The 121,896-nt window shown below is 34.7% G+C and overlaps 1 protein-coding gene across 2 annotated transcripts; it reads left to right on the top strand.

Moving 5' to 3' along the window:
• The first annotated feature begins 264 nt into the window (after window positions 1-264).
• Window positions 265-89,784, top strand: LOC110377502 (alkaline phosphatase). 2 transcript variants are annotated; one of them, XM_021336428.3, is made up of 14 exons: window positions 265-565; window positions 37,322-37,355; window positions 67,493-67,596; window positions 67,999-68,106; window positions 70,809-70,890; window positions 75,776-75,917; window positions 79,057-79,231; window positions 82,808-82,986; window positions 84,803-85,010; window positions 87,704-87,883; window positions 88,074-88,268; window positions 88,605-88,808; window positions 88,894-89,024; window positions 89,309-89,784. In XM_021336428.3, the coding sequence occupies exons 4-14, from the start codon at window positions 68,010-68,012 to the stop codon at window positions 89,546-89,548; spliced, it is 1,833 nt and encodes a 610-aa protein (XP_021192103.3). In that variant the 5' UTR covers window positions 265-565; window positions 37,322-37,355; window positions 67,493-67,596; window positions 67,999-68,009; the 3' UTR covers window positions 89,549-89,784. The 2 variants fall into 2 exon arrangements, with proteins under 2 accessions (XP_021192103.3, XP_021192102.3); XM_021336427.3 differs by having other exon boundaries at window positions 266-565; window positions 89,306-89,784.
• Window positions 89,785-121,896: the final 32,112 nt, after the last annotated feature.

Genomic DNA, 121,896 nt, shown 5'->3' with positions numbered 1-121,896 from the left:
TACAGTTGTTGGTAGGTCTTTGATTAACCACTTTAAGAAAAAAATATGCGCTGTCAAATAATTTGTAGCTCTTGTAGATAGAAACTTGATAAAAAACAATCAGTCAAAAAGAAGAATCAAGACTCAGTTACAAATTGTTACAAAATGCAAAACTTTGCGAACCTATCAATATTGAAGAATTCTTTTGTCACAACAAAGTTCAGTAGGCTTAATTTCTCATAGTGTCATTCGTCAGTTTACGCATGCGCGGTGCTAGCACCCTTTCTGTACAACCAGTTTATCCCAAGACTCGAGTGAAAGCGGACAAGGGTGATCGAGCCGCGTTACGTCCCACGTTACGAAAACTCCGCGTGATATCGTTCACAAAATTCAAATAATAAACAATGGTGATATAATACATTAAAGTTGAGTAAATACAATGTGTTGTAAATTCTAATTATTAGCCGTTACAACTTTGAAATTGTTTTTTGAATGAGTTTTCAGTGGTTTTTAATGTGTGACTGTTGTAAAGTGATCGTATGTACTTGAAATTAGTTTGCTCGAGTTTTGGGTTTGAAGGAGTCTGGTAAGTTGATCGTTTTTATCTGCACAGTTTTTTATTTTAAAATTATAAAAAAAAATAAGTAAAAACGGGAAACTTTTACCAAAAACTTTAAGTGTAGGTAAGCCATATACCTATGACAGGAGTTTGCAGTGTTTACAGAACATAGTGAAATAATCTAAGAATAATAATTATATTCTCTCTATATGGTCATAAAATTAATTAGCTCGAAGGTTGAGATTTAATTATGTATTTCACGATTGGATCCTCAATCAAAATATTTACCTAATTATGAATATTATCGGGTTTTTATAAAGATGATATGATTAAATTGGAAAACATATTTTTTTTGTCAAATTCTTGGAAGCTGTAAGAAATCGTTGTGGTCTATTAACTACGTAGGCCCACTGTAATTCGTCTGCGTGCCAAGTCCTACAATCCGTATATATCCTATAGTCCTATAATCCCATTCATCAGGTTCAAATAACGTTAAATACTATCGTAATTTCAACAAATAAGCTTATCATATCAATTTATTTAGGAAATTATTGTTTCCCAGAATTGTGTAAATCCGCTTCGGTATTGTTGTAGGTACCTATTAATAAATCGCTGAATCTATTTAATGAAATTATAGGCAATTATAATGCAATTTTAGATTTATTTTATGTCGATGCGATTTTATGATGAGTAACATTCTACCAAAAATTTGACGAAAAGGGCTTATGACAAGCGTATCATTATTGAAAAATAAAAAAAACAGAGGTATATTATATTTTTCACAGACTTCATTTGTTAGTCCACTGTACCGAGCTATTAATTAAAAAGTTATTCAAGTGCTATCTCTGACTTGATTGTAAATCGAGATAATTACAGCAATAGATCCCTTTGAACATTCTTTGTAGTTAATTATTAGTTAGCCAGTGATGAACGAAGATGGATGAAATCAGTGTTTCGAGAAGTTCAGTTGAGCAATTTTCAACTTTATAATTTGAATTATAAGATTGATTGTTTTGTTTGTTCGTAATTTTGAGGACCTACATAGATGTTTTAGAAAATGTTCTATGATATTTAATTTATTGCTGCAGACCTGCAGACCAAAATAAAACTATATTTTTCAGAGATGAATAAAATTATGTTTATTTATGTCAAAACGAAAATAATCGCGATCCAAATTGTTAGTTTTTTCGTAACATAGATAATATGTAATACATATTAGGTATTATGTAATCCAGGGACTTAAATATAGGATTAAATGGTTCTTTTAAAAATACCTACGGGTATACCTACATAAGACACATTGCTCCCAGTTTTAAAAAGGTCATCTATTACTGTCCTGGTCGTGTAGAAAAGAGCCTAACGTGAAAATCGATTGCCGAAAAAAAGTTGTGACTTTACGCGTACCCGCTGCCAATTATCTACTGACCGTGAACGAAGTTAAGCTTATCCCTGTTTCCGTCTAATCGAGAGGTACCGAGCAATCGATCATGTGGTGACTGATCTGTGTTCGTAGTCTTAGATTATTATCACTACTATATGTTCGGGATTTTGTTCGAAATACCTACTTTGGAAGGAACGGCGATTAGGCGATGACTTTTTTTCGGTTACTTATCGATATAATATAGCGGAGGGCTAAACCACATAAGGACTGTAAATTACATAAGGTTTACTTTGAAGATAAAAATATCAAGAAAAAATGGTAGACACGGTTGATCTTAGACATAAAGATATCGTTACTGTTTTGAAGGTTTAGTTTTTTCAAGAAAAATCTGGCCTCGTTATTTCAGTTTCAAGAATCCCATTTTCTTAGCATGACAGCCACATTTGTATACCTAAGTTAGGTACAAAAGATACGCGGGCCATAAAGCCCTAAGCCCATATTTTACGTAGAAAAACAAAGGAACCTACATGTGAGGCTCATTTACAAGAAGGTCGTAGGCACCAATGTAGGTAATTTACGGACTTCTCTCAGTTTTTTCTAACAAGGATAGATATCTTTATTTTTAAAAGCCTCCGATTAATGTGTTGTTGCTTAATTTTAAATAATTGATTCACGATTGAAAAAAAGGTAAGTACTGAAATAAATATTTAGTTTAGAAGGTTTTTGGAACTAAAAAAGTCGTGGTGGCCTAGTGGATAATGAACCAACCACTCAAGTATGAGTGTGTGGGTTCAGTTGAAGGTTAGGCAAGTACCAATGCAACTTTTCGAAGTTTTTATGTACTTTCCAAGTATAATTTGGACACCAATGACTAATTAAGGGTGAAGGAAAACTCTCCTGAAAACCTGGACTATAATGTCTGAAATCACTAACCCGCATTGAACAAGCGTGGTGATTACCGCTCAATCCTTCTTTGTGCGAGAAGAGGCTTGTGTCCAGCAGTAAGAAGATAAAAATGATGCTGATGATGAGAATTTATTGTAAGAATCGAATTGTTAAGTTACACAAATCTTGTGTTCTTCGGTCAAGTTACATTTCAAGTTGTCCAACGCATTCTATCTCAGAACCGCTATAAATTAAGGCGTCAGTCTCTCAACTAAGTGGCTAGCTATCTGACACTGCACTATTAGTTAGCCCGTTTATAACCAGATATTAATTTAGTACCAACGTAAGCACGTTAAACCGCACATTTAAAGCTCTTTGTGCTATAATAACTGAAATTTGGGCTTTTGGCTGTTGTTTGAGGTATATGCAGTAAGTATGGTATATTCATTAGTATATTTACAAGCAGGTCAGTAGATACAGTCCATTCTATGCCTATGTCATGTACCTATCTTTGGATTAAGACAACCAATTCAAGAATAGGGAGGTTGGCACAAAAATTAAGCGTGACTATCATTATGATATAATATTATGCAACGTTACTGAATAATAACGTCCCAAGGACATCTAGATTTGCGTGTATCAGATACGATTTTATTAGGCTTTTGTGGAATGTAGTGGATAAAAAGTTCCTGGCAGCCACGTCTATTCATAGAGTATTACCACGAATTAGTTCTACAAAGGACCCAGTTACCGCTGACATTTTCAGATTTTCTCCTCCACACTAATTACTTAGATGTGGTATAAAATTTTCTACTTACATTTACGGTTTTTCTTTTATACCAGTTTCAACTAAGATAACAATATCAAGCAACTGTGACAATTTAATTACAGAATGTTCAGCCAGCTTCGAAGAACGCGACCTTTTTTCAATTGAATGCCTTTTGATATTTTAGCAAAAAGATAACACGTTTTATGTGCGAATCCTTTATTCTTTTATAAAGGGGATCTCGTAAATTTGCCACCCACTTAGTAATAGTGACTGTATCCTACCAATTTGGGAGTCTTTGTTGGTGGCAAAGCTCTTTGTTGAAGCCTGTTTGCACATCAAGCAGAATTTCTAAAATTCTGACTACGATTTGAAAGCGGTTACGTAGGCACACGTTTAATGACCCTTTGTGTCCATTATAAGGATGGCTCTTAATTATTTCTAGTGCTACTACGTGGACCTGTGTTATATATTCCACTGGCACGATTGTGATTTCATTAGATGGATATATGAGGAATCTTATGAGGGATACCTTGTAGTAAAATAAAGATTTATTTTGATAAGGTGAAAAGTCGTGGTGGCCTAGTGGGTAAAGAACCAACCTCTAGAATATGTGGGTGTGGGTACGATTCCAGTTCAGGCAAAGTACCAATTCAACTTTTATAAGTTTGTATGTACTTTCTAAGTATATCTTGGACACCAATGGCTGATAAAAAGGTGAAGGAAAAGATCTTGAGGAAACCTGGACTACAGTCTGAAATCACCAACCAGCATTGGGCAAGCATGGTGATCAATGCTCAATCCTTCTCCGTGTGAGAGGAGGTCTATGCCCAGCAGTGGGACGATGAAAAGGCTGTAACATGTTAACAAGGTGAAAAATACCATGTCTGACTGAGCTATTTACGTACTTTTATTTATATAAACGTTATGATATTGTTTTGGGCACTTACCTTGTGTTTCATGTTAAAATTGTATTATTTTTTATGCCTTTCATCTGTCATACTTGTTACTTACGTAAGTTTACCTAGTTACCCTTTTATATGAATTTATTCAAGAGTATTTTAAGCATTTCTTAAGAGTAACTAAATAATGCTTCTCGTTCGTCAACTAAATGACTTGTTTCTTTCATGTTTTGACATCTAATTCTATCACATGTCTCAGTAGGCGTACTCGTTTTAGAACAAAAGTTTGAAAGAAAATAAAAGTATCTTTATTTTTGTTAGCGGCAGGTACCCACATCCTATTTTGGTATTATGATAAAACTCAACTGGTCCATTTAGTTTTATTCTAAAGTCGTACATAAAAGGGTCAGTGTTCTGTCTAAGTAGGCATAATAGGTTCACGACATGCCCAGTGGACTGTCAAACGATTTCCTGTGGACAAAATTAATGGGGGAAATTCTGAACGCGTTGCTTTGGTGTCGGCCACGCAAAAACTTTCCCTCGTTTACTTTGTTTTTGCTCGGTGTCCCACACAGACGATTATCGCGCCACTAATGTATATTCGGTTTCGCCTATAAGCAGAGCTGCGTAAAATAAATTATTGTCACCCCTTTTTTCTCGCCAAAACTTCGGCCTCTGTGGCAAGAGGGTTAATTCAGAACCGAACATTTTGAACATTTTATTAAGTCCAGTGTACGTTACAACAAAAATTAAGACTCCTTAATGAATTAGTCACCAAAAGTCAACGAACAATGAGCGCAATCCACGAACACTCATAAAAACAAATTACAACTCAAGTGCATAATAACGTTACAAATAACCTTTCTAACATGATTTCTTTTATTTCCCCCTCTTCAATCTGCGAACGACCATCTCTGCTATTACTTCCTTCCCATTGATGTTATGACAAAGAAAAATCTTCCACTTCGCACAGTGGATGTACTTGGGAATCATTTGTGGCAAAATGCCTTGGCATCTTAACAATCTTAGGAATTGTTACGAACCCCAGGGGTGCGTTGCCTAAATTTTCATGGGAAGATAAGCTGGGTTTTGTAAATGGAAAGTGTTGCGGCTCACTACAATCTGGGGACAGATAAATATAATTGGCAAACGGAACCTTATTTTTATTGTGTTATTTTTTTTTTTTCTTCATAAGTTTTTGACGAGTCTTGGGGTTTTATCATACGGTTAAATTGATAGTGCCTCAAAGTATGTTGCACTATCTAATAAATTATTTATTTTCCACATTCCACATGAATTAGAAAAGTTAGTAATCTTAAATTGGTTAAAGTGCTCCATATTGATATGTACTATGTAGTAGTTGCACGCATAAATACGGTAATGTTCGATTAATCCAATAAGCGATATTAATATTATTTACAATGATCAACAATAAATATATTCAGCGGGTTTTCAATATTGTTTGACCTGCGTTATAAAGTCAATGATATGCGGTGCTGCCTCGATCTCATCATAGTGGCAGTTAATTAAAATAACCTCATTATTGTGGATATTATATGCCATTGTTTTAATCCGATGGTTTAGTCTGGGTATTACAAATTTAATATATTTCCATACTTCATAGTCAGAAGCCAGTAAGTCTGACACCAGTCTAACGGGGTATTGGGTTGCCCGGGCGACTGGGTTGAGGAGGTCAGATAGGCAGTCGCTTCTTGTAAAGCACTGGTGCTCAGCTGAATCCGGTTAGACTGGAAGCCGACCCCAACACGATTGGGAAAAAGGCTCGGAGGATGATATATTTTCATACTTTAGTTTTATTTGTTATGAAATTCTATTTGGAATCAGATACCCGTAAACTTTTTAACTTCGCCTATGTGTATTCCATTTTTGAATATTGGTTAAAATATTAAATAATGCCGTTTCATTTTTTATCATATTTTTACCTATTATGTCGCCCTTGTAAAACACTGCTACTCAGCCGTATCCGGTTAGACTGGAAGCCGACCCCAACATAGTAGGAAAAGGCTCGGAGAATGATGACCTCTAATGAAATGTATCTAATAGAAAGGTATGCTGAAATCAATTAGGATGTTAATGTCAATCGTACCAAAATGTCGATAGCTAATTTAATTACAAATCCATAACAACTAATTGACTATTTACATCAATATACAATTAATTAATAGGTATTGTAATAGAATTAATTTGCCTTCAAAACTTAATTTATCGAATAGATATCAATAACTAAACAGAGATTCTGTAAATGACGTTTTATTAATGAACCAATTAACATCTGTCGTACAACATTTAATTGTTATTAGAATGTCATAATTTATACGTACCTCTATATTCCTTCCTTGATAAACCGATTTCAGTAATGAATGTTAGCTTTTGACAAAGTTTTTTTTGCTGCAATTTATAAGGCCGTAATCACTTGGGATCTAGACTAATGTATTTGAAAGATTTATCTCCGGTGCTTTCTCAGGCCAGTGACGCAACGAAACGTTTTAATATTGCGCTAAGCGGCCCTTCGGCTGAGTTGTTGTTGCTTTAATGCGAAGCTGTCGTCTGTCATCAATTAAAACTGAAAATTAATGTTGATCTTTGAAAAATAAGGTAATTAATTTAAGGGTGTACAATACTTGAAAAACGGTTAGGTTTGATAAATAAATACCTGCACGCTAATGATACTTTCCTCAGATTTTGATAAATGTGATCTGAAATCTCAATTGTAAAAAATAATTGTATAATATCAACTTAAAGAATGTAGGTATAACACTGGTATAGATGTTTTATTTCACGATTATAGGTCTCTACTGAAAACTGTACTCTCTAGTACGCGGTCGATTAAGTTAAACCAATTTATCTCATAATCCGGAAAAGCTAAGCTTATGAAGAAACTTAGGAAATAAAGACTAGGTATTTAAGGTAGCTAGTTGCTCTGACCAACAACTTAAAAGTATGAGGTTTTATAATAAACCACACGAGCTGGTGTTAAATTTACTAGCAGTTAAGAGTAACTTTCTCGAGGTAGTAAGTAAAGTTTTGCTCAAATTATTAACGGGCACACTCGCTGAGTTATTTATGGGACGTCTTTGTGCAAAGTTGGCTATGAATATGTTATATAATCAGACTAATATTGCGTAGGTATTTAAATACAGTTCAGAGTTTAAACAATACAAGAGCACGCTTCATATATTATGTAACATTTGCAGAGGTAGGTATTATGTTAGTATTAGTCAAACAATAATATATTTATTGGAAACTTGAATAAAGAGAATAGAAGCCCGTGTTACGTGGTAACTAAAACAATACAGTTGATAGTCAAAAGTGTTCGAAGTATTGGTTACTATATGGTTTCTTTTATATAACTGATAGTTTCGAATTGAATTAAACAATCGATGGAATTTACTGAAATGCAATTTAAGTTGAAATTGATATAGCTGATGCTAACTTTGTTTTAGGGCAGTTTGCCAATTATTAATTGAATTAATAACTATCGACAGGTTTTCCACTAGAGTCAGATAGGGGTAGTATTTTTTTATTTTCACAGTTTGATCCGTCGTCCGTTTGTCGCGCTTCGACGCCAAGTCATAGAACCAGTTTACATTTTAGGTACACAGTGAGTGTAAAGTCTGAGAAAGGACATGCTTACTTTTGATTCCGCTGCGGGCAGTAATTTCCTCAGAACGCAGAGTAGGTATATGAATGAAAGCTTCTTCGAAGCATACTTCACTAATTTTCAGATACAGGTCTGTTTTGTGAAACTTTCATGGAACCCGCAAAACGATTTCAGTCCGAACAGGGAATCAAATCCGATGATGGCACGTGCATAGCAGTTACGGTATGTGACTCTAAGCAGCAGTTAATGATAGTCTGATTACCACAAAAGCAGTTCTAGCTTAGTTTTAACCTCTTTCTGGTCTCGCCCCGTTTATGTCTGGGTTACTGAATATTTTACTTCTAAAGTTGAGTTTGAGTACCTATGTCAACAAGGACACTTTAGAAAACCGTTATGCCTACCTTAAAGATATATATGTACTATATAATCGTATTTACAATAGCAGTTCTATAGAAAACATTTTTTTTGGGTTATTAGGAAGTAAAAATTCAGCAGTCCCAACTAAATTGACCCTTGACCCAAAGTAACTCGTTATATCAAAAATACGTATTTTAGTTATATTGAAAATCAGCACAGAAAATATAAAATACTTCTTTACATCATTTTTGTTGTTAGCACTCTTTTGGGTATAAGGTTGGTTCTCAGGAAATAAATTAATGATGAGATTAGTCCCAAGAAATTCGTTTATAAATACCAAAATTATGATTTCCTGGTAATCTAAACATAGCGTACAACATTTTAGATAGCACAAGCATAAAACAAAATACATTCACTTTATGCAAGTTGTAAAACACATGTGACTCTAAAAGTAAAATATGCTGGATAACACCGACAAGATTTACGAGCTCAACGATAAAGTGTCAAAGATCATACAGACATTTGACAGATGGTGCAACCCGTCCAGACTGTTGCCGAGCGATCCTATCAAACTCGTAAAAGTGTCGTCACTTATACAATATTCCCGTAAAGACCGTTTTGGAGGCAACGCATTTATCTTGTCTTGTCAGCGAGCAGTTCTTGATCTTTGGTGCAGAATTTTGAAACGTGATTGAATGATGATTGCACATTTTGTAAATTTTACCAAAAATATTAGTTTTTTTTTCTATTTGAGGGCATTTACCTTTCCCGAATGCTATGATCAATTTTCAAAGATATTATATTTTTCCGCGAATCAGGAAAAGTGTGGTCGTTCCGTTGATTAATTATGTGTAATATTTCATTTACAAATCACTTTTTATGAATCTTCCACGTGTAGACCAGATCCGCAGTTCCGCGAGGTTCACATTAAAATGACTTTTCCTCGTGTTTTTTCCATAAACAATATATTTTTAAACGGTAAATTTAAGACTGATTGATATTTGTACCTAAAGGTCTTTTTTATGAGCAGTAATTGGTTCACGCCATTCGCTTTTTACCTTCCTTAAGCACAAGGTAAATTTACCACATACTGTAACATCAATTATATTGGGACTAATATTTATGCTGCCTGTCACTATATATTTTTATGGAATAAATAATACTAAGTAAAATATTGAAAGTCCTATTATACTCTAAGTGCACAAAGTAAGCATGCAATGAACTTTCTCAGTCGACATGATTCCAATTAAAAATAATTCCTTGAAACTCTATACTGCTGTGCACTTATTCCTTCAAGAATACTCGCAACTCATATGCTAACTAATGAATTTAACGAAGCAGACTAGGTGATAACGAGAAGGGAAATTGTAAAGGAACGTATGTCAATAAAGTTACTGCGAAGTACTGGTATCATTATCATACGCAGAGGAAAGTGGGACGCTATTTCTATTGTAATTTTTCAAAGGGTTCTTAACCTATATGCAGTATTACATAGAATTTATAAGTGTTTGTCATAGAGTTAAGTGATTAAAATCACAATATTTGTATACTAGACAATAACTATGTATATAAAAGTATTGGCCGGCCCTTTTTTCAGCTTTAAGTAATTGTAAATTATGGATTTGGTTCGCACTGAGGCTGAGAATTCTGACAAATGACGAAAATATCGCCAAAACCCATTTGTTTCAGCGCTTACCAAATTGATACTCTTGACCAAGCTTTTGCAACTTTTAGAACTACATATGTACAGAATAGGCGAGTTTTTTTTTTAACCTCAAAAAAATAGCGTTTACGTATTCAAAAGAATATTGTGCCAAAACCGATCTTGCGTGAAGGTGTATTTTGTAGTGCTAAAAAATATCTATGCCGCATATTTGTTTCAGTTTCAGATTTATCAAAGGTTGTGTAGGTACCAATATTGAAACGAGTGAGGCTGACGTACAATCCAATTTAGTTTCCACGAAATTCACCTACTATGTTCAAGATGAATATCTGTATGATGAAATTGTATGATAGGTACCTGGTACGTACCTACTGCGTTTCAATTGTATTGGCAAACTTGATTGCTTTTGTACGCCTTCATGTTTCGTCATCATACTAATTTTAAGATTTTTTTCTGAATGATATTTTGTCGTTGTTTTTTGGTATAAACAGTACCATACCCTGTGACAGTGTTGTTAAAAGAAATTTATAACAAATATTACGAGCATCACAATTAGCATACACATAGGTACTTACATAGCTTTTTCGCATATTACGCATATAAAATTATTTCCATCAGTATAAACTGTAACGTTACCCTTTTGACGCTCGTTGACAAATCCATTAAGCCGTACGTATAGGATAAATAAATCCATATTAATATCCATACATTACTAAAAAGGCCGCAGGAAGCCCCGTCAGGATGGATAGCTCCCCGGGGATTCAAAATGAAATATATTCGTGTTTCATCACGTACCGAAAGGGCCAATAATTTTGTTAAAAGTTTTAACCGCAGGCGTGGGGCGGCACTAGTACTCAAACATTACGTAGGAGTCCATACATCAAACTATTAGGGTCAATTCCCACTGAAAGAGCAGCGGCCGGCAGCGGCCGTAAGAGCACGGAAAATGTAAGAGCGCGGCGCGGTGCGGCGCCGCGCGGCCCGCCGCGCTCGCGCTCAATCCCTTGCAATTACGGCCGCTGCCGGCCGCTGCCGGCCGCTGTTCTTTCAGTGGGAATTGACCCTTATAGGTGCCTTTGGCTCCTAGCTTATATATGGCTTTTCCAATTTACGGCTATTTTGGGAAAATGAATAATGTAAGCTGAAACCTATTTCCAGACTTCGAATAGGCTGTGGCTTTTTGAAAAACACACGTCATGAATTCCGTCATTGTCTTTTTATCTAATTTTAGCTTATCCAAACAGAATCTTTTTTGTTTCAATAAAAGGAAATATAACATTATAATAAGTAATCGATGATACATTTACTCATGTTGCTTCTGTACTATTAATTATTTCAGATAATTGATTCTGTTCTGTCCCAACCGAGTGAAATACAACTATACGCCAATTAATATTGCATGATCGTCTTCCAATAATGTAATAATGCACAAGAGCATTGTGCATGACGTGAGGCGGAACACAGTGACCATTGAACGTGTCCTGGTCAATAATGAACCTGCACGAGCCTTCCACATGATCTAATCTATTGTTTACGGCAAAATTGCCTTAGTTCTACGCTTGACTACACACTTTGTGACATACGAATTGATTGCTGTCATTTTATATTTTAGGCTACACTAACTCCACAGTGAAACAAAAGACTACCAACAGACCAATGCTCGTACGAAATGTTCGAGCAATTTCTTTCTTAATCAACCTAGATCAGAATAAAAAGGAACTACACAATTGTCTCGTTAAGGAAACTTACTAGCACCGAGTAATTTTCTCAAGAAAACGGACTCATTATCCTCGACTGCAATTAAAATATACTCCAAAACTACAATGCAGAAACCGTAGTACGGTGGGACATTATAAGTTGGTAGTCGCAGTAACCTCGTTACACTTTAGACAAAGTCTTAAGACTGGTCTATGAATATTCACATTCCAATAACTGTCACAGTTTCTTTGTTCTTAAGATTTATTGCTATATAATTGTTGTGTGGGAACTTTCTCTTTGTTTTAGTTTGGCAGAGTTATGAAGGAACATTGCTAGCTAGTTTACGCGTGAAACTAGGACACCTGGTTTTAATTACAGGTGAATTTTAAATGGTTATTCTGTTTTGATAGAGTATTCTTGTTTGTTTAAATTAATGAATTCTTGCAAATTTTCTAAGGTCTTTTAACTTTTTAGTCAGGAACTCAGTGATCAATTTTGGCACAGGACTTAAAAAAAAATTAAATTATTACTTCTTACAGATGGTGATTTGATAACTAAGCGAGGCTTTAGTGACTCCCCTTTAGTTAACAGTAAAATATTTACATAAGAACTATACCCTAGTGACATTCATAGTGGTCATGTTCACAGCTTGAATTCTCGAACACATAGTACAGGTATATACCTACTGTATAATCAGGCCATCTAGATGAACTTAAAGCAATTTACACCTCCTTAATACTAAACTATTCTAAGTAGCTCCACTAAAGTGCTGGAACGAGAAATCTGTAACAGAGAGTACTGGTACCTACTAGGGAAGCGGACGGTGGACGGAAATTGGTTAGGAAAATGGGTTCAAGCGTAAGCTGGTGCATTGTGCATTCTGCGAGGGAAATATTTTCCTGATATAACAGGCTTTAGTGGTCAAATACCGTCATTTGTTTGAGACAGTCGAAAATAAGTGATTGATGTTATAATCAATTTTATCTGTTAAGTAGTTGGTTTATTCAAAGGAGGAAGAGTTTTCTTTGAAATTGAGTTATTAACTGTTGGATGTTGTTGGTAAAAATTACTATACGATGTTGCTATTACCTCTATTTGCTAATAAATTCATTTAAAAATACATAAATCCGTAAGTTTCTCGAAGAAAAATCCAATGATTGAACTTCTCTCAGCGATTTAAAAAATAAATAAACTTTCAAGTAGAAATACAAAGGAAATATCTACATTTACATGCATATTGACTGTAGAAAGCTTGTGGATTATCGTTCGCTCAGTAATAAAGCTTTTCGGGCTCAGTTCAAATTAATTCAATAAGGTCTTTCTATCGCGTTCACTTCTCTTTACCTGAATAAATTCTACGGTCAGATTATTGACTCTGTCACAATCTTCGTTTGAATTGCGTCGCCATTTTATTGAATTTGTATACCAAATAGCTATTGAGTTATGTTGAAAAGCATTACTTACATTACAATTTTAAGGGAATTGGTAGCGCTAAGTTTGAGCTCGGGTTTTAGGTGGTCGTTACCGGTATGGTCTATAGGTATATGCTTTTTATTCACATTTAATGAGACTGGTGGGTCGAAGGTGAAATAGAGGAATAGAGACCGACAAATTTCATATTCACAAAAATAATATCTACGTATTAGGTATGTATTTTACAAACTTGTGGAACTTTAGATTTAATCGACTTTTGCAAAACACGTTCAACAAAATAACATAGGTACATGAAATTGGGCACATTTTTGGAAAATTATTTCTTTACATTGTTAAAGTTCCAACAGTTAAGGAAAAAATATGTAGCCGTCTCCAAATTAAAATGTTTGTCCACCCTACTTACACAAATCCGAAGCATCCAAAATTGCCTTCTTAAACTGTGTAAAATATTCCCTTGCAACAAATTAGTAGACGGTTCAATTAAATTCTAATTCGTAGACACAGCTGAACGTGATTATTTAGTACGAAAAACGCATTTAATTAAACACTGGATGGTATGAATTAAGCATATAACGTTTTATTGGGCTTCACTCCGGCACGCTTGGTATTGCGTTCAACCATGGCTGTAGGCTGGTTTCACAATGCAAACTGATTTTTTGTTCTATTTACATACATTCATAAGTCTAGATCAATCGAGATTGCACTTTAGGCGAAGTAATGCATGGTTTGTTATTTAAATTAACAGTACACAAATCAGTGTATAAAAGTAAGTACCTCATATTCAGTATATTTCCTTAAAACAGCAGGATATTTATAACTTAAATGTTATACAAATATCACTTGGATCGAATGCCTTTCAAGAACGACTTTTCGAGTGCTAAATTACAAAAAAAAAAATATTTTGTAAATATTCTCGCAATCGATTCCTATAGGTATTTTTTTTCTTCTTATCTATCAATGTATAGGTATTTTCTATACCTTACAGTATACATACATTATCCACGAGTATTTTTTGTGCAACTCCCCTTACCTACTCGAATAAAGTCGGTAATGTTAGCGAAGAACCGTTGTTTGTTCAGGAATGCGTGTAGGCTTTGTACTCATCTCGTGACATCCGATGGAATTGTGTTCCTAAAGAAAACATCAACATCCTTAACTTTTGCAATGTGTTCGGAGATTTGTAGGACTTTCACCCTTTACCGTAGTGTGCTATCAACAGATATAAAGTAAGGAATGCTATGAAAAAAGTTTTTATTGCCCGAAAACAAACCTGTTCGTCTTAGTAAGAAACTAATTTGTAGTAAATGAGTTTTATCGTTTGTAACGTTTTTTTCGGGATCATGGCTGTGTCGATTAAGGTGAAAGTTAGTTAGGAAACTAAAGTCCTGTGATTAGTTTAGAATGCAATGTTTGATGCATGAATATATTATTCATAATAAAAGAAATCTACGCTTTTGTTCTTATTTCTTTTTTCTAGACTTGTTAAAAAACTTAGACACGAGCAACTTGGAATAAGAAATAATTTTCATATTCTCAAGTGAGCGATTTGCGTATAACTTTTCATATTTTCTTTAGCAATTTTATTGTTCTTGAACAAAGATAAAATTGCGTCATATAACTCCATTGACACCAAAATGGTTCTAAAACTCCAACGAGAGAGTTCACAGCCATAAGAACGTTCCAAACATTTCATACGTCATAATATCTCGACAGACGACCAATATCGGTCATAGTTCAAGTTGCCAACATAAAAATAAGCCTGATACTGTCATCCTTTGCAAGAATAACGGTTATAACCGAATACATGAATTCTGATATTATAACACTTATGTGACCGGGCCACAAAGATTTCTGCGCCGACCAAGAGCTGCCGAATAAATCTTTCTTTTTTATGAGAAACTATAAATTACAGAGCCTTTCACCGCCATGGTCATTCCTGTCCTAGTGATCCCTGGACTTAGTTGAAGAGAAATAGAAGGAGCGAAAGAAATTAAGAACAGTTAGGAGCAATAAAAAGTAACGACCGCCGAAGTACAATTAAGGGGTATTACACACACGTGATAGCATTCCTAACTTCGATGAAACGGCCTAACGTTCGCGACAAGACATTTACTTTATGGTCATAGTGCGTATTTGGGAAATTAGATGGGTATTTGCAATAATTTTATGATATTTTTGGAACTAATTATAAGTTTCTATGTTGAGCGCACCTGACTTTCAGTGTCTCAATTTAGGTTGACTAATCAATTCGATCTTGTGGGTGAGAAATTACTGGAATCGGCTTTAAGACGTTAATGTAATATAATGTTTTTTTTTGTTTTGTATCATTTTACTAAATTACCTACTGATAAGCAACGTCGTTTTGATTGATAAATTAACAACTCACATTCACCATATTAATTATAAACTTACTAATTATATCTTCTGTAATAAATGTGGGTAAGTAAAATGGAAGGGTATTAACCAGTTTCAGTTCTGCGCAATTTATTACCAAAGAATATCTTCCAGGAAAATGTGAACTTCTCAACGTCGTAACGTTGTCCAATATTTAACTAGCTGCTTTAAAATGGTATAATGCAAACGGTATACAACAACAGTTCATTCTCTCAGGTTATAAGGATCCACTAAGAGAAATGGACTATTGTCTTGACAAAGACACTTTAGCAATTCAATTCACTGAGTTTTTGTTTTGTTGCACTTTAAATGGCTGGGAAATGTTACTTGCTTGGAAAGACTGTGTTTCTTGTTGAGAAAAACAAGGAACAAGTTACTCTTAACACATTTTGAATGAAGTTAATTTTCTATTTAATTAATTATGAATTTGGTGATGTCGGTACTCTGTAGGGAAAACCGGCCGAATAAATGATTGTTCATCATTTAACATTTACACAATGCATAAGAAAACTCTGTAAAATGCATGCGGTAAATCCCATTATTGATGAATAAAACAAGTAGAAACGCTTTGCTCAATTTTGTATAATCCGAGGTGAAATTTCGAGGAAAACAAAAATTAAACCGAATCGTTTGGAATTATGATGTTTATTTATAAAGCGTTGCAAAGCGAACTGGTAGTAAATTATATTGTGTACTTATCACAAAAGCTTGGTTTACCGCCATGTTTAATTAAATAGGTAACTAACGTTTTCAGGCGTATACGACCTTCCTATGTGCGTAAAAGCGTGTTTATTAAAGCTACCCAAAACGTTTGAGTAAATCCACAGTTCATCAATTTCGTTATTCAGCTTCATTTGTCAGACAGAGCCTAACCTATTGGAACTCTGTTAGACCCTAAAATCCCTCACACGAATAATATAGGTAGGTACCATATTCTTGTTCAATAAAAGGTAATTTTATTCGCCTATATTCGTATGGCCTTCGCAGTTTTCATTACACATCATTATTTCACTTGACGGCTAAAAGTAATATTGAGAACCATTTGTCTGGAATTCTTTTCTATCTGAGTCGTGAATGACTATGTTTGGCTGGTAAAATTAACTCAAAAAAATTCTAGTACGTAACTGATGAACGTGAAAGAATTTGAAACCTCACTACATTGTCGTTGTTATTCGGAATAGAGAGACATTGACAATAGAAGCCATACAAAAAATGTAAAAAGCCTACCTTTTACACTTTTTCTCTGATGCCTTTTATGGCCTTCTTTTGGCCGTTAAAATATTCAACAATAGCTTTTTACTCCAGCCTAGTAATCCTAAAAGAGAAAAACCAAAGTGCACTTTCATATATCCACTGAAACTTTTGAAGTGTCCTCGTGTTGCCATCGATATGAATAAAAATTTTACGAGCGGTATAATCGATTGTGAAAATCGAATTAATCCATAAAGTCGGATGCACTTCGCTGTCATGCCTGCGATTTTTTTTTGTTTTTGCAGGATACAAAGGGTAATGTAGTAGTGTACCTATGGTGGCAACTATATAAAGTATGGCTAGAAAATTTGCCCTTTTTTTGGTTGGGAAATTATCAAATAATCCCGCAGTGGGTAAGAGTAGTGTAGGAGATGGTGGGTTTTAGTCAGACTCTTACTGACTTAAACCCACCATATTCCTTCGTAGGCCTTTTTTACCAGGGCCGCGGTAACTCTTTTGAACAATCCCGCAGCCCTAGAAAGTCTGCCCTGAAGCAGGGGCGCACATCCGCGCACAAGTGGAATGTTGATCGTCAAACGGTGTTTATATTCTGTACAATCTGTTGCTAACATAGTGTTGTGTTGTTTGATTTACAGTTTTCCTGTTTTGTTTGACAAGAGTGTTGTCAATAGATAGGTAAATATTGACACGGTACGCTTTTGTAGGGAACACCAAAATACGGAGATTTATTGTGTGCAATATGAAATATTTTATATTTCTTACTAGCTTTTGCCCGCGGCTTCGCTCCCGTCAACTGACTTCTCTACTTTACCCATTTTTTTTTTCATAAGAACCTTTTCCTGACAATAACAAACACAACAAAAAAAGAATTAGCCAAATTGGTCCAGGCGTTGTTGAGTTATGCGCTTACCAACACATTTTGCGATTCATTTTTATATTAATTATAGATAAACATTTGCATTGGCGGAGAACCAAAAGATTGATAAGTAGTTCGAGATAGAAAATAACACCGCTGCCGTTAGATTTCTTTATTCATGATTCTAGAGTCTTTCAGACGATTTTGTATCTGTATTTTTATCTAATTCAAAATAAATTCTAGAGAAGAGATTGAACAGAAAAAAAAAACAGTTCGTTTGCACAGTCGTTCTTATTCGACTCACGTTACACGAAAGAAAGAAATAAAGGAACAAAAGGTTCAGTAACGTTTACATTCGCCAATTGAAGTAAACTCGAAGACAAGTTACATAACATGTAAATGACAAGGTCTTTTCTTTTTAGGGTTCCGTACCCAAAGGGTAAAACGATACCCTATTGTTTTCGCTCCTCTGTACGTCCGTCCGTCTGTCCGTCCGTCCGTCCGTCTGTCACCAGGCTGTATCTCATGAACCGTGATAGTTAGAGAGTTGAAATTTTCACAGATGATGTATTCCTGTTGCCGCTATAACAACAAATAGGTACTGAAAACTGGAATAAAATAAATGTTTTGGGGGCTCCCCAAACATATACCTAGAATATTAGTTTGGATGGTACGGAACCCTACGTGCGCGAGTCTGACTCGCACTTCGCCGGTTTTTTACACAGTTATCGTCTAGCTCGAGATTGATTTGTTCGGAAACAAAATGAGGTTTGTTTGAATATGTATGTTCGTGGAAAAATAAGTGTTTGAAATGTTAGCGCAGTTTATTTTCAGACATTATTACCGCCTTGAAGTAACTGTTCGTTCTCAGTATTAACTTATGTATTTGAGTGTATGTACTTATGTAAATGGAAGTTTACAATTTCAACAGGTTAATTCTGAAACACCAGCTACTGAGAAATTACTAATAAATCGCCTTTTGCTTTTACAATGCTTGACTTCAATGAAGCATGACCATTGTGTGGCCAGCATTTGAAATGGAAAGCAAAGAAGAGATTATATAATTGAGGTTTCTTTGAAAAGCGACTTGAATAAATAATAAATTGCCGTTAAATAAATACTTTATTGAATTTCCTGTAAGCGCTTAAGTAGGTGAATACAGTATTCCTTATAACTGATCAATGTAACTATTGTATTTACAAATCAAAATACTATGTAGGTATACTTAATTACTGTACTAAGTGCACTCGCATTAACTCGTTTTTTAATTAAAGCTGCTGTTCAGTAGCTTGAAGAGTTATAATGGGATAGTCAGCGATAATCCCCCCTTTCCACTCGGCTTTGTTTCCTACAGACTTTTTACGCGTTATTGAGTCAGCACCACCATGAAGCAAATCTCAGCCTTTTAAACGAGGACAAAGTACGTAGGTATTTGTTTACTTTATAACACTAAGAACACGTAACTGGTTATTGCTTGTGATTATTGATAATTATAGTCATCGGCACGAATCTTGAGCTCTGACCTACATCTGCGCAGAAGTGATTTATTAGCAAAGAACCAATGCACTGCGGGCCAATCACCGCTTTAGCTCACTCCCGTGCCTCACTTTACACCACAAAAGGGACCCAATAAATTACTTCTGCGCAGATGTAGGTCAGAGCTCAAGATTCGGGCCGATAACTATACAAACATATTTATTAGTTTTGTATGCAATCACAAATTAACTAGGTATTGGTATACAGATGAATGCGAGACAAAATGACACATGAGGGGCTAAAAGGAGCCTCAAATCCATTTAAGATATACCTAGTAATGATCAATCCTCCATAACAATATTATACGTAGGTATGTGAATGAACAACCCTTGCCCTTGACGCAAAAATCAAAGTCAATTAGCGTCTTCAAGGACTATTTTTGAGATAAAAGCCTAATTGTGTCACATTTTGGCAATCAAAAGCTTTCAGAATGTCTTATTACGTGTATGGAGTTTCATCGAATCTGAATTCTGAAAGAGCGTCAAAAGCGTCGGCGGTGCCTAAAGAATTACATATCGATATGTAGATGCTAATATTATTCACAGTCTGATTGTGAGTATGTTACGCAATCAGACTGAAATATAAATACGTAGGTATAGCTAATAATAGTATCCTGAAACTAATACCAAACCTTCAACAAACATTATACAAAGAAATCCCATCATCATCAGCCTATCGCAGTCCACTGCTGGACATAGGCCTCTCCAAGTGCACGCCACAGAAAGAAAGAGAAAGAAATCCCAAATGGTGTTTAATAATTATTAAAATTCTTAATAATATTTTTAACAATAAATAAATATGAAAATAGGTAAAGCGATACCTTATAAAGCGGATACTGATTCTAAGACAAGAGGTTATTAAATTCTTGAACCAGTATTTGCTGTATATGGTCAAGGATCTTCGATGCAACGGTGCCGTAGTGAATACAAACATGCTCTAATTTTGAAGACGCCGTGAATGCATATAGGGCGGTAGCCTTATGCAAATGTCAGGAAGATTGCCATAGTAGTGGAATTAGCCTTTGCACTGGGTCTTGCCAGTCTCATCGCTGTAGAGAACAAATATTTGTTGCACCTATAACGTCTGAGGTTTGTTGCATCTCGCACGTGGAGATCAGTGGCACCTGCGGAGTTAAGTAAAGTTTATATAAAAGTGAATTGGTATTTTAATCAAACATTTTATGAAAAAATCCCTTCATCATCCTCCGAGCCTTTTCCCAATCATGTTGGGGTCGGCTTCCAGTCTAACCGGATTCAGCTGAGTACCAGTGCTTTACAAGAAGCGACTGCCTATCTGACCTCCTCAACCCAGTTACCCGGGCAACCCGATACCCCTTGGTTAGACTGGTGTCAGACTTACTGGCTTCTGACTACCCGTAACGACTGCCAAGGATGTTCAATGACAGTCGAAAAAATCCCTTGCTCTAAATTATTTTTTAATAATAAAACCGACATTTTAAAAGCATAATAATTAAATTGTCAGCTAAGTAAAGCTCATTTAATGCAACGTAGAGAAGAAATTAGGGTTACTGCCTACTCATAAAGTGGGTCGCTAATTAGGCCCTATTTAAAAGGCTAATAGCAAGAGGAATTTACAATTTCAAAAGCTCCTGAAAGATTCATGGATAGTGTACCTGAGTTGCTGGAATTTTCTTTTAATATTCAATATTAGAGTCAGTGTTTTAAATGCAGCGAAAAACATTTTACAATTCAATTGGGTTGATAACTGTGTAGTGAGTAGATAAATGTACTAGAAAAAGAATACGAAAGTTTTTTTCTATTTTAACATGTTTATTTTAATTACTTTAAAACTTTACATTTTTACACAAAAATATTCTAAAAAGTTAATCTCTTTAACATTCCTCACTAATTAAACAACATAAGAATTTGTGTTAATTCTGAATATCTATACATATAATAAAATGATAGAAAAGTCAAAACTGTACATTGAATATTTTTTTAAAAGAATACTTGGGGGGTGATCTATCATCGATTCTGAACCCAAATAAATAGTTTTTAGAATTTTTGTCTGTTTGTCTGTTTGTCTGTTTGTCTGTATGTTTGGTCTCACTGAACTCGAAAAGTACTGCATAGATTTAAATCAAATTTTGCATGAATATTACCTGGGGGCCGGTTCAACATATAGGATATATATTATCACGCTATCACCTGCGGGGGATGAGCAATGAACGATAATTTCTGTTAACGTTTCTGCAACAGCGGGTGCAATAATGACACATATTTGAATGTTGAACTTTGTAAGTTTATCGGCCTATTATCAATCTTTACATAGAAAATAACGCTTTTATAAGTAACTTGAGCAAAAAACTGAATTTAAAGATATGATATCCTAAAATTATAGATGAAGAAAATCATGCAGAAACAGATGTGCCATAAAACTGGTAGTAGGTAAAATATCAATGAAAACAGACTTCACTTTGTCATGGTATGTTCTTACTTTCAAGATAAAAATATATGACAACGTGTGTATTTCGCTACTATAAAAACACTACAAGAAATATCAGCGCATCATCAGGGACATTTTTATAATTCTTTCACCATTAGAAAGCTACATTATCTGCGAGTAACATAGGGTATATTTTATCCCGGTGCGGGCAGTAGTTCCCATGGGAAGCGGCACCCACGTCCCGAAGAAATTATGAACTTCCCCACATTCTTAAAAAGTCTACATATGTTGTTCTGACATAATATAAGCTATACCTCTCATAAACATGAATATCCATTCATTTCATCCAATAACAAACATGCATCACACTGAAAGTGCATTGCGAGTCTAATATTTTATTATTATTAAAAAATTGTAATTAATATTCAAACATCCTTAAAAATAAGTTCCTGGTTTTAATATATTACATTATTTTGAATTCACTTACAAATAAATAGAAGGTCCTTATTAATATACTTTTTGAGTAATGAAGAATGTAGGCAAAATACGACCGAAAACATTTTGTCACTTCTAAAATTAACAATCAATCAATGGGAAAAACTACCTGTCACAATACGTCAACAAGATGTCAACAGAAGACAAGAGTTCGTTCGTTCTGAAAACGTACAAATTACGCGTCGCAGGCTAGAGACATACTTGCTTTCAACTTCTGATCACAAATCATCGAGCTAAGAATTATATCACAAATACACCGTTTACAATTACGAACAGTCACAGTCAGACCCACGGACTGAGTCTAAAAAAAACCTTTTATATAGCTACGTTTATATCATTTATATTATTCAGTTACAAAGACAGAATTACTATCAAACCTCCATCATCCTCCGAGCCTTTTCCCAATCATGTTGGGGTCGGCTTCCAGTCTAACCGGATTCAGCTGAGTACCAGTGCTTTACAAGAAGCGACTGCCTATCTGACCTCCTCAACCCAGTTGCCTGGGCAACCCGATACCCCTTGGTTAGACTGGTGTCAGACTTACTGGCTTCTGACTACCCGTAACGACTGCCAAGGATGTTCAATGACAGCCGGGACCTACAGTTTAACGTGCCATCCGAAACACAGCCAATAGTGTCTAAGATATACTTAGAAAGTACATACAAACTTAGAAAAGTTGCATTGGTACTTGCCTGACCTGGGATCGAACCCGCGCCCTCATACTTGAGAGGTTGGTCCTTTACCCACTAGGCCACCACGACTTTTCAAAACCTGTTTTCGCTAAATGTTCTATTAGTTTTTGCAAACATACATTCCCAACTCTGATCTCATGGAGGTGGCGCCCGGGTGTCACCACTGTGCGGACTGTGCGACCTATCGCACCCGGCCCCGGTTTAAACCATGATCTGGAGCAAGAAGAAATGGGATGACAAAGAATGAGGTGGCGGAGCGACTGAAAATTCCCAACTCTCATCCCAGCCACTGCGGTAAGACACCACGAAAGCCGGATGTCGAGAGACGACTCCCGGCCACCGTAGGCGCGAGCGATTAGTTTTGAGTGGGTCATCGACCTTCCGGCTTCTGGGAGACCCGTTATTTCACGCGCCCCTCAAGGAGATTCAGCAAACCCCTGTGAGGCCCACTAGGGCCAAAGCCTGACACTCCCTCACGCTGCTCAAACTGATGGCTGAGAATTACGTAACTTTCAGGATGCCATGCAACGTGTTGCAAATGCCCAGGCCTTTGGGAGCTTGGCTTTTCTCCACCTTAACTTGAGTTTTGTGGTACAAGAACAAATTAGAATAGTAATGAATTAGGTCATCTTCATCACGTATTTACCAACTCTTAATGTTCATCATGCACACCCGCTTCTCTAACTTTATTGAAGGATCACTAAAATTGTTTCAGTTAGTTTAACTACGCTACTATAGCCCGTTGTCAAACCTTTTAATATCAATTCTGTAAAAGTGTGAATATCGAATGTGTAATGTATAGAATTTCCGTTTGTGCATTGCACAAAAACCAACGTTATGATTTTCGAGAAGTCAAAAGAGTCGGCCGGCTAAGAATTATATTCATCGTTGGTTAATTGAATACATTTTCAGAAACCACAATAACAGTGGGAACCAAAGCGAATGATCGCTTCATAGAGCTCTGATTTTCTCGAGGCGATCAAGTCAGTTCTGGTCTGTTCGCTCATCAGATCTTTGAAAGCGGTTCGATGATAATATACTGTTGTCCTGTTTACCTACGTGTGACACATAATATGGTATTTAAACGTCCTCCGCAAGAGAGCAAACGTTTGTGCTATTTATAAAGACGAAATTTTACCGTTGTGCAGTAGTGACGCACAGTTAACACAGCACTTATGTTTCTTCTGATCTGCTGGCTTCACCAAGAAATGACAAATTGCGAGCGTACATTTTGAAAATCTTGGAAGAACTGCAGGCTTCAAGTGCCAACACACGAATTGGACTTACTCTCTCGGACGTATACTTTACCTGATCGTGAACTAATGCAACCATTTCGGTGGAATTCCAACATAACATAGTGAGTGAGTGCACAGAAAATCCCCGAAATACAAGTAGTGACACTATGCGCTTGCCTGATGACTCAGTCATCATCCACCCAGCTATTCCTCAATTGTGTGGGTGTTGGCTTCCATTCAAACCGAATCTTTTTGAGTACCAATGTTTACTTGGAGTGCCTATCTGATCTCCTCAACCCAGTGAACCATACACCGCGTTATCCATGGTAAGTAAAACTGTTTGACAGACTTTCTGGCTCCTGATTTGTCGCAGCTGCTGCAGAAAATGTACAAATGACAACTTTGTCAGACCTTTGTTTTATGTGAGAATTACGTAATAATTTTCCAAATCGGTTGACTAGATCCAGAGATTTCCTCAACGTCACAAACTTTACTTCTTTTGTTTAGATAAATAGTCACACATCGTCGACACCACCTTGATTGATCAACCCGTGCTGCTGCTAAGTGGTAATAATAATTATATTGTTATGTAAAAGAATACACCTAAGCTACGGCATAAGTAGTATTTTGACAATTCCAAATTGCCCACGCAGACGAAGTCGCGGGCAACAGCTAGTCCTTAATAAGACAAATCATCGTAATCGCCAAAAACCAAGAAAATTGATAATCCTGTTTTTCTTGAGTGACCTGTATATTCGTTCTAGTCAGCGAATACCTAGTACTTGTACTGCAATTATTTTTTGACATCTCCAATCTAGCTAATTTTGTAGAGCAGACGTAGCCTTGAGATTGCGTCTAAATTAGGTTTAAAATATATAGTCAGACAGAATAACAAACTTGGCAAAGCCTTCAAGCTATGCTGAAATTATTTATTTTGTAACCTAGAAATTAACTAAACAGGTTCTTTGTTGTAAAAATCATTGGTTCTTATAGACAAGCATATTAATATTTTCCTTATTAAATTCCATCTATTTGCTATAATAAGATTATGAATGAGTTCAATGTGCAAGTTGGCTATACCTACAACATACGTATGTACATCATTTTTAGAAAAAAAAAAAACGGTTTCTAATAATAATGACGGACTGTAAAATAGGTATGCTAAATCATTAGAATAGATCTGGCTAATATTCCTTTAGCGTTTCCTATTTCCGTTTATCTAATGCAATTTAAACAAAAGTGATGATAAGGATAATTTCTACAAGTTTCAAAGCTTCATACTTGTGTTTGAGGTTGATTCACTTAATTAGTTCTACAGCCGAGATTCTGAACTATGTCTAGTAGGTACGACTTGTAGTTTAGTTAAATTCCCAAACTTATGTTCTTGTTAGGAGTACCAGGAATTGGTGAAATCAGAGTAATTGTTGTAATTATTTCCTCTGTACTGAGATCAGGTATTGATTCTGTTATGAGATATTCTGCAATCCTGACTTCGTTGCCATACCTCTACATACTATGTATACCTATGCGAAATGTTATATTACGTTACTAGCTGTTGCCCGCGACTTCGTCTGCGTGGGCAATTTGGAATTGTCAAAATACTACTTATGCCGTAGCTTAGGTGTATTCTTTTACATAACAATATAATTATTATTACCACTTAGCAGCAGCACGGGTTGATCAATCAAGGTGGTGTCGACGATGTGTGACTATTTATCTAAACAAAAGAAGTAAAGTTTGTGACGTTGAGGAAATCTCTGGATCTAGTCAACCGATTTGGAAAATTATTACGTAATTCTCACATAAAACAAAGGTCTGACAAAGTTGTCATTTGTACATTTTCTGCAGCAGCTGCGACAAATCAGGAGCCAGAAAGTCTGTCAAACAGTTTTACTTACCATGGATAACGCGGTGTATGGTTCACTGGGTTGAGGAGATCAGATAGGCACTCCAAGTAAACATTGGTACTCAAAAAGATTCGGTTTGAATGGAAGCCAACACCCACACAATTGAGGAATAGCTGGGTGGATGATGACTGAGTCATCAGGCAAGCGCATAGTGTCACTACTTGTATTTCGGGGATTTTCTGTGCACTCACTCACTATGTTATGTTGGAATTCCACCGAAATGGTTGCATTAGTTCACGATCAGGTAAAGTATACGTCCGAGAGAGTAAGTCCAATTCGTGTGTTGGCACTTGAAGCCTGCAGTTCTTCCAAGATTTTCAAAATGTACGCTCGCAATTTGTCATTTCTTGGTGAAGCCAGCAGATCAGAAGAAACATAAGTGCTGTGTTAACTGTGCGTCACTACTGCACAACGGTAAAATTTCGTCTTTATAAATAGCACAAACGTTTGCTCTCTTGCGGAGGACGTTTAAATACCATATTATGTGTCACACGTAGGTAAACAGGACAACAGTATATTATCATCGAACCGCTTTCAAAGATCTGATGAGCGAACAGACCAGAACTGACTTGATCGCCTCGAGAAAATCAGAGCTCTATGAAGCGATCATTCGCTTTGGTTCCCACTGTTATTGTGGTTTCTGAAAATGTATTCAATTAACCAACGATGAATATAATTCTTAGCCGGCCGACTCTTTTGACTTCTCGAAAATCATAACGTTGGTTTTTGTGCAATGCACAAACGGAAATTCTATACATTACACATTCGATATTCACACTTTTACAGAATTGATATTAAAAGGTTTGACAACGGGCTATAGTAGCGTAGTTAAACTAACTGAAACAATTTTAGTGATCCTTCAATAAAGTTAGAGAAGCGGGTGTGCATGATGAACATTAAGAGTTGGTAAATACGTGATGAAGATGACCTAATTCATTACTATTCTAATTTGTTCTTGTACCACAAAACTCAAGTTAAGGTGGAGAAAAGCCAAGCTCCCAAAGGCCTGGGCATTTGCAACACGTTGCATGGCATCCTGGAAAGTTACGTAATTCTCAGCCATCAGTTTGAGCAGCGTGAGGGAGTGTCAGGCTTTGGCCCTAGTGGGCCTCACAGGGGTTTGCTGAATCTCCTTGAGGGGCGCGTGAAATAACGGGTCTCCCAGAAGCCGGAAGGTCGATGACCCACTCAAAACTAATCGCTCGCGCCTACGGTGGCCGGGAGTCGTCTCTCGACATCCGGCTTTCGTGGTGTCTTACCGCAGTGGCTGGGATGAGAGTTGGGAATTTTCAGTCGCTCCGCCACCTCATTCTTTGTCATCCCATTTCTTCTTGCTCCAGATCATGGTTTAAACCGGGGCCGGGTGCGATAGGTCGCACAGTCCGCACAGTGGTGACACCCGGGCGCCACCTCCATGAGATCAGAGTTGGGAATGTATGTTTGCAAAAACTAATAGAACATTTAGCGAAAACAGGTTTTGAAAAGTCGTGGTGGCCTAGTGGGTAAAGGACCAACCTCTCAAGTATGAGGGCGCGGGTTCGATCCCAGGTCAGGCAAGTACCAATGCAACTTTTCTAAGTTTGTATGTACTTTCTAAGTATATCTTAGACACTATTGGCTGTGTTTCGGATGGCACGTTAAACTGTAGGTCCTGGCTGTCATTGAACATCCTTGGCAGTCGTTACGGGTAGTCAGAAGCCAGTAAGTCTGACACCAGTCTAACCAAGGGGTATCGGGTTGCCCAGGCAACTGGGTTGAGGAGGTCAGATAGGCAGTCGCTTCTTGTAAAGCACTGGTACTCAGCTGAATCCGGTTAGACTGGAAGCCGACCCCAACATGATTGGGAAAAGGCTCGGAGGATGATGGAGGTTTGATAGTAATTCTGTCTTTGTAACTGAATAATATAAATGATATAAACGTAGCTATATAAAAGGTTTTTTTTAGACTCAGTCCGTGGGTCTGACTGTGACTGTTCGTAATTGTAAACGGTGTATTTGTGATATAATTCTTAGCTCGATGATTTGTGATCAGAAGTTGAAAGCAAGTATGTCTCTAGCCTGCGACGCGTAATTTGTACGTTTTCAGAACGAACGAACTCTTGTCTTCTGTTGACATCTTGTTGACGTATTGTGACAGGTAGTTTTTCCCATTGATTGATTGTTAATTTTAGAAGTGACAAAATGTTTTCGGTCGTATTTTGCCTACATTCTTCATTACTCAAAAAGTATATTAATAAGGACCTTCTATTTATTTGTAAGTGAATTCAAAATAATGTAATATATTAAAACCAGGAACTTATTTTTAAGGATGTTTGAATATTAATTACAATTTTTTTTTAATAATAATAAAATATTAGACTCGCAATGCACTTTCAGTGTGATGCATGTTTGTTATTGGATGAAATGAATGGATATTCATGTTTATGAGAGGTATAGCTTATATTATGTCAGAACAACATATGTAGACTTTTTAAGAATGTGGGGAAGTTCATAATTTCTTCGGGACGTGGGTGCCGCTTCCCATGGGAACTACTGCCCGCACCGGGATAAAATATACCCTATGTTACTCGCAGATAATGTAGCTTTCTAATGGTGAAAGAATTATAAAAATGTCCCTGATGATGCGCTGATATTTCTTGTAGTGTTTTTATAGTAGCGAAATACACACGTTGTCATATATTTTTATCTTGAAAGTAAGAACATACCATGACAAAGTGAAGTCTGTTTTCATTGATATTTTACCTACTACCAGTTTTATGGCACATCTGTTTCTGCATGATTTTCTTCATCTATAATTTTAGGATATCATATCTTTAAATTCAGTTTTTTGCTCAAGTTACTTATAAAAGCGTTATTTTCTATGTAAAGATTGATAATAGGCCGATAAACTTACAAAGTTCAACATTCAAATATGTGTCATTATTGCACCCGCTGTTGCAGAAACGTTAACAGAAATTATCGTTCATTGCTCATCCCCCGCAGGTGATAGCGTGATAATATATATCCTATATGTTGAACCGGCCCCCAGGTAATATTCATGCAAAATTTGATTTAAATCTATGCAGTACTTTTCGAGTTCAGTGAGACCAAACATACAGACAAACAGACAAACAGACAAACAGACAAAAATTCTAAAAACTATTTATTTGGGTTCAGAATCGATGATAGATCACCCCCCAAGTATTCTTTTAAAAAAATATTCAATGTACAGTTTTGACTTTTCTATCATTTTATTATATGTATAGATAGATATAGATAGATAAATGCGATAATAATTCTGAAATAACGGGGACCACCAATTTCATATTTGTTAAAATGTTGTTTTAGTTTACAAGATATTTTATGTTACCTACAAGAAGCTTCATACCAATTTAAAATTACCCCTTCTCCGTATCAAACTAAAGCTTGAAATTTTACAGCGAAAATCCTCATACCATAATGTTATTTAGATCATACGTGAGCTTTTCTACAAACTTGATAAAGGGGAAAATATTGCACGGTAATAGAATTCCCGCAAACTGTCTCGCACCTCGGTCGCGATTCCTACCTTTATATCTAGATATTTTACTTTTATCTGGAATCCTGAAAAGGAAACTAAAATATTTAAAATGCGTTCCTGTTACTCATTACTTGAATATTTAAGTCATTTATTACTGCTACTTTAACTCAAAATAGCATGTGACCTTTTTTTTGTTCTCCTCCTCCCGCTGTGGGTTAGCAGTAATGTAATGTATTCAAATCTATGTGCTCATTTTTGACAATGTCCTGTCTGGACTACGGTCGCTGCACACGAGTTACCTATTTATTTTTTTGTGATTTTACCAAAGTGATAAAATAAATAAACATATATTGAAAGCAAAAAAAAAACAAAGGATTTTTCTATATTTTTCAACATGAATAAAATTTACATAATTTATTCACTAATAACAATATAAAATACTGTTGGCATGTTACATAATTACTCTGACAGAGTAAGGATTCATGCATTTTTAACTAGGCATCTGTCGCGCTAGTTTAATGCTCAAATGGAATTCAGAAGTATGGGCACGTTTTGCGGGTTGGTTTACTTCGAAAATAACATTTTTGGACCTAAAGTAGGTAATATCATACTTGATGTATTTTGTTATTTTATTTATAGACTAGTGACCCGATACGGCTTCGCATGGCATAACAGTAGTTCCCCACTGTTTAATGTAGGTAGGTAATTACACATATAAACCTTCCTCTTTAATCCCTCTATATATCCAAATAAACCGCATGGAAATCGGTTGCGTAGTTTTGAAGATATAAGCGTACAAAGGGACACGGGGATATAGGGACAGAAAAAGCGACTTTGCTCTATACTATGCAGCGAAGCACGAATTAAGGATTGACGCAGTGACGGTAATGATCAAAATTGTCAACAATTATTTGATGAATAATTCAGACAGAACGATCGTACAAATTATAAGTAAGGCTGAAATTATAAAAGCTCTTTACTGCTACAGTATAAGGCGGAAAATAAGTAGTCATTAAGTTGATTAAGCAGTTGATTACTTTCATCAAAGAATGTTCTAATACAACGTTGCTTTGCGTGCTTCCAGTTTATAATCATCCAATTATTTTTTCTGCTTTGTAGCTTACTATTTCAAATCATTAGCTATGGCGTCACGGAAGGCTTTATACGTTGACCTGACCTGAACTATAAACGATTTAATATTGTGCCTCGCAGAAGTTATGATATAAAAGTTTTATTTTTTCTTTAACTTTGTTTTCATCAAACTAGGCACGGGCCAAATACTTTTTATAACTTGAGTAGGTATTTTATTTTTTGCTTTTTTATGAAAAAAATATCAGCAACAACGTTGATGGTTCGGAATGTTAAACATTTTTTTTTTATTTAGATGTAGACAATTTATTTGTATATGTATGTACATGATAGTTTTTCAAATGGATAACATCCACCTGTCAATTTAAATTTAAAAACTATCGTATTGCATAGCTCAAGTGTAACAAAATCACGGGATTTTACAAATACTTTTTTTACTAGTTTTTACACTACATTTAGTTTTACGTTTTGATGAAAATCACCAACCACCTTTTTACCTGCATCTATTTAATATTTTTTTTAACTCTTGGTTGATCTTAACAGCAAACAGCTGACTAAGCCATTCGGCCGACAATTGACCCAATGGTTGGTAATTTTTGTTTCCGATCAAAATTTTCAGTAGGTCAGAAACTGGAAGAAATCCTCATAAAACCTCATTTTTTTTAATGTGCGTATCAACTATTCATCTTTACATTGATTTATGAACCCAAATTAACTATCGGCCTTCTAAAAACTTACAGCGTGAACGTATTTTCCTATCATCGTTTTCACTTGTATCTAAAATATTTTTTTTATCTTAGGTGATCTTTAGTCTGTAAGTTCCAGTATAAATGGCAGAACGTTCGAGCGTGCAAATTGACGTCGGCTGTTAGTAATGATGCCTCGTACAGCTTTCTTTACAAAAACTGACTATTTAGGATCTGGGTCAGATCCCCTTTTTGTGTACTTATGTTTATGCTGTTTTTTGTACCTGATAGATAAGCAGATGATGGCCAGTTTGTGAGGTTTAGGCGGCTAATGTGTTCCTTGACCTTCGGATAGCGCCTAATGGAAGTTGCAAATTGAACCTAAACACTTAACCAAGAGAGTCGAAGGGGTCGTCTTTTTTACTAACAGCTACTTATTCATTTAATTCCCACTACGGTGTTTTAGAAAAACATTGAAAACTAGGCTGAAAATCAGCATTTTTGAAGGTCAAGTTTATAAAACAGCCCCCATTTCACCACCTCCTATGTAATTTTGCTGGTAACAAATTTTCCACCAATTTCGAAACAGGAGCTCTTTAGTACCTACTTATTATCTCTTTAAGTACTAATAAAACTGGCACGTCATATTAAAAAAAAACGTACACACACACTAGTAGCAGTAGTTGGTTAGTCCGCACTTGAAACTATTGCATCTGATTGCTTTGCGAATACCCGTATGGCAATTTACATAACATGGCCTCCAGCGTAATTATAAACATTGGCTTCTAGTTTCCATTCGATAGGGCGAACCGATCTAACAATTCTAGATATTGTTCAATCTATCATGTTGTATAATCTGTTTTAGTTCGATTAACTGGGGCAATATTAATTGATTTGAGTGCTACAAACATAAGAAAGAGATAAAGATGCATAAAAAGTTAAAGAGTTTTTATGCAAATCTTTTTTTATGGACAGTTTTAGTGCCGTCCTCAGACTGAAACCAACCAGTATTTTTATTATCTTGATAGTTAGTTACAGCCTATTTATCGTCCCACTGCTGGGCACAGGCCTCCTCTCACACGGAGAAGGATTGAGCATTAATCAAAATCAATAATTAATTATTATCTTGATGAGTAAGCTATATCACTGTGGAGCTTAAAGGAGGTTTTGTGAAATTATAATCAATTTTTTGCACACAATTTTTCCATGTAACACAAGGCTAACCATATATCATCTCAAACAGAGCAATTACTTAGAACATAGAATAAAATACCAGCGGAAAACAGACTCGAACTTAATTCCATAAGTGGCTAGTTCTTCCAAATTTCATACGTAACGATGAAAACTTCTATTGATGCGGTACTACAGAAAAATAAAATAACGAGAGAAATATCAAAGAGATTGTCGATTCTATTTTTCAAAGTTCCCTTTTGTTGAAGTTTTGCCTCAATATCTTTTGAAGATAGTTGAGCCGCAGTTCGGAGGATACACCTAATGCGAACTAGAAAAATAGTTTTATAAGGTTCGTTTAAAAACGAGGTGAATTTGCTGTTTGCTCAAAGTAATATTTGAAAGAGTATTAGATAGTTTTACTGTCATGATTCGATGGACATAAGTCGATTGAATTATTCATTAAATTATATTGTTTTAAAAGATATATTATCAGTAACATAGTTTTTTAGTACCTACTCACTTTTTCCTCTTAATCATATTGCTGCACTTTTCCCTGAATTGTGCTTAATTGTCAAACAGAATGCCCTTTCATGGAAAGAATACCTTTAGAGAAAATGGTACCTCCAGAGTAATAATTTATTCATATAATAGGTATAATTATCCCTTCCTTACGTCTGATATAATACACATAATCTTAGCCTAATCAATACCGCCAGCCGTCGGAAATTCCCCGATAGTCCATAATAGCGCTTCCCTTCCATTAGATTTGACATTATGACACATCATTAGTAATGAACTGTTTGGTGATCTTGTATAGTTATTATATTGTTTAGTTACTGTAGTTGTGTACTAGAGGTTTAGTGGCAAAAGCAAAAATTTAAAATAAATATTAATTCTGAAAAAATCGTTTCAAATTGCGCAAAAACAAAAAGATATTTCAGCTTGTTTCACATATTTGAATAACATTTAATAAACGTACTTACCAAACGAAAAAGCTTTTTTATGGTTTGGTTTTCCTAGAAGGCTACCTAAGTACAACAAGATTTTCTAACCGCTAAAAATACCTGTGTATTGCACAGCAAGGAAAAAATGAATTAAAAACCGTATGTAATTAAACTCACATACGAGTAAGTGTTTTATAAATAAACTTAAACTTATTTCTGTAAATAGAAACCAAGTTATTACTAGGTGGTACAATTTTTATGTCTATTTCATACTAGTCGAGTAATTCTCATTTCGCGTGTTTAGATTTCCAATCGTTTGCAAGTGCTATACTAAGAACTAGCTTATTTTTTTGTAACTGTTGGAGTAATAGATAGTCATATTGATTAACCAACTTTAACTGAAACAATAGTTCAAATAACACATTAGGATAGTGAATAAAATATAGGTACATTAGTAAAAATACCAAAACTCAAAATCGATCTGTAAAGAAATAGACTTGCGGCCATTCCCAATATTTTGCCTACTATGTAGTTGATTTGCTTACTAGCTATTGGCTATGTGCGCGACGGTGGCGACGCGTAGCGTTTACAACATTTGCGGAAGCTGTCAAATAATAACCATGTAAACATTATAATTTTCTTTGCGAATATAAATAAAAACAAAGATTAAAATAGTGTTGTTTACATTATTTAAGTGCAATTTATTCAATAGTTTTACTGTAAAATGAATATAATGATAAAAACCGGGTTTGAAACATCCGCATTTGTTTCCAATTTCTGCCGTGTTGTGCGCTGCGGTCGTTATTGTCCGCCGCTATTCGCTTTGCACATAGCCAATAGGCTCCATACAAGTAATTTCAAATACCTATCTCTAGTAGGCAAAACAACAGATAGATCGCTTATTGCAATCCGAAGTTAAACGATAACTACGTTTTTTTAATCCACCGATCATTTTTTCATTTCATTGATCATTAAAGCTTATCAACAGTGACAATTAAATTTCAGCTTTGCCACCAATTTGTTATTTTGGTCAGAAGAAATGCAAACGTTCCTTCTTCTTTTGTAAGTTATTATGGCACTTCTATGCGTGTATCAGAAAAGTATTTTAGTAAAATTATTCATTGCTAAAAGCTCAAAATTATGAAGTTGTTCTGGATTGAGTCTTGTACAAGCATATTAAATTTTACCAAAAAGTATTCCCCCGTGAATTCTCTGGGTACGTAATATAATTTATTTTCTTTTTTTACTTTATTATCGTGCTCACAATATTGTACACAAAACTTTACCTTAAAAAATGTTCCTTATTTAATTTCCTTAGGCTTTATTAATGTCTTTTGATAAAATTAATGTACGTTTACTTTTTTCAACAAAATTGCTTTTACGAAAGTACCTAAGTTGCTCGGAAGCGCTCGTATTAAAAAAATGTTATGCCGACGCTAATGATACTCTGCCAAGGCTAGCCTGCAATCAGTGGTAGTTTGATTCTTGAAATTGTTGAAAAAAGAACAAGACAATACATTACATAAGATTTCTAATTACTGTAGAGGTACGTACCTATTTGCCATGGAATCCACTACTCGTGTCAACACGACAACAACGAATATACAATAACTTAAGAGGGCTATCACAAATTTTCGCGAATTTAAACGTTTTATACGAGTTTTGATGCTTTGGATATAGTCACAATAAGAAAACAAAAATAAGATTGAGAAAGTTTGATCATTTATCTTGAAGGTGTTTTAAATAAATATTTTAATTTGTCCACGTACATCAGTAAAATCTTTGTCTCTGCAAAGGATGTTTCATAAAATGTTGCTTTTGGGTATCTTTTGATGCTTTGGTACTCCGAGGATATAGCGATTTAACCATTTATAAAAATGTTCAAGATACAACTATATCTTGTACTTTGAAGTGCTTAAATCAAATTATTACAATTCCTACAGTATTACACCAAAAATAATTCTATAAAACTGAGAGTTACTGACAATTTTCCGTACGAAACTATATTTTTTATCTATGAAAGTATAATCCAAATTCAAATAAAAAACATTTAATAATTAAGGTGGTATTGTTATAAAGCTTGAAAAAAAAAATTGGTCTATTTAAAAGTAAAACAATATTTTAAAATAATTTTTGTTTGCAATGCAAAAATCTGCACTCTATCTGCCAGTTCACAGCTACTGCGATAGGAATCTTGAACAAACAAAACTTTTCTCTCGACTGAATCAGCAGTACAAAAACGAATCGTAACCCGTGCCAACATTTTGATAACAAGCTTGTATTATTGTGATCCACTTTACCGATTCCTTCTGTAAAAGCAGACAGGCTTAAGTAATATATCGTCTCAAGTTACGTTCATCTTGATTAATCGTTCATGCATCGGGGGATACGCGACAATGTTCTGCCATAACGCAATGTATGGAAAATTATATCAAACACGTGAGCGACAAAATGTTGTGGAACGTAATGAGCTGTAAACATTTTGTGGCTTGCTTCAGCTCACTTTACGAAGGGGACTTTTATATACGGGTTATATTGTGGTTTCATGCAAAGTAAACATATACTTTTATATACCTACATAGGTAAAGTAAGAAATAAGAGTAAGTATTCGAAACTATATTTTGTATTAACACAGTCAGAAATCTTATTACTATAAAAGCGAGTTGCACCATATAACGATAACCAAACCATAACCAGCCGTGAAATTGTCCATTTGACACAGGTTATGGTTTGGTTATCGTCATAGCTAAATGGTGCAACCCACCGTAAGATCATTCCTGACTTGATCGTCATATAAGCGGTCTCTTATCGATTCAACGCACCTTATGTTTCAGCGAACCCACTTACGCTGCGCAACAATAGCTCTCGGAACGATTTGTCAAAAAACGAAATAAACACGTGCTATTAAGTGGCTCACAATATAAGAACGTGTCCACAATTTCTAAAAGCTTCCCTTTTATTTGTGAACTGTATCATTAGCAACAATATACGGGAGTAAGACGCAAATATATTTGCTGCTAGCGTCTTTATTGCTTCCTGTGATAAATGGAGATAAGTATGAGACTTGGGAAGGGACTCCGATGGTAGTGTAAAACATATTGTGTTGGGATTTCAGTAGGAAAGCTTTTACTGTGATTCGAGAGTTAATCGACTGTTACTCGACCCATGCATTATGGACTGTGGTAAAGGGTTTCGCCGTTGCATAATTTATAATGTGTTAAAATTTAAACTGGGCTTTACCCGTCGTCATAAACAATTAAACAACGTATGATTTATAGTTTATGTGCATGTGTGTGTATAAAAGTCAATGCATGTTATACGTAATTATAATTTATGGGTTTATCCATTACCAAAAGGTTCTATAACCTTCTTTCTTTATATTTTCTCTACTATTTTGTGGTTAAAAGTAAGCAATTCAGCTGCACATAATTTACTAGACCAGTCTTACTCGAAAATTAACTTACTTGAAATATTCATTTTCATCATCCGAAGTACGAAACTTCCACTACTGAATATATGCCAAGAGGCATGCGTCGGAAACATCAGATACCCAAAAATGTATTAAAATTCTCATATTGCATTGCCGCGCGTAAAATCAACACTGAAAAAATTTTACGTCCGTCAGTAAAAGTACCAAAGGTTTTCTGTCCAGTGGACTGACGACTGAGTTTATTGAAAAGCTTTATTTGGAAGTCAAAGAACGGTGCGTTTGTGTTCAAGCAAAAGTCAGTGGCGTGTGAACCATAAAAAGCATTTTTTGGTTGCCGATGTAGCTATAAGCCACTGTGGAGCGCTTTGCAATCCACTTCTATTGGATTTTGGTTTCTTTTATTTCAGTGTACGTTTTATTGCAGGTTTTATTAGTCAGTTTTTGTCTAGATCAATTTTTTTATGATGTACAATAAAGTAACGAAAATTGACTGTCTCTATAAGCTACTTTTTTTTTTTGCAGATCGAGACGAAATGCAATCGCAATCTTGTTGAAGGTAAGCTACATAAATATATTTTCATAGCATTACTAGGTACAGTCAGATGCAAAGAATGCAGATATATTGAGTAAAACTCTACAACATGAAACGAACATCAATCAATGTGGACCAAAGTCGACATATTACATCCCAATTCGCGAAAGTCTGTCACCAAAAAACCGCTGGGAATACTACACAAGTTCACTAAAGACAAATCCTTGTAAATCCCAGTTTGGCCGTCCTTTTCGGTGTATTTACACGTCACGAGATCGTCGGCCGAAACGTGACGGAATCGCGTCGATCACTGCAACCGCACAAATCGTGCAAAATGTATGCAACAATATTTATTCACGTCAACTCTGACGGGATTTGGCAATGACGTGACGTGTGAATTGCCTTTTAATCCTTGAATTATTACTGCTTTGTTTTCGCGCGGTTATTCAGAAGTTTTTTTAAACGATCTATAAAACTAGTTACCGAAACTTGGAGTTGCTAGTGATGTTAATATATTTTGAAAGAAAATAATAATAGGTTCCATTTTTTCGGCAAATAAGGACTATTATATCAAGTATTTACTTGGCCAGAAGCCAATTTCTCAATAACCTCTAAATTATTATATGTATTATACCCAGAAAAGAAATATAGAAAGCAAGACTGTCATTATTCTCGGTAACCATAAAGGGTTCATTCACCCTAGAAAAACATCCCAAGCGATTAGAATATTCTTTCATTCGATAATAGCCCGTAGCTTCCAGTAACAAAATTCACAACGGAAAATGAGTAACTTCGTGATCCTATTCAAGCAGATTGTGGTTAAAGAAAAAATATAATATTTTTTTCACTTTCTTATTTAAATTTCGATCTACAAGGAATTATGACGCCAGTAATAATAAAATTAGAAACTATGGATGAGATAAGTTCATGAACTCATCCGAATATAAGCATGATTGTTTTTTGATTATTTTTGTTCTTCTGCGAATCACAGTTTAATTATTATCACTTACATTAAACAAAACTCGTTACCTTGTCAGTCCTTTATAAATAATATTAGTAATTTTATATGATTTTCCTTGTTCTTAGAAACCGAGTGAAAATCGCTACACTTTCAAATATTGTTTTAGGATTGCAATTCTGCGTAAACAGAGGTTGCCTGTGAAAGAAACTTTTTCGTTATTCCAATGTTTTTTTACTATTTTCGTCTGTAAAAAAACGTTTTGAATGAAAAAATATTTAAAACGCAAAGCGACTGCGCCGCTTAATTTAACTAATTGAATACCTACCGTCCGAAGGTAAAAAGTTAAACTGAAAAAACGTACCGTTTTGGCCGCCCTTCCAACCCGCTCTACTTGGTTCGCGCTACCCAGTTCACGCTAATTAAGTGTCACTCCAGATTTTTAGATTCTAGAGAAATTCGTGATGGGTATTTGTGGAATTTTTATTAGAAAGATATTTTACAATTCTAAATACTCGCCGTCGTGTTACATTCTAACTGATTTAAATTCGTTTTCATTTTCTCAGTAACCAATCTATTGTTTTAATTTACTAAAATGTGCAGCTATTTTTTCCAAGCAAAATAAAGCAGATTTATATTGGCAATATTTCCTGTTGTTTCACGAACATGGAGTGGCTCAATATTTAATAGGAAAATAAGGAAATATTTTTGAGACCTTTTATATTTTAATTTTTTCACGGAAATCTTTTATGTATTTGCCGGTATTTAAACGAACATTATGTTACTCTATTTTGTGAACATGAGGTGAATGATAAACAGTAAAAGTTGTTAACTAGTTTTCTCACAATTTATAGCAGTTTATTTGGTAAATGCACGCATACTTGAATATCAATCTAAACTTGTTATGAGTGGAGTTAGTATAGTGAAATTATTACGAGTTATTCGGTGAGCAGTTATTTGTGGAACATAATGTTTCCTGTTAGATTTTTAGTTTTTAGGAATGTAATTCGCAAGTGGCTGACGTACATTTGTGAATTCGTTTCACTGAAAATGCAGAATAATGTATGAGCATCATACCTTAGTTAGAAGTGGTACTCTTTACATTGCAGAAAGTTGGTTTAAATTACCAGTTGAATCATCGTTTAAAGTGAAATTATTAAATGAATTTAATTTTCATTCCGAAGGTAATTTCAAAACGATTATTAGGTATGTTAACAAGTGTCTAAAATGGAGAATTTTTATATTTTTTTTTACATTTCCAGATAATTCTTTTGAATACTATTTTTTATTTTAAGACGAATGCAATGTTAATATTTAAACCCATACTACAACAATAGCTACTTAATGTTTCTAGACACAGATCCAAAACAATCTCTTCACCCTTTAACAAAAGCTCTAATAAAACAAAAAATATCGTCCTAGCAGGATTGCTACTTAAAACAATAGAACAGTCTATTTCCTCCACTTATTTATTCAAAGCAAACTTCGAGCTGGAACTGACTTAACAAACAGTAAAGACAGTTATGGTCTTGCTACAAAATCTTAAACATGTGTCCAATACTTGTCTAAAAAAACGTGTGGCTGCAAAACGACCTTATAACGACAACGTGTGGCTGCAAAACGACCTTATATCAACGTCATAATTGTCATTTTTTTAGATAAGTGTTAAACTGACAATAACAAATAAATAAATTGTAGTTCCCGAAAATTTGTATTTCTTTCAAGGTCGTTACGGTATCGGGGAACGGGGAATTGTTTTGATCGATGGTCTATATAGGAACAGATAAGTACTTTGTAATTTTTTCTACCATTTCTTACCAAGAACATTGCAGAAGAGCTTGCATCAAAGCCACTGCAACAACTGTGTCTTTGAAAGTTTGCTCATTCTTTAGTACAAGTCGTAACTTTATTTCATTTGTAAGTTAAGCTATATATTTCGACTAAATACGATAAACTTCGAGATCTTTAGCAGTTTATACTAGGTTCCTACGCTTGAGTGATCCTGACTTGCAGTTTTCATTCTAAGATTCAGTCATTCTTACACAGAAAGTGACTAGAGATTTACTTCTAGAGATTTGTGCTTACCCCATATGCTCCCTTATGTACTTACCCCATATGCTCCCTTATGTACTTACCCCATATGCTCCGTTATGTACTTACCCCATATGCTCCGTTATGTACTTATCCCTTATGTTCCGTTATGTACTTACCCCATATGCTCCCTTATGTACTTACCCCATATGCTCCGTTATGTACTTATCCCTTATGTTCCGTTATGTACTTACCCCATATGCTCCCTTATGTACTTACCCCATATGCTCCGTTATGTACTTATCCCTTATGCTCCGTTATGTACTTATCCCTTATGCTCCGTTATGTACTTACCCCATATGCTCCCTTATGTACTTACCCCATATGCTCCCTTATGTACTTACCCCATATGCTCCCTTATGTACTTACCCCATATGCTCCCTTATGTACTTACCCCATATGCTCCGTTATGTACTTATCCCTTATGCTCCGTTATGTACTTATCCCTTATGCTCCGTTATGTACTTACCCCATATACTCCCTTATGTACTGTCCTCACCGTTATGTACTGTCCTCACCCTTGTGTACTCTCCTCATATACTCCATTATATACTTACCCCATATATTCCCTTATATACTTACCCCATATGCTCTCTTACGTACTTACCCCTACACTCCCTTATGTACTTACCAGCCACATTTATGTACTTACCCTATCATAAATATATAAAAGTGTTACATACATCTTTTCGGACAAATGACCTTACGAGGTTGACATAGCTCAATAGCGCTCAAGCCTCATATATCAATAAAATGATAAAAAAAAACATGATACCTACATTAATTAGTTCTAATAACAGTGAACGCTTATTCTGGAAATCACAAGCTTATTAAATTACTGTTAAGGAATGTTATTTATACTAGTACTGAAATATAAATTCTACGAAAAACATCCAACATCTTATTAAGTTATATCGAAAATTGAAGCTCTTTTTATTAGTTACTAATTAAATATCTAAGATCCTATCTATCAAAATGCGTCTTGCGAGATCGTTCTTCAATAAAAAATTGAAAATCGGCACAAATGAATTGTTCAATTTTGACTACTGGACATAATAAAACATGTTTTCAAAAGCAAGTAGTTAGGATACCTATCAGCGTGCAACGAACTCCAAGTTAATAACAGATGGTGTTAGTCCAGCAACCTGTCAGGCCGTATGAATAATTCCTAACTAATTTACACTTGATAATAATTTATTCCTTAATGCGGTTCAGGCTAAGATCGGATTTCAGCAGTATGCATTGTAATAATAGAGCTATATAATCTTGTTTCTAGGACAGATGGGTTTTGTACCAACACTTTTCAATACTTTCATTGTATGTGTATTCCGAGATGCAACGCTCGAGGCGTGCATTTGTAACTTTAAGATGATACAGTACAGATTTTGCGAGTTTACTGTGACATACATTTGAGTTAGCAGTGTTGTGAATATCATATTTGTGAACTTTTTTTGGAAATGGGAAGTTATCAGATGACCCGTAGGTACCCATAGACTAAAACTTGTTTAAAACCCAGTTTTGTTCCCTATGAAGCCCTTTGAGAACCAGGGCCGAGGTAACTCTTTCGAACAATCCCGCAGCTCTGACAGGCTTCAGCTATTTCAGGCTCAGGCACTGTAGAGATCGGTGAGTTCTCTTTGAGCAGCGCGAGGAACAAAACACGTCGCTGATACCGGCCTATCTTCGGTAGACGGTCGGACGAGCGAGCCATCCATAACCCACCGCCCACAGACCCACATAGGCATGGCAAATATAATATTTGTTATTTTTTGCGCAACGTATGGTATAAGCCTTTATGTATCCGGATATTGGACTCCGACTTTTAAACCAGTCCATATGAGAAGCACTTTGATACGTCAGATTCAAACTGAATGTCACTTAGATTGCACGTAGCTCCAACGCAAAAATAACACATTCCCTTTCTACCGCTATGGAACGAAGTATTTCCCAACGCAGTTTTAGATTGGTTTCTCGTATTGGCTTTCGTAGCAAAAATACCTCAGTAACAAGGGAAAAGCTTCAATGGAAATACAACCCTGCGAAAGGCACGTATCTGCGAATGCCGAACGCATCACAATCGCATGCGTTCGCAATGTTGCAGTAGTTGTAGGTTGGTGCAGTTTACCACTGTACATAGTATAAGTTTTAAAGAAAGATTTTTCAATATAAGTTTCTTTAAAAATAGTTTTGAGATAGGCACTAATTCCATTAGAAAGTAAGTTGCTAAAAAGTATTCAAGAATTAGGGGAATCAATTAACATAAGTAAGTAGTCCATAACTGCGATTTTACACTATACTTTTGTTAAGATTCTAGCCCGTTGAAATATAACTAATTTAACGTTAAAAACCTTCAGAAAACCAACTCACCATTGTTTCCTCATCAACGAGAAAATATGTATTCTAGATTTCCCCTACCAACGCCTTTGAATTCAAGGGCCTAGGGAAATAAACAAAGTTAAATGACTTGGCTTGTCAGATTTTGAGTTTGCCGTCAATTCCAGATTTAGGTCGACTTGTTTTTCGAGTTACCCTCACAGGGTTTATTGAATTCGTCGAAGAAAATGGTAAACTCGTTTTGTGCGACAAAAATTCGATTAGGCTGAATTGTGTTCCGCTGAACGGGATTTTTATAATAAAATAACAATTGATTCTTTTCTGATAGGTATCGAGACGCTTGTCATTAATTCTTTGGTATGTTTCGCGAAATATTGTAAAGGGATTTGGTGTTAAATCGTTTTTATTATTGTGTGATTATATTTCGAGTTTTACAATGAATGAACTTTATGCAGAAATTATTATCTTTTGAGTAGAATAGGTCAGAGTTATTGGTTTTTCTGAGAAGGTATAGTAAAATGAAATCATTGATGTATGAAATAATGTTATACATATTTCGCTCGCGTTTGTGAGTTAAACTAGTTAAAATCTCGTTAGAGTTAGGACGTCTATTTACATACTAACTGGTCTAACTGAGTTGTTTGGAAGGGATAAGTAAGCACCCGGTATATCCAGCAATATTAAGTACACTAAGTAAAACCTAATGTTACGGACTTTACCTTTAACGATATTTTGACTATTCAAAAACTTTAATAATAAATAAATAATGTTTATTTCCAGTAAAATAAAAACGTGAAAATATTCTGAAAAAGAAAACAGTACATTTTACTGAATTAATTATCTTTAAACAAGTAAGTTTCAATATAGGTAAAAAGTTGTTATTTTGCAAACAAGATGTGGTTTATTGTAGTTTATAATTATTTATAACTCAAACTATTTCTATTCACAGAATAAAGTTATAAAAAGTATACTTGAAGCTATGGGAAAAAAGTTATAATATAACTAGCTATGTCGATTTTGCCTCTCTTATTTACATTAACATAATAAGCATAGTTTTATAGTCGTATGTCACGCGAAGTAAAAGCTACGGTATCGAGGTATTAACATTTTTATACGGTTTGAGACCCGATTAGAAATGTTTTTCTTTGTTCCGTTTCTGACAATCAGGTTATTTTTAATGGCATTATTTTTTATTTACAGCGCTATAAAATCCTTTCACTAAATATTATAGAAGACTGGTCTGGTTGCTTTTAATACCCAGGTTATAGGGGTAACTAACATCCTATTTAAACTCGTTCAGCAGTGTTATGAAACAAACAAATAAAAACTCATATTTTTTGATTATTATTTTGTTTCATACTATTAACAAGGATTAGCATGGTTATAACAAACACGAATATACCTCCATAATACTCAAAATAATATTACTTCCAGCGTTAAAATTTTGATCTTCATTTTGAATAGTAGCCAAATAGATTCACATAAAAATATTTTCATATATAAGTGGCCGTTTTAATCAGAAATCCGTGCTTGTATTTATTATGTACGATCTAGAGAATTGTATAGATTTTTTTTTATATTCTCTTGAGTGGTACTTGTGTCAGTCGTAAAAGAGGACTGGGGGAAATGGCCACTGGGACAGATCTTCGAAGCTAGACGGTCTCGTCCATCTGTCATAAAAATCTCTGATTATTTCGTTTATTTACTTCGAAGTCAGTAAATGCTGAAAGCAGAAGTTAAGGATGAGTGGGATAGTAAATAAATCCGATGTTTGTTTGCTGTGTTTTGACTTGAAAGGTCATTTTGATGTTACAAAACGTATGTACATATGCCTTAAAAATAAAAGACGAACGAAATAAAAGGAAAAAATATTAAGTCCTTACCACGAAACTATATCAATGTTTTCGAGTAGATAACTAGTCACCTTTTTCAGATATATAATGTTGTGTTTTCAAGGGAATTTAAAGACTTCCAGCGTTCATTAAATAGGACAAGTTGCTTGATAGTGATAGAATTCCGAGATAGCAACGTCGCGTTGTAGTTAAATGTGACAGTTTAGTAGTCTGTCTGCAAATAAACCTTGCTTGAAGAAACTAACACAAATTGTACTAACGTTTATTTGATGCGTAGAACATTAAATGTAGCTAAGTTGGTTTTTTATTTCACTTTAAGGCAGTAAATTGTTTGTAGGTTAATTGTGTACATAAATTTCTTTTTAATTTAGCAGTTGTAGAGGATTTTGACTTCGTTTAGCGAGATTAAATTAGTAGTAGGTAATTGTAAATTTTATCTGTTTAGACATAGTTTGTTTGTAACTTAATTAATTATTTGTTTAGCCATATAATTTTCCAAGCCAGATCGATTAAAACTTAAAACTGATAAAACATCCGAATTGTAAACATCATCCTTTTTGGGAAGTCGGTTGAAAATTACTTAAAACTCATGGACAATATACCCCAAAACTGACTTCTTCTCACACCAATAGCTGCCAAAACGCCAATAAATCGCATCACCGCACTAAAACATCACCAGGGTACGAATTCAGAATCAATTGTACATTTTCGTTTCCGTGAGCTGAAAACCACGAACCAAATACGCGATGCAGAGGTAACAATTGTGTTGGCCCAAATGTGCCACGTACGAGTAAACCTAATGTTTGCCAGTTTACCTGACTCTTGTTACGTCGATGCTGTACTGATGAGATTGTTTTTCATCTATACTAATATGTTTCATCTCTACTAATGAGTTTGCTTGTTTGTTTGTTTGTTTGAACGCGCTAATCTCAGGAACTACTGGTCCGATTTGAAAAATTATTTCAGTGTTAGATAGCCCATTTATCGAGGAAGGCTATAGGCTACTTTTTATCCGGGTTCGTGCAGAGGTTTCCACAGGATGCGGGTGAAACAGCTGGCAGAAGCCAGTTACACGATAAACTGGTGGGTCCTGGATGTCCTTTGAACATCTTGAACATTAACATCAAATGGCATAGCAACGAATGTAATTGTGTAGCTTCTGTTGGCAGTAAAGAAAAAAAATGTTTGACAGCCATTACTGGTGTAGTCAAAAGCCTGACCTAAACCAGTTTTACTAACGGGTATCGGACTCGCCAGGTAACAGGGTTGTGGAGGTCATATATGCAGTCACTTTATGTAAAACACTGGTTCACAGCTGCATCTGTTTAAACTGGAAGCCGACCTTTTGGAAAAAGTCTAGGCAGGTGATGTTGATACACGATTTTTTTCACAAATTGTTTGCTTGGAGTAAAAAGAACATTAATGATACAGAAAACTTCGCATTTTCCTTATCATTATGAGTTTTTTTTGGCTTGAGGCTTATCTAGCAAATGGTAAAAAGGAAAGTCGACTAAATGAAGCCATTAGTGTACTACCTACCTACCTACTCTGTTAGACTAACACAAAATGTTGTCCTGAATTAATAATATTGTATCAGGGTAAGCACTGCTAATTGCGTAGTACAGATGTCAGATACAAGTTAATGGTTTGGGCTATTATCGTAATACAGGGAACCTAAGACTTTTTTATGATATTATCGTCAAAGTTAACAGTAAACATGTAGCCTGAGTTATCATTACTTAAGAAATCAAGAGGTTATAAATAGGTCACCATTTGTAGGTACTTATATAGTAAAGACTTTTTTTGTTTTCTGTTATGAAGCGGGAGGAACCAGGGATACAGAACTGGTAGCAATTGTATCGATAGTCGTTTAGAAAAAGGCTGTCAGACTGCACTTAATAACAAAATATCAAAACCTTCAATCTAAGAATATTTCAAAAGTATACATTCTACATAATACGTGCCACCAAAATTGACTATATTACACGTTTGTCACACAACACTATTAGAGCAACGCTTACTAATTTTCGCAAAATCAAATCAAATGAACGTTGGATTATGATTTTGTGCGACCAAATTGTGGTTCGTTGGTAGTAATGAGCGCAGTGGCGAGTGCTAGCCAAAAGCGGTGGTTTGATGGCCAAATAATTATACTACATGTATGACGAAAACTTGGTTAGTTGATGTAAATAGTTTTAGTATTTGTAATACAAATTGCACACACATAATTAGGTAAAAACGTAAATATTTTACGTTGTTATTTAGCTTACTATAGCAGTTTTTCGAATGTTTAATTTGTGGTTATATTTTGCTCAACAATAATAACATTAAATCAGAAAATACAATCAATAAAGAAGACGAGACTTTCAATGAAATTGAGAGTTAGGTCACAAGTATGACACGAACCAATTACCATCGACCTAACTATATCTATATACCTAAACCATACTTTATTTTGATATGTTTTCCGCGGAAGACTATTATATAAAAAACCGGCTAAGTGCGAGTCGGACTCTTGCACGAAGGGTTCCGTACCAGAGCAAAAATTAGCAAAAGAATCACGTTTGTTGTATGGGAGCCCCCCAAAATATTTATTTTATTCTAGTTTTCAGTATTTGTTGTTACAGCGGCAACAGAAATACATCATCTGTGAAAATTTCAGCTCTCTAACTATCATAGTTCATGAGATACAGCCTGGTGACAGACGGAAGGACGGACGGAGGAGCGAAAACAAAAGGATGCCGTTTTACCCTTTGGATACGGAACGCTAAAAATTACGTGTAATATTATCAAAAATAAATGTAAATAATATTTCTAAGTTCCGTACAGCTTATAGTATCTTATATCTTCATGCAAAGCCATGTAATATGAGGAATATCTGTGGGAATGTTAGCCTAAGCGCCAAAACTACTGCAAATTGATATTGGATTATGTCGCATCGCGTCGCGTGTTATTAACATTTTGGATTGCAGGGCGTCATGTTGCATATTACCATGTGTTTTATTGTATACATTAATATTAATAGCTATTCTAATTAAAATTAAGCCACTTATTCAGTCCAGTCTATAAGAGGTAGGTACATAGATACTACAAATTAAAAGCACAAGTAACGACAGATTTGAAGTATTTATTTAGGGATCAAAATGCATTCGATTAAGTGGCAAGTGCAAAAATATTCCTTTATATCGAATTTCTATGGGTACTCCGACTTGTTAAAGTCACATTAATAACATTACAGAACAATACGTTTTAAAAAGTATCTACCCAGGTAAATATAATAGGCTCCCATTGTGAAAAAGAAGAGAGAGAATATTTAAAAAACTTCCCACTGAGTTTCTACATAATGGTTTCACTTTAATATTACGGAACTTCACAAAAGAAATTCCTGTCCACTTAAGTTACCAGATATTGCACGAAGAAAAAGTAACTTAATGCTCTTAGTAAAACACTATTTATTATGAAGAAGTTTAGTTTTTGTTGAATGATGAATGCTAAGCAAACTACCGACTGAGAATCTTTGTTCTTTGTTCTAGATACACTAAGGAGAAGAAACTTCTATATAAAAGTTGAACTTTCAGTTTGTACAGACGCCTGTTTATTTAATAACTGTCTTATTTCATTCTGAAAGTCAACCTTAAATTACTTACCTTAAATGTAGTTTCTTACAATATTTTTTACTTTTTTTTTCAAGCTATACTTTATATTATTCAAATGCAGGTAAGTACACGAACAAATTGTAAGTTGTTAAACGAACGTAGCCCCAACTACATATTATTTGGATTCAAAATGAACTGCAACAAGATTAAAAGCATATTGGGCTAAGATTAAAAAAAATAACAAAAAACTAGCTAAACACCTATACTTATACTTACTCAAACAAACGCCCTTGAAAAGGCCAAATATAATGTAACTTTACGATAAAAACCGTAACGTGAAAATGCTTTTATTTATTTATTTATTTATTTATTTATTTATTCTTCAACCTTATCACTAACATTACAGATATACAATCCAACGCGTTAGTGAGGCACTTATATTATTTTTTACAAAATTCATCCTAAATTCAAACTCGGTAATTTACGAGACCACACAAATCCAACACAACATCATAATAAAGAAAGATATATATGTACAACAGGCTCCTAAAATCCGGTTTATATACAAAATTTTATTTGTATTTGAACGGCCATATGCCACAAACGAGAAGCATGAATTAATTAGTAAGGCCACTGATTGCGTAGTCAATGGAGTACTAATATCAACCATTCGTGTGATGTGTTATATACGATTAGAAGTAATTTATTACGTTATTTTACATTCAAAGACTGGCACGTTAAACTGTAGGTCCCGGCTGTCATTGAACATCCTTGGCAGTCGTTACGGGTAGTCAGAAGCCAGTAAGTCTGACACCAGTCTAACCAAAGGGTATCGGGTTGCCCGGGTAACTGGGTTGAGGAGGTCAGATAGACAGTCGCTTCTTGTAAAGCACTGGTACTCAGCTGAATCCGGTTAGGCTGGAAGCCGACCCCAACATGATTGGGAAAAGGCTCGGAGGATGATTTTACATTCAAAGACGTAATTAGTAGCGTACTTTTTTCAAATGAGCCTTTTGAAATCTGCTGAAGTTATTCCTTTATTGTGCCAAAAACGTATACATGTATGCACAGTGTATGTAAGCTTCCTTATTAAACTGTATAATTTGTCAACTATTCGGTAGTCTTAGTCAAAGACTCCAGTGACTTATTATTCTGTAAAGGCTCTGTAACGTGAATCCGTAATGACGGAATTTGGGTACCCGTAAGTTTTAAGTTGACTGTAACCGAAAGTATTTACTCCAGTTTTCGTGCTGATTTCGAGTAATTATTTAGTTAACTCGATAACTAAGTGTAACTTAACCTAATCTTCGACTTTCGGCGATTAAGTTTAGGGTTAGCTTAGCTGTTGACTAGGTTTAGATCAACAAGAGTTCAAGTTTGTCTTTATTTGTGTTTAATTTGTGGTTATATTTTGCTCAACAATATAACATTAAATCAGAAAATACAACTACTTAATAAAGAGGACGAGACTTTCAATGAAATTAGTTAGGTAACTCACAAATATGACTCGAACCAATTACCATCGACCTTCCTATATCTATATACCTAAACCATACTTTATTTTAATATGTTTTCCGCGGAAACCTAGTATATAAAAAAACCGGCTAAGTACGAGTCGGACTCGCGCACGAAGGGTTCCGTACCAGAGCAAAAATGAGCAAAAAAATAACCTTTGTTGTATTGGAGCCTCCCAAAATACCGATTTATTTTATTCTAGTTTTCAGTATTTCTTGTTAAAGCGGCATCAGAAATACATCTCTGTGAAAATTTCAGCTCTCTAACTATCACGGTTCATGAGATACAGCCTGGTGACAGACGGAGCGAACGGACGGACGGACGGACAGAGGAGCGAAAACAATAGGGTCCCGTTTTACCCTTTGGGTACGGAACCCTAAAAATTACGTGTAATATTTTCAAAAACAAATGTAGGTAAGTAATATTCCTAAGTTTCGAGCAGCTTTTAGTATCTTATATCTTCATGCAAAGCCATGTAATATGAGGAATATCTGTGGGAATGTTAGCCTAAGCGCCGAAACAACTGCAAATTGATATTGGATTACGTTGCATCGCGTCGCGTGTTATTAACATTTTGGATTGCAGGGCGTCATGTTGCTTATTACCATGTGTTTTATTGTATACATTAATATTAATAGCGGTTCTAATTAAAATTAGGTCACTTATTCAGTTCAGTCTATGAGATTTACATAGATAACATTATGATGTATCTTGTGATGTCTTGATGCATACGTATGTTATGAACAAGAGCAGTAACTTAGGACTTAACCATGGTACCACAAATGAAAAGTACAGATAATGACAAATTTCAAGTATTTATTTAGGGATCAGAATGCATTCGATCAAGTGGCGAGTGCAAAAATATTCCTTTACATCGAATTTCTATGGGTACTCCGACTTGTTAAAGTCACATTAATAACATTACAGAACAATACGTTTTAAAAAGTATCTACCCAGGTAAATATAATAGGCTCCCATTGTACAAAAGAAGAGAGAGAATATTTAAAAAACTTCCCACTGAGTTTCTACATAATGGTTTCACTTTAATATTACGGAACTTCACAAAAGAAATTCCTGTCCACTTAAGTTACCAGATATTGCACGAAGAAAAAGTAACTTAATGCTCTTAGTAAAACACTATTTATTATGAAGAAGTTTAGTTTTTGTTGAATGATGAATGCTAAGCAAACTACCGACTGAGACTTTGTTCTTTGTTCTAGATACACTAAGGAGAAGAAACTTCTATATAAAAGTTGAACTTTCAGTTTGTACAGACGCCTGTTTATTTAATAACTGTCTTATTTCATTCTGAAAGTCAACCTTAAATTACTTACCTTTTAGTTTCTTACCTCTACAATATTTTTACATGCTTTTTTTGTTAAACACATTATTCAGATGTAGATACACGAACAAATTATAAATATTTGCTAAATGAACGTAGCCCCAACAATTTGGATTCAAAATTAACTGCAACGAGATTAGAAATATATGGGCTAATATTAAAAAATAAACAAACAACTAGGTAAGCACCTATATTTTTAATCAAACGCTCTTGAAAAAGCCAAATATAATGTAACTTTACGATAAAAACCGTAACGTGAAAATGCTTTTAAAATTCATCCTAAATTCAAACTCGGTAATTTACGAGACCACACAAATCCAACACAACATCATAATAAACAAAGATATATGTACAACAGGCTCCTAAAATCCGGTTTATATACAAAATTTTATTTGTATTTCAACGGCCATATGCCACAAACGAGAAGCATGAATGAATTAATTAGTAAGGCCACTGATTGCGTAGTCAATGGAGTATTAATATCAACCATACTTGTGTTGTGATATATACGATTAGAAGTAATTTATTATGTTATTTTACATTCAAAGACGTAATTAGTAGCGTACTTTTTCCAAATAAACCTTTTGAAATCTGCTGAAGTTATTCCTTTATTGTGCAAAAAAATTATATATGCACAATGTATGTAAGCTTCCTTATTAAACTGTCCAATGTGTCAACTGTTCGGTAGTCTTAGTCGAATACTCCAGTGACTTATTATTCTGTAAAGGCTCTGTAACGTGAATCCGTAATGACGGAATTTGGGTACCCGTAAGTTTTAAGTTGACCGAAACCGAAAGTATTTACTCCAGTTTTCGTGCTCATTCCGAGTAATTATTTAGTTAACTCGATAACTTAGTGTAACTTAGCCTAATCTTCGACTTTTGGCGATTAAGTTTAGGGTTAGCTTAGCTGTTGACTAGGTTTAGATCAACAAGAGTTCAAGTTTGTCTTTATTTGTGCGCTTGAATGTTTATGTTTACTTGGTAACTTGAGTTTGCAAATAGTCTCCATTGTAGTTTATTGACTGCAGGCGCTTTAGGGATAGAAACTAAATAGTGGTAAAGTGTTTTAACATAAAACTTTTAATTTAAATAATTGCACACTAATTGTGTTACTCTAAACATTTTATGCATGTTGCTTATCATACATACACTAACCTATAAGTCTATGTGAGTATTTTTTGGTTCGAAATCATGGAATAATCTCGCTGTGGGTGCAGCTTGAGGATGTGTCAGAGTTTGACTGACTAAACCCACCACTTTCCTTGTTAAGCCCTTTATGTACTAGGCCCTTTATGTAAGGTAACTCTTTCGAAAAATCCCGCAGCACTGGAATACGCACGACCTAATAGGAGAGAAAAAATAAAACGCAATTAAAGTAAAATATTATTCGGACAGCTTCTTAATGCAGCAAAAAGTATATTCCTAAGTTTATTAGTGTTGTTAGCTTTACTTACTTGTGCACAGATTTTAAGCCGAACTTAACTAAGTTAGCTCAGTACACACATTTTGGTGCAACACAATCCAGTGATTTACTTAAACTGATTCTCTTGTTAACTAGGATCCTCTGATGTGTTACTGGAAATTAACTGAATAATCGGATTACTGGCGTAGAATTCGGCTTTATGATAAGAGAGCTTTTACCTAAAAGGACGTGATACACCACTAGCAGTTTATATTTTCACAAAAGTGTTTTTTTTTTGTGAGTTTAAAATTATACGTTTAATCACCTAGTATACAACTTTATTTTTTGAGTGGGCAAAATGAAAGGCATTATAGCCGTGAAACTGGTGTCGCATTCCTGAAAATCTGCCTTTAGGTACATTATACATAGTTCGGGTAAGATACTGGTAAAACAGCTCTATGGTGAAGAAATTAGAAGTAAAATATTTGTAACTAGGTGCCTACCTATTTACAATAATAAAATTGGCCTTTATATAATTTATATATTCTTGTAATCACACGTATATATTCCGCTTCAATCCTTATCAAAGAACTATGAAACTACGATTTGCAAGTTGCCAGAACACTTATCTACCTACTATACCAAAACTTTTATTATTATCTTACAAAGTTCCTAATATGTCTACAAAAGAACTTATATCAAAGAAAGACGTACTTACTTATTTTTTCCGTATATTCCTAACATATGTATAGGCCCGAAGGACATAAATAAGTAAGTTTAGTAACTTGCTAAAGCAGGGATAGGTACTACAAAGAGTGAATATATTTCGTTTGATCATTCATACAAATTGGCACATGTGTCTTTCCTAGAAAATGGGATTTCAGATAGGACATATACTGGTACATTTACATAATATAATCCTAGAAATTCAGCTAACATATCTAGGCTGCAGAATAATTACATATATGTAATTTCGGGTCATGGAGTTTGTAAATAAAACAGTTGCTCTGAAGAAATATTTTCATCGTTAACACGCCGTAAAAACATTAACTACTATATGCCACAATCCTATGGTTTTTTCAACACTGACTCACATAATCCTATCTTATAATATAGAAAAGCATTTTTTACATAAAAAGATTGTCGCCTAATCTGAACAAACCATAAGGAAAAAACATTTCCTTTCGCTTACCCTTTATGGAACTTTCTAAACCCCTGAGGGAGGATAATATAGTAAGTTTTGCTTTTGGTTAACCCCCGGGATACCATCATGCATCGAAAAGCTACGGTTACTCAATCGGATTAAATATTTGATATCAAAGTAAATATGAAATCTGGGACCAAAAACAGATTACTGTTAACTTCTTGCGTATTCAGCCATTCAATATAGTAGCTGTGGTGGAAGAAATAATGACATTCCCACTACATTTTTGGTCTCGTGACCTTTGGAGCAAATGGATGTCATGGAATTTAATAAAGTTTATTGAAATCTGTTTTCTTATTTATTTTTGTCTACATCTTGTTTGATGAGAACGATATAAACATACACATAATTGCCTATAAATATGAACTATAAAATAGAGGGTGTATTGTTTTTTATTTTTATTTTTTTTTAAATAAAAATTAATATACATTTTCCACACACGGTTGGTTAGCCCCATGCTAAGTTATTAATTAACTTGTGTTATGGGTGCTTATACAACTGATAAACTACATATAGCTACATATATACATATTTAAATACATATTATAACACCCAGACCACGGCCACCAAGCATGCTCATCACACACAAATGTCGACCAAACCAGGAATTGAACCCGGGACCTCAGGTTCGGCAGTCCGGCATGGTGACCATTGCGCCATCGAGGTCGTCAAAAAAATAATTTTGAACAGTGCTCCAAGAACTGCATCCCTATTTAAAATGAAAGAAACATAATTTTTTACATAGCTTTTAAAAAGCTCGCTACTTTCCACCCTTTTAGTTTACACAGTAATACAGTTTTCCGCTTACACGCTGCTGAAAGACACACATCCTTAATAATGGGGTCACGTTCGTACCGTGAATAATAGAAAAGGTTAGCACTAAGAGCTCACTCATTATTTACTACCTGTTTAGTTAAGTGACGGCAAAGGGAATAGGGTAACTAAAGTTGATCACTTACTTCGTTAAGCCTGTAGATTATGAAGGTTTTATATTTAGATACTTTTGACTTGGTTTGCACAGTTTCATTTATAGTTTGTTGAAGGATTTTTAAATTTAATAGTCGTGGTGGTAGGGCAAAGAACCAACCTCTCCAGTATGAGGGCGCGGGTTCGATTCCAGGTCAGGCAAGTACCAATGCAACTTTTCTAAGTTTGTATGTACTTTCTAAGTATATCTTAGACATCAATGACTGGCTGTCATTGAACATCCTTGGCAGTCATTACGGGTAGTCGAAAGCCAGTAAGTCTGAGACCAATCTAATCAAGGAGTATCGGGTTGCCCGGGTAACTGGGTTGAGGAGGTCAGATAGGCAGTCGCTCGAGAGATGAGACGAAGGATTTTTAAGTATATCTGCAAACTTTTAAAACTAAAGTGTGTCCAGAATAGGTAATGAATCTATGAGCTAATTAAGGAATCTAAAAAAAATCTGTGCCTGAATATGGGACTATGAACCGAAAGTAAAATATATTCGTTGAAAAACTGTAAGTAACTCACTAATTTATTTGATTTCGCAATTATTTTTCAAGTTCCCAGTAATGAGCAAAGTTTTAACTTTCTACAACAGTATTAGGTTTCTTGAAGAAAGTTGAACTGTGTTAAACATAGTTATTGTCTATAAATAATCGCTTCGATAGAGCTTTGAATATAGTTCCAAACTTAGTGCCTTTATGAATACAGATACACATTTGTATACATTGTCCATTATCGTAACATTTGAGGTGGCATTTAAACTATTACAATGAAAACTTCATAGACAACATAAACAATACCTATTTTATGCTCATGGATGGGCAATCTAGCAAAACATAATTGATTTATATGTAATACCTTTAATACCTTTTTATGCCATGTTTTAAGCAAACAAATATCTTAATCTAAGTATTCTTATAGAATATGGCCAGTTAGGTAACTCCACATTCCCACAGTGCATACAGCCTTAATTTTGTATACAACAAAACAAAAGTTTAATATAACTTTAGGGACACAGACATGACTTAACAAGCGCCGTAGCACCGTAGCATCGTAGCAACATCTCGTAGCTGCATTTTGTAGCACAATAACTTTAATAAATGTCTACGAAGCTACAACGGTATTTCAAAGGTTGAATGTCGTTGCACTAATTTTTATACATAGCTTTTAGGTCGCGGTACTGTTTTTCATGTCAAACCAGCTTCCCTACACACATTCAAGGGTTTATTTTAGGGATTATTTTTTGTGTGAAATCTGATTTTTTTATGATGTAGTGCTAATGTCAGCTAGTGACAAAAATGCTTTAACTTAAGTACAACCACGGGAGAAGCACTGCACGATATCTTGAAAGCCACAGTAGGCGCTGTAATAAGTTGTTATAGTAGTAGTGTTGTATGTAGTAAGTTGGGAAAGTCATAGAAAAGCATAGAAATCACACAGCCTTTTTTTTTGCACACAAAATAATCCGGTACATCATAACGCTTGTGTTGACTGTAACCGAATGTTTCAAAACAAAATAAAATGCTCGATGTTGACTGTAATCCCGTTTGGGGACTGCGAAGAGATTGGCTCGGTTTGCCTCATGAAAAAATATTGAAAGTTTATGTCCACAACCATGTTAGAGCTGAGCTGCGTTTAAATAATAAAGGCTCTGTGGGCTTTCGGTATTATGTTGGATACGTTTGTGCAGATTTCGGCTTTCTGCATTTGTTCACCTGGGAAATTTTGCTACTAAACGAGCGGTTGTATGTGATGATTTGTTTGGTTTATGAATGGGAATGAACAGTTAAAGAGTGCCCATTCTAAATAGTTTTTATTTGACTTCGGTGTGTGTATGAACAAGTGTTTATCAACATTTATGTGTGTATCACTTAAATAGGTTATCCTGTCTAGGTTACCTGTGTAGGATTAAAGACGATAAAGGTATGCTTTTTTGGAAAGTCCATCACTAGAGACGTGATAGCTGGTCAGTAAATAACCCGTTAAAAAAATGTATGTATTTTGTTACTCAAATTACTGTACCGTAATAAACATTGAAAAAGCTGCAAAATGAAATCTAAGAAAAATTAAGTTAGCGAAAGTTTTGTTAGTCTTGGGCGGTATCCAAAACGGCTATAATTGAGAATAAACTTTAAGTAAGAGTTTTATTTTCCTCGATACAAAAAACAGTTGTAAAAAATATAGCCAGGAACTGTAGTCTGCAGATATATTTTATTCAAGATAGACAATATTATTGGTAAGTTTATATATATATTCTCACTTTTCCGAAATTCTGAAGTTTTATATAACTTAAATACAAACATACACTTGAAAAATACGCTTTAGCAGATTATTTCGAATTACATATATTTAAATTTTAACACCCGCATCCACGAGCCGTGTCTCCCGTAACCACGATACAATGTACGTTACCGAAAATGTCGTTCCATTTCAGGTGGCTGCCATAATGAACGGGAAATTAAAGAAAAACAGAGTGAAATTACTTATTTTAGTTGTTCTCATGCTAGCTTAATAATGAGTTTAAACTGGAAGACGAAAATAGCTGCGTTGATAAATATTGCGGACTAATTAATGACAACAATTTTGTGTAGAGTTTATTTGCGAATATCTTACCTTACTACATTATAGCGACAGAGTTCTGGTCTTTAAAGTCTACTTGTATCAGGCAGAGAATAAGTTAGACTTACTACAAGTAGCAACAATAGCTAGGCATATTTTTCAAAGAAAACCGTGTTTTTCTTTGATATTTAAGTGTTCCCAACGTATCGATCACGTCCTTATCACCAAATGATATTTGCTCACGACCGAGTCAATGGGAAAGTTAAACCCACTAAGAACCCGGAAAAAGATTGCAGAAAATGATACATCGAAAGCCCATGACTCCGATTCTCGATATAACTTTTAATCGATAGTAGGTATAATCGGCAAAGAGGATGATAAGCGAAAACATTATTGTTTTTGGTAACTTATTCGATCCTTTGGGTTTTTGGCAGGCAGCACTTATTTGATTAAATGAAGAATTGTTTGTGAGTTAGCTACATTTTGTTTGAACGTTTGTTATTTCTTCGAAGGAAAATTCTATTTGTTTTTACATGAGATTAGAGTCTGTGTTAGGTACTTTGTGACACAGAGGCCGTATTGTTCTACTTATAAAGCGTTTAATCTGGCAGATGTTTCAATTTGCGATAATGATACTTCTTTGCCCTTGTCACTTTTGTAAATGCTTGAACATTTTTTTATTTTATATTCTTTGATATTGTAGATAATGGTTGGTACAAGACTGCCAAGGGCAAGCATGTTTTTTATAAAAAAAAAATTAAATCGACTTCCCAAAACACTAAAAAGCAAAAAAAAAACTAACTTTAGGTGCATCGGCCTAGAATTCGGTGTCTAATGGATGTTACTTAGTTAATTTTGCCACCGACTTCTAGGCCGATGCACCTAAAGTTAGTTTTTTTTTTTGCTTTTTAGTGTTTTGGGAAGTCGGTTTAATTTTTTTGTAAAAAAGTTTTTTATTTAAAGCTTTTCAGTGATACGTATAGTTGTCACTATCCATACAAGTGGGAAGTTCTCATCAATACAAAGAATATAAGTCCAAATACGAGGTATTTTACATATTCAGTTGTCGAGTTCCCTCGACTTTCTCTGGTCTCCATCATCAGGTCAGCTTCAAACCTTCACTGTTGCAAAGGTCTTGTCAATACAAATAATTTAAGCCCAAACACGAGGTAGTTTACATATTCAGTTGTCGAATTCCCTCGACCCTCTCTGGTTTCCATCATCAGATCAGCTCCAAATCTTCACTGTTGAATAGTGCTTTTAGGCGTACACCTGAGTATCAAGTTTTTACCCTATGTATGCCTACAACTTTCGAAGGTTGCCCTCGATTTCTCAGGGTTTCCATCATCAGATCCTGACCTGATGACTATGGGACCAACTGGCAGCTATTCCGAGTCGAACAAAAAAAGAATCACGTAAATCGGTCCATAAACCTCGGAGTAATCGATGTACATACATAGAAAAAAAAAAAAAAACATACCGGCCGAATTGATAACCTCCTCCTTTTTGGGAAGTCGGTTAATTAGAACACATAGAAGATTTTAATATTAATAACCTTTTGAGTTTTAAAGTATTTCGTCGATATAAGTAGGTTGACAGTTCAAAGATTCTTGTATTTCCCCAAATATGAGAAGAAAAAGACAGTATTTCTCTCTCCCTTTGTTAATTAACGTCTCGGTAACTTCCTTTAATTATATCCTCTTCGTGTTCCTGTAATCTTCATCGTCGGTCGTCCCAAAGATCTTATCAGTAAATTGGTGCTTCTTACTACCGTGTCACTTAATTTATTTTTATAAAACAAACTTCAACTGCCTGTCTTTTATAAATTGTAGGCTTATAATCTTGTACATTCTGTTCGATTGCTCCATAGTTTGCGCCCTCAGGTTTGGGATAAAAGTCGAACATTTTGCATGAAATGAAAAATAAAATATTCAAGCACATGCGAACCCGATGAGAAAAAGGTTTTTCCTTCATTTCTTTTATCTACACGTATTTAAATGCTGTATTACTTGAACTTAAAAAAAACACAACATATTTTGCTATTAGATGTCAGTCAAAGATTACATTATAATATTATTTACGTATACATTATTAATAAGCATTCATTGGTAAAAAACCTACTGTAAACTTCGTAACGCATTAAAGTGCCTTTTATTAATATGTAAAAGCAAATTTTCTGCACTAACGAATTTAATTCATTAATCAAAATATTTATAGAAATGTACATTATTCCTTTTGATTTCCCAGTTATTAATTTTATTTTGTGGCTATAACAACCATATTTCGGTTCAGATACCGTTTCCGCAAAGACCAAATATTTAACATCACCATTTCAAAATATCTCGATAAATTGTACTGAGGTTTTAAATCAAACAATGGATGTAAGTACATGAACCTTTAATTAATGATAAATCGTACCAATACAACTAAAAGGTTAATTATAATTAATGCTGGCAACAAACGAAATTAACATCCGTGAGCCGAAAATAGTTTCGAGCTCATTATTGAAGCTTATTATCTGATATTGAATCAAAACATCGGCCCACTCATCTCCAGCCAATATATTTCTTTGTGAATTTCCTCATTGTTTCTAACAATGGGAAACTAATAACAGACAGGCTTCCTGTACAACGTAATCAAAAAAGAAATGAATGGAGCGACTTATTATAACAAACTACATATGTATGTATTTATTCGGGGAACAATAAGTCAGTGAGTAAAACGCGTCATGTCAGAAACATCATGTATTCTTACAACGGACACTTAATTTGTAGGACATTTGTAAAGGATTTTCCCTAACGCTCTCTCGAGACAAAAACACGATTTCATTTGTATTGTTGTTAATTGTTAGGTAGTTTTGTCACCGCGATCTTACATAGGAAATTGTGAAGACAAAGTATAGTATATTTGATAGATTTGAATATTATTAACAAAGCTGCTTAAAAATATTTTGTAAAAAAAAATGGTGAATAAAAAATTAAGCTTCTTTTAAGCTGAAAAAGTACACACATTTACCTATAAAGGTTCTTTACCTAAGGTTCTTTGGGTCAATGCTATATTAAGTAAATTATCTATGTTCTATGTAAGTACATCAGTTAAAAGTGGTCATTTATCAAACGGTTGATTTATGAGCTAGTAAAAACATTCTGCAACATTATCTCTGTAAACAGTAGATATAAATCTCCAAAACGGATAGTATTTTAAGGTTTAATTATTATTCTACTTTTAATTATGTGAGAACAAACCTTAATTTACGTTATGATGAAGCTCAATTTCAGACAGATTCCAAGTTAATCTTTATTTTCAGATTAATATCTATTTTTTAATGAAGATTGATTCTCTTACGTCAATTACAATTAAGACTTAAGTTCTTCTAGAAGCGGATTAAGTCTGTTCATTCAAAAATTCGAGTAAGACTACGTTGTATAGACATAGATATTTAAAAAAAAGTATTAGGTACAAATAGTCGCAAGTCGCACTGACTTTTGCTTGCGAAACCTTTTCAGTGTACATTTTACCTGCGTGGGTTTGTGAAATGTATTTTTTGTGGCAAAACACAACATTCCAACCTGTATCGCTTTTCCATATTTATAAACTTGCTGGGTAGCACCGGCCAGCGGTTGAAAAAAAAAAACTTTTAAAATCTGTGTTTTTGTCGTTCTACCCATTCCAATTGCTGGATACACAAAATAAAAACAAAAACAAGCAATGAAGTTTTCTCTCAGCTCTTCTCTTTCCCCAATTCAACTGTTCAGAAATTTGTTGCGACTTTAATCTGGCAAGTAATTAGAAGGGGGAAAAGTATTCTAACATTCCTTTAGAAGCCGGTTAAGTTAAATGGGAGTCGGTAGATACCCCAGCCCGGCCTTTTTTGCGTCGGTGTTTCTATTCCATATTCAAATCTGTTTTTTTAAACAAAAGCTAATCTACTTATTTAATGTGTACACGCTGTTTTGGATACCTTTAAGTCTTCCTTACATAAACGTGTTTTAAGAAAATATTTAAAGATGCCACCAGGGTTTTATTCATCACATTGGATGTATTTCTTCAACCTTGACCAAAAAAGTCAATTCTAATATAAACGGGAACGGAACGGGCTTTTATTCCTAAAGCTATGATTTCAACTATATTTAAATAAGTCAAATAACTTTATTAATCAACCCTAAAACTCAAGTTGTTCCTTCAAGAATTAAAACAACATCCCAAAGTTTTGTTTTTTACGATCGTTGAGACCTTTCACCTAAAAGCATTATATTACTATCCGGAATGGCTAAGTACATTTTCGGGCAAGTAAAGTACTCAATAACTTTGTAATGGCTGGCTGAACATTCGTGACGTACCCGGTATAACAGCTGCGTAAGACATAAAAGAAGTAAAAATTAAAAAGTAACATTCGGGAGTCGGTCGGTGGTCGAGCAATAAATTAAAAAATAAATGAAAGAAAATTATTTGTCGTAAGTCTTGCTCGATCATTCGAGGGTTTGGGAAAGAAAGAAAATTCGTTTATGAATTTCCGTAGTTTCGATTAATTTAATAATTTTGTTAGAACCTAAATGTAACATTCGGTTCTACCTAAATGAAATAGCTTGCTAAGGGGCTAACCGATTGTGTGTGAAGGTGACGCGATAATAGAAATCACTTTCTATTAAATAGAGGGCTATTGGTAGAAAAATGGAGGTAACAATTTCGTAGAAGCAAAACTGCATTGCGAAAACAATTTAAATTACTAAAACGTCATCGGTAGGTCTTCTAATTAATTTTCTCCGAATGGTAAAGTCCAACTCAATATTTGAGTAGCGTAATTAATTTATGTCGTAATGCGGTTTAAAACATTAATATATAAAATGCTGTACATGGTGACAATAAAATATATCGAGACTTAGAAAAACTTGGTAGCATTTTTCTATAGTATTAATAGTACATAATTAATTATTATAGTGGATACTTACTTACAGCCAATTTCTTCATCAAAAGTAAAAGCCAAAGTAATGTCATAAAGTAAAATTAACGTTCAAATTCGTTTTTACAAGGCTAAGTAACAACAAAACGAATAGATAAAACGAATTTGACCATTACTTTTACTTTATGACATTACTTTGGCTTTAACTATTGATGAAGAAATTGGCTGTTAATCAGTAACAGGTATAGTCAGCCTATAATAAGCTTCTAAATCAATCACAAAATTACCAAGCTTGCTTGTCTACTCTATAAAAAATTAAAAGCTCTACGTGGCTAAATTTTTGCCCTGAATTCTTAACTTGGTTACCAACAAACCTGAGTTCCGAAGCCTGGTAATAGGCATTCATTTCATAGCACTAGAAATTTCCAAGACTCAATTATTTGCAGTAACTCTTATGTGAAATATATTTCCCATTTACTTGGTATAAATACGTCGTTGACATAGTTTTATAGAGCTGTGACTCTGTGACCTGAATTTGGATTATTTTAGTTCACAAATAGATACTTAGACTTCTTTTATTTTTTCTTTATAGGCTTTCAAGAAATAATCTTTAGGCTCTGTGTAGTCACTGATACGGAACCTTTTGATACTTAGGCATTATAGAACAGCGAAGAATTTCTTTAGAAAAAAATCATTTGATTTATTTGTTGTTTGGAGTATGAATCTGAATCTGAATGTAAGAGTACTATTTTCTGACTTGCTTATCAATAAATAATGATAGTGCTAAAACGTGATTAATTATCTTGAAAAATGTGATTTTAAGTTATCGTTTCCAACAATCTTTTTCGAGAAAAGGAAATGCTAATGTCTAGATGTAGTAATTTGATTTACATCTACAGGAAAATTGTTCAGCATTTTTTCGTGGTGAATCTGATTCACGTAATTCTTTTAGGTCGCGTGACAAACCGTGATTCAGGTTATATTTGTAGTATTCTTAAGGTTCCGTTGAAATGGAAATCTCATTATTTGAGTTCTTTTGTCTATGTGACTGTGTTTGAAAATCGCCTTTTCTGTAGCCTCCAGGAGTTGTTTTTTGCAGAATTATTCATAGTAGGATTTTTGTTTTCTTTCCTATTAACTATTGTCGTATTTGGTATTTGTTATTATAGACAGTATATTTTTTATGTGATAGGTAACCAAAGTATCCAAATATATCTATGTAAAGTTTAGCTGTTATATGTGTAGGTAACAGCTGTCTGAAATGATTAGTAAATCTAGACAAACTAATTATTTGCGAACATAGTATGATTTTTATAAAACACAAATCTTCTTCTCTCTAATAAGTAGCACAAATAATGCCTCAAATACATATTTTTAATACATGTATCTTGTAAAAGATGTTATCTTTAACTACACAGGTATGTTGGTAGTCACTAGGGTCTTTTTGTACGGGTACGTTTTCAAAAACGGTACATGGTAAACAAAATATTTGTACACCCAGATAGTTGTAGCCAATGCACATGATATTGTTGTTTGTAAACCTTCTGTGTAGAAAATATTTTAATTTAGCTTCTGGAATTCACCAAGTGATAACGAGACAAAAAAGGCTTCTAACTAAAAGTAAATATATTGCATTATTTTAAACGTGCTTGTATAAATATAAACTTTTGCAAGTCCGACTACATGCAACTGCAAAGTCGCCACCGTTTCGAAGTTAAAAAAAAAAATCTTCTGAAGACTTAATGAAACCGTGAGCAGAACCCGCGAAATATAAGAAAAACTTTCTTTTACTAAAAGCAGTATTTTCTCCGGCGACTTGATAAGTGCAAATTGCTTCAAACGACTTAAATAAACTACGGTAAGGTAATTGAGACTAATTACGCCATTATGTAAGTTTTGACATAATAGCTCGGCCTAACTTTTATAGCGCATGTTGAATTGAAAATTTACAACTGTGTTAGCGTAATTTTCTAAGGCGTTTTAGTTTTTTGCTCGAACATAATTGGGTATAACAATTTATGTGGAATAAATGTGTTATTTTAAGGAAAACGGAATTGTTTGTTTGGCATTTGGATCCATGGGAACAAGGCTGTGGAGATTAAGGAAAAAGTGAATAAATCTATCTGCTGTGTGTCAGCCGTACATCATTTGGTTACAACTATTCTTTATTCCGCTCCCAGGGGAGGTTTCGCCAATTGACAATAGCATTTGCCTAGATATATTCGACTCTCTTTGTCTACTATCTGAAAAAACACTGACTACAATGCCTTATTCTATTTTTCTTGGAAACTTCACGTAAAATGTTAGGCCTTTCTCTTTTTTATTTGTATTTATTTTGTCTCAAAGCAACAACACATATCGTTACTCTGAATTTCAATATTTTACTATATTTTACTTTATCTACGAAATAGTATTTTTTCCTTGAAATGAGTTTCGTATTGAGTTATTCATGCATGACGTGAAACAAGAGCCCAGCTGACAATTTTCGCCAGCAAGCCGTTCAATTTTATATCATAAAAGCTTGCTACTAGGTTTCGGTATTTCCGTGTAAAATATTAACGAGGCTGCCCCAACAAAGTGTGTCATGTAGGTAGCTTAAGAACAAACTTGCTAGAAGTTGCGCACTCACCTTGAATTCCTGTAGACCGCACTGTTGGCGACATCCCTCACAAAGAACTTATAAACCAAAAACTTCCGCCAACTCCATACAAACTAAAATAAGCTCAAATCTTTTGTTGGCCAGCGGATTTATTATTTCCATTGTAGTCCGCCACTTTTGTTTGAAAATAAAGCTCATTAGGAACAATATGATAAACGGAATAGAATTTCAAGCAGTTGATATCAGATTATTGACCGTTACGCAGCGTGTCCCAACTTCGGATTGCCATTCCAACTTTGATAATGGAATGTCGCTGCGGAACCATTGTATCTATGCTATTGTTTGACTTTTGAATTAAATTGTTCGCTGCCGAATGTAAACTGTGGTATGTGCTCATTAGATGGTCTTGTGTTTTATGATGACATTAATTATGACGTAAAATTGTGGCGTTACTGAAAAATTAGACGAATAAATGATTATGACCAATAAAACATGAATTATAAAACATTATTTTATCAACGCAAACTGAGAGCTTGATTTCCATTTTGGTGCAAACATACCGAAAGTCAAAATTATGGTTTGTGCCAACAACGAATTAATACTGAATTAGAAAATTACGCCTATGTCAAATACCAGATTAATTGATTGTAAACTGTTTTGATTACTATTTCCCGGAATATTTGGCCGCAACATTTGCAAACTGAATATCGGACATCGCTTAGCGTGCCAGACTAGACACAAAGTTATCGGCACTAAATCTGACACTAAAGTAGAATTCAAAACAAGAGCGAGCGAACTATCGCGGCTGAAACTATTTGTGTCACCCCTACACGTTGTAACACATCCCTCCTGAAACATATAGACACGTAACATACGTATATGGATAGGTATTATCATATACGTTACGTACATGACATATACAGGAAGTGTTGGGACGCAATCTCGTTGAAGGCTTCGGAAGTTCATTATGTACGCCTCAACTATACCGCCGACCACGGGACGCTTTTATAATTAAAATTAAGTATGACATTTTTAACTTATGCGGAGAATTTTTACCCTTCATTTTTTTCAGGCTTACCAAACTATTCAGAACGGTCCAATTCCAGTATCAAGAACCTAATTTCTTAAAGCAAAATTACCCGCCGTAATCATTCAATTATCGCCGCCCGAAGAAATCTTTAACAAAATAATTAGGCGGGCTTATTAACATTTTCTTTCGGGGCCATGACACCGAACTTGTTAACACGAAACTCGCTGATTAAACAAGGAGAGCCGCAGGGATTTGAATAAATCGTTTGATAATACAAATTCCTATTGATTGGACCTCTGTTCGGGCACAAAACAATTTTAAAGTTCGCCGTTTCGCTGACCGCAATCAGAAGAATGGAGTTGAGAACTTCACGGCTGTCGGTCCCTGGTAACCTCGTGGAACTTCCTCTTATCAGCGTATTCGCAGTTCCTTCGAGATAAATGAGATTCTCTCTTGTTCTTTAATCGCTTTGTCGCTATGTGTGCCGAGATTTATTCTCAAAGCGACCATCAAAATCATAATTTAGGTTATTTCCTTAGATGTACAGAGGAAATGAGAACGCTTTGTGGTATATCTGCCAGAAAAATGCTTATTGTATTTAGCGGGAGATAATTCTTTATTGTTCGTGACCCCGATTAGGTAGTGTCATTTATTGCACGGGTTGCCATCATTGCTCTTACTAGTTTATTGACCCAGATATTTTAATTTAGGTCAGCTTGATTCTATAATTAGTTGCTGGGAAGGGTAGTAAGCATGTGGGTGCCACGCTAATCGCTTTTCATGAATATTTTCATATAAGATTTATCCCAAAATATATGCTTTAAAAAATATATACATTTTACAATGACAGTAGCATTGCAAGCTTTCATTCCACAAACTAGGTATTATCTTTTATTTTTTCCGTTTAGCCAAAAACAATTGAATAGTTTTACATTCAGATACCAGGGAAGACTAGTTCCATATGAGAGCTATTGTATTTTAGTAACAAAGGGGCTTTAAAACAATGTAGGTAGCTTCAGAGTCAAATATTTCGTAGACATTGTTTTTCGAGAGTGGTCTCAATGTATTACGTACACATAATTTAATTTTTAAATAATAGGTCATGCTTTTATAATAAAAATGATTGACGACCCATTAATATGATGAAGATTTAAATTATTTTCCTTAAAGAATAATTTGAAGCAATTATAATTATAAGTAACTATGTTTTAATACTCTGTCTATATTCTGGCCAATATTCTGACTTCCAAATATTCGCCAGCCATTATCTAATGTAGGTACATAGAATATTACTTACTGATGGAACGTTCTAGATCCTACGGCATATAAATGATGAATAGGCTGCGCATAAGTCATTAGGAAACTGATATCTATAGGTAGGTACCCACTAACATATTGCTTTGTTCCTCACAGAATATAATTATAGGAAATTAATTACCTTGTAATATTTGAATAAACTCTTCAGTACGTAAGAAGTGTAACATCAACTGACATTTCTCCTTGATAAATCAAAGCGTATTTAGTGATCATGAAACAAACATGATGCAAATAAAGACTACTTTTCAGTTACCTATTGATAGAAATACCATGAAAATGGATATTTGCTTTGATTTTTAATGGAACAAAACCATTTATTTCAATTATATTAACCTTGTTTCTGAAATACCATAGTTTGTTTTTTACTTTACAAACGCAAATTGCCCTATGGGTACTATAAAAGAGAATTATTAATTTTACTGTCAAGTACCCCCAGGCTATCCATTCCACAAGAAATAAAAATTAACAAAAACTTTTTTATCTTTACAGATAAAGTGAAACTTCGGTAATTACTTGGAAAACGCGAGTGGTAGTGCGTAACGACAATTCGGTGTTTCTTCAATACGCCCGGACAAGACTGCAGTACCGATGAGGTATGATTGCATATTGTATACTAATATAAATTGGGTATACTGCAATATACAGATTGTATAGGTACGAAATATATCAAAAATGGTGAAAGGTTCTTTTAACGTATGGACAGACATGTGTTGCTGGGGAGTTTGTGGCGCCACTTCTTCTCAGCAAAAACACATAGGAAGTGGTGAAGGGTGGGCGTTTTGGGGCTTGTCTTTTGTAAATTTAGATATATTTAGGTTATTTTAAGAACACGGTTGTTTGCCTGTATAAATGGTTATGTAAATATTTAACTTGTAACTTTTTTTCGTATAGGTATCGATTTTTCCTAACCATAATGTTATAATAATTGTTGGCATCCCAAGTAATAAATAATTGAAGTGGTAAGCCGTGTATGAATAAATATTTTTTGATTGTAGGCTTGCGAATCATGAGTGCTTGGTGCTGCATCGCGATCATGATGTCTGCTATCAGCACCAGTGTTCTGTCGCCGGCACCGCAAAAGACTGAGGCTAAGGAGGCATACGGTAACTATACATACTTTAATTTTACGCATGCAACAAAGTGTGTGCTAAGTATGAATGTAGATGGATGGAGAGGAAGAGGAAGACCTAAGAAAAGATGGATGGATTGCCTGAAAGACGATATGAATAGGAAGGGATTGAGTGTCTGTATGACGAGTGACAGGGGAAAATAGAAGAGAATGACATATTGCGCCGACCCCAAGTAAAATTGGGAACAGGGCAGGAGAAAGAAGAAGAAGAAGAATTTTACTTATGGCCGATTCTTCAATCAGTCAACTTTTATCTGGGGAATAAATATGGCGGTCTGAAATATTTTTAATACAAAAGCTGTCAAAACGTCAAACACATTTGTCAGAAAAGTGGTCTGGCGATTGAAAAATCCGCCCCTAAAAAACAAATTACCCCATAATATTATTATAGTGAAGATTGGGTTGTTATCAGTCAAGTCGTTTATCGTATTACAATAAATCCTTCCGACGTACAGCCCCATTTAGATATTTCATCCAGCTATCTAATGAAACGATGTCGATACAAAAGCATTATCTACATGGTATTATAACCCGTTAGTTTTGAAGAGCATGCTAAAAATGTACCTACTTTAATTTACCTACACGTAGAGACATTAAATGGTGTAAGCGGGCAATTTCTGTTATATTAGTACTTTAAATAGCTGGCCCTTGTGTTTACTCTACAAGGATAATTATAATGTTGGCGTTATAATAGTTTAGGTAATTAATTAAATAGCGTTAATAAAATTCTTCAACCAAAATCTCTGCGCTGTTTTACACAGAGGTCAAACCATTTGGCGTGTTAGTCAATTCACATTACCGTCACTAATAAGTATAAACAGTCCATACCCATACACGTCAAACAAACATTGTAATAAAACAAGCATTATTATAGCCCAAATAAACAAAATGCTTAGTTAAGCACCCAGCAATACTGAAGAAATTTAAATAATGGGCATCAACGCGGCAGTAACGACCTCCAGTTGTTTTCGTTCTGATTAAATACGCTCATTTCTCATTTGACTCGTAAGAATAATGGACTCAGTTCACGGAATAAATATTTGATTTTAATAATTCAGAAAGTTAATATACAACAACAATGGAAGTTCGGAATAGTTGTTGGCGATTATTGAATATTTTGAATACCTATCTAAAATTTTTTTTCAGGATTGTTTTTGTGATTTTTGCAATTATGAATACTTATAAGATGTTCTCTCCAATTATGTTATTAAAATTACCTTCAGTATTGTTGATTGGACTCATAAGTATAAATTAATAGTGATAGTGTAAATCTCATTTATGAAAGGTTACACAAAAAAAAAGCGACAAAAAAAACAGTTTTTCATAAAAAATAAACATCTTTGATACTTTTGATTACTTTTCTACTTTCTAATTGCTTTTTAATAAGAACAAGTATCAAGTGGTTTTTTCTTTTGAAACACAGTGTTTACAAATATTTTTTTTATTGCAGCTCTTTTCAGGTGCCACCTTTTATAAGTCAGACTCTTTACAGGCTTCTGTGTAGAAGATAGCCTGTTTTTATTTCACAAGAATTTTCTAACAGACTGTAAAGAATTCACAGGAACCTTTGTATGTTTCTTAGAGATCGTCTCTTGGCTTTGTCACTACCTAAGTAACACAATTGTATCCATAGTCTTTCCACTATGAACGGCTCTGAACTGTGTGGATAGAAGTAAAGCTTGCTACAATCTACACAAAGTTATCTACAGCTTGCCTTTCGGCCATTGGTTTCTATTGTATCTCTGTAAACTTTTCCTTGCTGCTAGCCTTTTTAAATATTTCACCTTGTTGCATTTCTATGTTTTATACTAGATAAGCCCAAGTCTCGGGGTTGCGAAAGTAAAATAACAAATATTAAATGTACATTTTGAAAGTATCGGTTTCATGGATTGGCAAACCAATGTATTTGAGTGTACCTACCTAACCTTAAAGTAGGCACGTATGGAAATCTATGAAAGATCTTATTTGCAAGAGATTATTTGCATCAACCATATTTCGCCTTATTGTAAACATTTCTTTACGTTAAAGGAAAACTTGTTGCCACATTATGTTATTCTTTACTTAACTATAATCACATTAAAACCCAAACAAATGCTAAGCTGTTGGTAGCCACACAATAATCCTGTTACGTCGTATACTTCCAACTTATAATGCTAAGCTTAAACAGAAGCCTTATTTGTAACTAAGAGCATTACTAGTAGTTCTATGAACTTACTTATTATAATTTACATCATACCATTGTGTTCTACACCTAAGTATTTCTTTGTTTTCGTAACAAACAGCCCTATTGTGCGTGTTTTGTTTACCTTTACCTATGTAAATTGGATATGTGATATTATATGTACGTCAATTTATTTCTTGCTGCCTATTTGAGACGCGTCGTTACGAAATATTTCAAAGGCGACAATTTATACGTCTCGAAACATTTTTTTCCTCGAAACTTTTTAAGGATATGGAACACTAGACTAGTTGTTTTCCTGCGGTTTCACCCGCGTCCCGTGGGAACTACTGCCCGTATCGGTCTAAAATATAACCATTACCATACATTACTCGGGAAGAGTGTAGCTTTCTAACAGTGAAATTATTTTTCAAATCGGTTCATTCGTTTCGGAGCCTTTACCGTGAAACAAAAAAAAATCCTCTTTATTATGTTGCTATAGATTTATACTTTCACAGATCGCCACTACTGGTACACTCAAGCGCAGGAAACGTTGCAGAAACGACTTCAGTACGCAGCTGATAAGAAACCTGTTGCAAAGTGAGTATAAAATAACATATTCCTAGTTACTTACAGTATATTACGAAAAGACATACATTTCGTAATTTTTTTTTTTTAAGTTTTCGTACTTTCCTACTAAAAGTGTTTTCGTAGAGTTCAGATTAGTTAAGGAGGCGCAGATCAAGTTACATATTTACAAAGTAACTAAACAAAATATTGGATTTTTTCGCTTACTTTGCAAAATTGAGATTCCAAACGCACCATATAACCTACATGGTTATTTACCAGTATTTTGGCGTAACATGTCGGTTGTGCAACATGACCGAGATTTGCACAAAAGCAATACTTACGCGGGAAACCCGGTCAAGTTCCTATGTGGGCCACATCGGACTTATAGTTTCTAAATAGAAATTGTAACTTTGTGAAAAACTGTTTTCGTAAAATCAGCATAAAAATGTGTTCAATGCTTTTTGAATGAAAACTTGTTGGTACCAGCGGATACTTTTCCGGCTGAAGAGTTGCAAAATTTGAAAAATAACAGCGCAGTCACACTAGCGGATTTTCTTTAATTCAATACTTTCAGTCGCTGTTTGCAAGATATTTCTTCCAGTAGGAACATAGGCAAGGCACACGACACTTTCCGTATGTACTGAGGTGCTCGGAAAATCCACTATTGTGAAAGCGTTCCAAATGGCGCTGCTCAAGGAAAACTCCTTAAGATTTGGAGAGCGTAATATGATATTGTTTCTATTAAGACCAAGTAATAATAAAATTAACTTAGTAGTGGTCAGGCGGGACTGTCCACGACAGTACTATTTCATAATTACTCCATAGAAGCTAGAAATGAGTACAAGGCGTATTCCATTTTCTTAACCTTCATATGTTTATTTTCTCTAGCTTTTGTCCCTTGGGGCAATATACCAACTATTACACTTGTTTTGTTTATGTTAACAAACACTGGGCCCAAGCTATGATTCGTAGGCCCACACAATACATTACAAACAACATATCCAGTACAAATATTAGGAATCTTGTTGTACTAGTAAATTGAATGTTATATTCACATTGATGAATTGTGAAAACAAAGCTTCGTATATTGCAATACTGGAAATTATAATATGTTGTAGGAAACTGAATATTTATTCGGATATTAGTGTTAATAATTGTATTTGCTCCAAAATGATAGTTGAAATTTTATTAGTGTGGCTTTAATAAATTAGACAAAATTTAATTTATTCCCGTAAGTATTTGTGTATATTTTTTGGTTTCACAAAATATTATGCTATAATAATGTTTGAACAAAATACTAAATAAGTACCTACCACATTTATTTTCATGGGTTCGAGAATATATGTACATAGTACGGACATTCTTTGAAGATAGATTAGTTTCAGTACCATCAAGAATTCCGAGCCTATTGTAATGCGATCCACGCTCATGAAATTTCTTATTTTTAGAAAATGCTTACATGTGTATTTTTTTCTCGTATCATTGTACTTACCTATGATTTTTTATCTTAGTAAGAAAAGTGAGTGATTATAATTTTTCACGATAAAAAAGAAATTGTTCTCAAATCAATGTCTATAAGCGATTGGGACGAATTTATTATGCTTTTAAGTTTAAGGTTTTTTACTGGCATCGCTTTTAATTTTAATGTACCCAATAAGCCAATGTATACGTAAATTAATCAAAGATATTGAGCTTTACAAAAGAGAAATGGATTTGTAATTATACTATATCATTATGTAATTTATAGTTACAACTATGTATATACTGAATGTATATCTCTATTAATGGGCTCTCTACGTTGAATGTAATTACTTTGAAAGGTAATAACTAGTTTCTAGTTGCGTAGCAATTTCAAAGCTTTAATATACCTACGAATATAATTCAGAGATTGAAGTGAATTGCGGAATACCTAATATTAACCTAATTTACCTATCAATTAATATACCATCAACCAAGTCTAGTTAACTTCAGGAGTATGTGTATCTCAATACTCTTTATAACATGACTGTCACCATCTACTAGCCTTTTTCCATACATGAGCTTCCAGATTCCAGTCTAACCAGTTGCTGGTGTCTTTATGACGGCTAAGACAGTATAACATCAATTTATGAACATAAATAGGCCAGTACTACACTGGCACTTACTACGTGGATACGTCATTAAGAGAAAAATGAATTCGTGCCATTTATCGAAGTCGATATTTCAGATTCTTGCAAACCCATCTCCTGTATCCAGAAACGCTGACGAGACTATTATTCTTGTCCAATTTACAGCAAACAAAATCTCCATATCAAGTGGAACACTGTGTCAACGTCAAAGTCGTTCTTTTATATTGGACGCGAGATATGACGTTAGGTGGATCTCACACTGTTCGCATCAGGTTACGTTGCTGCAATAATTGCGCATGTGTCCGAGTATGTGTGTAGTATATTCGTGTTACAAAATACAGTACAGTATACAAATTAAAGTTTTTTTTTTGTAGTGGGATTTTATCGCTGTTATATTATATTATTTAATCGGATCCTTTTCTTACAGCATCCATTGTCACGGGCATACTGTGGGAAATCTTCAAATATTGTATCCCTGTGTCCCAAAGCCCAGTGTTGGTAGTGTGTGGTCCGCCTTTAGTGAGTGCAACTTTGTTTTACGCAGACAAAGTTGCAGCTTGATTGAGACAGTAATTTGTTTCATACTGAGTACTCCTATTATTGCTTACCTCTAAGTTATATTACGATCATAATATTATTATGAGTAGTTAGAAAGTAACTTTCTATGTCGGTATGTTAACGTTTAACATTGATATTGATGAATAAAGCGCTGTATGTTAAATCTTATTGGGTAACATAATAGTTATAGTAGTTTTTCTCGGATTTCCGTTGGTTTCCCACAATATTTTTATTCCCATTCCCAACAATAGACAGATAATGTAATTAATTATTCGGTTTACATACCTGCCACTCGTCCCTTTTGGGGGACAAGTTAAGCCCCCAGATCCTCACATTGGGGTACATTAGTCACAGTGAGCGTTGACGCTGATAAATGTGATACAAAAAATAGGGAAGGCCGGTGTTGTGATACCGTTTTTTGTTGTTATTTCTAAACTGAAAAAATAAAGGAAGTTCTCTGAGCAGAAGTCCAATACATTTTATTTTTCAACTGTCTGTATAATGTTTTTAAAGGGTAACTGGGTTGAGGAGGTCAGATAAGCAGTCGCTTCTTGTAAAGCACTTGTACTCAGCTGAGTCCGGTTAGACTGGAAGCCAACCCCAACGTAGTTGGGAAAAAAGGCTCGGAGGATGATGAGGTATAATGTTTTTTATGTATTATCAGCTCACAAAGCTATTCTCAAACTTACAAAGTTAAAAATATCATCTTACATTTGTCGGACAAAATCGAAATTATATACAAAACTGCCCACAACTTATAATAAGAATATTTTCAAGTTCAAAACAAATTGTTATTACGTGACATAACCAAATTTTTGATACAATTTACGCAATTAAACTGTTCTAACTAAATAGTCCGACGGGGATTCATTACAAAGATGCCAGCAACATTCTTCTTGGCTAATTAGAACAAACGATAGCCAATCTGTCTTAAACAGAACGACCTCGACCTTGTAATGTTTAGAAGGTCAAAGGTCACATAAAAATGAAAAGAAAAATTATAGAGCTTTTAATCTGATTAGATTTTATTTTTTGTTACTTTTTGTACTTAAACTTATTTTTATGAGAAATCGGATTTATGTCAATCTGGTAGGTAATCTGTTCTTAACTAAATGACCTAAGCTAGGTTTTTGGAATAAAAAAGTCTTTAAATTATATTTGTCCGTAGAGACCGATTACTTTCATAGTTTTTATCTTTGTGATTTTATAGGTCTGTTGTAAAAGAATAAGTTAATCAAAAAGTAAATAGATGTAGCTTTTATTTAGGCTATTATTTACCTATTGTACATATCTTATTAAAACACAGTTCATAAGTTGGTGGTTATAATTGCCATAGTATTCAAGGATTCTAACCACAGATCAAAAAATATAAACATGTATTTTTCTATGTTCTCATTAAATATTCAGTAGTGCATGTAATTGAACCCACACACTCTTACTATAGAGGTTGACGCTTTATTCATAATGTCACCACACCACAACTACCGAATTTAGAATAAAAAAAAACAATTACAACTTGAATATGATAGAATAAGATGACTCCAAAAACGCTCACCATTGACCCATATTATGACCCACATTTTGGCCTAGAGATCAAGCTAACTTATAACAAGGTAGATAGAATCAAGAAACATTAAGCATTCCTCGAAAGAACTAAGATTGTAGATTCTACGTCGCCTATGGAATATTATGGTGGCAATCCCATCAGTATGCAAGAAACGTTCCCTTTCAACGTTAATTATTACACGTACAAAGGAGTGGAAATTCATAATTAAGTTTGTATTCCCAGGGTAATTATAAGAACTTACATAGTGGAATTGTAGAGGAGACTTTAAGATTTGTTTTTTTATTTTCGCTATGTTATAACGTGACTATATTTTAGTAGCTTCCATCAGAAGTTTCACCAGCATCGACTCGGACAAAAAGTAGCCTATAGCTTTCCTTGATAAAGAGAATTTAATATTGAAAGATGTTTTCAAATCGTTTTAGTACTTCCCGAGCAAAAGCGCTCAGGCAAACAAACCAAGAAACTCTTAAGGTCTATTACATTAGTACAGAAAAATTTACCTTTATGAGCTCATTGCGTCCCATGGGAGCTACTGCCCGCACCAGGATATAATATAGCCTATGTTACTTGCAGATAATATAGCTTTGTAATGGTGAGAGAATAATTAAAATCGGTCCAGAAGTTTATGAGTTTTCCTCTTTATAATATTAGTATAGATAAAAACTTCTATTTCTTTGTGCAGGAACGTGATACTAGTAGTGGGGGACGGTATGAGCCTCACCACGGCCACTGCAGCCAGAATCCTCCGAGGTCAGAGACGAGGTCAGTCGGGAGAAGACACGGACTTAGCCTGGGATACCTTCCCGGCAGTCGCTTTGGCTAAGGTAACGTATTCTCATCTTTTATTTTATAATTTATTACTGGCCGTTTTCCCGCGGTTTCCCCCGCATCCCGTGGGAGCTACTGTACGCAACGGGATAAAATATAGCCTATGTTACTCGCAGATAATATAGCTTTCTAATGGTGAAAGAATACTTAAAGTCGGTCCAGTAGTTTTTGAGTTTATCCATTACAACCAAACAAACAAACAAAGTTTTCCTCTTTAAAAATAAAGATTAATTAGCTGATCCCCACAGTTCACTAACATCCAAGTAAGGACCATTTTCCTCAATCGGATAAAACAGTCAGTAGTAAACGTTATATGAGAAAAGTCTCCGGCTAGAACATTTGTGTAACAATTTATATCAGTTTCATTAGTTTCACCGTGAAACCTCGACAGACAGAATGACTTAATGGTCATGATTTCGTTATCAAAAGATAAACGCAAATTGAGTCCCACTTAGGTATACCAAAGACTGAGTGAATTGCTGAAAATTTTGCAACAGTCATACTTTTTGCAATACAAAATGTACAGTAAGTAAATAAAATGTTCGAAACATACATGAACATGACTCACAAAGTATAAATTCAGAACCGATATTGACTTCTTTCAACTTTATTCCAATTAAAGCTCCCTAAATGGATTACCACGAGTTTCCAACGTGCGAACGATCTCAAAAGTATCATGTTGAGTGCCAATTAAAAATTATTATCTCTCCTTTTGGATATTGCATGAATCGGATAGGCATTTTCTCTCGAAAACTACCGTTTTGTTTAAAGCAGTTATTATTTTGAAGATCTTGATATCTCGGAACCGATACTGATGCCCAAATGAGTATAATGTTATCGTAGTAATTGCTAGTCAGATTTTTTGAATTAATTTCAAACACCCATCCAGTGAACGACAATGTTAATTTCGCAAAATCTTTCATATCAACATAAACGCCATTATGCTTTGCGATTAAAAACGGTCAAGATTAACAACCATATTAATCCATATTACATAATCAAATACGATACAAAGTTTCCAAGGTCTCACAAGCATTACTGTACCAATTAAGTTCTCTTTGCTTACTTTAGAAACTGTAATAAAGCTTTGTTTTTATACGCAACGGTGCTCCATTACGTAAGCAGACTGTTATAATGAAGATTCAGTAAACACCAACATATTAATTTTTAATGAGTGTAAATAGAGCTGTTTGTAACATAACACTACGCTAGTTTACGTAGACGGATTAAACAGAAATCTAACAATCAATACTGAATAATAAAGCAAGTTAGAATTGGCTTCGGCCCTAAGAAATTCTGTAAAAATTATAGGATGAAATGGAACCTACTTAGCAATCTAATTATGTAAATTACTTAAATAAACTTGACAACTTAATATATCCCAAAAATAATCTAAAGCGAAAAGTCTCATCCAGATGAACATAATATTATATCGTACTCCCAAAATTCTGATTACATCTATAGACGACAAGATTTTTATTTCTTCTCATATCTTCATGAATAGAATTATATATTGGCCTTGGATGTATATTTGAGAAGTATTTCTCTCATTTTAAGTACTTGATTCTTTATGCAAAATACAAAACCTTCCAAGATTTTCCACTCTTAGCAAAATCAGCCAGTGTGAAAGCAGTGTCAGTCGATCAAATTCATTCCGCTTTACGACAGTTGTACCAACGTAAAAAATCTACATGCATAATACACAATATCATCTAATCTTCGACAACATGGAAAAACAATGAATATAAGGCAGCGTTTTGTTTTCATACGCCTTTTATTACTCAGTAGGTATTGCTAATTTTTCCAGTCAATTTTCGGAGGACATTTTTGTATTCTCCATTCCCGTTTAATTTTCTTTTTATTTGTGTTGTTGTGAATGTTTTTCAAGATAATCAGCTCTAATTTGAAACATTCACATACTTCCTTTTCCGAAAATTATCATACTTTTTACGTAGCATTACTTTCAGAACTGTTTAGTTAATAAAGCCGTTTTCGGCATTTAAAGGCTCTCTCTCACTCACGACATAGTAGTTATTATTCAGCAAAATGAATGACGGTGAAATATTCAAATCACAAGATGTACACCATACGATCCTTAATTCAGCCAAGTTATACTTTACGTATCGAAAGCATTAACTTACAATTCGAAATTAGCACTTTGATAATACAGTACTGAGTCGAATCAATATTGCGGGGATTGAGTATTACAGATTACAGCATTATCGTTACAAACTCATACTCTGTTGCGGTGTTTGAGGGAAACCAAAGCGTTGGATATTTTCGAGAATACACACATAGTTGCAGCTTCCCAGTTTTCTCAACATAGTAACCTACATTCTTTTGTTTACATACACGCGCTTCGAAGCAATCAAGCGATGAGAATTCTCTTCTTATATTTCCACATAAGCAGTTATTGCCATATGCCTTCCGGCATGAGAGTATCCCATTGTTTTTTATGTGTGTCGTAAGCTATTAAAGGATTATACTGAGACTTTAGCTACCTGCGAACAAATAACATTCATTGTGAATATCCGCCCCATGTGTGTTTTTGTGATAACAATTTCGACGCATAAGTTGCAAAAATACTTCAAGTGATGCAGTATAATTTTATCAACAGGAACAATATGTGAAGTACTTAACTTAGAATATGATCAGCTATATCCTCTTCTTATAATAGATACCCAGTAAATTCCAAAGTTTAACTGTTTGTTACTCGGATTTCAATCGGTGATATCGTGATTCAAGTGATTTCTAGAGATAATTATTACCTACTATACTCCATTCAAAATAACATTAGAAATTTAAGTAAACCTTTTTTACTGTTTGTTCAACCGATTTTGACTTCTATTGCGTTAGTAGTATGATTAATGGCGGCTGCAGTAAATACTTGGTATTGTAACCACTATTTTGCATTCAATTCCGTTCTTTTGTCTACGGAATAGAAGTCAAAATCGGTTGAACAAGCAGTAAAAAAGGTTTACTTAAATTTCTAATGTTATTTTGAATGGAGTATAGGTGCTAGAATTGAGTAATATAACTAGCGAACATTGAGTTATCCTCAAAGGAATAAGACATAGGCTCTCAAACAATAGTTTGTTTAAAAAAAAATAACAATAAGTTTTTTTTTGCCATCAGACTTATAACATAGACGCCCAAACTGGGGAGTCTTCAGCGTGTGCCACCGCGCTTCTTTGTGGCGTGAAGGCGAGGTACGAAACTTTGGGCCTGGACGCTGGCGGCAGGTTCAACAGCTGTGCTTCGACTATAAACTCTAAAGTCTCGTCGCTAGTTGACTGGGCACATGAAGCCGGTGAGTACGATTGTTCTGATGTAAATAAGGTTCAATTTGCATTGAGAGGGCATTAGACGTGGCGAGCTGTCATGTCGCCGCGAGCGCTGCCCTTTTGGTTTTGCGTGTGAATATCTTGAATGCTCTTGACATTTGATGCGCTTTCACCACCTTCTCTAAAACTATTTATATTTCCATTTACCAATTTCACTAACCATCATCATTATTATAAATAAGATTTGAATAAGAAAACTCTTGAATATGTCTCAAAAACTCAACAGTCATCAAACTACAGAGACAAAACTTCGTCTCAGAATAATTTACGTAATTCAACACTGCAATACCAATTTCAAAATCTTAATTCTGGTAAATTGCACCGCCAATAAATTACAGTAGCAATAAATGCTGGCTAAGTCGTCGAAATTAACCTTATTATACCGTGAATAACTGCGAACAGTAATTAACAATGTCAGCAAAGATTTAGTTAAGCTATTTCTAAGCCGGGGTCACGTAGTGGATACCGGCCTTATAATCTGTACAGTCGATACCATTGGGGTGAATAAATAGCCTGCTATAAAGAACTAGCTTTTGCCCGCGACTTCGTTCGCATGGAATAGTGACTTCCGGCATATTTTTGGTTTGACCAATAGATGGCGCTATATGTCCGGAATAAATTTTATTTTTTATTTTTATATATATTTTTTTCAATAAAAACTATCCTATGTCCTTTCTCAAGTTCCAAACTATGTCTGTACCAAATTTCACACAAATCGGTTCAGTAGTTTAGGCGTGAAGAAAAGACAGACAGACAGACAGACAGACGGACAGACAGACAGAGTTACTTTCACATTTATAATATTAGTTAGGATATAGATGACTTACTCCAACTTTCACAGTGAAACGTTGTACCTATACAAATAAATAAGGATTCTTTCTTTATATGTGTGTATATTATTATCAATATGGAACATTGTTTGTTAAATAAAAGTAACATCAATAACGCAATAGGCATTCACATATGTTTTTGTCACAAACATCAAAGATTTTCATAGAAATCTTTTCAATTTACATTTTTAGATAGAATCGGACAGTGAGACATATTTTAAACCTGACCTACTTATTCATTGGGAAAGATATTTTATTTGTATTATCTTTGTACTGTTGATATTTTCAAACTACTTAGCTATTTCACGTGGTTTTGCACGCACACCGTGGAAACTACTTTTACGAGCCTTCAGTGTAAAAATGCATAGTATAAATATAAAATATATGTCGGAGACGGTCATTAGTACGGACACTAAACGAGACGCAAGCGCGCCATCTGGTGGCGTTTCCGGTGAAACAACATTTTGGCGCGCTTGGCAGAGTCGTGGTGGTCAGCGTGGCGTCGACGGAGCTCAGTCTTCGTTGAGTCGTCGTGTTGCACACATCTCGAAACTGCCCTACGTCACGTCTAGTGTACCTAGTGTTATTGCCTAGTGTTGTAGTACCGTTGTAGATCCATATTGTAAAGTGTCTTTTGAAATTAAAGTGTAAAGGTTCTTCTAACCTAACAGACAGACATGTGTTGCTGGGGAGTTTGTTCCGCCACTTCTTCTCCCCAGCCAAAACACATAGGAAGTGGCGAAAGGCGGGCGTTTTGGGGGCTGTCTTTTGTTGTGACTAATTTGAATAAACGTTTTTTTGAGTTTCGAGTTCTTTTGAGTTATCTCTTTGTACGATTACCCTAACTGATGTCGGACAATAGTGCCATCCTGATGTTTCACCCCTCCGACATATATTTATGATTTGTTAACATAATACATTGATAAAAGAATAATTATAAAAAGATAATGTTCATCAATCAAAAGTTTAATTTGTAATGATTTAAATAATTTGATGAAAGGTTCTGAGAAGTTGGAATTTAAACCAATTCTGATAATACTCCAGTCACGTTATTAAAATCATGAAAGCCAGTTTATATTGTTTATCATTCCAAAATTGATTTACCTAGAAGTGTACATTGTGATCAGCAGTAGACGGCAATTTATTTACTGATATGTTCCGATGTTTTTTTATTTATTTGTTTGATTTGCACGACTTCAAAAGTCAATTACATAAATCAAGGTAAAGATTTCTTACAAAGGAAACTTAAAAATAAAGAAAATATTAAAAATAACATAGAAATTCAAAATATGATGATGATGATAATAATACACTGTTCACGTAGTTACTCATGGTATCAAAATCGTATTTTTTTATTACAATAGTCGGTACCTACTTTGCAAAGACAAATGGCGTTACCTGGATACATGAAGCAGTTCTGGCAGGACACAATACCTACAGCTGGTTATCGATAAATTCTCAATTTGGAATGTCTACAGAGTATGGCAAATTGTCGCATCGGTAAAATATAGGTGCATTGGTAACGTCAAGCGCCATTGTGCGAAGTATTCGCTTCGATGGACTACCATTCAATGGAAAGTGAGCGAACGTATCGAGACTGTATTACAACGATACATCGATATGCTGTGTGTTACATCACTGGCTCTGAAGATAATGTTCTATTATGACGGTTCGATATCGAGTATTCAATTGTTCTGTATCTGTTGTTATTTTCGATTTGTATTAAAAACGTATAGAAATACAAGCTTCCTCCCGCGGCTTCGCCCGCGTAGAGTTCGGTTATATCGCGTTTCCAAGAGAATTCTTCAAAAGTCCGGGATAAAAACTATCCTATGTTATTTCTCAAGGTCAACTCTAACTCTGTACCAAATATTATTAAAATCAGGTCAGTGGTTTAGACGTGAAAGCGTAACAGACAGACAGAGTTACTTTCGCATTTATAATATTAGTCGGGATAAAAACTAGAAATATTGTGTGCAAAGTTTTTACCTATTTGCTTAATGTTTAGCAAGTCAATTTCAAAAACTGACTCCATAAAACAAAACGGAGCAATCCTTTAGAATCCATCTTGCCATTTATAAAACAAAAAAGATAACAGATTATAATAAACCTGAGAAAAAGCGCGTATAAATTTCACATTTTATTACTAAAACCTAACCTTCAGCGTTTAACTCCGTCAAGCATATTCTTCGCAAACTCTTCAGATCATAATCATAAACATAAAAACGTCTGAAAGCAAAGTTTATGTTTTATAAACTGTATGTCATCAACCAAATAGGCTTTTTAAAGTTCATGGTTAAAGCTTCTTAAAATATTCAGTAATTTTCACTTTACATTTTTGCATTTAATATTTTTGAATTGTTCAGCTTATTTAGGCGAAAATTAAGCGATACAGATTTTTCTGCATTATTTGGTTTTTGCCTCGCTTTTTGTTTTGCGGTAGATTAACTACAAGTTTTTATCTTTAACGAGTTCAACGTTGTTATACTTACGCTTTTATAATTTCATCTAAAAGCGATAGTGCGACCAATTGAAATTACTTCGTCTTCAAACATACTTCATTCATATTCTGAACCTCAAAAACGTTAGTTTAATTTCTGAGCTGTCGCGTTAGGGTAAACCCTGTATTGATAATTTAAGGTATTCTAAATACACATATAATGATACCTACATGATATTATTTTTCATCACAATCCTCTTTAACCCGTCCAGGAAAATCCAGCGGCATAGTAACAACAGCGCGGATAACGCACGCGACACCTGCAGCGTTGTACGCGCACGCGCCGTCAAGATACTGGGAAGATGACAGCCGGGTCCCCCCCACTGTGAGGAAAGATTGCAAGGATATCGCCATGCAGTTAGTAGAGAATGAACCTGGAAGAAGTATAAATGTAAGTAGGCTATTATTTTAAACAGATCTGTAAACGATGAATGGTCTCAATTGTTTTCTAAAAAAATTACTGACTTCCCAAAAGGACGAGGTTGTCACTTATTTTTTTTATGTTAAAAAGAAAATGTCATGTAGCTTAAGTAGGTATTACGGCAAGCTAATTGCAATTAAAGTAGGACAATATATAGGTTAAAGAAACTAATATCTTACACAACCTTACATAGCAGGGAGTTGGGTCCTTACCATTTTTTAAAGACACATAATATGTAGTTAATTCTAGAAAAATACATTTGCATCAAAGCAAGCACTAAGGACTTTTATATAATCTCTATTCATTTTTATTCAAAATGCACGCTAATTCCTTTTTATAAAATTCATATCAACAAAAACATTTCGAAAACAAAATACAGCACAATGTTTTATTAAATTAAGCTTAAGGGCTAAAACTTGCAATGCTCAAGATAGGGAGAGTTTTCCCTTGAATTTTTAAAAGGTACAGAAGTACGAATCTCTTATTTTTATTAATAGCTCTCGGGGGATGAATTAAAATTGTATAGCGAATCGTACTTAAGCCCTTTTGTAAATTAGTCACTGTGGTTAATTTGTACGGTACTTAAGTGTTTGGATTATCAGTAGGTATTATAAAGAAGGCTCTGTTGAGCATTTTTATTATTTTAGGTAAAATTTATGATGACGTTAATGATCTGATGCATTTTACTAAAGAACGATTATGGACAGTTTAGATTAGGGACTCGAAAATAATCAGTAGGGAATTCGAAATGTTTTAAGCGACGGGGATTGGGTAGATAATCCTTCTGAGAGATCACAGTATCACAAGGTAAACGGAAAAGACGGAGCAGAAATTTTAATATTATGAAGTCTTTAGTAATATTTTACGGAATAAAATTCGCACTTTTTCACTGTTAATGCTGTGTATGTGTGGTTTATTCGCGTTTTTACTATATTTGATACTCAAATAATAAAATTGATTTAAATATACAAAATCTACGTGAATTCTCAATAACCGTATTACGGAAATGTTTTTCCAAAAATGATCTCCGAATTTCATAATAACCGAATTTAAGTAACTGTTCACATAAAAAATATTCATGGAAATGTTAATATGAAACTCAGTTAAATGCAAATGAAATAAGCAACAATAACAATACAGTTTCTTGGTGGAATTTAATCAAATTTTATGAAATGCTGAATAGCATTTCTGACTTTGAGGACGTGACCGCCTTCAGCTGCTTTGTACCAATCTGCATTGCTTACAATAAAACGGAAAATTAACCATTATATTTCCAGTATTTCCTTCACTTCTTACCAAACAAATGAAAGAAATTCTGAAAAATATTCCACCAAGGGGATTCATAATTTTCACATAATAGTCCTTTGTTATTTCCAATGTAATATTATGATACTTATAAGCTTTCTATGAAGTCAATATTAAGTCCAAGCTAAAGTATTTTAGATCGCGCCATTTCTGAATATTAGATTTCCAACGAAACTTAGAACCTATTTGGAATTATACCGGCTTCATTTAATCGAATTGTTTAGAACATATAATAATCTAACTATTCACATTATTTACCTAACTTATGTTATTCTCTTATAAAGATACCTTTCGGGTTCTGTAATCTCAGACAATACAATTTCTATTGTATTTGGATCCACATTCATAGCACACAAAGGGTTAATTTTAGCTACTCTACAATATTACCACATGCTTCTTAATTATTAATTACCGAAAAGAGTTCTGATTACATGATAATATTCCCGAAGATTATTTTGACGAATCTTTTGTCTGTTATCAGGTAATTATGGGTGGAGGAAGAAGACATTTTCTACCTACTGTAACCCCAGATCCTGAACATCCGAACCGTGAAGGAAGAAGATTAGATGGAAGAAATTTAGCTGAGGATTGGGCGAGAGAAAAGAAAAGGCGGCGATTGCGAGCTCAATACATACACTCAAGAGAACAACTCGCAAAATTGGATCCACGAACAGTGGATTATTTGTTAGGTAAGTCAACGAGAGCGTTACTTTTGATATATTGTCTTACACACTGAAGCGACGCGACCTTTGCAGATCTCATACTCGCAATGTTCACATCGCAATGACGTCAATTGAAGATTGAATACAATTTCCATTGAATAATAAAAACTAAGAATAGTATAAAAATGTATCTAGGATCTTGAACTTTGAACTATCTCACCCATGTACACTTAATCAAGTTCCATTATCCGGTAATTGCGAATTTAATGTCCAAACAAAATGTTGAATTTATACATTTTCGGAATAGAGACCATCCATAAACTACAGCCATATCAAAGCTGATATATACATAATATAGGTATTGTATACCCGTTAAAATCCTTGAAGGAATTTTGATGAAGATATTCGTGCAGATGGACGTTGAAATCCTAAAAGCGTTCCTCTATTCAAAACCATTTGACCTGAAGATTCCATTTTAAGTACTATGCAAACGTGTCTGCATCCACTATGCATTTCAATAAGTGCGAAAATCGATTCTCTAGAGCTTGAATCGGTTGGTTAGAGTCTCAACCATTTTGGGGGATATCGCTCGATCAATACAGTTTTAAGCTCAACATGTCTTCCGCAAGAAGATTAAGCCAAACTTTGTAGACACAACATCTGCTCCCAATACTTTGTCATCGGATACCAAAACTTAAGTGGAAGAAAATAGGCAAGAAGCCTAATACTATCGATGTATTCTGATCTACATAATTCAAGGGAAGGTCACAATACCAAGTGAAATATGGCCGCAGTGTAATGGGCGGGTAGCTGATAGCCACGCAAAAGTCAATCATATTGCCAATGTCTGTTTATAAGATATGAATGAGGATATAAATTATGGTTTTCGATACAGTATACGTTCTGGCTGAAATGTGGGAACATAAAAAGAGCCGAAGGGTGGCCGGAGCTCTTTCGATATTGAAAATATGTTCGTTTATTTTCGTCGCACCGAAACTGTGTTAATCACAACCTATAAAGAAAAATATTTTGCCAGAAACTAGAGGCATGTTTTTTTGGTTTTATTCAGGCAGCATGATTACGTTTTTCATTCGGGAGTGATATTACTTTCTGTAAAAGTTTCTCTAAAATATTTTAAATAACATATCTAGGGTTCCGAAATAGTTACCTCGTAAATAATAGAAATATGACAAATGCTTCCGTGTTATTATGTAGTGCAAATAAAATATTACTCGTATTAAACTTTAACTTCCGGGAAAACTACCCAAAACTCGTTATAATGTCTTTAAATTATGGCTTAAAGCGTCAGTTCAAGAGCCATTACTTTTATGAAACGGCGTTTTTATACAAATTTTCTAAAACGCCTCACCTACCGGTTGGATTATTTAAGAAACTGGGCCCTTTTGTGTGTTTTGTTGGGTTTGTTTAAGGGTTAAAGCTTACTCAGCAATTTGAGTGCCCACAAAGCCTGTTTCGGGTGACCCCCATTTTAAGCCCGTACACAATGAAGGAATATAAATTAAAAGGTTCAAATTAACCGTTAGTTGAACTAGCTGTGTTTAATTTGCTTTAGTTGTCGTAGATGTTTGTTACAGAATTTAATATTGAACTAGAAGGCCTTTATATCAAGATAAATTACAATTTGCTGAGTTTATCATTGAAAAGATTGCTAGAGATTAGGGAATTTTAATTACAATTGGACGTGACAAGTACTAAATTGTACTATTGTGTATTTCATTCAACTATTCAGATTCTTAAAAATAAAAACGTTATTCATAAAGCCAGAAACCTCTAAATAAAACTCAGAAACCCAATTGGCGCTTTGTTAAATTACAACCTTACAACAGATTACACGGCAATCCCAAATTTTGAACAGTACCTAACTTTTCTCGGTTACGCAAAAGATCAGGAAACGATAAATGTAATGAATTTCTCGTGAAAAATTAATAAGGGGAGACAACAGGAGTGTGGAAGTCAGCATTTGGTTTAAGAAAACTCCGGCCAAAATGTTTCCGGTCCCTCTGTGGAGTTTATGAAATATTTACGTTCGCCCAGATTACATTTACCGAGTTTACATTATGATCAGTGCGGCCTGTTGGTAATCCCATTTGAATCCTTTTTAATCTCACCCGCCCCACATAAAGTAGCATTTGCATTTCAAATGCGGATTATGTTGTTACCAACATCCTTAATTCAAAAATTGTATTGTTAACCACGCTTCTTAGTATTTAATTGCATCTGTCACCCGCAAATTTTTGGGTTACATACGATATTAGATGAATTTATCAGCGCTAAGGGAGTCCTTTTAAATTAGACAGTACTTCACTGGAGACCAAAACAAGCTCATAAGTATGCCTGTATATTTTTTAACAAAAAATTATATGTTAATTTGCAAACTCGACAAACAGAGCACGACGGGTGACGATTCTTCGCACATTTTTTTATTTTTAATTTATTCCGGATCTGAAAGGACCCCTCGTTTTTTATTAAGTTAATGATTTTGCCTTTTTGAGTAGACAATTCAGAGGCATCGAGCATTCTCTCGTTGAAACTGAAGTTGGATATTGAAACGGCCATGGCAGCAAATTACAAAATTAAATTACTGCTCTGAAATGTCCTGTTACGGTATTTTTATGTCCATTTCAGTGAAATTATTTACTTCAAAAGGACAATTGTAATATGTAGATGTAGGTATAATATTATGTTTTTTTAATATGCAGGTCTGTTCGAATACTCGCACATGGAGTTTAACGCGGAGCGAGGGGCGGTAGCGGACGCGGAAGAGGGGGCGAGTGCGACTTCTGCTGTGAAAGCGGACGATCCGTCCTTGGCCGATATGACACGCGCCGCCTTGTCAATTTTGACTAAAAACGACAAAGGATTTTTTCTACTTATTGAAGGCAAGATATTTTTTTCATTTTGTATTTTGTTGGATACTTACTATCTGTAGGTACTTTGATCATTCAATGTCACGAATTTTATTAGAGTTGCGAGTACAAAGATCGTATTCCTTGAAAATGTTCATTGTCCTATTTGTCTGAGTGAATTGTAGTACAAGTTGTGTTTTAATGTTCATGTTTTCGTACGTAGGTGGACGAATAGACCATGCTCATCACTACAACAATCCATATAGAGCTCTTGACGAGACTTTGGAGTTAGAAACCGCACTGTTGGCAGCATTAGAGAGGGTTAATCCTGCTGAAACTTTGATCGTAGTCACCGCCGATCACGGTCATGTAATGACTTTTGGCGGGCAGGCCACGCCGAGAGGACACCCCGTTTTAGGTAACAGAAAATTCAAATACATTTAACTTTCTTCAAGCCAATTTTCTATTTAATAATAAAGTTGAAATGTGTGTAACGGGAAGCCAAATGTATCGAGACATTTGGCAGAGAGTACAAAAGTTGCTAATTGAAGTCGTGTGCCAAACATTTTCGTTTACATGATGTTCTCTAAACCACAGTAATAGCTATTGGCTTTCATTTGAAATTGCAGCTTAGAGTTCTTAAAATTAATTAAACAATGTTTTAACTTCAAGGATTTTTGGCTTTGAAAGAATTTACTTAGAGATTTGTTTTCTATTTTACTCCGAAGTTTCGAAATTCATTGTGTGTTTTAAGGTGCGGATACGGTGGTGTCAGATATTGACGGTCTGCGATATACCACTCTTCTTTACGGTACTGGACCTGGGCATTCAGAACCCAGGGCTTTGCCACTAAATACTACAGCATCGGCTGCTGCTTCGGCTGATGCTGTTCATGCAGCTGCTGTTCCTAGGCAGTGGGCAACCCATGGTGGAGAAGATGTGCCTATTTATGCTTTAGGTATTTATTTAATTGTATATCAAGAAACATATTTGTACACATTTTTTTGAAGCGACTTTAGCATTAATAATTTGTTGTAAATCAGGTCCAATGGCGACGATACTATTCGCTGGAGTAGTGGAGCAGAGCTACATTCCTCACGCGATAGCGTATGCTGCGTGCATCGGACACCAATCCCGAAGGTGTCAAGAAAAAGTCAACTTTACTCAACCACCGGTAAGTCCAAACAAATATAAATCACTTAATGAAAACCATAGCATTATATACATACCTACTTACAAAACAACTTGTGGACAAAAGAAAGTTTGAAGGAAAACAAGTTTTTGACTATTATGTAGATGTTTTGTGCCAACAAGACACTGTTGTCTCCAAACAAAATGCCACTTATTTTCTATTTGATAAATAAATCTTTGCCTAATAATGCAAAAACTTTATTGGCGTCGAATAAATTAAGTAGGTAAACCACGGGGTGAATGACGCCATTATCTTTTTTTTAGCAGGAAAAGCCTCCGAACTGCGTGCCTCCAGAAGTGAGCAGCGTTTCGGCCGCGGACGAAACAAGGAATGACGGTTCCAGCGGTCGTCGCATTGTTGTTGCGTCAAGTGTCATGGCGGACGAGCGCGCGCCACGGTCGTCCGCCCCGCTAATCGCTCCGCTTATCACATCGCGCAACCTTATGTCAAGGCTAATCGAATACGTCACCCGCCTAACTTTTGTATTATTTGTTGTTAAATTATAAGCTAAAATCTAAGTGTAAATATTAAAATATAAAAACAGTACAATTGGGAAGATTTGCTGTGTACTGCCTCTAAGTGTAAATTTATCAAAATTATAAGTGATCCAATTTGTACATGATACGAAAAATGTAAATACCTACTTTGATTGGATTGTAAATAAAATAGTACAATTGTAAATATAAAAAGTTAAGTGACAATTGATATATTTAGTCTCATCATTAAATGGATTTTTAAAAGATGCTGTTGGTTTATCTTTTTCTTCCAGGAAACTGGAAAACTGTACGATTTCAAAGACATAGGATTAATCTTTTCTATCGGGCAGTTCTATGAGCCGGTAAATGTAACTCAATCAAGTAAATTGGCTTTCACCCCGCTTAACTCAATAAGAAATGAAGCGAAGAATAAAAGAGGTCTACATTTAACACTTCTATTGTTTACGATACAATAAATGCAATCTCTAATTTAACACTTCTATTGTTTACGATACAATAAATGCAATCTCTAATTTAACACTTCTATTGTTTACGATACAATAAATGCAATCTCTAATTTAACACTTCTATTGTTTACGATACAATAAATGCAATCTCTAATTTTATTAAGATGTTAGTTCATGGTGTGCTCTTAGAACAACTTTTTTGTGGAAATCATAGGCAGTGGTCTTATGAAAAAAATTGATACAGAAGAACTTGAGAGTCAGTAGACGTGTAAAATGGTTTCATATGCCTTATGTATTTGGCAAAAATGTTTATTAACATAAACACATTCTTAAATTTCCGATTGCTGTACAATAAAGAGCGTTAAATTCCATCTTACAATTGGTAGGGTTGTCACAAAGCGCGATAACGCAATAGTAACACCGAAATAGACGTGACAGCTTTTGTGGCGCTTTCAGCGTAACTCGTGTCGCTTTGTTCCAAAATGAAAGCGCTTTCAAGGTGTGCACCAGATTTATATCTAGGTAATAACGCGAAACCACGTTGGACTATCGCATTTATCTTGCGTGGGCCGCAGTTCGTGTAATAAATAATATGCTGCGTATGTGCTGGGGCTTCTGGTCAAATTTCAACGGTAAGGTGGTTTATTTTTATTTATTGATGGCTTCGACTGGCGCAGACTGCGCAATGTATTGCGAAACTTGCAGTCTGTAGATAAATATAAACTTTAAAGCAAACTATGTGTAAGTACACTTACCACCTCCTTTATTTAGCTACGTTTCTAAACATTGTGAGATAATTCTACAATCACATACCCCTTTATCAAATCATCTGAAGTTGCTTTAGCTTGCACCAAACATTTTTCATACATCTCTCGATCCACACAAATAAACTACATCTCAAACTCTCAAAAACTTTCACGTTTACACTCCAACCAGGAAGTACCATAACAGTAGAATTCATTTCAAAATATACGTCCCCAGAGTAAGACGCTTGAAGACAGCTCATTCAAAAGCCACAGTATTGCCGCGGGTACGTATAACAGTATCATAATCCTTTCCACCGCGGTGTTGGGTAACCACTAATGGCGCGTAACGAAGTCAACATAAGAAATAAGATAACGTTACTACTTTATACCGTCTCAGGGAAAAAGGAAACTATACCAAATGTATTTTTCACACGTTCCTGGAGTTTAGTAATGCTCGTAACGGCACTGAAAGGAATTGCTCGCCTCTTTATGCCACGTAACAAAGTATTTGTACGGATTTTTAGTTCTGTGAAGTTATGTAAGAGGGTTTACTGTGGAACTTTTTGATGCAAATTGTATGTATTCTTTTCGGTGATGTAATGACTGTCTGGACAGAATTATAGCTTTGTGATTATTTGTATTCGTGCCGAATATATAATCACCTAATTATATCGTAATCTTTTCACCTATAACAAAAATCAAGAGTTTCTTAAAGATGTATGTATGTATTGTATAAAGCTAGGATTGTTTATATTGCGTACATATAGGTGTTGAATGCTTTTAAGTTATATTCCTCACTCTAAAAACATCAAAGACATTCTTAACAGGATCTCTTAGTGCAAAAATGTTAGGACCTACTAATAGAAAGTACATGGATAAGTACTTTCCTTTGTACCGCTGTTGATGTTGTTAAATTCTTTACCGTGTCTATCTGCGATAATCAAAATAATACTCTATACACATACAGACATAGGTAGTGTTTTCATATTTGTATCTAGTGAGGTAGAAGAGTGGAAAAGTTGTTAAGTAGAGAGAGGAAATTAATCATAAAAAACAGCACGTTTTCTGCAAAGGAATTCGGTATGTTTCGAATACTACTATGATTTACACAAAAACAAAGGAATTATTTTCGCCTGTCACATGAAAATACAGCACTAAATACACTACAATTATTATTTACTACGTACACAATTTGGCACAGAATCGCTACGTGCCCAAAACCTACAGAGGCTTACAACCATAACATGGGTTTATAAAAATTGTTACAATACACGACGATTCAGGCCCGAAGCCAAAGAAAACTGTGTTAGCTTGTTCTACATCTTGTGTGAAGATAAAAAGATTTTCGCACAATCTTATACGGTTAGACATAATAAGATATTTCATACAGAGCTTGGTAATGAAGCTTTTTGATCAGCTTTTAGACTTCCCAGAAAAACTTTGTGACATATAAAACGATGATAACTCGATATACACTTTTACGTGCGTGGGCAGGTAGCGTAAAAGCTGTGAAAGAATGAAGTTTGGGTGAGTACCAATTTTTGTAAGGAAAATAGTAAATAAACTGTTCCACAGAAACATCATTAATAAAGGTCAAGGCAATACTTTGCTTCTCTTTTGTTATTCGAAAAAGTATTAAATTACCCCATATAAGATACCAAAATCCATCTTAGCATTTGTTTCAAATTTATGCTGTATAGGTATAGGTTATTTATACACTAAATATTATTAATTTTTATAAAATATGTGACCTCATACTCAATAGGCTCACATAATATTTTATCCAATCAATCATATTTGAATCACAAACATTTTCAGTGTTGATAGATCAAAGGACGCACTACTAAGGGGCTCCCTATTACTGAAACGTTTTCGTATACTTTGGGCGTCGAACTAAAAATTCTATTACGTTCATATTTTTTTCAGGGTGTTTACCTAGCTGGCCGTAAGTCGGTAGTACCAATAAATAGGTCGGACGTGAGCACGTTTCGGGGTTGAACCTTGTTTTATAGGGTAAGGTGTAAGAGTATGAAGAGTTACGGAGCGCATCTCATAAATAGGTGACAGAAAAACACTACTTGTCTAAAATGCATCAAACTAGTGTTTGCAAAAAGATGCTTTTGCCGCTTTCTGATTGTCACTACACAATACCTAGCTTCAAGTGTCTTTGAAATTTTTATTTACCTGGATCTGTGAATATGTATGTACCTTTATACTGGATATACTTACAGTGGTATTACTTTACCTGGATCATGTATTTGTGTTATACTTCAAAGAGTTGGTATTCCTGATATAATTCAATATTGTGGTACACCTACTCAAGTTCCTAAACCTGGCTCACCAATACAAATGCCCAGCGCGGTGAGTAAGGGCAAATCCCACCAGCTTGGCGAGGCCTTTGTCCAGTAGTGGCGACTACGAAACGTAGTTTTATTCATACCCACTCGAAGAATCCCATCTAGACCAGAGCCATACATAACCCATTCCTTGTAATCCCTCTTCATTGCTTCTGTTATAAACTTGGTAAGTAACAATAAAGATTTTTATTACTTGTGAGTATTGGCGGTTACCCGCGTTTACCGTCCAGCGAGATAATAAACTGGTTAGTTACAGGTAGCCTGTGTAATAGGAATTACGGTTGGTTCAGTCTTGTTAATCTTAGTCACAAAATAGAACAGAAGTCAATCTCATGTATGTACTTCACTTTTCATGCCTAAACTCGGCGGTCGCGCTAGGGTTGTCAACTGTTTTATGCGCATAAAACTAACGTGGTAGTGGTACTCGTATCTAATTATTTGATGTATTGTTGAGAATAAAACAGGAAAAATGAAATATAAACCAATAATAATAAAATATTTAATGTGGCATACAAGAGGTTAATAAACACTTTCAACGGAAATTCGTTTGAACGAGATACCGTTTTTCAGAAACCGCAATGTATAATTTGTTATTCATACATATATACTTACCCTACTCTTTACTTGTGAAAAAAATATTTTTGTATGTAATGGGTTGGTACAGTCCCTGATCTAAGCTTGCTTCTACCTACAGAAAACTTGATGTGCGAGTTTTATTTCGTCTACCTTACAACATAGTCTCGCCATGATCACAAAAATTATCAACTCCTACTAGCAATAATCTTTGAGGGTAGGTAGGCAGGTTCGCCTGGGTCGACACTAGCAAAACTTATTACGGCATTGGGCCAGAGGCCGCCGCCGGGGCGCTTACCTACCCACCTAACTGTACCTACCTACTGCGTTTATTAAACGAACCATCGAAATATGAGAAAATAAGTAGGTACATACTATAGGTAATACGGCAGGCTAAAAAAACGACAATTCACTGTTTATTGTTATATAAAACAACCGTCAACTTGTTCAATTATAATACGAATTTTGTTGCTCCATTATTACTTTTTCTTTTGTTATTAAAATTAAAAATATTACAGTCAAATTACAGTTAGGTAGGTATCACAACGCGTGCACTTTTATCTACCTTTGTGTGACGCGCTTATCTCAAGAAAGCGGCAGCCGCGCTCGCACTGTTTTGAGTTGTTTTGAGACAGCGCGTCTGTGAACACGCACACATAGACACCTTTGTCTGCGTGACTCGAACGCGCTTTGTATGTAGATTGACTTCTGTACCTATGTATTTTGTGTCTTAGTGAGGTTTTTGTAGTGTTTGATTGAGTTCTATATGGATATATTTTTCTAATTAAATACAGTTCTCAGATAGTTTTATGTAAATTGCAATGAATGTTTTATCTATGAGTAAAAAATGCACAATGGACCTACTTAATACCTAGTTGTGACGAGTGTAAATACGTTATTTTACAGTTAAACCATAAATTGATTTTATGCATTAAAAAAATATTCAGTGTAGGTACCTTTTATCTCGGAAAAGCTATGTATTAGCTGATAATCTGTTCATATACAGCTTATTTATCAGTATTTTCCGAGCGTGATTTTCGTCTCACTTTTGCGATTTAATTATTGGAAAATTCACAGATGCAGTGCTAATATTGACTAGACTGCTTGTAGCTATATCGATCGAATTATATCAAATTAGACTGGATCAGAAGTTTGCTTAGGTTTAGAACTAGGACTGTATACGAAATATTCCAGGAAAATGTCGATATTTGTGTTTCAACAGAGAATTCAACATCCTATCAATATTTCTCTCTCTTTGCCTTGCTAAAATTTTGTGATTCCTAATTTACATACAAATTCTCGCTATGTCAGAATTTTTTCGGCTGCGAGTTAATAAACAAACAATTAGAATCAAAATATGCACTAATTGTAGGTACTCGCCTCGACCTGCTATTTATAAATTATACGTAGATAGTCTAAGGCGTCATCCTAATTGGCAGCGATCGCACGATGGCGCGATGCGTTTTTCATCTAAGACGTCGTCCTAATTGACAGCGATTGTACGATGACACGATGCGTTCTCGTCGTTCGATGAGTTCAAACATACAGATTTCATCAGAGTGTCCTATTTGAACCTCGCAAGTGAGATAGTGAGATCGTGAGATGAAAAACGCATCGCGCCATCGTGCGGTTGCGCCAATTAGGACGACGCCTAACTCTGCAATCCGACAAATAACACTCAACTGAATATAAAAAGCTTAAAATGGTTTAACAGTTTAATCTGAATCAATATTTACGTCTCATAATAAATCTACAATTTTTTTTCTAGACTTTTAACTAAGTGCGGTTTTAATAATATTCCACTACGTAGCCTTTTTAAGGTTTTTATTCGTCCCCAGACTTTCCAGCTAGCTATTTTTACACAACCACACTGAAATGTTAATACTCCTAACCAAACATGAAGCCACAAAATGATAAAAGTTTCACATGAATAAAAGGTCTCCCTGAACAAAGAAACATAGTTTTCCCATTAAATATATACCCACAAAACTGTAAGTGACAACGTATTTCACGAACTAATATCAGAACTAATACAGTAGAAAGTAAACACCACACAGAATCTGCTGTGGAAAAACATCATCAATGTTTATCACTTGCGAAAAATTGTTCACTTATACGTCATAAAAACTGGGATAGTCCATATCGTTCTAGTGACGTCACCAAAATGAACTTGATCCTTTTTTGCGGCAAATGGCGTCGGCCCTTTGTAAAAAGGTTGTATCTCTTTATAAAGGTGACAGTTTAGTTGACGATGATTTACGAGAAGTAAGACATCGTGACCAAGGAAATTCTATAAGTGATTAACTTCCAGTCCCACTAAATGCTGAGGAAAATATTGATGATACCGCTTTCTGAAATGCTTTTGATGAATTGTATGTTGTTCAGAACGTGGATGAGCTTGCAATCTCTGAACAAGGTTGCTGGAGTGATTTTGTGAACCGCCATTGCTTTGAAAAGGACGACGAAAATATAGGCGGTGAATCAACATATCAGCCGGAATGTTCAACGCTACCCAAAGGAAATAGAAAATCAGAAATAACAATAAAACAGGAAATAACTTTGGAAGAATACCAAATGTGATCCAATTAGTCGTCACAAAGAAAAATAAAATACATTATTATGTGGTTCTCATAGAAACTTTAACAAATTGAACTAAGCTAGTCGCGGTCTCATGTTTAAGTTTTAACAACATACGGTGCATACAAGGCTAGGAATTTCTAAATTGGGTTTTTGTTCCCGCAAACTGTGACGAAACTTTCTCGACTTTATGGCTTAGGTTTTGTATGTTCTGCAGAGCGTATATTTGAACTTAGAGGGAGTTTAATGAGGTAGGTACTCACTACTCAGTTTCGTGCGGTAATTAACTGAAATTTCAAAAACGTGTGTAGGTGGTACCTATTTGCCCTTTAATTAAAATTTTGAAATACGCACTTGCCATACTGCGTATGGAACGAAGCGGCATGAGTAAGTATAATTATAGGATATTGCAATGAGTTCTAAATCTAAGTCAAAACTAACATACAATTTTAATTCCCAACCCATGTTCAAACAAATTACCATCGGATTTAACACGTTCGCGTAAGCAACGTCTTACAACGTCGTATTGATATAAGTATGAAAAGGCCCAACGTCGTACGACGGCCTCTAGATTGTCATATTTATTTTGACGGACCATGTCAGACCTATGTGGTGGCGACAACGTTTATAGACGTCGGACGTGAAATAACGTTGCGCCACATAACACAGATTATAAGACTACGTATAACGGCGCGGGACGTCTTAAGACTTGGTTTAATTTTGTGTGCGAAAAAGGTGCGCCACAGTACCAACATTTAAAAATGAGATTGCTCACGCGAACGTGTTAATATTGTTAGACAAAATAAAACAATTTAATTTTCAATTACACAAATGTTTGCTTCAAGGATTTCAATTTCACTAACGTTGCTAAGTGTTTCACCCTCATTTAAACAGATGTTGTATCAACACGACAATCAGTCTTCACCTACATTATCCAAGTGAAAACACCAAACTTAAGTAGGTTATTTTCTCAGCATTCCAGAAAAGCTTGAAATATGTTCTTTTATTGTTCGTTGTGTCGTTCAAACGAAATGGAATTTTCTAACAAAACACAGCGCTGTATAAGGAATACTGAAAGTGAACCATTTTGCTAAAACCTACAATACATTGCCTTGGTATTTTACTTAGAATAAAAATAACAGTCGTATGTCTATGTGTGCGTATTAAATTTACCATAGAGAACCAAATGAACGCAAAATCTCCTCAGAAAACAGTTCGTGGGACGAGGAATATTAGTAGCTGTTCCATAACAAACCAATGGAAGCTGCTGATAATTTTCGAAATAAAATAAGATCTTTGACAGATTGATTTTGATTTCACAAGAAACCCGAACGTCTCGTAAGTTCTACTGATTACTCCTACCGTACGTAGCTTGACCTACAAGAAGGCATCTGACCTTCCTTATGGCATCTCTGCTATCTTTCCTTCCTCCATGGCTATTACTATTATGGAGCACTGGCGACTTTTAGTGGGCTGAAGGGATCGCATTGAGCAGTTTCCGTACATCGATTTATAGGCTCTTTCTTTGGACGGAAAGCTGTCACACTTCGTAAGGGCTTATGCACAAAGTCAAATCTCTAAAGTCAAAATCTCTAAAATCTAAATCTAAAGTCAAAATCTCTACAACTCTTCACACTTAGGTAACAATTTGATTTTTATAGATTTGAAGAAAGATAATCGTTATGTCGGGTGTGTCATACATACCTAATCACACATACATTCAATCCTATCATATAAACTTTAAGGTATTCTATAGCGAATTCCAATTTCAACCAAATCCATGCAGTAGTTTAACCACAGGAATTATTTTTCGTTTTCATAATTTAGAATGTAGAACATCATGTGAAAATGTGTAAAGAATCAAAAGAAGTGTGAAGTGTGTGTGTTGTGAAGTGTGAAAATACGATCGAGATTTTAAGTTTGCTGCGTTTGATTCGCCGGCATATTGTAGCGATGCGACGTTGCCGCTCCTGCAACACCTACTTATTAAACTGGTGTTCTAATTCTCGCACATTTTTGTTCTATTTACTTTGTTCGAAAATATATTTTTATTTTTGCGTATTTTTTTTCTTCTTGTTATTCCTAGTAATATTAACGTATTTCATTAATTGTGATTAGGTAAAAAAAAATATGTCGTTATTAATCACAGATTGTGATTATTAACGTTGTTGGTTGCAGATGTCGTCATGGATTTCGAAGACAGCTACACAAAAAATGTACCTTAGTAGTAACTGTTCTCTCATCAAAAACTGATCATAATTATTTCCTGCGGTTAAAAAGAAAGATTCAGTGTGTAGTACTCCTAACAGAACCCGTCGCAGTAAGGGCTTTCCACAACGACGTCAAGGTCGCTTATTGGCTTTCGATCTCCGAGGTTACCTTTATTTAATGGCCACTTGATTTCAAGCCTATCGGTTATTCATAAAGGACCTATTTCCAACGAACTCTATTCTGAATGAACGTTCAGATGATAAGAAGTAGTCTATGTACTGTACTCAGATGTCGGGTATAGATAGTCGGGAGACCGTCATATGACAAATGGAATATCGTGAGGCTTACTCATGTCAATATTAGATACGACTGAAGGATTTTACGTAGGCCCTACGTCTGAGAGGCTTTTCAATTGTAATTGAGTCTATTATTTCGTTTAATTACTTCGTTTGTGAAAGTTTATGGGTGTAAAAGAAGGATTTGGAAAGTTAGGGAGTTTTTATGGCTCTTGGAATTTTAATTTGTTTTAAAGACCCCGGAAAAAGAAATAGAAGGATCTACTGAATTTTTGAGTAAAAAGAAACGCATTTTGATGGCATTAGTTACCTACTCCTTCTGTGAATAGAGGAGACATACTCATTTCACTAAATTTTCCTGCTTATATTTTGATGAAACAAAAAATATACCTACAATTTGATGTAACATTCCAGAATGCATGATTTATTGTAGTCTTGTATCTCCGCTGCAAGTTCAGCAAACACTTCGTTGCAAGAACCGGCGATACAAGCATAAGCACGTGAGCCAAACTTGGCGTGTTAGATAAAGTTTTGAGTTGGGGATGCGGGCGTCGTTTCACTTAACATTCATCGTAACTCGCTTCGCCACAGCTGTGGGTCTGCTAAGCTACGGCGTGAGATGTGTCCTGGTTATCGCTTGTAAAAGGCTTTTATAAACTAGAAATATTTTATAGATGTCACGTAGTTTAGCTGCATTTTTCCTCATCTTGCCTACTTAAGTAAATACTATGTTGTAGGTACTCGCTCCGTAATATGGGTGCTTAAGTAGTGACTATGTTTTGCTCTTTGGCAACTTTCCTAACTCATATATTAACTTCAATAGTATAAATGAAGCGTGTATGGTTCAACTTATTTGATACTCAGTGGAAATACAATTCAAACTCATCTGAACTAAATTAAATACCAAAGTGCAATAATACCTGTTAGTTTCATTTAGCAGTTTACATAGCCGAGTAGCTACCTCAAAACGAGGTCAGTTTCCCAGGTTGAAGAAATAAAGCAACGGCAAACCAAGTCGATGAGAAATGTACGAAATATAAGGTTTTATGACCTGACGTTACCACACTCAGGCAATAAGGAAAGAACATCAAAATAGAAGCAAAAAAATGTGTGACAATGTGACAAACTCGCACGTCTTATGACGTAGGCAATATTGTGGACGGGGATAGATGATTATGTTGGCCATAAGAATATACCAACATACATTTTGATATTTCAAAATTATAAGCTCAGCCGCCGCTATTCTAATTTGTGCAATGTAAAGATATTGTGCAATGACGTTTTGGGTTAGGTATATTGAAGATTGCGCAATTAATTTTACCATACAAAAATTTTATTGCACAATATTTGCCTCTTAATATTGCTCAATTATTTTGTAGATCTAGGGTCGCTTCATTTGAACATTAAAAACCAGATGCTTTTTCTAAAAGGCTAAAAGATCGGCTTTCAGAATAAATAAAACAACCAAAGCCAAACAATAAATACAAGTTTTCCTAGAAGCAAATATTTCAGAAACCATCTTAAGTTTAATATTATGCTTTGATCCACTTATTTTGCGATCAGATAGATAGCTGGTAAAATTGTGAATTATGAAGGAGCAACTTCGCAAATATTTATATTGGGTAAAAATAAGTTCGTAAGTCCTGGAAATCTTGGGCCTGATTTTGTAGAGGTTTTCATCCATACAGCAACTTAAAAGTACCTAACTCAAATAAAAAGATAAAGTATCATTATTTACTTGATAACCTGTCGTATTACCAGTTATCACCATCATCTAGCTTAGCCTTTTCCCAGCTATGTTGGAGTAAGCTTTTAGTCTACCTGGATGCAACTGAGAACCAGTATTTTACATGGTGCAACTGCCTATCTGAACTCGACAACCCAGTACCCCTACCGCCCTGGTAAGACTGGATGTCAGTCTTTCTATACATATAATATACTCCTACAGATGTCTCTCAGCGAATACAATTACCCTGTTGAAATCTATTAATAAATACATACCTAACTGAAAACAGAGTTAAATAACATCCACCTACGACTACTTAGTCTCTAAAATTGAATTACATGAAAGGGTAGTTAAGATCGAATGGGGACCGAGTAAACTTAATCGGTCCAATTCTCTGGAGACATATGTTATTGCTTAGTGCTTAGATCTAGTATTACTACACAATACTTCGTTAAACGATGTTGAATGAACTGTTTTGGACAACACAGATGGGATTTCACTGTTGGAGCTTAGTTAGATATAGGCTTCATCATCATCATCATCATCTCAGCCATAGAACGTCCACTGCTGAACATAGGCCTCCCCCTTTGATCTCCACATATATAGGATATAGATATAGGCTTAGGTAGTATATAAACAGGAGTAAACAGTTGATGGACATATTTTTTTCTTTATCAAGTACTTTTTCACTCAAGGCCCTTGGGGATGACTTGGTACACCCGTACGAATATACCTATAGGTTTCCTCGATAAGCTATCTAATACCGAAAGAATTTTTCAAATCGATTCAGTAGCGCCCGAGATTAGCGGATTCAAATTTTTAAGCAGTATAACATAGTATTAAGCATAGATTTATAATTAGCTATTATGAAGCTGGATTCATCATTGTTAGCTATCTTAATAGCTCAGAGAAATGTAGCTGGTATTCACTAAATTCTATCTCAATTTTCATGAATTGAGTGAAAATCCCTTAATTTCAACCTTCGAACTGAAATATATTCGCAGCTATTGCAATATTTACACAACAGATAAACATAGAGCAGTTAAACCTCGGTGCAGCATTGCACGTCGTAGCTTTCCTTATAATTTCCTTTATTTTATCTAACATCTTTAACGTTAGCGGAGAATTTATGAGCCTTTTACCTCCTCCGAAACATTCCGTTCTCTGTGGCTTTTCTTCCGGGTCGTGGTGGCCGGTCTAACTGCCACAAGAAAGCTATTCGCACGCTCTTACATTTTTTATGAAACAATCTAAAAGGTTGAGCATGTTACGTGATGACCGGTTGCCGAATAAAATGTTACCTATGTGTACCTCGTTGGTGAGGATTTTTTCAGGAATTTGTTTGTTATTTATATTCACTTTTAGGATCAATATTTTATTTTATTTAGATACTCAATGTTAATCATATTAAGTAAATATTTTATTTTCAGACATATTCATTGTAAATTTTAATATTATAAAGAAACTTGTATCTCCATTTCTGCTTCTTTGAGCCACCGTAAACAATGTAGTGTGTTACCAACTTTAGCACGAGTATTTACCCCTTGCCTTATCTCGACGATCACGTTCCTAAAGCTGTCGGTTCAGCACCTAATCTCTCTACAGTTGTGACCGATAGTCTTTGTACTGGAGTTCGTGATCGAGGGAATAGTTCATTCAAACAACAACAAAATATATTATGCTCACAGAATAATTATAACCCATTAATGATGGATTGAACTTTTCTACCCGTTAACAAGTGCAGGTAATTAAACGCAATGATGCAAGTAACTTAATTACACACCAAAAGCTGAACTAATGAACCTCGATCAAAGCTTTAATTAAATTAATATTACACCAATTAATTTCAATAAGAACACAAAGGAAAAATAAAATGTAGGAGGGAATAATTTTTCTCAACTTATACCGTGGAGGCTGAACATAATTTTGATATATTTACGGGTGGATCAAGCTCCATTCATTGTGGTTCTATTGTTAGTGAGATTGTTCGGGTATCATACCGGCAAATTGGATGTGCCAAGAGCCAACGATGGGGTATGATGGAGGCGGCATATTTGCCGCTTATTGTGGTCCTTATGTACCTATCTCAATGATTAACGAGATCGACCTTACTTCGTTATGTTAGTTTCTCTTGGGTATTGATTAAAAGACTTTATGTTCGTAATTCTGGGTATATTGTTTGTTTGCTAGTTGCTATGTCACATATTTGTTAGTTCTCCATAAAAAAGATTCTGTAAGCCTTTGACTGTATTATAGGTACCTGATGTATTCATACATCAACAGTTTTAACACCACATTTCGTGAAATGCAATGCTTATCTGCTATTCTGTAATCTTTATGACACAAGATTATGTCTCAAAATAATGTTAGAGCAAAAATTTAAATAGTGATAGTATCGTTTCAAAAATAATTTGAACAAAGTTAAGTATTGCTTTTATATGAAAAATTCTCGTATAGTTTAAATGTTATTTCAATATTTATTAATGCGAACACAATGTAAAATACCCGGTAAGTATTATAATTAATTTAGTTACATTAATTCAACAAATACACACAAAATTATATAACTATTAATTAATGTCCCAATATATTATAGTAACCACAATATTCATTACATCAACACCTATTTACGATGAAGAATGTTTAGTTAGCTATAAACGCAAATATATTATAATATAATAGCAATCCCATTATTACGTTATGTCATTCATTCCAAAACTGAAACTCACGGAAAACATTATTTATGGGAATTAGGCAACAAAAGATACATTTATTTATTCAGTTACCAAAATTTCATTACACCAACACAATATAATAAATACAATAAAAACGTTTTTATATACATAAATATAACAAACAATTAAATTACTGACTAGAATCAAACTTATTTTAAAATACTACATTTACCAAGAAAATTATTGAAAAAGGGCTAAATTACTTTCTCGCAAAGTACTACCGAATAGTACCTATATATTATATATTATTATTTAGTATTTTTTGGACCTATTTATTATCTCCCTTTAACCCGATGGTTGACTAATAAAGAATGCCTTGCGGCATTAAGTCCGCCAATGTTTCAATTCTGTACATAAAGTATACATAAATACATAGTTTTTTTTTTGTTTTTTAAGGGCTGCTATATATGCTGCGGGTTGTTCGAAAGAGATACCGCGGCCCTGGTACATAAAAGGCCTACGACGGAACACGACGGTTTTTAGTCAGTAAGAGTCTGACACTCCCTCACCGCTGCTAACCCACAGCGGGAGGGGTCACTTGATGATTTTTGACGTCGCTGCTATATATAACGATAGTAAACAAGCTTAGCCCACATTAAATGATTTAAGCATTCTCTCGGAAATCAGTCACGGTTCAACGGTAAAATTATCTCGCGTGCTCGCTGGATTAATTACATTTAATCCATTGTCACGTTGATAATTAATTCAGGACTTATTCAGAATCGGTTGTACCTTTTCTGCAATGTAACTTTATGTTATAACAGTACAGTATATTACAAGCACGTTTTGTTTGTAGACAATATCATTTGTAATACAATACTCTTATTTGTGTTTAAATAAAGAATGTGTTGTGGTTACAGGGTTGTATGATTCGTCTTTTATTTTGTAAGTACTTTGGTTAGATAATGATTTACCTACAATGTAGGATTACGTAAAAGGTAGTGAAAATATTATCTCCTTCCAAACCAACAAGAAAAATAATGGGAAGGTACCTAAATATATTTAGACATTTACTTTCATAATGTAGGTACTTTCAACATATAATAAAAAATATTATTTCAAGTTTTGGTTGTCCATTAGACCTGTACACGATTATTATCACCACTAGTCTTGTTTTCCAATACTTCTCTGTCTCATCATCCTCCGAGCTTTTTACCCAACTATGTTGGGGTCGGCTTCCAGTCTAACCGGATTCAGCTGAGTACCAGTCCTTTACAAGAAGCGACTGCCTATCTGACCTCCTCAACCCAGTTACCCGGGCAACCCAATACCTCTTGGTTAGACTGGTGTCAGACTTACTGGCTTCTGACTACCCGTAACGACCGCCAAGGATGTTCAATGACAGCCGGGACATACAGTTTAACGTGCCATCCGAAACACAGTCATTGGTGTCTAAGATATACTCAGAAAGTACATACAAACTTAGGAAAGTTGCATTGGTACCTACTTGCCTGCCCTAGCATCGAATCCGCGCCCTCATACTTGAGAGGTTGGTTTTTTGCCCACAGGGCCACCAGGACTTTTACTAAATACATAATACTTCACTGTCTAACATCATCTACCAAGTCAATCTTTATGGTCTTATCGTGTCTATGGTCTTACGGCGTTCCTCACAACACACTCCACATTTCTCCGCATCAGTTGCAAAATGATGTCCTGATAAATACCCGAAGTTACATACTTACTTCCCTAACGAATGAACCCAGTGACGTTTATTGGAAAACACTAGACACGTTGTTTAACACTTGATGGATGGTGCAATATCGGAAATACCCGACATTATAACATGTGTGTTTATTTTGAAAACCTCGTTTTACGTATTAGTGCTTTTAAAATATTTTTTTACACAATTGAAATATCGTTAAATTGTATTTATTTTTGTTACTTAGGCTTCGTGTTGTCTAACAGATATAAGGCGATTAACACACGGCACTGTGCACCGCCGCGGAGAGCGGTGGCGCTCGAACAAAAGAGCTCGAACGCGCGGTCAGGCGGTGTACGTGTGTTAGGCATCAACAGATTTAATACAGGTCAATGCGACATGAGATCCGCTTCACCGCCTACCGCGGCGGTGCGCGTTGCCATGTGTTAATCGCCTAAGTACGATGAGGTGCATATAAGATCGTTACACAAAGAGGCCTTCTTCTCTTTCAAGCAGTTTGATGCGGTTTTCAGCAGTTTGATCAAAAGGCTAGTTGATTAAGGCCCTAGTTCAACCACAACATAAACAACCGTTTTTCTGAAAAAAAACTGCTCACTTTGAAAATTGAACGTGAAAAATCTAAGTGAACAGTTGTTTTAAGACAATTGACGTTTATGTTGTCGGTGAACTGGGGTCTAAACTGCTATTACAACTGCCATACTTGCATAAAATTAATATTAATATTGTCACCATAACTAAAAACCTAACCAACTTCAGGAAAATTTATTATTACTATAGAACAAAATTAGATAACTCGGCTATTAACATTCTCAAACACATGAAAGACTTGGCAAACAATTCTACAGATATTAAAACGTATGATTTAGGGGTCAAACTAAGGTCACGTTTTGCACACAATATTTAGTGGGTTACATTATTAATGTTTAAGAAGTTATTTCGATGAATAAATTGAATATTAGTTTCTTCTTCCATAGTGTATTGCAAGCATTTTTAAGAATGTACCAGATTAATTCTATTTGCTACTTCAAATTATATGGCGCATAAGTTTAATGTTATGGTAGTTAAATTCGTCAGTCTCGTTAATAAAATAATATTATCAGCAATTTTTATTTACTGAAATTTTTACGGCAGAATGCTCGTATACCTACATCCTTCAAACACAAATAAAAAGTCGTGTGAAATTCAGATAAATGCTTCAGCAAAAACTCATCGCTAATTACAAACTTTTTTGGCTCAACGAAAAATCGTACTTCAAAATATTCGAATAGTGTAGTAAGCTCTAGAAATTAATAGCAGCTACTTCAGATTATCACGAAAAATCGCTGGACTCGATTCATTCGTTAAATTTTCATGAGATTATTACTCGTAGAACGTTTTTTCATTCGTTTTTTGCTTCCACGATATTCCGAGAGTAATTTTTGCTCGAAGGCAAACAACGTTCGTCTTTTTTGAGATCGGGTGATTAGGCAACATGGTATCAACGTAATATCGACCCTCCATATTTGTACTCAAAAGGGATCTTTTCATGCGCAAAGGGACCAAGTATTAATCATCACGCTTGCTTATTGCTCTTTGACGGTATCCGACCCTCAAGTTAATAGTAATTATTTGAGGTTACATCAAAGTATGCCCGTGGGAAATATTAAGTTAGTAGGTAAGTGAATTAAAGGATGCTTTCTATGCTTGCAAGACACTCCTAATACAATTAATTTAATAATAAAAAAATTTCGATAATACAACCATTAGTTTTATACAGGCTTGCTGTTTTAATCCTACTATAATAATAATATTATAAACGCGAAAGTTTGTATGTATGGATGTTTGTTACTCTTTCACGCAAAAACTACTGAATGGATTTTAATGAAACTTTACAATAATATAGCTTATACATCAGAATAACACATAGGCTACAATTTATAAACATATTGTTCGAAATACTAAACCTGCGCAGACGAAGTCGCGGGCACCAGCTAGTAGTGACATAAATTGGAACAAATTGTGGAACAAAACACATTTCCTTGAGCCAGTATTTGTGACCGTTTAACCGTATGATCGAAGCGCGTGATGCGTGTAATCACAAAGCCTTCCCTTACAAGTAAGCAATTTCCTTATCTTGTTGCACAATAAAACAATTGAAATAAATCACGTATTATGTGTAACGGAAAGGGTTATTTTTGGCTCGATAAAGAGTACGTATTTTACCAACTACGAGTATTAGCTACCAACCTAATATGTACTTGGGAATATTCTAGTAAATAAGCCAAGCTAGTAATTATACATACATATACTATTAGCGACTTACATATTTATGTAGTATACTCGTAAACCTAGTACATTGTCTAGTTATATATAATTCTATAGTTGACATAATTAGTTATATCCCAGGGCTGAAGATTCAAGAATGCCTCTTAAAATAAAAATAAAACTCTAGATTAGTCTGACTCTAGAGAACTCTTGAGAGTGTAAGCGTATAGAATAGTTACTTATCGGTAGGTAAACAGGAAATCCAACTTCATATGTCTATGAGAGCAGGAACGTCCTTCATCAATCAATCTCTTTACCGACTCACCTACATTGGGATAGTCAATACTTAACCTAACTGACCTTGCTGGAGATTTATCGAGTTGTGAGTAAATAATTTACTTACCTATTGCGGATTTCTATAAGCGATCCATCCGTTGTTTTTCGATTAGATATTGAATTGTGGCATTAGCTAGAAAAAATACTATACCTATTCGATATTCATGTGTAAGTATAGTTCAATATTGACGGTCTAAAAAATTTGTACTTTGATGTAAGTATAAACAAAATACCATAGCTTTTGTAGATAAATAACACACTTGTTTTAAACAAATAAATGGCGCATTGCTTTCGACGTTTACATTTTATTGACATTAACCAATAAAGCATTGCAATGCAAGCGTGCATTGTAAATAAACAAAAATACCGTAAAAAATCTGAATGTTTCAGTGTATGCTAATGTTCAAGCTGCGACCACAGTTACGTCGTTATTCATTCAAAAACGCGTTGGTGAAACGTAGAGAGAACAAAATGACTAGCAGAGGTGCTATAATGGAAAATCTCCTAAGAATGTAGTGTGCCAAAATGCGGGTGTGCAGTTGATGAGGAACGTTACCGTCTTCGCCCCTATACGCCTTCTTTGGACCCGATTGTTCGTCTCAAAGAACACAAACGCCTTGCTTGTTTACCCGTAACTGGTCATTTTGGTCATACCCAGGCCACGGTACGTATTGTCCTAAAAGAAGGCGACTGACCTACCTGCATCTCTGCTTATCTTTCCTTACTCCGTGGTGAAACGTGTGGCTTGAATTGTTATGTGCGCTAAAAGATGCAGGTCTGTAAACAGTTGCACATGTTTAATTGTACAAAAACGTTACGTTCAAAAACCTTTGTATGCGAGTTGTTAATGAATGGGGGCTGAAAGGTTTTTTATCGACTCTCAAAGGATTGAAGGTAAATATTTTTTGGAGTTGGGAATAAAATAAAATTGTATGCAAGTCTTGTATGTATATTTATTCATTACATATTGGGAATATAAAGTTAAAAGTTAAGTTCTCAGAATTGTGTATGTGAATTTATTGCATCTTTTTTGTGAAGTCAGTTTTGCTTACGACATTATTCAACCACTTTTCAAATGAATGTTTTATAACGTTATAAAACTTACATTTTCTGGTCTATAAATAAATAATAGCGGATACAAATTACCTAATAGCGGTCGCCCAATTAAATATAAATCCCAACAATTTCAATTTGGAGTTCAAAATAAACAACGAGTAGGTATATTAAGAGTAAATGAGATACAATTAAAGTTACCAACTGGCATTACCCTCGGAATCCTTTCTGTCTGTCAAATATTAGTCCGACACAACCGAATTCGGACCTCAGTGCGTCAGTGGCTAAATTTTAGACCTTTTCCAGCGAAATTTTGTATCCCACGACCGGATTATTCGACCCTTGGTAAGGAAAGTTGACCAGTAAAAGAAGAGATAGTAAGAGTTGAATTAAGCTATATTGTCAATTGGATCAAACTTTCGAATTGGAACAATCTTGTTTTATACACTTATGTCAAAAAATCGTAAAAAATAATAAAACCTATTTTATTAGAGGATCATATTAGATATCACAGTATCACTACACTACAGACAGACCATTTTTCCTCCCCTCATAAAAATCAAAATTAAAATAAATTAATTCCAAGCCCAAAACAAACACGCATCCTAAACACACACATCTGCAAAAATTACAGAAAAATCCCCAACTTACTGCGGCTTAGCTCCATATACACTTACACCCTTATTAATGTTCAGCTGGCCAGTATGTACCTACACAACGACATGCTCGAACAAGTTGTGGAGCCCGCTGACTCAACATGAACGTGTTAAAGGACGTTCTCGTTGTACTGAAAAACGTGGTGACTCAAGTTGAGTGGACTTGGGACGTGGAAAGACCATTGTTTTGTGAATAGTGACTCCCGTCTATTCAAAGTTGCGTTGCTTTTTACCCGAACTGTATGTACTGTTCTCAAAGGAGGTTTGTAAGAATGTGACTAGAATGTGCGCTTCCTTGTTTGGCTTGGTCGTCTGGGTTTAATGAAGTAAGATCTCGTTGTACCTTGTACCTATCTATATGAGTACATGTATTTTGTACATATGTATTATCCTATCTATCATGAGGTCAACTCGTATAGAGTAGAATGTATGTAGGTATACGGTATTCAAAATGAAAACAAAACCATCTAAGCTGTTCAAATTCAAATACGGTTACATTTTTACAAAAGCCCTTAAAATTAAAATAAATCCTTATAAAAGTTATTATCAACCTAGACAAATATTTGTATTAAAAATAACTGAAATGGTTACTGCAAAGTTACAGTCTAACAAGTATGACTGTGGTAATAGGCTTAATTAAGTTAAAGATGTTCTTCGCTGGAGTACTGCGGTGATTCTGAGAGTACCTACTCGCTGCGAGGAACGGCCATTGTTATAATGCAACCAGCTTGACTATTTACACAGCTTTATCTAAGAGTATTTATAGGTATTTGTTTGCAGTTAAACTCTTATATTGTATTTTAAAATAATCTTCCGATCTAAACAAGAATAAAAATAAAACAGAACACAGGATTAAAGAGACTAAAGAGGACCAATCTTGACTCCGCATAATCAGGTTTGAAAAAGCCGCTGTTGAACAAGACGAAGCAGATTTCGGCTTTGTAGGGACAAAGCCGAAGGGTCGCCCTATCTCAGCATTATAAAACAAAGACACCAAATCATAAATCACCAATCCACCTGGCTTTATAAGACCATCCTGAACAAAACAGACGGCCTACTTAACACCACAATTTAATCAGCAGATTGTTTATCTGCAAAGTCAGGCAAGTTGACTTTGCATTGTGTATCGCTTAATCCATACGCCCGTGCATGCAAGACCACGAACAAAGGGGGGGTATACCTATTGTCTAGCGCACTGGGTTCTTCGCTTTGATATTATGAAGCCGCGTGCGTTGTTTTTAAAGCTTAGTGACGTTGTTTATTACATTCTTGGAATTAAGAGTGGAAACAACTGAGGATCGTAGTACGGCTGTGCAAGACGCAAGGGAAATTACATTTGATTAAGTTTAAAATGTTCCCGATGTTCTTTTGTAGCGAACACCAGTTTTAGTTCTAGACAAAATATTTCTTCGCTGGTTGTAGATTCACTTAAGTATTGTTGTTCCCTTGTGAGTTTACCTTTGTCTGTGCTTATTACGAGCAGGTGAGGAATATTATCAGATGGTACAATTCTGTTAACCGACGTAACTCTTACTGTTGGCAATGAGACAAAAGCGTAATCGTCATCAATTAACACAAAATCCGCAGGACAAATTAAATTTGCATTCAACAACTTCAACTTATCCCTGACAATACGCACTTAGTTAACAATTCTAATTTGTCACTTTCTGTAATCCCGTTCTACATTTGTTGGGAAAACCGAAGGATTGTTATTGATTTATCCTTGTCAGCGACTGAGTAAACTATTTCAACTTGCAAAACGTCAGATAAACAGCTTAGTGAAGCTGATTTACGTCTCGACTATGTTCCGTGTTTACATTACGGCTTTAGGAAGTTATGAGTATGAAACTTGGCTACAACTTTGAAAGATTTTTTTCTATAAAAAAAATTTCAAGAAGCTGTGACACAATTTCAAGTTTAAGAAAAAATATTGCACACGCACATATTGCTGTATTACCTAATATTATCCATTGTCGCTTTTTCAAGTCTAATTTTCAATCTATTCCACGTTCGAAATTAACTCACTCATCGTGAGAAACTGACAACTTTCATATAAAATAATAAGTAGTCACAATGGGGCTTTTGGCATTATTTATATTTAGTAGCACTATGCCTTTAGTAAAAATAAAATATTTAAATTCAAATTATATTTCAAAAATTGTGCGTCACAATTTAAATATGTCGGCATTTTATCCTTCCGCCACATTATTATTTAAACTTCCGCAATTTTCACATATTTAAAGCCTGCCGTTTAATGCAGATCTCACATTATACGTTCGTATCTACTATACATGATTGATATATGGTTTTTTATTGGCACTTCTTTATGCAGAGAATCTGCCAACTAGGTATATAAAATATATACTTTTATCAAGTTCACAAATGTCACATTACATCTGTCTTTTTTATAGAACATAGCTTCCCTTAAGAAATCTCTTTTCAGTCATTACTTTTTTCCGTATGTCCTCAATTCTCCTAACACAGAACATTCTAAGCGAGTTCTTTAAAATTATACCAAACATCCATCTTAAATTTTAAACACAGCATTATTCAAAAGCGCAGTTAAATCTAAAGCACATTCAAGCACTGAATGAAATCAAACGTACAAAGGCAAAAGTTGAAAAGTTATGCAAGCCCTAACACGAAGCTCTTGGTTGCATATGGTGCAGTTAAGCGAGCGCATGCCGATAACGACTTCCATTATATCACTTACGTTTAATAAAGTCGGACGGCTTTTTTCGGTAGTGGGTAAGGCTGCGAGTATAGTAGACTTGGTTGTGTGAAGATTGAGATTTGAATTTATGTAGTAGGTTCTAATAAGTATATCTTTGCGCTCTTCGAGGTTTAATTATATCGTATTACTTATCATCATTGTCTCAGCCTTTTATCATCGCACTGCTGGGCATAGGCCTCCTATCACACAGAGAAGGATTAATCACCTCACTTGCTCGGTGTGTCAGTCGGTGCTTTCAGACTAAATAGTCCAGATTTCTTCGAGATGTTTTACTTCACTTATACTGTGTATATACATAAATATACTTAGCAAGTAGGTACATACATTTTTAGAAAAGTTGCATCGATACTTGCCTGACCTGGCATCGAAGCCACACTTCTTGACAGATTACATAATAGTAAAGTAAAATTTTACCATGAACATGCTATAGAGAAACAGAGTTACTTCCATATATAAGTATAATTCAAGGGATGAAAGGATTTTCGAACACATATCCTTAACCATAATTATCGCGTCAATAAGCGTGCCTTTGCAAATGAACTTAATTACTGATACGTAACATGTACAATGTACATACATATATGTACATTTGTACATTCACTGGTACGCTGGAACATTTATAATTTATACGAGCACGCGTCCTAAATACAGGACACGTTTGTGTATAATTAAACACGAATATAATATATGCACGTATTTCATTTCAAAGTCAATATGAATTGGTCCCAAATATCTTGTGAACGGTGTCCCTATTTCCAAGGTATTCAAGACGACATGCCTGATAATAATTTGGCAATAGATATTCAACCTACATATTTCGTAGTAACTACTGTTAAGAAATCTGTACCTATACCCGATTTTCTGTAAAAGTATTCAATCTTGATAGGACTATTTACATAACACTATTATATACTTGATATTATTTTTATAATACAGCTTAAAATAATTATTTAATGAAGTAAGAAGTAATATTTATTATTGTATATTTGTTCATGGATTTTCAGCGGCATTTAAATTGATTTTTTTTATACTTCTCAGTTGATTTTTAATAAAGTGTATTTATTTCTAGTTAAAACCCAACTCAAATGCAGTATACTTATAGATTTGGGGTTCTCACTATGTCAATAGGTTTAGGAATAAACTAAATACGTGGCTAGGCGAGGTCGTATGCTGCGTCAAGCGCCGGGAACTCAATTTCCCGAGTGATATTTGAATTGCCTACAGCAGTTTAAATACTGTCTCGATACTCGTGATTGAAACGAATAAAAACTTAGAATATTATGTTTTATTACTAAAATTATCACACAGTTGCAATTAGTGCTTAATAAGCTAAGACTTCAAGATTTATTTTTGAATTCAGGGATGCGATTCGATGCAAAATGTTGAAAACATAATTTTAAATTAAATTTTTCGTTGGAGGATGAGAACTGTATTGTACCTACTTTTCACTTACGTTTTTCAAAATAAAGTAAGCTGGCATTTTTAATGGTAATAGAGTATTTAAAATTCGTTCTAAGTAGCGTGTAGACAGTGGGAGTTACGTAGGTGGACTAATAGGATAGAAGTGAAGCCTGGAAAATCGGATTTGGGTTTTATTATTTATAGCTACTACACTATTTCTTGTGGCATTAAATTCTTGAAAGTATAAAAGCTTGACATCTAAAAATCAAATTGAATTCAATTTTAGTTTTAAGTTGATAGAATAAATATCGATATTTATAAGAGTAGTGAAAGAGAAAGATAAAACGTAAGAACTCTATCAAAATGATTTTACACCTACTGCTTAAACGTTATATTTTGGGGTGATCCCATATTTTGTTCTTTGTAATTTAGTAGGTATTCAATCCTTTTGCAAACGCTGTTGGAAAGTAAAATCTTCTAAAGAGCTTACGTTCAATGCAACTACGCGTATTTTATCTGAGAGGAAGCGATCCAGACTTGAATATTAGAAACAAGAATGTGTTAAGTAAAGGTATTTGTCGCTTTTTAGGACTGAAAAATGACAAAATATATAAACATTGTAAACAGAGGAGGCTCTGCTAGCTAACTTCTTTGGAGGTGACAGTACTTTCTGCACACCAATAAATATTTACTTATATCTAATAGGTACTAGTCATTTAGTAGCCATTCTCAAACTAAATAAAATCGGACCAGTACTTCCAAATAGATAGCCCATCTGCATTATACTATTGGTATAGTTTATTTTCCTATCTATTTAGAGGATAAATAAAGGTATTACATGCCACATCTGTTTTTCCCACATCTACTACAGAGCCAACAGCTAGGAATGAAAATAGCTGAGTTTCGATAACCGTTTGTCTAGATTACTGGAATACCTGTCGTGTTGTAAGCGTACCGGATTTAAGTCTTTGGCTGTTGAACACGTTTATTTGGTGCCAGTTTTATTTTTTGGTTAACAGTTCCAGTTTTTAATCTTCAACTTTATATGGTGTTGATTTTTGACCGTTTTTGTTGAAAGTCAACAAACAGTAGTTATACTGACGACTATCGATTTTAACGTTGACATGAAAACTCAACAGGTTTTTCACGGTTGTATTTTGGGTAAAAATTCCGAGCGGAAAAGCGCTATAAGTAATATTTTTGCACTAAGTAAAAAACAACGTACAAATTAATTTAGTTACCCACTCATGTCCTTAAAATCCCTGAAAATAGAATAGAGTAACAGCGACATCAACAAGTAAGAAGCTCTTAAAATAAACGCACACTTTTCCATAATCTCGCGAGTAAACACATAAGTAGGTACTTTGATTTAAGTCTAATTCCTTTGAAGGAAATGTATGTATGAATTCGCTTACTTTCTCTCTCAGATAATTTACGTAAAGTGCCTCAGCTGTAATACGGAGCAATCCTAATAATGCTTTCGAAGTAATACGGTCATTTAGCAAACATGTCTTTTAAAATTTGCAGAATTCAATTTCCGAGTCAAATAAGGAATCTGCATCTAAATATGTATGAGAGATAATATCCTGCAGATAAAAACTTCTTTCGTCTTAAAGTACGAGATCATAATTACATCCATTATCCGTAATTTCAGCTGTGGGATGTCTATCTGTGTCTATGTATACTGAATATACGTCTAGGTCTCTGCTACCGTTCCCAAAATTCCGTGGTATTTTGTGGTCAGTCTCAAACTTTCGGCCCTGACTGCTGTCTACCTACATGGCCGTACAATTATTATCACTTTAACGCGTTAATTCGCTGCATACAGTGCAGCTATGTCAGCAACTTTACCACTATAAAATAATTGGCATTCCTAGGCCATTCAACTTTCCGTATGTGTCAATGAATAATAAGGACTAATCTCACTACGTACTCTAACGACTTCCCAAACGATGTTTCATTTAGTGAACTAATCTTGACATGCATTGCTGAAAATTTATTTCAAAATACAATTTAATATTTCACATTACTTCCAAATCATGTACATACTTACCTAAACAATGGCATTTCGGTTTACAATGCAAATGTCTCGTAAAGAGAGTTAACGTAAACTTAAATTTGTTTAAGTCACCTGAGAAACTTCCTGTAAAGTGGCATTAAAATGAAGTGTTGCAACGATTTCAACTTGAGTTTACTCACGTAATGAATGCCGGGATTGTCAAATCAATTACTTATGTTAAGACTTTGCTTGAAATGCAGTGTAAGATTTAACATTTCAGGAAGAACAATGCGAATTATTTTCCATCCATTGGTGGTGTAATAATGTCAAAACGAAAAATACTTAAAGGATTTTTTAGTATTTTATGATGACTCATTTTGTTTTTCTTTAGAAAGCTTATTTACATCAACTAAAAATAAAGAGTTTGTAAAGACTAATGACTAAAAAGATACAAAGCGTTACTCTCTATTAATAAGCGTCTTCGTCACAATAGCATCTCCGAAAGGCTCATTTTCGTCTTTTTAAATGTCCGAGCGGACTTTAGGTCATTAAACAATTCCTTATTTACATCGCAAATTCCCGCAAATTAAGTTCGTTTAAATGCCGTTGTCGCTACAGACGGTACCAAACGGAAATACCACTTTACAAAACGGTTTATTCTACGTTCCTTTGTCCATTTTACGGTGTCTGAGTAGATGTTGTTAAAAAACTCTTTTTTTCCGTTACGTCATTACTTCAACTAAATTGCAATATCAAAAAAATAATTATCAAATATTTTTTTATGTTTTAAAAATCCGCGTACCTACAGCGTCAGTCGTAAACTAACGTACGCATTTTAATTTCAGAAAATGAAGAGCATTTTAAAACGCTGAATATGGTAACACTCACCCTACGTTTAAAAAAACGCATATTTTTTTACGAGAACCGCTACACGCGGTGCCAGGGATCGGCGTCAACCGCAATTGTCCGTAAAATGATTTGTTAAAACAAGTACTGTCAAGTTTAGAATGCACTTGAAACTTCCATGAATATTTTTACCTTTTTAATTTTATTTGCTAAGTAAAATCGTTTTCAAGATACGAGAAAGGTAAAATTTCCTCACGGGAATTATCTGTGGCTCGAGCACGACATGCAAAGAAAATTTAATACATTAGAATGCGCTTCTTGACTTACTCGACTACGTTAGTCTAATAGGAGCTGAGAATCTCGCACCCTCGTTTATTCTTATGGGCTAAATTAAATGTGGCAAGCTTTTAATTATAGGTACATTTTCAACGTGTAACTTTTGCTTCATACCTACTCATTTTGGCAAAGTTAACTTCTGCTGAATGACCTGGTGAGGAATTTGTCAAAGCAATGGGGTTGTGTGATAATGTGGTCGTTCATTTTCTAGCTAATGTTTAAAATTCCTTGTAATAAGAAGCGCAAGCGCAAGAAGTGCAAACGTTTTGTTAATTATAATATCCTATGACGCATCCACGACAATAGTTTTTGTTCTGATTGCTATGTTGGGTGTACTCATAAATATAACCGTCATCATCATCCTCCAAGCCTTTTTCCCAACTATGTCGGGGTCGGCTTCCAGTCTAACCAGATTCAGCTGGGTACCAGTGATTTACAAGAAGCGACTAACTCATTAATATAACCGTAAGAATTTTTAAACTAAATACATAACATATGTTATCAACATTATTATCTAAATCGTTGTTTTCTTACACTGAAATGATAAACAACTACTACATTGAAATATTTCACTGTTTATAGGAGAAAAAAGTAAAAGCAGCAACGTTACATGAAAATAAGCATAAACTGAAACAACATTTAAAGCTAATAAAAACCTATCAGAACAAACGATACCCAATAAAATAAAACCGTTCATAGTTTCAAATTACGTTTTCACTTTAATTTCCATTTGCATTGCAAAAATTGCAAATGCGTTGTGTTGGGTATGACCTCGTATGGGCACGGTCGTTTCGGAAACACTGTTGGGGATTATATTCTTATAATCCTTACTAGTAATAATAAAGAGGAAACATTTTTGTGTTTGTTTGTTTGTTCACCCTAAAAACTCGGAAACTACTGAACCGATTTGAAAATTCTTTCACTGTTGGAAAGCTACACTCTTCCCGAGTAACACAGGCTATATTTTATCCCGGTACGAACAGTAGTTCCCACGGAACACATGCAAAACCACGGGAAAACGGATAGTCCTTATATTACAAATGGGGACTGTATGTCTGTTGTGCTCTCATACAACACACTACTAAACCGATATTTGTTAAACTGCTGAGCCTGAGAAAAGATACAGACTTCTTTTTATCGGGGTGAGAAAAAATTATGTAATACTTCACAATTTGAGAGTATGTTAGTGAATGTTAATGTATGATTTGACACAATGTTTGATCCTTAATAGGAGACTGTGAGAGTCGGGTTGTATATCTAATTGTGCGTTGATGTGTCTGTGGGCCGGACTTAAAAGCATCTACGAGTTAGTACTAATGGCAGTGATTAGGTAGAAACTAGTTGAGTAATAGCTTGTGATATGAGAAGACAACGAGAGAGATAAGTTAGAGCATTTTGTAACACCTAGAAAAACCGCGAGCTTACCACTGATAAGCAGCATCTTATTTTTTTTCCCTTTCAATAATTTGTTTTTTTGAAAATTTAAAGAAAATTACCTGATGTGATGTAATCTTTGATGCAATCAAAATTCTACTTTATATGCTATGATTTTGTTCATGACTTTCTTAAGAAGTTATTCACTTTGTTGAAAACATTTTAATTTAAATTCAAGACTTTTACTTCAAGACTGAAATATTTATCTACAAAACGAATAAGTATTTATCTACAAAAGAAAATCTAAATAAAACTTTTCAATACACTTCGTTAGCACACTTAACCCCTTTTCTGAGAAATGGTTAAGAATATAATCGTCAATTTGCGCATAGCATTATAAAGAGCAGACTTCAAGATATGAAATCAGCTGATGTCCAATTTAAGAAAACGTGAAACTTTTTTGAATTTCAAATAGTTATAAAGTATTGGAGAGAACTCTTTCGAAATATTTCCCAAGAGAAGGCGATAAATATTTTTGAATACTTTCAATATATTGAATGTTTGCAATATATCAATATTTTTGTAATACTCTCGAGGTGCGCCAAGCGTCACTTCTCTATAAAATGGAAAATATTATAATGTAGAAAAAATGTTTGCGTTTTACTATTAGTGAGTATTTGCATAGGTCTGGTTTTTCAGCCCAATGTCAAAACTTAATGTATTGATGTAGGCTTTCAGGTCAAAAAATGTTTGCACTCCCACATGTAATATTCTTTTTGGTAAAATATTACATATTTTAAAATACCCATACACACAAATATTTTTTGCCAATTTTTCTGCAGTCCCATTATATTTTTTTACAGAAGGCTAAATAAGGCCAGATTTGTATATTCAAACATTTATATTCCATATAAGTAATATCAAATGTGATCTAATTTAAAATACCTACAAAAATACAAATCTACATCAATTAAAATAATATACCTAACTGGGCAATATAATCACGACTTGTTTTCACAAACCCTTTATCACAATGGACCATTAAAAATGTTCAACAGAGTAAACATTTTTAGGTTTCAAATAAGGGTTAATGGAAGGATATTTTGGATTCAGCACAATACTTTTCAAACGCCTTCGGGCTTTGCTTATCAAAATCTTGGACGGATTGAGAGAAAAGAATAATTCTTTCGACCCCGTGGCAAGGGCCGTAGATAAAAGGGACCATTGCCTAAGGGCAAGTCAGTGAAAAATGATAAATCGTACGCATATCCCCATTTAACTACTGAGCAGTTTACTGTGATGAAATATTACGTGTCTTATGTATGTATGCCGTATGTATTCATGGAGATATTTATAGGATGATGATCCTTTTTAGAGGTTAAGGCGAAAAAGGAAATAAATTGCGGTGGGATAGGCCGTTTTGTGCAGTGTGTGTGAATGGCTTTTTACTGCTAGTTACCATTTGAGGTAAAGAAAGTCTCCTGCTAGAATATAAATTATAAAAATCCTTAGCGATCAGATGGATGGCTGACTTAATTATCTACGAGTATAAGATCAATAATAAATATACCAACAAGGTTGTTTCTGTTGCCAGACGCTTCGCTGATATGAGTTATGTTTGAGTATTCAAGCTTATGGACCTAAAATGTATTAATAATATAATAGTCAGACGCTGCTGCCGGCTTAAACGCTCAACCCGTCCACGGCCATACCACGATAGACATCAATAAGTACTTATATCAGCTAACCACAAGAAGTGATCTAGTTTAAGCGCGTTGATTACATCATAATCCCCAATTTATCGTCACGTCTAGTGGTCGGGGTGGGTCATGTTAAGTAGTGAACATTTAAGGGTTAATACTGTTAGCATTTATTGAAATGATGATGGATATCCCTTGGATGAGTAACAAGGTTAAGCGAGGTATTTGTAGGTAACTATCTATATAATCCTGCCTGTGAAAGTGATATGTATCTATGAAAGTAGCTATATGTATGTGGACTATCTTAATCCTCATAAAATAGTTACTAGAAGATTGATCTTTTTATTCTGGTTCAGGCGCATAAACCAATTGCACTGAGCTATTTAGGTACTACATCAGTTTTTCAACTATCATACCTAATAAAGGCTAGGCAAGTTAGCATTATTGTGGTCAATTTGTTCGCTAGTTCTGATATTAACGTGCTCTACTTCCACTCTTACTTAACTTACGTTTTTACTAAGTGGAGTCCTGACAACAGGCAATCAAATGCAATCGTACAAAACAAGTTATGTTGATCACAACCCGAGCAACTTTTTCCAGCTTACATATTTATCAACCAAAATCAACTAACGAAGCGAAGTTCTACAAGTATCGGACGCACCTTGTTTACTAGGTACCATTATTACTTTGATTGTTCAGAGTTTGACACCGGCTTTGCATTCGTAATATCGCAGTGGTAACGTGGACCCAAGTTAATTAGGGGCAGAATCCCAAGGGTTAAATGTTGGCAGTGTACGTTGCATTATTGATAGGCACGGCTATAAAACACGATGGAATATTTGACAGTGAATTTTAAACTCTATGCTAACGTTATAAAGTCGGGATTGAGTGTTTGACTTAGCTGTTCGCGGTTTAATAGTATTTTAGTTGTAAAGTCAGTCGAAATTATAAAGGTGTATCATAAGTAGACTTGCTGAAATCCGTTTTGGAATTTAAATCAATTTTGAATGTAAATCAGTGAAAGTGGAGTTTGTCTTTATGTCTGTGCACTCACTCTGAAATAGCTAAATTGATTCAGGTAACGTTTAATATTGAAATAAATCGGTAGATACATTGAAATTATGACCAGGGTCTTGTAAAAAAAGCCGTGCTCAGAATATAGGACATAAAAAAAACTAAAGTAAATGTGTAACATCTAATTTCAGTCGACTAATGTTGAAATACATTTCATAAAAGGTTTTCAATTAGGTACCTAAAATTTCTTATGTAGTTGGCTAACAATTAAGTTTGTTTAGGTAATAGTACTTTTGTGTTTCTGTTATAAAACGATAGAAACACAAAGCTAGCCAAAAATGTTTTTACACTGTAACACGAAAATCACTTTTAAGCCTTCACAAACTGAATAGTTTTAGTTCTAGTTTTTACTCGTCATGTTTGTGTGACACGAATATTAATACAGGGAACTCCATTTGCCGTTCTGTTCCGTCCGCCCATTCAGATGTTCGTTCTGAACAGAAAATATGAGGCGAGATTCAAAGCGAGCCCTCCCATTGTTTGACATGAGGATCTAAAAATCCAGGTCTTTAAAAATGCGTTGGTGACGAAAAGTACGTGGTGCGCACATAGGTACTCCTTAATAAAAGACAACGGCACAGTTCGGTTTTGGCGTCGAATGATCATAGAACAATCTATATCAGTAGATAACTTCTGGTATTCAAAAGAAATGACTGTCGCTTCTGAAATAATTGTGTGTATACTCTTTGACTCGTCCGAGACAATTCTCTCTGTATGAAGGTTTGTTTAGTAAAATGAATACGGCTTGTTGACTTTAAAAATTAATTCCCTTGTCAGTTTATTGTTCTGTATATTTATTTATTGTTAACGTGCAAGCACGTTTGCTTGGGGATTGTTTGACGTTTAATTGATTAATGGTAACGTGAGACAATATCAACATGTTATGTTGTCATTCGTGGTTCGAGAGAGGAATAATTTGGAGGTTTCGTAAAAGCTCACATTGCGTTGAATATTCGTAATAGAAAAACAATATTTTTGAAATGTTTTACTAAATATAGGTTTAAGTATCAAGATGCAGTTAAATTATTATATGTCAATATCAACCCAGTTAGGACATGCATAAACATCATTTGGTTGTTTCATAATCTGCATTTCAACTTGCAAGCACCCAGCATGTTATATTTGATTGCAATATTGAGCTACTAACTAAACGGGGTCGCTCTCGAACTAGACTATTCACTATGCTGATAGTTCATAATTATTTCAATGCAATGCAATCATTTTAATCACTGCAACAGCACAGACTTGTAAACAAACGTCATTCAATTAGAAAT

This window comes from Helicoverpa armigera, chromosome 7, assembly GCF_030705265.1.
Source record: "Helicoverpa armigera isolate CAAS_96S chromosome 7, ASM3070526v1, whole genome shotgun sequence".
Taxonomy (NCBI): domain Eukaryota; kingdom Metazoa; phylum Arthropoda; class Insecta; order Lepidoptera; family Noctuidae; genus Helicoverpa; species Helicoverpa armigera.
Note: the sequence above shows the minus strand (reverse complement) of the source record. Positions and strands in the feature narration are given on the sequence as shown.

What these genes read in the sequence shown, in the direction of transcription:
- LOC110377502 (XM_021336427.3), top strand. Translation starts at nt 68,010, where the DNA reads ATGAGTGCTTGGTGCTGCATCGCGATCATGATGTCTGCTATCAGCACC. An exon ending in ATTTTTTCTACTTATTGAAG is followed by an intron (nt 87,884 to 88,073) that starts GCAAGATATTTT and finishes TTTCGTACGTAG; the next exon opens with GTGGACGAATAGACCATGCT. An exon ending in TGTGCCTATTTATGCTTTAG is followed by an intron (nt 88,809 to 88,893) that starts GTATTTATTTAA and finishes GTTGTAAATCAG; the next exon opens with GTCCAATGGCGACGATACTA.